The sequence below is a fragment of the Palaemon carinicauda genome, chromosome 28, assembly GCF_036898095.1.
Source record: "Palaemon carinicauda isolate YSFRI2023 chromosome 28, ASM3689809v2, whole genome shotgun sequence".
Classification (NCBI taxonomy): Eukaryota; Metazoa; Arthropoda; class Malacostraca; order Decapoda; family Palaemonidae; genus Palaemon; species Palaemon carinicauda.
In genome coordinates this window covers 11,378,165-11,501,763 of record NC_090752.1, presented here as the reverse complement: position 1 = coordinate 11,501,763, position 123,599 = coordinate 11,378,165, and the positions used below count along the sequence as shown (strand labels likewise).

The following is a 123,599-nucleotide window of genomic DNA, read 5'->3' as shown; positions in this document are numbered from 1 at the left end:
GAACAAAGCTACCAAACCATGTTTCACCAAAATTCTGTATTAAGATATAAAATCAAATTATAATATAAAGAAAAGATTCTCTCTCTTGAAAAACAAAATATATTTCATTGTGTGTTTATTGCAAATTATAACTACAGTATAGTTTTAAAATGTATCCTCAGATGATACTCATGTTTTTATTGTAGGTCCTATGCCTTTATGACTAATTATTTTTTATGTTCTTTTATATCTTGTCCTATAATGTTATCCAACTGTAACCTTTCATCCAAGCTCTAGAATTGTCTGAAATAGGACTTTGTGACATGTAAGTTTTTTTAATAATATTTGGTTAATATGCTTTTATTTACAAACTTTTGTTAAAATTGCTTTATAGACTAATTGAAAAGTGCATAAAGTAATTTGTAATATAATTTTAAGCTTGTTAGTGATTAACAAAATAAAAGTAATTGGATAAAGTAAAGCTTTAGTTTTGGGGTTACTGTATTTTAGGGCTTTTCACATTATAGATTTCATCCTTCCCATTTGTCGATCCCTCTCTAGATTTCCAACAGTAACTATACCTTGCTCCAGTTACCATCTAATTAAAATTAACCATTCACCCACTCCTTTTGAGAATCATAAAAGGGACCTTTTAAAATAGGAAAGCTATCACAGTACTGTCTAATCATTTTCAGCAGACTTCCTTTGTCTAGTAACAGTTACGTATTTCAATCAGAGCAGAATGTAGCTTGTATGTACTTTATAGTATTATTTCAGTGAAGCACTTCAACTGGCTGTCTATTTGAAGCTCAAAGTTTAATTTAGATAGTTTCCAAATTTTTTCAATATTTGTATTGAGAAAGTAACAAAGGAAACTGAAAAATACATCCATGGTTTTTCCCATTTTCAGTGTTGTAGGTTAAGGAAAACTTGAGTGTTACAGGATAATACTAACTAGGATTAAATCTAAGGCAACTCTTGTACAATGATTCTACTTTCAGCTCATCTTGTGACGCCACAAAAGGTTTTTTTTCACGCTTATCTATGGGTAATGTTTTGGCAGTGATCATTTAAACTCAGAATATGATTTTTTTTTAACTCTTATAAGACCTCATAACAATTGTCAGTGCACTTTCTTCCATTTCTATTCCATATAGGTTGGTTGTGCTTATTGTACTGATAAGTTTTGGAATTATTTTCCTTATTTTTTCCTTATTTCTATAGCGTAGGGTTACATCAACAGCAGGTCTGTTCCTTTCTCCATTTTCTATTTTCCCCCTTTTGTAATATATTTTTGGAGATTTTGGCTATAAAGAATAATTAGATTTGTTCCTTTGACCTATGGTTTGGGGGGGTTTTGGTCTAAGAAAAAATAAACATTAAATTTCCGTTCCTTTGGCCCAGGCTTAAAAAGAAGAAAAAACAAGTATATGCAGTAGTCTTTACCCCCAATACAGTATGCGTTCTGATATTCGATGAGCATTTCAGAACTACATACAGTACTTCAGGCATCTAATGTAGTTTCTTATAACCTCATCTTCACTCAATTGACGGACACCAGGGTAAGGACAAGAGTTAAACAGCTGGTATAAGAGGAATCCAAATTGGTTCAATCAGAGACTACAGAGCTCCCACTGTTTAATTGTAGTGTATTGATTCTTTTGCCACTTAATGAAGTGATTCAGTCTGTGAGAGACTGGATAGATCATGGGAACTACAGGCCTTGAATCTGGAGTGTTTGGGGTTTTGACAATATAACCCTTAATTTTTGCCATTAAAATCCATGCTTGATATAACCCATCCTTCAGTAAGAGAAATTTTAATACAGAAAATCCCTTAAATATGAACAAGATGTGGTATAGCATGCTATAAAGTTTACCATTCCAATATAATTAGTCTGGGTTTCACTCCTTTTTCTTCAGTTAATATTTTTTGTTACTGCTTAATCTATGGATGTTTAAAAAATCTAAATATCTTTAAATTATCACGTTCATTTGAAAGGTAATTGATAATTCTATTTAATAGTTTTCCGTGCATTAATGACCAACAGCTGAAGGCTTTTCATGTTGTTTATAGTTTTTGATGGCTAATATCACTACCACTAGTGAACTAACATATTTATATCAAGAATTTGTCCAGCTAATTGTACACAAATCTGTTTGCATGTAAAACTTTTTTACATGAAATTCCTTTAAAAGTAAATTGATTTGTATTTATGTATTATGAAAATGACGGAGAGACAGAAATTGAATGTGTTTGAGATGAAGTGTCTAAGGAGTATGGCTGGTGTATCTTGAGTAAATAGGGTTAGGAACGAAGTGGTGAGAGTGAGAACGGGTGTAAGAAATGAGTTAGCAGCTAGAGTGGATATGAATGTGTTGAGGTGGTTTGGCCATGTTGAGAGAATGAAAAATGGCTGTCTGCTAAAGAAGGTGATGAATGCAAGAGTTCATGGGAGAGGTACAAGAGGAAGGCCAAGGTTTGGGTGGATGGATGGAGTGAAGAAAGCTCTGGGTGATAGGAGGATAGATGTGAGAGAGGCAAGAGAGCGTGCTAGAAATGGATGACCGCGGAGGTAGCAGCAGTAGGGGATTCAGCATTATGAAGCTTCATCTGTGGTGGATAATGTGGGAGGTTGGGCTGTGGCACCCTAGCAGTACCAGCTGAACTTGGTTGAGTTACTTGTTAGGCTGGAGGAACGTAGAGAGTAGAGGTCCCCTTTTTTGTTATGTTTCATTTGTTGATGTCGGCTACCCCCCAAAATTGGGGGAAGTGCCTTGGTATATGTATGTATGTTAACCTTACATTCAATGACCACCAAGAAAAGTTGCTTGTTAATTGTAAACTGTAGTATATTGATTACCCGAAAGTTGAGAATAGTAAAGTGTAATATGATGCAGTACCTTGAACACTCATTACCTACCAGTAAAATCTATTTGTCATTGTGAGAGATGAAGACAAGACACCGCAAAATACTTTAGGATAAATCTTTAATTTTAAGAGGTAGGTACATAACTCTAATGTTTTACCTCTATTACCACTTCCAACCTCTTCAACTTATATTTCATTGTGAAACCGAGGGGTTTTCTCCATTCGCACTCTGACACTAATTGGCTTCACATGCCCGAACCTTGGCTTTATAGCCCAAATTCTTGAAAGAGAAAATGTTTTAATTCTTTTATTTTACCATGTTTATTGTATGAACTTTCCTGTCTGATCTTTAGCTATGACACTTATTTTAATTTGTTGGACCAAAATTTGCTATCTATTAAATTCATTAGCCCTGGTTTGCTTAATATTCTGTGGCATCATTGTTCAGTTTGTTCTTTGTGCATGTTGCATAAGATTTTCCTTAAGTCTGACTATCCTTTACATTCAGATCTTACCAGACTACCTGTATACCATTCAGTACCTGTATTAAGATTAGGTATGTACTTAATTCTAACACTTGATTTTACATCATAAAGTGCATTACTACACAGTCCTATATTCTTGAAGTTTTATTCGAGTCGTGATCAGATTCTGGGATGATATTTCTAATATATTGGCTGAATCAATGGATTCAGAAGCTCAAACTTTTTGGAAATACCTTTTTGCTAAACGATGTGACAAAAGTCTTGTATCATAGTTGATATATGACATCTATTTAATGTCAGTGATCTTAAGATATTTTATATATCTCTCATATAATGTACACTTATTCGTCTCCTTTCTCTTTTCTTTCTGAAGTAGAGAGCCTCCTTGTTGGATCCTTTGGCCTTTTGCTTTTCCAATCTTGGTTATAGTTTGGCCAATAGTCTAATAAAAAATAACCCAATACAACAAAGCTCCCATATATAAGTGGTAAGTCACAGACTTAAATCCCACAAAGACTTGCTGTATTCCATCAAACATTGTTATTTTTCTTGATATGTACTGTATTCCTTGAAGTTTAATAAGAGAAAAATAGCTTGTGTCAATGACTGGTAATACTTATGCTCAGTAGTCTGTAACACAACTGGATATTCCTTCCGCTTTACCTTCCCCACTCTTTCTTTTCTTCTTTCCTGTTCCTGCAATTCAAATAACTTTTACTTCATGAGTTCATAGTGCAGTGGCTACTGGGTTTTCCCTCTTTGTACTTGCACTGAATCACCCTCGCAAACCCCATCGTTGGGCTCAAGTGTATAGCATAACGCCTAGATATTCAATATCCAGTAGTTAAATTTTCTAGAGGTTGACTAAGGTACCAGTAATATTTTGTTTCATATTCATCGACTACCTAAATGAATTGGCATTTTGGCATTAGTTTTTCCAAAGTTGGCCAACACATGTCGGATGACCTTTTAAATCATAAGGCTCAAATTCATATATATGGCCCAATCCAATCTTTCAGTAGTCATTATACTTTAATCCACATGAATAAAAAAAGCCATGATATTCTATTGCAATCTTTCACAGATTATGAGAGCCTATACTGAAATGAGGAAAGATTGAAGCAAATTAGAATAAACAATTGTATAGATTTACAAGTTATTTGTAAATAGATAAATGGTTGCAAAATAAGTGAATTAATTAATTAGCAAACTATAGTGGCCATGAATGCATAAAACATATAGCCTATGCGTTGCAAGAAAATGCATATGAGAAAACCACAGATTTGGAACAAGTTTGATTCCATTAATGCAAAAAATAGCCTCTGTTCAATAGTAAAATAAACGAGATATTTTTTTTAAGAAAAAAAAACGTGTTTAAGTTACTACTTTTGATGTTTTTTTTTATAATTTTATTTAAAAGATGTCTGGTTTGACCTGTATTTATTGTAGAATATATTAACTCCATTTTTTTAATGGGCATTGGCAAGCCACGTATTCGTTTCCAATAGTTTGTTTCCTAGAAATATCATATTTTCCCCGAATCCTAAGAAACCTGTAACGATGGGCTTGTTTTTAGTATAGATATATAAAATTTAATGATATCTAGTTTTATTGTTATATTTTTTTTCACATTTGTATATTTCAAGAGTATTTAATTTAGACTTAACAACTTTTACTCACGTACCCTACAATTCTGGCCAATTTGTGTAACACGTCATTGTTTTGCTGTCTCCAATTTCTTTGACTTTAATGGTAAACTAAAGAAACCTTGACGTTGCTTGTGATTATTTTAAGTTATAAACAGGATAAATTTTATTGGAAGGATAGGTATTTTTTACAAGATATTTATAGAATATAATTTTAAACAAACATACAATACTAAACAAGAAAACTAAATAAGAAGTTATTTTACATTCAGTTCAACGAAAATAAGAAAGCTAGTTTGACGTTGGTAGCCGGATGGACAACAGCTGTCTGCGGAGACCGCGGAAGCAGAACAGCTGTCAAAGTTAATTGGTTACAAATTTCTTTTGAAGTATAGCAAGATGTTAGTTAATACTTGTTTCGTGATGTCTTTCTTGACTGGGGTGGCCCTTGCCCAGCAGAGAATGGCCCCTGGTGTACCTCCTAGTCAATATCAAGGTGGCCAGGGACCGCAGCAAGTTCGTCAACCACCACCACAGCAACATGGCCAGTACCAGGTGAGTAGGATTTAATCTCTAGCCTGCCTTATTGTTACTGTCTCGTATTTTACTTCAGGTGAAAACTAAATCATTCTCCGATTTAGTTAGGTTAACGGTTAACCTGGGTTAATTCACAAAACTGCCCATTTTGAATCTACAAATGTTTCTAGGTCAGTGTTGAAAAGTATTTTCAAAATGTTATTCTCTAATATCAACTGTTGGTGTTAAAACCAGTCATCATAATTATTTTAAAAGTGAAAATTCCATAAATCTCTACACCTGTGTCATTTGTAGTAAATCTTTAAACCTCTCATTCCTATTAACCTAACCTATATGACCTTATTCATTGGGCTGCAAACCTTAAACCCTATTTACTCACTGACTGAGGAATCTCTTTTTATTCATTGAATATCTTGATATATTTAGAGCCTTTGTAGTTCGTCTGGACAGACTGGGTGTAAAATTTCACAAGGTATGACTGGAAAACCCCGCTTTGAAAGGGAAACGAATGCAAGAACACCACCTAACCTAACGTATCCTTTCTTACTTTTCTACCAGCGGCCAACCTTAGACTGCAGTATTCTCAGGTTACCTCAAGATTAGATATCAATCCTGTGTTTGTTTTCCAATTGTCACAATAAAGTACGGGGTGTATGTATGATAGCGGCCACCTTTATGTATTATTATGTCTAACCTAGAATACGGCAGTGTAAGGGGGGTCACAGGGGGCCTTAGGCCCCCCCCCCCGTTAGGTAAGAAGGTAAGGACATGGCTTGTAGGTTAGGTTAGTTGATGTCCATTATTAATGAACGCATGGGGAATTGGCCGCTGATATACAGAGCCTCCCAAACTACATACAGTACACCCCATATATTTGAATGACCCACGGGTTAAGGTATATTGATTTTGGGGGTCCAATTTCAGAATAGTGCAATAGAGGTGGCTTTCCCCCTCATGGCACCACCAGTTGGGGGGATGCCTGACAAGTCAGTTGAAGATGTAGCAATTCCATGGGTCAGACCTTTGGATGGTGGAGGGTCAAGAACTCGTCTGGGTAATAGTATAGAACACCACGCTCTCCATTTACTCCAATATAATGTAATCCTGCAGTTCTCACCTTCTTGCAAAGTAATTAGGGGGTTATTTAAATTCTGGGAAAGCAATAAATAGCAAGATATGTTGAAGAGGGGGAAGGGGTTATAAAAAGAAAATAGCTCGGTTTCCTCACTAAACGACCTGGAACTGACATGTCAACATCGTCAACCAAACAGAATTCGTGATGCCAGCGTACATAAACAGAAGTTCGTGATGCCAGCGTACATTTGATTTACTGTATATTCAAAATATTCTTAATTAAAAATGGATTAATTACTCAAAAGTGTCCTTAAAATATGCAATTTAAAAATAGTGACACTTTTGAGTAATCACAATTCTTGATTAAGTATATTTTGAATATACAGTATATCAAATGTATGCTGGCATCACGAACTTCTGTTTATGTACGCTGCCATCACGATCTGTTTGGTTGACTATGTTGACGTCAGTTCCATGTCGTTTAGTGAGGAAACAGAGCTATTTTCTTTTTCTAACCCCTTCTCCCCTCTTCAACATATCTTGGTAATTATTGCTTAACTAGAATTTAAATAACCACCTAATTACTGTGCAAGAAGGTGAGAACTGCAGGATTACATTATATTGGAGTGAATGGAGAGCGTGGTGTTCTATACTATTACCCTCGTCTGACACTAGTATTTTGGGTCAGAAGCAGTCTGGAACCTGGAGACCAGCCATTGACCTTTCCCATCTGAACAAATTTGTTGTGCAGACGAAGTGCAGAATGGAGACGCTCAACACAGTCCTGCGGGCAATATACGACAAAACGATTTCTTGCTGTCCTTAAAACTGAAGGATGCTTATTTTCAGAATCTGGTCCATTGGATCTCCAGAAAGTACCTTCAGTTCGTCTTGGGAATGAGGAGATTCCAGTTTTGAGTCCTCTGTTTCAGACTACCCATGGCCCCATAAGTGTTCATGAGTGTTCGCAGTGGTATCCACTTGGGCACATGCAATGTGTATGACACTTCTTCAGTACCTTGACAATTGACTTCTACTAGCGGAGTCAGAGTCCCAACTTCATGAGTTGAGTTTTGTCAGGATCTGGAGATTCTGATCAAGAGAAGTCTGTTCTCACCCCCTAGCCAACTGATTGTTTACTGGGAATGAAAATGGAGATGGTCCAAGCCAAAGTCTTTCCATTGCAGGACCGGTTGCAGAGATAAAGGAAAGTGGCAATGCCCTTCTTAACTTGATTCCCTCATCCAAGCAGTGGCAGAGACTGCTAGGACATCTAGCTTTTGGTCCTGCATGGGCGGTTACATCTTCACTCAGTGCAATGGTCCTTGAGGACCAGCTGGCGTCAGATGTTAGATCCGCCGTACGCGATGGTATGTGTTATTGGAGGTCAGAGCGGATCTGTTCTGTAGGCTCCAGGAGAACTTGTTAATGGGCACCACCTAGCAGGATCTTCCTCCAGAAGGGATGGGGCCTGCATATTTTAGGCACTCCATTTCAGGTCTAGGGACAGAAGTCAGGCGATCTCATGTAATTGATTGATTATTATTATTATTACTATTACTTGCTAAGCTACAACCCTAGTTGGAAAAGCAGGATGCTATAATCACAGGGGCCCCACAGGGAAATTAGCCTAGTGAGAAAAGGAAAAAAATGAAAATAAAATATTTTAAGAGTAACAACATTAAAATAAATATCTCCTATATAAACTATAAAAACTTTAACAAAACAAGTGGAAGAGAAATAAGATAGAATAGTGTGCTTGAATTTACCCTCAAGCAAGTGAACTGTAACCCAAGACAGTGGAAGACCGTGGTACAGAGTCTATGGCACTACCCAAGACTAGAGAACAATGGTTTGATTCTGGAGTGTCCGTGATTGATTGATTTGAAGTGCTCTGGCATCCTATCTCATGTAAACCTTATGGAGTGGAAGGCAGTGTATCTGGCTTTGGTCTACTTCCAGAATATAGTAGGTGGTCACTCAGAACTGTTGTTGAGCGACAACACCACCATAGTGGCTTATGTCAACAAGCATAACAAGAAACTGGGAGTCTTAGCAGTCGCGAGTGCTGGACCAAGTAGCAGCTCCAGTGGACACATTCCAACACCCATGGTACAGTCTCAATGTCTATGCCTTTCTACCGTTTTGCCCTCTACGGAAGGTAATCAGCAAGTCATGGAGACACATAATCTCAGGATGGCTAGTAGTACTGAGGTGGCCACATGCAAAATGGTACTTGGACCTTCTCATTCTCCTAATGGAGGTTCCACGAGCGCTCACAACCTGGCATAATCTTCTGTACCAATCCACGCATAAAATGGTACCACAATACTGTGAACTTTATCAACACCTCTGATGGAAAGGTTTTACGCAACTGTGAAGCAACTTTCAGGATTCCTTCGGAAGTCTTCGACAGCAGTCTACCAGGCAAAGTGGGCATTTGGTTGTGATTGGTGTCGCAGGCACTGCACTTCTACACCTGGTGCCTCTGTTTCACTAATTGCAGATTTTCTTGTTCATCTACTGGATGAGAAATTCCTCTCGGTGTTGGCGGTAAAAGGCTATCTCTCAGCCTCGTGTTGAGTATTCAGACTGAAAGGAGTATAGTAGATCTCTCTTCCTTTTGGGAATTATTGGCTTTGATTCAGAGCTGTGAACAGCCTGTCCCCATGGGAAATCAGAACCCAAGCTTGGAGTCCTAAGGTTGCTCAGGAAAGCACCATACAAACTATTGAGGGGAGCCTTAAACAGAAACCTCAAATTTAGGATGGTTTTTTTGGTAGCTTTAGCTTCAGCCAAACGTGTGGGAGATCTATGCAGTTTTTCATACAGTTTTCTTGGTAGCTTTAGCTTCAGCCAAACACGTGGGAGAACTATGCAGTCTGTCATACTCTATATCGCATTCCGAGTTGTGGAGGCAGACCTCATTCTTGTTCGTGCCCAAATTTCTCAAGACTCGAAACCCATCGATTATTGACTCTAGGTTTGATTATTTTTCAGTTTCATTGCTGAAGGCCGCAATCTTTTATCCTAACGACCTGCTTCTACATCGTGTGAGGGCAGTGTGGCTCTACCTGAAATGTATGCAATCACGAAGGTCCCAGTTCAGAACCTCGTGAGTACAGGGAGGGTGAATAGGAAAATCTGCAAGAATATAATTTCCTTCTAGCTTTTTGAAACTATTTGGATAGCCTATGAGGAGACACAGGACAAAACATTGACCTTAGCTCCTCCTAGAGCTCGTGATGTCTGGGAAATCGGTACCACTTTGGTCTAAAAGAACAACCACCCAGTTACCCACCTTCACTGCTCACTATCTTTGGGATTGTAGCCACAGGTCCTTTACACTTTTTTCCATAGGACCTGTAATGAGCCTCACTTATGAACAGGACAAAAAGCATCCTGCTTAGGATAACGTTTACAGCATAAGTAAGTTATGAGAGTGTGAATGTCCGGCCTTCTTTTCTCTGTCCTTTTTTCCCCTCCCTTGGGGTCCTCCGTTGTAACACTATGGAGATGGAAGGGACACAGATGCAGGTGAGCACACCAGTGACGCTTAGTAATTTTATTGGTATAGTAAAGATTATAATCCCCACACTCCTTACAAGGGGGAGTCTGAGAGTTAAGGCAAACCCACTACTTTAGATTAGGTCTTAACAGGGACAATGTTCCCACAGGAAAAGATGATAGGTTCTTGTATGAAAAATCATCTAGAAGCATCCATTGACAACTCTGGTTTGTTAGAGCAGGAACTCTGATATCATTTCAAATGCATGTTGTGGGCAATTTCAATAAACTTCAAAGACAGGAACTCATTAAATCCTTGCTTAATTGGCATGATGCTGCTTGGAGTTACTAATTATAATTTTTCAATATTAAACTTACCCGATAATCATGTAGCTGTCAACTCCGTTGCCCGACAGAATTCTACGGGAGGGATACGCCAGCTATCACTATACTAGAAGGGGGTGTACTCACCAGCGCCACCTGTGGCCAGGTACTGCAGTACTTCTTGTTGACACCACCTCACTTTTTCCTCTGTCGTGCTTCCGGCAAGACATTCATGGGATACGCTTATGATCTTGGAGTATTGTTTACGGCTTTTGGTGAAGTATTTCTCTCAGATTTCGGCTGTCGCTATACTGGAAAACTTCTATATTAGCTTAGATAGCTTTTATTTAGTTCTGATTAATGGTTAACGATCTTTTTGCTTGATTTGGAATCCCCCTTGGCTAACTCTTTGATTCAAGATGTCTGACATTTCACAAGCCCCACCCCATAGACGATGTAGGTCTTGTAATAGGCGTATTCCGAAGGCCTCGGTAGATCCTCACACCGCTTGTTCTGACTGTAGGGAAAGACCCTGTCAGTTGGAAGATCGATGTGAGGAATGCGCCGGACTTTCGGAACTTGAATTTGTCCGATTCTTGAAATATTCAACCAAGTTAGAGAGAGAGAGAGTTAGGAGGAGTTCTTCTCGCTCTTCTCTTTTTTCCTCACCTCATGATCCCCTACCTTTTCCTCCCCCTGTAGTGGCTACCCCCGAACCTACTATTTGCCCTCAACCTGATATGTCTGTTGTTTTGCGTGCCATTCAGGCTTTAGGTGACAAAGTGGAATCGGTGGTTAGTGATCATAAGTCTCTTATGGCCGAAGTCAAGGAACTTAAGGTCAAAAGTGCAGTGGGAGGTAATAGTGCCAGTGCTGTGACAAGTGCTAGTGTCAGTGCAGTGCCAAGTGCTAGTGTCAGTGTCAGTTTGGTGCGTGAGGGTGCTTCTGTGCGTGCCAGTCGTCCTCCCAGTCCGGGACCTCTTGCAAACTCCCAAGCCCAGGGGAGAAGCAATGTCGAAGGGCAAAAGGGTTCGGCAGGCCTTGATCGGCGCACAGAAGTATCCTCGGTGGTTGCGGGCGTGTCTTACAAAGACCGTCACTCCCACCCGCAGACGATTGAGCCCGTCTTTTACTCGTCTGCTGAAGAATTGTCAGGGAGGAAACGCTGGACTCAGGTCTCAAGACCTCTCAAACGCAAAGTCCAGACCTCAAGAGCTCAACCTGGTTGCAGTCATTGGATTAGCTCTGACTCTCCGCAGTCATCAGGTGACTGCACTCCTCCTAAGAGGGGTAAGGTGATGCCGCAACAGACCTCATCTTCTGTTAAGGCTTTGCCTCAGCAGACCTTAGCGTCTGTCGACCCCAAGTTGACTGTGCTGCAGTCCATGCAGTCACAGCTTGCAGTCTTAATGCGTGAGTGTCAGGCTGAGAAGGTTACGCCTCCTCCTGCGTTCGCTCCGCCTAACCGCAGTCCAGTCTGCCAGGCGTACGAAGTTGAGGCTCCTCAGGATACCTTACTGCGTACTGAGTTGCCAGTTTCCAGCGGTGTGCAGCTACCTCCGCCTTCCTTAAGGCAACCTCAGCAATGGGAGCAGGAAGCTTATGCCTTTCTTCCTCCGCTTCCGCTTGCGGTTCCACCAGCGAGGCAACAATCTGTTGAGGTACGACAACCTCTTCCATCCATGAGGCAGCCACCTCAGCACTCGCTGCAGCGACCTCAACCCTCCTCAAGGCGAGAGCCTCAACACCTTAGCCTTGCGCCTCAGGAACCTCAACTCGCGAGACAAGAACTGCGTTCTGCGCAGCCGCTACCTCAACTCTCGCAGCTCACACCTCAGGAACCTCAACTCGTTCCTCAGGAACCTGCTACTGCGCATCCGCAACCCTTACAGCAAGCGCAACTCTTGAGTCAAGACACTCATGCCAGGAGTCAGCCTCCTCAACCCATGCGCCTACCTTCCGCTACTCTTTTTGACCAGCCTTTGCAGCCTGAACCTCAGGTTTTATCTCATCAACAGAGACTTGAGGATGAAACCACAAGCGTTGTTGCACCCGCTTGTTCAGATTCTGCTGTTCAGCATACCACTGTTCCATTACCTCTCACTTCGCTACACTCTGGTGATGAGGTTTCTGATGAGGAAGCTGCGCACCTGGATCCCTCATCAGACGTGGAAGAATCCAAGTCTTCTCCTCCACCTATTGACTTTCGTAAGGTCCTGGCTCTTTTCAGAGAGGTATACCCGGACCATTTTGTCTCTGCTACCCCCCGCTCTCCGCCATCTGAGTTTTCGCTGGGCATGCAGCCTGTCAAGTCAACATATACTAAGCTCGTCTTTGCAAGGTCCTCTAAGAGAGCTTTAAGAATTTTAGGGGAGTGGTTGCAGTCTAAGCAGCAACTAGGGAAGACTTCCTTTATGTTCCCACCGACTAAGCTCACTTCTAAAGCGGGCGTATGGTATGCCACAGGAGAGGAACCAGGCTTGGGAGTACCTGCCTCTGCCCAGGCTGACTTCTCGAGTTTGGTCGACTCTCCTCGTAGAACAGCAATGAGGCGCTCTAAGGTTTGCTGGACCTTCTCCGATCTAGACCACTTACTAAAGGGTGTATTTCGTGCCTTTGAGATGTTCAATTTTCTAGACTGGTGCCTGGGGGCCCTTAGCAAGAAGACCTCCCCTGCGGACAAAGACTCGGCCATGCTTTTAATGTCCTGCATGGATAAAGCTATTAGGGATGGATCTGGCGAGCTTGCTTCAATTTTTGTGTCAGGAGTTCTTAAGAAAAGGGAGCAACTTTGTACCTTCCTTTCTTCCAGCATCACACCTTGTCAAAGGTCTCAACTCCTTTTCGCTCCGCTTTCTAAGTTCTTGTTTCCCGAAGAACTTATCAAGGACTTGTCTGCGGCAATGATTCAGAAAGACACTCATGATCTTGTGGCCTCTTCAGCTCGTAAGACTAAGGTTGCTCCCTCAGTCCCCAGGACTTACCGCACCCCAGTTGCTGATACGCCTGCTACGAGGTTTATTCCGCCCTTTCGTGGTAGAGCCCCCAGCCGAGGAAGCTCCCGTCCAGACTCTTCCAGGAGCAAGTCTAGGAAAGGTTCCAAGACTTCTCAAGGCAAACACTGACTCTCCTCCTCTCCAGACAGCAGTAGGAGCCAGACTCAAGATCTTCTGGCAAGCTTGGGAAAAGAGAGGTGCAGACGCCCAGTCTGTCAGGTGGCTGAGGGAGGGTTACAGGATACCATTCTGCCGCAAACCCCCTCTGACCACTTCTCCCATCAACCTCTCTCCCAACTACAAGGAAAAGGACAAGAGGCTAGCGTTGCACCAGGAGGTGTCGCTCCTGTTACAGAAGAAGGCAGTGGTTATAGTCCGGGACCATCAATCCCCGGGCTTCTACAACCGTCTCTTTCTGGTGGCCAAGAAGACAGGAGGTTGGAGACCGGTGCTGGACGTCAGCGCGCTCAATGCTTATGTCACCAAGCAGACGTTCACTATGGAGACGACGAAGTCGGTCCTAGCAGCGGTCAGGCAGGAGGACTGGATGGTCTCGTTGGATCTGAAAGACGCATACTTTCACGTTCCTATTCATCCAGACTCCCAACCTTTCCTGAGATTCGTTTTTGGAAAGGTTGTGTACCAATTCCAAGCCCTGTGTTTTGGCCTAAGCACAGCTCCTATGGTGTTTACGCTTCTGATGAGGAATATTGCAAAATTCCTCCACTTATCCGACATCAGAGCCTCCCTTTACTTAGACGACTGGCTGTTGAGAGCCTCCACGAGTCGTCGCTGTCTGGAGAGTCTCAACTGGACTTTGGACTTGATCAAGGAACTGGGTCTGTTAGTCAACTTCGAAAAGTCCCAGCTCATTCCCTCCCAATCCATTGTTTACCTGGGAATGGAGATTCGGAGTCAGGATTTTCGGGCTTTTCCATCGGCCCCAAGGATAAGCCAAGCCCTAGATTGCATCCTGAGCATGCTGAAGAGGAGCAGTTGCTCGGTGAGACAGTGGATGAGTCTCACAGGGACCCTGTCATCGTTAGCCCTGTTCGTCGAGTTAGGGAGACTCCACCTCCGCCCTCTTCAATTCCATCTAGCAGCTCATTGGGACAAGGATTTGACGCTCGAAGCAGTCTCTATCCCGGTCACCAAAGAGATGAAGACCACTCTCTTGTGGTGGAAGACCAACCTCCTTCTCAAAGAGGGCCTATCGTTAGCGATTCAGACCCCCAATCTTCATCTCTTCTCGGATGCATCAGACTCGGGCTGGGGCGCGACCTTGAACGGACAGGAATGCTCGGGAACGTGGAACAAGGAACAGGTAATGCTCCACATCAACTGCAAGGAACTCCTGGCAGTTCATTTGGCCCTATTGAACTTCAAGTCCCTCCTGCTAGGCAAGGTGGTGGAGGTGAACTCCGACAACACCACAGCCTTAGCTTACATCTCCAAGCAGGGAGGGACCCATTCGAGGAACCTGTACGAGATCGCAAGGGACCTCCTCATTTGGTCAAGAAGTCTAAACCTCACCCTAGTAACGAGGTTCATTCAGGGCAACATGAACGTCTCAGCAGATCGCCTAAGCAGAAAAGATCAGGTCATCCCCACGGAATGGACCCTTCACAAGAGCGTGTGCAACAGAATTTGGACCTTGTGGGGTCAGCCTACAATAGATCTGTTTGCCACCTCCATGACCAAGAGACTTCCTTTGTACTGTTCCCCAGTTCCAGACCCAGCAGCAGTTCATGTGGATGCTTTTCTGCTGAATTGGTCCCATCTCGACCTTTACGCATTCCCACCGTTCAAGATCATCAACAGAGTCATTCAAAAGTTCATCTCGCACGAAGGGACACGGCTGACGCTGGTTGCTCCCCTTTGGCCTGCAAGAGAATGGTTCATAGAGGTACTACAATGGCTGGTCGACATCCCCAGGACTCTTCCTCTAAGAGTGGACCTTCTACGTCAACCTCACGTTGACAAGTTGCACCCAAACCTCCACGCTCTTCGGCTGACTGCCTTCAGACTGTCGAAAGATTCGCTAGAGCTAGAGGCTTTTCGAAGGAGGCAGCCAGTGCGATTGCCAGAGCAAGGAGGGTATCCACTCGTAGAGTCTACCAATCCAAGTGGGAAGTCTTCCGGAGCTGGTGTAGAGCCAATGCAGTTTCATCCACCAATACCTCTGTAACCCAAATAGCTGACTTCCTATTACATCTAAGGAATGAGAGATCCCTTTCGGCTCCTACGATTAAAGGGTACAGGAGTATGTTGGCTTCAGTTCTCCGCCACAGAGGTTTGGACCTTTCTTCCAACAAGGACCTTCAAGACATCCTTAAGTCTTTTGAGACTGCTAAAGAACGTCGTTTACCCACTCCAGGCTGGAATCTAGACGTAGTCTTAAGGTTCCTTATGTCGCCTAGGTTCGAACCTCTCCAGTCAGCTTCCTTCAAGGACCTTACCCTCAAGACTCTTTTCCTCGTCTGCCTTGCAACAGCTAAAAGAGTCAGTGAGGTTCATGCCTTCAGCAAGAACATTGGGTTCACATCCGAATCTGCAACATGTTCTTTACAGCTCGGATTTTTAGCTAAGAATGAACTTCCTTCACGTCCTTGGCCTAGATCGTTTGAAATTCCTAGCCTTTCCAACATGGTAGGTAACGAGCTAGAAAGAGTTCTTTGCCCTGTCAGAGCTCTGAAATATTATCTTAATAGGTCAAAACCTATACGAGGACAGTCAGAAGCCTTATGGTGTGCAATCAAGAAACCTTCGATGCCCATGTCCAAAAACGGACTTTCGTATTATATAAGGCTTCTGATTAGAGAAGCCCATTCTCATATGAAGGAGGAAGACCTTGCTTTGCTGAAGGTAAGGACCCACGAAGTGAGAGCCGTAGCCACTTCGATGGCCTTTAATAAGAACCGTTCTCTGCAGAGCATAATGGATGCAACTTATTGGAGGAGCAAGTCAGTGTTTGCATCATTTTATCTTAAAGATGTCCAGTCTCTTTACGAGAACTGCTACACCCTGGGACCATTCGTAGCAGCGAGTGCAGTAGTAGGTGAGGGCTCAGCCACTACATTCCCTTAATCCCATAACCTTTTTTAACCTTTCTCTTGAATGCTTTTATTGTTGTTTTTATGGTTGTTACGGTAGGCTAAGAAGCCTTCCGCATCCTTTTGATTTGGCGGGTGGTCAATTCATTCTTGAGAAGCGCCTGGGTTAGAGGTTGTGTAGAGGTCCTTTAGTAGGGGTTGCAGCCCTATATACTTTAGCACCTTAGAGTTGATTCAGCCTCCTAAGAGGAACGCTGCGCTCAGTAAGGAAGACGAACTTAATAAAGGCAGAGTAACGGTTCAAGTCGACTTCCTTACCAGGTACTTATTATTTCATTGTTATTCTGAAATAACTGATTATATGAAATACGGGATACTTAGCTATCCTTTAGTCATGTACACTGGTTTTCACCCACCCCCCTGGGTGTGAATCAGCTACATGATTATCGGGTAAGTTTAATATTGAAAAATGTTATTTTCATTAGTAAAATAAATTTTTGAATATACTTACCCGATAATCATGATTTAATTGACCCGCCCTTCCTCCCCATAGAGAACCAGTGGACCGAGGAAAAAGTGAGGTGGTGTCAACAAGAAGTACTGCAGTACCTGGCCACAGGTGGCGCTGGTGAGTACACCCCCTTCTAGTATAGTGATAGCTGGCGTATCCCTCCCGTAGAATTCTGTCGGGCAACGGAGTTGACAGCTACATGATTATCGGGTAAGTATATTCAAAAATTTATTTTACTAATGAAAATAACATTTTGTTTGCAATTTTGACATATTGCACATTAAATTTGTGAAATTTCATCTCTGCTTCCCAGTTAAGTCTTCCAAATATAGTGATCCCTTACATATGAAAGTATTTTTCTATCAAACTATTTCTACCTACCTGAGAAAAAATTACTTGTTTTATTGTTGGTAAAGTACTGTAATTATAAAAATTTGTAAAGCTATTCCTTAGAAGTTGAGAGAAGTGCCCTGATCATGAATAAATTGGTCACGAACACAAAAGCGATGGACATTACTTCGTCAAAATAGTTGCTTCGCATAAGTAAATTGAAAGGATTGCATTGACATTACAAAATTTATATGATTGTTCCCCAACTATACTGTAAGTTTTTATTTAAATTTAGATGCTTATTTCTAAAATAATGATTTACATTTTACATTAGCCTTTTTAGTTCCTTCTCCAAGCCCCATGATTAATTTGTTTTGTACAGTTGTTACTGCTCACTAATATAGCAATGACACACATCAAGAGTGAATGCCCAGTTTGAATGGCATAAATATCAACTTATCATCTCTGTATGGAAAAATATCGATACAGTATCTTCAACAGATTTTTTTTATGTGGCACTGTTCATGTTTTCATATTTCTTTCCTCATTTCAGGGAGGTAATGTACAGTATAAACAAGCACCAGGTGTTCCCCCACCCCAGTATCAGCAGCAACAGCAGTTTCAGCAAGCTCCACAGCAGCAGCAGCAACAGTTTCAGCAGGCTCCACAGCAACAGCAGCAACAGTTTCAGCAGGCTCCACAGCAACAGCAGCAACAATTTGGACAGCCTGCACCTCCACCTCCACCACAGCAGGCACAACAACAGTTCCAAGCAGTTAGTAGCAAGTTTTAATTTTTTGTTTATTCACCGCACAGTACTTCTTTGTAATTAATTTCATCAATAGTTTTCAGAATGATTATGATTTCCTCACTCTTACCCCTTACTTATCTACTACATAGCTTGATCCCCAGTTCTCGGTAATGACTAAATGCTCCATCCATATACCAAGGCACTTCCCCCAATTTTGGGGGGTAGCCGACATCAACAAAGAAACAAAACAATAAGGGGACTACTCTCTACGTTCCTCCAGCCTAACCAGGGACTCAGCCGAGTTCAGCTGGTACTGCTAGGGTGCCACAGCCCAACCTCCCACAATTCCACCACAGATGAAGCTTCATAATGCTGAATCCCCTACTGCTGCTACCTCCGCGGTCATCTAAGGCACCGGAGGAAGCAGCAGGGCCTACCGGAACTGCGTCACAATCGCTCGCCATTCATTCCTATTTCTAGCACGCTCTCTTGCCTCTCTCACATCTATCCTCCTATCACCCAGAGCTTTCTTCACACCATCCATCCACCCAAACCTTGGCCTTCCTCTTGTACTTCTCCCATCAACTCTTGCATTCATCACCTTCTTTAGCAGACAGCCATTTTCCATTCTCTCAACATGGCCAAACCACCTCAACACATTCATATCCACTCTAGCCGCTAACTCATTTCTTACACCCGTTCTCACCCTCACCACTTCGTTCCTAACCCTATCTACTCGAGATACACCAGCCATACTCCTTAGACACTTCATCTCAAACACATTCAATTTCTGTCTCTCCATCACTTTCATTCCCCACAACTCCGATCCATACATCACAGTTGGTACAATCCCTTTCTCATATAGAACTCTCTTTACATTCATGCCCAACCCTCTATTTTTTATTACTCCCTTAACTGCCCCCAACACCTTGCATCCTTCATTCACTCTCTGACGTACATCTGCTTCCACTCCACCATTTGCTGCAACAACAGACCCCAAGTACTTAAACTGATCCACCTCCTCAAGTAACTCTCCATTCAACATGACATTCAACCTTGCACCACCTTCCCTTCTCGTACATCTCATAACCTTACTCTTACCCACATTAACTCTCAACTTCCTTCTCTCACACACCCTTCCAAATTCTGTCACTAGTCGGTCAAGCTTCTCTTCTGTGTCTGCTACCAGTACAGTATCATCCGCAAACAACAACTGATTTACCTCCCATTCATGATCATTTTCGTCTACCAGTTTTAATCCTCTCTCACCACTCCATCAACATACAAGTATGTTAAACAACCACGGCGACATCACACATCCCTGTCTCAGCCCCACTCTCACCGGAAACCAATCGCTCACTTCATTTCCTATTCTAACACATGCTTTACTACCTTTGTAGAAACTTTTCACTGCTTGCAACAACCTTCCACCAACTCCATATAACCTCATCACATTCCACATTGCTTCCCTATCGACTCTATCATATGCTTTCTCCAGATCCATAAACGCAACATACACCTCCTTATCTTTTGCTAAATATTTCTCGCATATCTGCCTAACTGTAAAAATCTGATTCATACAACCCCTACCTCTTCTAAAACCACCCTGTACTTCCAAAATTGCATTCTCTGTTTTATCCTTAATCCTATTAATCATTACTCTACCATACACTTTTCCAACTACACTCAACAAACATACCTCTTGAATTACAACACTCATGCACATCTCCCTTACCCTTATATAGTGGTACAATACACGCACAAACCCAATCTACTGGTACCATTGACAACACAAAACACATATTAAACAATCTCACCAACCATTCAAGTACAGCCACACCCCCTTCCTTCAACATCTCAGTTTTCACACCATCCATACCAGATGCTTTTCCTACTCTCGTTTCATCTAGTGATCTCCTCACTTCCTCTATTGTAATCTCTCTCTCATTCTCATCTCCCATCACTGGCACCTCAACACCTGGAACAGCAATTATATCTGCCTCCCTATTATCCTCAACATTCGGCAAACTTTCAAAATATTCCGCCCACCTTTTCCTTGCCTCCTCTCCTTTTAACAACCTTCCATTTCCATCTTTCACTGTCTCTTCAATTCTTGTGCCAGCCTTCCTTACTCTCTTCACTTCTTTCCAATGAAGGAGTGAAGGTAAAAGTGGAAGAGAAAAAGAGGGCTTTTGAAGATTGGCTGCAGAGTAATAGTATGGAGAAGTATGAAAAATATAGAGAGAAAAAGGTGGAAGTAAAGCGCAAGGTACGTGAGGCAAAGAGGGCAGCTGACCTGAGGTGGGGTCAGGGACTGGGTCAGTCATATGAAGAGAATAAAAAGTTTTGGAAAGATGACTAAATGCTGATTTTTGTTAATCTACCAACGTATGGTCTAATAGGTTCAAGTTCATTGTCAAGGATTAGCTTTGTAGGGAAGTGCCTCCATTTTCTTTTTACACACACTGTCTCTACTAAGTAAGAGCCAGCCAACTACTACACTTTTGTCCACCTCTTATACAGTACTGTAGGTATATTTGATGTACTTTATTTCACTTCTCTTTATCCCAGCTCTAGAAAAATTAAAATTGAGATACTGTACATACTATACTATATATCTTACTATAAATTGAGTTTTTTCCGTAACTGGAATACAAACCACACTATTTAATAGGCGTATTACTTTCGGCATAGATGAAATGACGAGCCATTAAAATTTAACGAAGGTTTACTACCCACACCGCTAGTTAGGGGGGGTAGGGGAGGGTAGCTTGCTACCCACCCCCTCACACACACACACACCTGTGCTTGAGCTCACTTTGCTCTCGGCTTGGATGGTAGTCGGACGTGTCCGCTTTCATCCTCGCTGCCATTGGCAGCCATTAATGCTTTTCTTGCTTTTCCTTTTATAGTTTGTGTGTGAAGTTGGCCTCTGTTATTATGCTACCTGCCCTGGATTTCCCGACCGCCCCTGTGGAACATTCATGTCGGCGGTCGAGACCGATCCTCACACCCTTTGTCCTTCCTGTAGGGGCCAAAGGTGTGATAGTGATAACAGGTGTAGTGAGTGTAGGGAGTGGTCTACCTCCCAGTGGGAGAGGTTTTCGCGGCGACGGAAGTAGTAGTCCAAACGGGATATTTCTCCTTCGAAAGTTTCTTTGAAAGGAGAAAAACCCAAGGCCTCTTCTTTCGTTGCTCTAACCTCCTCCGAAGCTCCCACTCAGTCGGTCTCTTTCGAGAGACTGTCGAGTGGTAGCGTAGTCCGTTGTACTGTTTACCAAACTCGGGGTTCGAGAGATGGCGTTGCTTCCCCTATGCAGCTCCACCTCTCCCCCCGGGGGAGGATTTGTCACTAATCCCTCTCTTTCAGCTTTGGTCCTCCTTGGGGCTCGAAGGTTCGCCCTCCAAGGAGGTCTTACTTGACTACATCCGATTGGGTGCCGCTGTCAAGCAATCGCCGCCTCTGACAAAGGTTGATCCTCTGTTGATTGTCGACGTTGTGGTGTCAGAGGTATCCAATGCGGTATCACCCATCACCTCTGCCTCTTCAAACCCTACTGTAGCTGACGGCTTAGTTTCTCCCGGTCCTGTTCAACCAACGAGGGAGAAGCTAAGTCCAACAGTGTCTCCTGCTGGTGTTACGGAGACTCCTCTTCGGAGGACTACAGAAGGTCAGCTTGCTGATCCAACGGCCCCCAGAGGGCGCATCCGTCGCAAGGCTCACCTTTCTCTTCGCCAGAGAGGCCTTCCTTCACATGCGGTGAGGAGGCGCCTCTTTGATTCTACATCTTCGTTGCAGTCCCCCGCAGAGGAGCCTCGTCATCGATCACTGACTGTTCCTGCTTTGGTCCTGGACCTTTCTGCGGATTGTTTGCGGTCCCCTTTGGTGGAAGGTCGTTCTTGCAAAGGACACGTCGACCTTCCACCCGACAGACCTGCCGACCTGCTGTCGCCCTTCCTGGATGCAGATGCGCGCTACGCGCCAACAAAACCTGACTTCCACGCTCGTCAGGCCTCATCAACTAACCCTAATACTGTACAGGGCATCAAGGGCGTATGCGCCAACGCGCGCATACATCCCATCAGGAGCCCAGCTCTTCTACGCGCTATACTCACACTCATGAGCGTACGCGCCCACGTTCTCCTGCACGCCAGGCTTTGCCTGAGCAGACACGCCCACGTACAGCTGCGCACCAACCCTCACCTGCGCTTTGGCGCTCTCCTGCGCGCCAACGCTCTCCCGCGCGCTAGCGCCCACGCCCAGCAGTCATCTCTCCTGCGCGCCCATGATCTTCTGATCCGGGCGCTATTGGGAAGTCAACTAGGTTGACTTCTCCCACGCGCCAGCACTCGCCTGCGCGCCAGCTCTCGCCATCGTGCCAACGCTTGCCATCGCCTGCACGCATCCACGAGGATACGCGCGCTCGCCCTTGCCCATCCTCTCCTGCAGTTGTGCGCTCATGAACAGCACAGGCTTCAACTGCGTGCCCGCGCGCCAGGGGTCTTTCTCCTGCGCGCGCGCCCTACGACTAGTTCAGGCTCACGCGAATTTTCACCCGCGCGCCCGCGCACTCAACGCCCTGATCCTACGCGCGCGCGCGAATACTCTCCCCCATGCGCGTGCCAACAGTCTCCCGTACGCGGTCCTGTGTACCCACAGTCTCCCGCACGCGTCCTGTGCACCATCAGTCTCCCGCGCTTGATTCTCGATATTCTCCACCGCGCGAGCACCATTACGCTCCCCCGCGCGAGCGTCAATATCCTCCCGCGCGCGAGACTGCTGAGCTACGCACGGCAAGGTCGCCATCATCTCATTCCCCTCCCCGCAAGCGCATAACAGCGTGCATTGTGGCAGAAGGGAAACATCTTGAGGGGTCCAGGATCCCTAAGCCTTTCCAGGCAAACCCACCAATGAGAACTCCTCCCAGGGATCCTTCAATTCCTGCCCCTTCAAAGGGAATATCAGACAGCGCGTCTGTCAGCCAATAGCCCTGGTTCGGTGCACTAATCAGAGCCGTTACACAGGCGTTCAAGCCTGTTTTCTCTGAATTAGGCCACAGATCCTTGGTTGTTTCCACCCCTTTGAAGAGAAAAAGAGGAGTTCCAGACGCGGTAACTTCTCCAAGGGCTAAATTGACTCCACGTAAGCATTCGAGGCATGTTCCTTCTGTTCCCCAGACTCTCTCTCCTTCCCTGTCGGACGAAGATTTCTCGTCCTCAGAGGAATCACGTGAGGTGAGACTTTCCCCCATTGCACCAATGGGGGAAACCTCTCCTCGCGCTGAGGTGTCTTCTCAGGTGGGGACTGGAAGGAACTTACCATCTTCTTCAATGTTAGTCCTACATCCTTCCCAGGAAGGAATCTAAGAACTCTTAGGACATTACCAAAGTCCTCTATAAGGACAAGGATGGAGCCAACTAGCCACTCGGAGAACGTCCGCGACTCTCCCCAAGAAGAGCCTTTGGGGACAGGAGACTTCGCTGCAAGTCCTACGTCAGGAGGAGAACAGCAAGAGTCAGAACATGCGTTTTGGCAATTTCTGACTAATGAGGCCTCTCAACGGGTTTTCCGACCCAAAGATCCCTCCTCGAGAGGTAAGAGTACCAGGGACAAGATCGCTGTACAGCTCTCCGAGATGTCCTCCTCCAACCGTTCCAGTGCCACCAACAAGCTCCTTCCTCCTCCTCGCGTACAGCAGAGGAGGTACTTTGAGATCCTTAAGGAGCCTTGTGTAGCTCTTCCGCTTCACCACTCGTTGGAAGAGCTGACCAGGGGAGTCCCTCTTGAGAGAGACTCCAACCGGCAGGTCTCATTCTCGGCAACCGAGATCCTTAACCAGGAGAAAGTTGCGAAGTGTGCTATGTAAGCCACTTCGTGGCTCGACATCTGGTTAGGGACCTTAGGTATCCTAATACGTTCTGAGGACTTTTCCAAAGAACGTACTAGGAAAGCTATGGAGACTTTCCTTCTCTCGGGTACTCGCACGATCGACTTTCTGGCCCACCAAGTCTCGAACTTGTGGGCAAACACCATCCTGAAACGTCGGGATGCGGTAGCCGAGAGATTCCATCAGAAGGTCCCTAGCGCTGAGATCAATAGGCTCAGACATTCCTCTTTAGAGGGATCCATCCTGTTTGAGCCTAAGGATGTGGAACAGGCCGCTGAGAGGTGGAGGAAGTCTCATCAAGACTCCCTCCCTCATAGGGCTTTAACATCTAAGCCCTATAGGGCTGCACCACAGCAGTCCTGTCCAGCCAAGACCGCTAAAACGATGACAGCAGCGAACACCGTGGTGTCTAAGCCCTTTCCTGTCAAGGATAGGAAAGGCAAAAAGTCCTCCAGGGGAGGCAAGAATCCTAGAGGGAGCAGCCGAGGCCGCAAACGCTAGGATAGGCAGTCCCCCTGTATGTCCACCAGTGGGGGGATGCCTACAAAGTTGCTCAGACAGGTGGAAGCAACTTGGGGCCGATTCCTGGACGATTTCCATGATCAGTCAAGGATATCACGTCCCGTTCATAACATCTCTACCTCCCCTGACGACGAATCCAGTGTCATTGAGCTCCCTTGCCATGGGATCGGCAAGGGGGCAAACCCTTCGGGCAGAAGTCCAGACCCTGTTGAAGGGCACTCTCCAAGAGGTCCTCAACGAATCTCCAGGCTTCTTCAGTCGACTCTTTCTTGTAAAGAGGGCGTCTGGAGGCTGGAGACCAGTCATCGACCTCTCAGCTCTGAACAAGTTTGTCAAACAAACTCCGTTCAGCATGGAGACGGCGGACACGGTCAGACTAGCAGTAAGACCGCAAGACTTCATGTGTACACTGGACCTAAAGGACGCGTACTTCCAGATCCCAGCCCATCCGTCTTCAAGGAAGTACTTAAGATTCAGCCTAGACAACAATAAGTACCAGTTCAAGGTGCTGTGCTTCGGTCTTTCCACAGCACCTCAAGTTTTCACCAGAGTGTTCACCCTAATATCATCGTGGCACACAGGATTGGCATCCGTCTCCTCCGCTATCTGGACGACTGGTTAATCCTTGCAGACTCTGTGTCATCCCTTCTTCAACACCGAGACAAACTTCTGAGACTTTGCCAAGATCTGGGGATCATGGTAAATCTCGAAGTTCTCACTGCTTCCCACTCAAAAACTGGTATACCTAGGCATGATTATAGACACCAATCTCCACAAAGCCTTCCTATCATACGACAGGATAGCAAGGCTGAGAAAGGTCGCAAGTCCTTTTCTCAGACGAGAAGAACTTCCAGTCCAATATCGTGGTTACTTCTCCTCGGTCACCTATCATCGCTGGCCCGTCTAGTTCCCATAGGTCGCCTCAGGATGAGATCCCTCCAGTGGCGACTCAAGTCCCGGTGGAATCAAGGTTACGATTCCCCGGACGTCCAGATCTCCATGGGACCTGCGGAACTGACGGACCTCCAGTGGTGGGTGGCGGACGAGAACCTATGAAAAGGAGTGGATCTTCTCGTCCTCCCCCCGGATTTGATGCTGTTTTCGGACGCTTCAAAGAAAGGGTGGGGGGCCCACGTGCTGCACCACACGACCTCAGGCCTTTGGTCAGAGTCAGAAAAGTATCTCCATATAAATCTCCTAGAGATGAAGGCCGTCTTCCTGGGCCTTCAACAGTTCCAACAGTCCCTGGCAAGTCACTCTGTGGTGGTGATGAGCGACAACACCACAGTAGTGGCCTACATCAACAAACAAGGAGGTACTCTTTCGCAGCAACTATCCCATCAAACAGTAGAGATACTGAGATGGGCCGAAATCCACTCGATACCACTATCGGGACGCTTCATTCCAGGCAAAATTAATGTGCTCGCCGACAATCTGAGCAGAGCATCTCAGATAGTAAGTTACTGAAGGGTCTTTGGATCATCTAGTAGCCAACAAAGTCCTGACTTTGTGGGGTTCTCCGACTGTGGATCTTTTCACAACGGCCCTGAACTTCAGGCTCCCGCTGTACTGTTTCCCAGTCCCAGACCCCAAGGCTCTCAGGCAAGATGCGTTCCAACAACGGTGGGACAACATCGATGTTTACGCCTTTCCCCCGTTCTGTCTGATGAGAAGGGTGCTCAACAAGACCAAAATATCGGTCGACCTATCAATGACCTTAGTAGCTCCGCTATGGCATCACGCAGAGTGGTTCCCGGACCTTCTGCAGCTCCTGACGGAACTCCCGAGAGAACTCCCTCCTCGACACAATCTTCTCAGACCATCTCTTACTATGCCCAGTAAGGAGTTTGAGGCTATACCTCAAAAGAACATCTGCAGTCCGTCCTCATGTGCCAGCACTATTTGTCAGCACAGGAAGGACTAAGAGGAGGGTCACCAAGAACACCATCTCTGCATGGATTCGTAGGGTCATTGATCTGGCCTTGAATCCAGATCCTCCTCTGTCACGTCGCCCTAGAGCACATGATGTCAGGGGCATAGCTACGTCCCTGGCCTTCAAAAGAAATTTCTCGGTGAAGCAGGTTCTTCAAGCGGGGGTGTGAAAACGCCAAACAACGTTCACAGCCCACTACCTGCAAGACTTGACCCACAGGAGGCTCGATACGTTCTCTATCGGCCCTGTGGTGGCTGCACAATAGCTGGTTTAAAACCTCAAGCTCCTTATTGGACAAGTAGCAGAAGGTTGAGGGCATTGTTACCCTGTTTTAGTCTGCATGAATGAAAATGTTTGACTGGCCCTTATTCTTTTCTTCATCATCCCCTCTCATGGGTAAAGCAGCATCCTGGGTTCTCTGCATAGCTGACCTCAAACCACTGCAGGTAAACCATGCTCCCTTGTGTTCCTAGTATTAAGGTTAATACCGTTACGTCCCCATACCCTGACGAGGTGGTATGGGGAAAGTCCTATTCTACAAGTTTCCATCTAAAGAACTTCAGAACAATTTCGTAGGACGAGTCACACTTCTTCGTACCTTCACACACAGCTTGCGTATGCCGCAGTTCTTGCGTAGCAAGGCTCTAGCAAGGTGCAGGGACTCCTTATTTCTTGGGTGCTTACACACTCAAATAACGAGTCCCCGGGCAAAGCCAAAAAGCCAGAACTGGCTGGGACGTCCTCCCTTCCTAATAGGAGAGTCACCCCTATTAAATAACGTGGTTTGTATTACAGTTACGGAATAAATGACAAATTTGTAGATAATTTGTATTTTTCCTAACTATACAAACCTTAGCTATTTAACCAAACTTGCCCACCAGCCCTATCCCCCTTGAAGTCCTACCTCCAAGCGAAGTGAGCTCTAGCACAGGTGTGTGTCAAGGGGGGGGGGGGGGGTTAGCAAGCTACCCTCCCCTACCCCCGCTAATTAGCGGTGTGGGTAGTAAACCCTCGTTAAATTTTAATGGCTCGTCATTTCAGCTACGCCGAAAGTAATACCCCTATTAAATAGCTAAGGTTTGTATGGTTAGGAAAAATACAAATTATCTACGAATTTGTCATTTTGACTTCAAGTTGTTAACCTCCATTTTCCCTTCCTTTCTTCTATCTCGCTGGGAAAATTGACGCTGAGCAGCCAGCCATGCCTCGTCGCCCATATTCATTATTATTTCTATACAAATATAAACCTTTGTCCTGTAATAGGAGATGGATTCAAGCACAGCTGGAACTCTGCAGTTAAAACTTATAACAAAGTGTTGGCAGTAGCCAGTATATATACCAGCTGGTGGAGGGGAAGCCCCACTCCCCTTCCGATTCACTGAATTGTCTACTTCACTTTTGATTCCCGCTGCTGTCTAACACCGACTTGCTATTGGTGTCTGCAAACTTGGCTTTGAAAAATTCTTTTGTTCTCTTTTCATTATGTGTTAATGCTTGCTAATGTCAAAGGCAGACCTGGCCGGAAGTGTTGGGAAAATATAGCACTTTTTATGAGTGGCAGGGAGGTAGATCCTCATATTTTGTGCCTTTTGTGCAAGGATCATGTTTGCAGCTTGGATTCTCCCTGTTAAGAATATTGTGAGTAGTCACCTTTCCATTGGGAGGTATGGCAGGCAGCTGAAAAAAAGGCTACGCATGATTCTTCTCTCTCGGGTCCATTCTCAAGGTCAAAGAACCTGGCCAGACCTCTTTTTTTTCAACCTTTGGTACTCTGCCCTCTGTTTTCCATAGCGAAAAGGTGAGCCTTTCCCTTGGGAGGAGTCTCCTGAAGTTTTAGACATGTTTCTACTGTACTATATTTGATGACAATGTGATATACCTTTGGAATTCACTGGGATTGCAGGGTACTGTACTTACTCCAGAGAAAGGCAAGCTTTAGTACTTAGGCTAATCCCTCGATGGGAAATAATACTTCAGCATCTTATGACATTGAGATTGGGTTTGATCTTGGTCGGCCTGCTAGTACTTCACCCTTGAATCATACTTTTTTGTCTAACCCCTTACAAGTTTTACAAAGGAAATGGTATTAGAAGAAACAACTTCTCCTTCCTGGAAGAGATACAGTATACTTCTATGTATGATGAGTACTCTTGCTCTTACAGATCTTCAAAGTGATCCGCTTCCTCCCCTGCTAATGTGTTCTTTAGAATAAAGTTATTATAATTATTATTATTACTTGTTAAGCTACAACCCTAGTTGGAAAAGCAGTATGCTATAAGCCCAAGGGCCCTAACAGGTGAAGAGATCAAAGGAGGCCTTTACATACAGAAGTCTTGAACATTACCTGATCCTTATCGGATTTTGGGTTCTTGCTCTTTGGAGCTCCAGATCTTTCATGTATTGTGCCCAGATAGTCTGCAACAATATGAAGCTTGGAAGAGGTCAGGAGTGAAACCCTTTTCACTAGATCCTCATCCTCAGAGACATGAAAGGTCTAGATCCCATAGATGCATGGCTTATGTTAACAACTATGGTGTGTCACCAATCGAGTTTGACTCCTCCAAACGACTACCTTCAGATCTAGTGTCCCCTAAAGGTGTTAGTCATAAAAGAGTGACGGACGACACTTCTTCACTCTTTCAGATGGTTTCAATATGAAAGGCGAGTAAAGATAAGAAAACAGCAGCAAAGTAATCCTCTAGTTCCCCTAGGCTCTCAAATAAGAGAGATTGTGATGGTACCTTTTCTCCTAGTTTGCAAGCTACTGGCAGACATGGGAGTTCTATAGTGTAGGGCAGAGTTTTGCCTGGGAGATCATATAATACCCCAGTTAGGGGGAACTGAAACTAATTGTTAATTTCCGACCCTCTTTGGCACCGACCAGTGCCTGTGTCTGGACAAGAGGAAGACAAGCGATACAATTCTTCTCCAGAGAGGACTGAATTCTCCCGAGTCAGTTAGAGGGTCAAAAGATTGAAGGCAGAAAGGTTGCAGTGAACCAATTTTACTGTGCATCCCAGGGTTCGAGAAGAATTGAGCTCCCTTTGGTCGAGCTAGCCAAGAAGGCATTCGACCAGGTCAGTATGTATGTTTCAGCTCACAAAGCCTCACTAAAGGCAGACCATTCTTATAAGATCCTGGCGCCAGTTTTTTCTTGGCATGAGCGTTATGTAACGCAGGGCTTTCATCCCTCTCCACTGCCTCTGGATCAGGCGGTCACTATCCTCTGTTGGCTGAAAGGCTAGCAGCTCAACACATTACATTTATAGCCTTGGAGGCCTTGAATATGGAGACCCCAGAAATGTCAATCCTTCAGGTGGCCTCTTGTCTAGACCACTGGTCAGGAACGGTGGGATACTTAGCCTGTCTGGAGGTAAATGAGTAGAAATTTTGATTCACCAGGTGACTAATCAGTGGGCCAACTGGAATCTGAAGAAAGAAGACAAAGTGTCCTTTGTCTACAAGGCAAGTGGATCAGAGAAAGATACTAAACCTAATTAATTCATCACTTCAAATACCTTCCCTGTTTCTCTTGGAGCAGGTAGAGTTGACAGCTGAGAAGTGGAGGAAGTTGAATCAAGACTCGCTTCGCCACCAAGCCGTATCATTTAGGAGGCCACAATCTTCCTCCATAAAATACCTCTCAGCCCTAAAAAAGTTCATCCACCAAACTCAGTTCTGGGTGAAGATGCCCAGCAGTCGAACATGCAGCAAGCATGAATGACTTTATGATGTTGCTCAATCTCAGAGATGCATAATTCTTAAATCCTCATAAATCGTTCTTCGAGGAAGTATCAACGCTTCGTCCTAGGGAGCAAAGTCTTTCAGCTCAAAGTTCTTTGTTTCAGGCTGACTACGACCCCCCAGGTATTCAGACTGTTGTTTACGTTGGTGTCAGCATTGGCTTATGCCCACGAAATTAATCTGATCCAATATCTAGATGACTGGCTAATATAGGCAGACCCAACTTTCTCATCACTGTGACAGTATCATTTTGCCATAATCTGGAGATTTTGATAAATGTAGCTTTCTCCTAAGCAAACAATAATATATCTGGGCATGAATATAGATACGGTAACAGGGAAAGTTTATTCATCCTTAGACAAAGTAAATTAATTCGGGAAAAGTAGTTCGTCTTTTCATTCATCAAACACAGATACTAGATTACGACATCCTTAAAGAAACTTACTCCTCACTATCGCCTCCATCTACAATGGTGTCTAAAGAGACACGCAAACTACAGACTCTCCTTGGGCGCTGGTATTGTTCGAGTACGACACCAAACTTGTCCTACTTTGGTGGATAGATAGAAGAATCTGTTTCAGTGATCAGATATTCTTTTTACAGATTCATCAAAGATAGGGTGTCGGGCCCATCTCATGAACCATCTGGCATCAGGAAAATAGTCACACGAGGACAAGTCTCTACATAATGTTTTAGAGTTAAAAGCAACTTGCCTAGTACTTCAACATTTCCTGATTCTCTTGGTCGGTCCCTCAATTGCATTGATGAATAACGATGAACCATTGCGGCATGTCAACAAGAAAGGCAGCACAGTATCACAGACTTGGTGTCAAATAATTTTGTTGTTGCACAAATTGGCAGTGTGCAATGAAGTAGTTCTGCCAGCCTGGTTCATTTCCGGCAAGAGGAATATCATAGCGGACACGTCGAGTTGGAAGGGTCTGATAGTTGGGTCAGAATGGTCTTTACATCCCCAAGCAGCAAAGAAGCACCTGACTTTGTTGGGTTTTTCGACAATAGAGATGTTAGCGACAAGCCTCAACAGAAAGCTGCTAGTCTAATGCTTAGTGCCAAATCGAGCAGCAGCACTCGAGGACATGTTCCAGCATCTGTGTGACGGCCTTAAAGTCTATGCTTTTCCTCACTTTTTTGCCTCCCTTGAGGCTATAACTTGGAATCCTATGTAGATGCATGTAAGACTCATCTTTAGCTAGCAGCTTTTCTTCTATTGATGTTAATTAGAAATGTTCATTCCACCACCTGATTTTGTTGGGTTTCTCGACAATAGAGATGTTAGCGACAAGCCTCAACAGAAAGCTGCTAGTCTAATGCTTAATCGAGCAGCAGCACTCGAGGACATGTTCCAACATCCGTGTGATCGCCTTAAAGTCTATGCTTTTCCTCACTTCTTTGCCTCCCTTGAGGCTATAACTTGGAATCCTATGTAGATACATGTAAGACTCATCTTTAGCTAGCAGCTTTTCTTCTATTGATGTAATTAGAAATGTTCATTCTACCCCCTCCTTACAAGGGTGGAGGATGGATATGTTTCGTCAAACCCATCAAATTGTTTATACCTTACTTTACACACTTAGTAGTCTATGAAAAAGATATTTTCTTTTTGCAACAGACTTGGTTACCTGGACTGTGAACCTTATGGTACCTTTGACCCTGTTTCGTTAGATGTCTATGATGCCAATCTCACCTTACCAGGTTTGAGATCGGCAATCCTGGGTTTTTAGCGAGCCAGTTTGGTAATAGGGACTTCCTCCCACTTAAGAATGAGTCTCCTATTAAAGGACAAAGGTTTGTAATCATGTAGGAACAAATAGAAATTTTTAAAAGTAATGTGTATTTTACCTAATTATACAAATCTGAGTCCTTAGACTCAACTACCCGCCATCACCTCTCGGAGAGTCCCAGATGCAATCAAACAACTGTTCACTGTATCAGCTACTGCCAACACCTCGTTAAGTTTCAACTGCTGGGTTCCAGTTGTGCTTTAATAAATTTCCTATTAAAGGACAGATAGTGTGTAGTTAAGAAAAATACAAATTACTTTCGAAATTTGTGATATTTAATCCAATCTAATCAAATTACGTAGTGCACTGTACATGTTTTATACACTTTTCATTTAAAAATTTTCCATACCCTGCAGCCACAACAAACTCAGCAGGCATTCCAACAACCAGCAGCTCCTGGTCATGGAATTCATCAGCCCCATCAAAACCAGCATGTTCTTCACAATCCAAACTTGAGCCAAGAACGAGATCACATCAAAGATCATCTGGAAGTACCCATTGACACTTCTGGTATGTCAGAGCAGGAACTCCAGTATCATTATTTCAAGATGCATGATGCTGACAATAACAATAAACTTGATGGACAGGAACTCATTAAATCCTTGTTTCATTGGCATGATGCTGCTAATCACGAGCCAGGGAAGACTGGTCATGCTGTTCCCGAAGCAAAGCTCTTCACTGACGAAGAATTGGTAGCTATGATCGATCCCATTCTAGATCAGGATGACAAAAATAAGGATGGGTTTATTGATTATCCAGAGTTTGTCCAGGCTCAACGAAATGCAGCATCTGCAGCTGGTGCCAATGCGGTTTAGGATGCAAGTCAATTTTAGACGGCAATTGTTTTGGTAATGGATTACTGGTAAGAATGATTAAGTGTTTATAGTTATTCAGAGTTGTATAAATACTGTTCTTTTAACTTATTATGTACAGCACTAGAAAATAATTTTTATACAGTACAGTATAATGCTTAAAATTATTGCTTTATCATACAAATCAACTACAATTTATTTTAGGTACAGTATTACTATGGTTTAATGTATTTCTTTAAGAAATTAACTGTACATTCCTGTCTGTTAAGACAGTTTCTCTTGATTACCATTGTATGCCTGTACAGTTGAAAAGTGAGTATTAGAAGTATTTTAGATAAAGTAGAAATAAAGTTTACAAATTTAGGTTGAAGATGCAGTATATTGGTTGAAAGTGAATATTGTTGTCTCCATTTTTTTATGTGATGAATGCATTTTGTGTATAAAAGTATTATGAACAAAACTAATATTAGACCAGGGAATTAGTAGTGGATCTCATTTAAGAATCTTCTATATTAGGTAATTCTGCACAAATTAAAAAAAATTGTCTCAAAGGGGTCACACATCTTTTTCTTGTTTTTGTTATTCTTTAAAAGTTCCAGCAGTAGCAACCTGATGTGACAATGCCCAAAAGATAGTAAAAACGAAGTATTACAATATTGTACTTTTGTTTTGTAGAATTAAAATTATACTTCATAGCCAATTAGAAGTACAGCACAAGGTATCCACAATAAAGTTTTAAAACAAGAAAATGTTATAGCATTAGTAGCAGATTTTTTACAAAGATAATTGGTTAGAAATTAATTTTTTTACATATTCTCGTTAATAAAAATGTCAAGAAAATTACTTGTTCCATTGTCCTTTTCTTAATTTTACAGTACAGTACATACTAGAAAGCCCCATTTGGATAAGTTCTCATGCATTGTCTTTTGTTATCCTTCATTGTCAGGTAACATTTCAATGCTCATTAATGTCCCCTCAAAAAGGACTAGACTGAGATGTTGTTTATGTATGATTTATGTTAGTTTAACCATGGTATGGTATTATGCATGTTTTTATACCATTGGTGTGATGTTTATACTAGTATAGCTCAGTATTACAGTATTATTACTATGTTTTACCAAATATAACAAGATACTTTCGTCATGGTAGTAAGTAGTTATATTAGCATTATAGTACTTGTTGTAATGAAGTGCGATGTGTCTTGTTAGTAATAGTACAGTATAATTAATGGACTTTCATCTTGGTAGAATTTCTAGGCATGCTACTTTTAGGTGATGATCATCAGTAATTGTAATTTTTGCAGTAGTACTACTGGTCACATAAGTATTAAGAAATATACTAAGAGGAGTTAGAGCCCATGGCCTTTTATGCATACCTCTGCAGTATAGATGTAGTTTTTTGTTGCTGTTGAGGGATTAAATTGCTAAAATTATATGGTGGATGTAATCATTTTGTCTTCGTAGTCTTGCCTTTTTATACTTAACCAGTAAATGTTGAAGTGGAAGTAAAATTTAGAATGGCTCCACTATATTTTTTTAAAAGGAAATTTGCATACTCCAGAGGAGCCTTGTAAAGGAGGCAGAGTACAAATTACAAAACAATTGACAAAGTAGTTAATAGCAATATTTTGTGTGTGGGTGGGGGTTAAGATCACGAGGATTTGGCTCTAGGTAATCTGAAGAGTACCTTGATAGAAACGGAAGGTGTACTCATGATGTATCAACGTTCTTTTTGAGAGATGAACACTTAAGCTATACGGTATGCATTTAACTAAATGGTTTATTTGGAAGCTCATAAACGATAAAAACAATGAGAATAGCGCCAACGTAACCCTGCATGTCGTAAGAGGCGTCTAAAAGGGACGGGATGAGGGGGCTGCGAACCCCCTCTCCTGTATTATAATCCTGTGAGGCATCAAAGAGGTGGAGCTGGGGGGGAGAGTGACTGCTCCCCGCACTCTAGTTTTGAGGTGTTTGAATGTGCGTGGATGTAGTACGATAGAGGGTAACAGATGTGAGATTGGAAGTATGTTTAGAAATAGAAGGATGGATATAAATATGTGAGATTGGAAGTATGTTTAGAAATAGATGGATGGATATATTGGCTTTGTGTGAGATAAAGATAAAAGGGAAAGGTGAAGGATGTTTGGTGAAATGCCTGGTAGAGTATCTAGGATTGAAAGGGGAAGAGCAAGAGAAGGTGTGGCTTTATTGCTGAGTGAATGGATGACAGGTAAAGTAGTGGAATGGAAGGAGATATCATCTAGGTTAATGTGGGTAAGGGTTAGGTTGGGTAGGGAATGTTGGGCTTTTGTCAGTGCGTATGGGCCAGGTTGTGAGAAAAGTGAAGAAGAGCGGAACGAGTTCTAGAATGAATTGACTAGGTGTATAGGAGGAGTGGGTAGAAGGAATTATGTTGTTGTCATGGGAGACTTAAATGCTGGAGAGGTAGAAGGTGTCATTGGGAATATGGCGTACCAGGTGAAAATGAGTGATGAGAGACTGGTAGATATGAGTGTTGAACAAGAGATGGTGATAAGTTCTAGATTTTTCAAAAAGAAAGATAAAAAAAAGTATACATGGCTAAGAGTGGCAAATGGAATAGTGGTAGAAAGGGCGTTAATGGAATATGTGTTAACTAAAAGAATGTTTGGAAGATTGAAAGACGTGCACATGTTTAGGGGTATGGCTAACGGTATGTCTGATCATTTTTTGGTGGAAGGAAAATTAGCTGTAGCAAAAGAGTGGGGGAATAGAGTAGGTAGATGTAAAAGGGAGCTAGTGAGGGTTGAAGAGCTAATAAAACCGGGGATAAAAAGTAAATATCAAGAAAGGTTGAAAATGGCATATGACGAAATGAAAGTAAGAGAAACTGGTAATTTAGAGGGGGAGTGGAAGTTAGTAAAAGAAAATTTTGTTGGGATTGCAAGTGATGTATGTGGCAAGAAGTGTTTTGGAGGTATCATGAGGAAGGGCAGTGAATGGTGGAATGAAGGAGTGAAGGTAAAAGTGGAAGAGAAAAAGAGATCTTTTGAAGAATGGCTGCAGAGTAATATTGTAGAGAAGTATGAAAGAGATAGAGAGAAAAATGTGGAAGTAAAGTGCAAGGTAAGTGAGGCAAAGAGGGCAGCTGACCTGAGGTGGGATCAGGGATTGGGTCATTCATATAAAGAGAATAAGTAGTAGTTTTGGAAAAAAGTGAAGAGAGTAAGGAAGGCTGGTTCAAGAATTGAGGAGACAGTAAAAGTTGGAAATGGAAGGTTGTTAAAAGGAGAGGAGGCAAGGAAAAGGTGGGTGGAATATTTTGGAAGTTTACCGAATGTTGAGGATAATAGGGAAGCAGATATAATTGCTGTTGCTGGTGTTGAGGTGCCGGTAATGGGAGATGAGAATGAAAGAAAGATTTCAAGAGAGGAAGTGAGGAGAGCACTAGATGAAATGAGAGTAGGAAAAGCATCTGGTATGGATGGTATGAGAGCCGAGATGTTGAAGGAAGGGGGTGTGACTGTACTTGAATGGTAGGCGAGATTGTTTAATGTGTGTTTTGTGCTGTCAATGGTACCAGTAGATTGGGTTTGTGCGTGTATTGTACCACTATATAAGGGTAAGGGAGATGTGCATGATTGTTGTAATTCAAGGGGTATTAGTTTGTTGAGTGTAGTTGGAAAAGTGTATGGTAGAGTACTGATTAATAGGATAAGGATAAAATAGAGAATGCAATCTTAAAAGCACAGGGTGGTTTTAGAAGAGGTAGGGGTTGTATGAATTAGATTTTTACAGTTAGGCAGATACGAGAGAAATATTTAGCAAAAGGTAAGGTGTATGTTGCGTTTATGGATCTGGATAAAGCGTATGATAGAGTTGATAGGGAAGCAATGTGGAAATGTGATGAGGTTATATGGAGTTGGTGGAAGGTTGTTGCAAGCAGTGAAAAGTTTCTACAAAGGTAGTAAAGCATGTGTTAGGATAGGAAATGAAGTGAGCGATTGGTTTCCGGTGAGAGTGGGGCTGAGACAGGGATGTGTGATGTCGCCGTGGTTGTTTAACTTGTATGTTGATGGAGTAGTGAGAGAGGTAAATGCTCGAGTGTTTAGACGAGGATTGAAACTGGTAGACGAAAATGACCATGAATGGGAGGTAAATCAGTTGTTGTTTGCGGATGATACTCTACTGGTTGCAGACACAGAAGAGAAGCTTGGCCGATTAGTGACAGAATTTGGAAGGGTGTGTGAGAGAAGGAAGATGAGCGTTAATGTGGGTAAGAGTAAGGTTAGGAGATGTACGAGAAGGGAAGGTGGTGCGAGGTTGAATGTCGAGTTACTTGAGGAGGTGGATCAGTTTAAGTACTTGGGGTCTGCTGTTGCAGCAAATGGTGGAGTGGAAGCAGATGTACGTCAGGGAGTGAATGAAGAATTCAAAGTGGTGGGGCCAGTTAAGGGAGTAGTAAAAAAATAGAGGGTTTGGCATTAATGTAAAGAGTTCTGTATGAGAAAGTGATTGTACCAACTGTTGATGTATGGATCGGGGTTGTGGGGAATGAAAGTGACGGAGAGACAGAAATTGAATGTGTTTGAGATGAAGTGTCTAAGGAGTATGGCTGGTGTATCTTGAGTAGATAGGGTTAGGAACGAAGTAGTGAGGGTGAGAACGGGTGTAAGAAATGAGTTAACAGCTAGATTGGATATGAATGTGTTGAGGTGGTTTGGCCATGTTGAGAGAATGGAAAATGGCTGTCTGCTAAAGAAGGTGATGAATGCAAGAGTTGATAGGAGAAGTACAAGAGGAAGCCCAAGGTTTGGGTGGATGGATGGAGTGAAGAAAGCTCTGGGTGATAGGAGGATAGATGTGAGAGAGGCAAGAGAGCGTGCTAGAAATAGGAATGAATAACGAGTGATTGTGATGGTTTCGGTAGGCCCTGCTGCTTCCTCCGGTGCCTTAGATGACCGCGGAGGTAGCAGCAACAGGGGATTCTGCGTTATGAAGCTTCATCTGTGGTGGATAAAGGGGGAGGGTGGGCTGTGGCACCCTAGCTGTACCAACCGAACTCGGTTGAGTCCCTTGTCGGGTTAGGAGGAACGTAGGGAGGAGAGGTCCCCTTTTTTGTTTCATTTGTTTGATGATTGCTAGCCCTTAAAATTGGGGGAAGTGTCTTGGTATATGTATGTATGTATAAACATAGATTCATTTAGCTGCATGTGTTTAGTTGCTTTGGCTGAATTTTTTTTTCTCGTTTAATTTTTTATTTAACAAAATCAAACCTTTTACAATAAAATTATGTAAAGCTACTGCATTCTTAAGAAATATAGAAGGTTGCATGACAGATGTCTGGTCCAATCACGACAATACTGTTCAGCTCCTGAGCTGGGCCTTGAACACATCTTTTCATGATCCTCTTCTATTTTATCCCAGGAGGAAGAGATATAGAAACTCTAACCTCTCATCACAAACTTAAGGGTTATGTCATTATTCTCCCCACCCCCCTCCATGAAATGTAGGAGGAAGAAAAAAGACCATCCCCCAGTAAGTGACATCATTTACCTACACACTTTGTTGAAGTCAAGACTAGGGGGAAAATCAGTCTTGAATGTGATATTGCTATCCAGAACTTTTCTCAGGAGCTCTAAAGGCTTTAAGTCGACACCTGATGATGAGTTGCATCCTACTCCAGAGGCCCCAAATTTCGTAGGCAGCCAAGACTTCCCAGAGCTTGTTAAAAGCATGGGAAGCTCCCATGCTGCTGAGCGGTGTGTCATTTCTCTAAATCTTAGCTCAAGGCTAAATAGTGGCCTTTGTTGCAAAGCAAACTGGGTGAAATCTCTGTGAAGATAGACAAGGGAGTCCGCAACCTGCTGGAGATACTCCGACCAAAGAAATGCCCCTTTCACATTGCCAATACTGAAACTAAGGAATTTTCATATACTAACCTGGATAATTTAGCTAGCCCTGTTTCTCAATAACTCGCCCAAATTTTTACCACATTTGCAAACCTGATACCTCCTATTCTGTCCTGCTGTTAGTAACATCAACAGCTGAGCCGCAAGATCATGCACCTCCGTATCCAGTTGCGTAATACCAGAAGTGGAGAAAGGTGGGTGGGACTAGCAAAATTATCATGGTAAGTATTATTAATATTAATTTGTTCCAACACGGAGTACTTACCTCGAACTACTTTCTTAGGAGTATCTGGGGATCTCCCAACCGACCAGAATTTTGTGTAGTTTCCCCTATCTCCGTTTTCTTTAGTGGGTACCTCTGGCGGAGGAATACGCGCCATGAGGCGACCCGGGGTCAGAGAGCGTGCTCGGCCAGGTATCGACCTCCAGTAAGTTTCTGGCCGCACTCTCTCTTCACCCAGTGCGACCCTGTGTCCCCACGCGGTCCCCATGTGTTCAATCTTTAACCTTATCCACCTCTTTCCTCTGTGTCCCTGTGTCGATTGGTGCTTTAGTGTTTCGTTATGGAGCATCCCCATCGTTGCCCCGGGCCTATGGCCGGTAAATCTTGTGGTGCTTTTCTCTCCAAGCCGGAGGTCGACCACCACACCTTGTGTTCGTCGTGTAGGGGCAGTGTTTGTTCCCCTACAGCCACGTGTCCGGAGTGCAAGTCTTGGAACGAGATCCAGTGGGTGCGCTACGGCACGAAGAAGAAGAAAGCTACCTAGAGATCGCCTAAGAAGTCTTAGCGTCGGCCGATGCCTCGTCGGAGAGGGGTTCCCTACCGCCTTCCCCTACCCAGAGTAGGGGACGAGGTAAGTCCGTTGCGGGGAAGCGGCCCATTGCCCTTCCCCAGGAGTCTGAGATGTCTGTTGGTGGGGATGTTGTGCCGGTTAAGGCAAGTGGGGTGCCTGAGGGAGGGTTGGAAGTGTGTTCAGGAGACGAGGTCCTGGTGCCCGCAGGGCCCATCTCTTCCGACGATACGATGTGGGGAAAGCCTGCTACGGCCTCTTTCCCCCGCATCTTGGGTGTGCATTTCAGGTACTTCAGCGACCGGGGGAGACGCCGAGAAGGAAGGAGAATCACCGAGTTCGGATCCCGTCGTCCGGGCGCCTCCGAGGACAACCTTCAGGTCGCCCGTGAGACTGGAGGAGTTCGACACCTGGTTCGCCCACAAGAAAGTTCCTCGGTCTCCCCCGGCGCCGTCTTCAACGCTCCCGCCCGTCTTTCTACAGCCCTCTTCGCCAGCGGACCGGCACGAAGATCCCCCAGCAACTCGAGACACGTCAGACGACTCAGCGGGTTTTCTTTCATCCCCATCATCGTTCTCCTCCTCCTCCTCGTCAGACTCGTTCTCCTCGGAGAATGAAGGCCCGAGGGACTCGAGGAGGAGACGGGAGAGGTCCCGCAGGAATAGGTCCCGCAGGAATAGGTCCCGCTCACAATCACGCCAGGAGACGGTCCAGGACCTCCAGAAAAAAGCACAAGAGGAGCCGTTTGTCGAAAGGTGAATGGGTGCGGGTCACGATCCCCCGGAGTCATCTATTCAAAGCTACCGCCGCCCCAAGGACCTCTGGCTGGCTCCCTAGAGCCCCTTCGCCACCCTCGCGGCACGGCTCCTCCAGCAGACCCGATCATCCTCGGAGGTCGTCACACCAGGTCTCGGTAGACAAGCATAAGTCCGCGAAGGCTCCGGCTCCATCCGCCCAGCGGAGTATCAAAATTCCTTATTACATGTAATAAACATTACCTTAAAATAATTTATTTAGCCTGATTATCCAGACTGATAAGGAGGGAACTGGAGGAACTGGAAGAATTAACCTGTATATGAGTAGGTGGTAATTACATTGATTAAATCGAGAGTAAATACTGAACCTAAACAATTATCGCCTGATACAAAGAGGACTGCAATCAGAAAGGCCAAGAAGAGATTTGAAAGAGTCCATACAGTGATTGGTAGAAGAATCGCTTGGAAGAACGAAAGACTTTCGTCCGACAACCTCTCCAAGAAAACAATGAAATGTCTTGGATTATAGCATTGTACTGACTATGATGCGAAAGGTACTGAGAGAAAACGGACTACTCATCGCTAAAGGGTAGTCAGAAATCAACACCTTCAAAAAAGTGCCAGACAACTTCTCGCCGAACTACTTCCTCGTACAAGAACGAGACCGAGAGACAGGCAACATAAAAAACAAAATCACTGCTGAATACTATTAGAGCTGAACAAAATCTTGCAAAGAAAATGAGGAGGGCAAAAGACTTGAAGGAGCCACCATAAAGAAAATTTGGCCCGTTGGGGAAAACAGAAATCTTCATAACCCCACAGTAGATAAGACAAGCAGTCAAGAGCCGTTCTCGAGCTGGGCATTAAGAGAAGTCTTTTGTTGCAGCAAAGACTTCAATCGAGAAAGGAAAGAAATAAGGGAAACCTAAATGTCTGGTCACACACAATCGCTATTGCCCAACAGCCTAAAAGAAGGGAGCGCACAAAGTTTGTATCGGAACAGTCGCTAGAACAGTCTTAATCTTTAAAAGCGGTGACCAAAAAAAAGAGTAGCGAAAGCCAAAACACTCCTGAGAATGACATAAAGGAAGGAAAGGCATAGTTGGCAACTCTGTCTCCCAGACTCAAACCATCTCGCTGGTAGTGTTAGGTGAAGGGGGAACTTCACACAGATTAAGGTCGCAAGCACTGACTGGGTAGAATACCTGTGGCCTACCAGAAGATGCTTTTGTGAAAAAAAAAAAAAGTGAAGGAACAGGTAGAATGCGACTTCATGTGCATGAAGTGAGTGCCTAGAATGATGAAATCTTGCACTCCCATCCGACCAGAATTTTGTGTAGTTTACCCTACTCCCGTTTTCTATGCGGGGCATCTCTGGCGGAGTGATACGCGCCCAGAGACGACCCGGGGTCAGAGAGCATGCTTACTCAGGTCTCGCTCTCTAGTAAGTTTTGTCAGATAGGTTTCTATCAAGTCCTGTAAGGCAGTCGGGGTAGGATGGGCGGGCCATAACCCAAAAGTAGTTCGAGGTAAGTACTGTTAGGAAAAATACAAATTACTTAAAATTTGTGATTTGTTCCAACACAAAGTACTTACCTCGAACTACTTTCTTAGGAGACTTATACCTTAGGTGGGAGTTTACCACAGGACCCAGAGACCGTGATGAGGAGAGAAAAGGGGGGAAACCTAGATAGGAGGCTAGGTTCTGGTGACCCTTCAAGAGAAAACACGAGAAAATAGGGAAAACTACCCAAAAAACTATCTTAGTGTCTAAGTAACTCACCTCTGTAAACATCTTCGGAGACATATCCATTCACTGACGATGTAAATTCTGGCAGTTAAAGGGTTTTAGTGTCATTTCAGGGAGGGTAATAAGGGACTAGGGGGGTAAGGAAGGAACCTGTCTCTCTTGGACTTACTGCACGTGGTTACCCTGGGGCTACACCTTTAAATCTTAAAATCTTTTGAAGCGCTGAAATGACGGGACCGAGAGAGAATCCGGCCAAGGACCTCCTCGAACATTCCTTCTAGTAGTGAGCTGTGAAGGTTGACTGATTGGCCCAAGTACCTGCCCGTAGGATTTGCCCGACTGCCATGTTCTTTTCAAAGGCCAACGAAATACTCAGTCCTCTGATGTCGTGGGGTCTAGGCTTACCCGGAATAGGCATCCCTGCACTACTGTAGGCTCATGATCACTTGCCGTAGCCAGAAGGAGATCGTGTTTTTGGAGACTGGTTTCTTCACTAAACCTGAAGAAACGAACAGATTCTTGATTTCGGGTCTAAGCCTGACTGTCTTCTCCTAGTACTTCCGTACTGCTCTGACAGGGCACAGCCACAAGTCCTTCGGGTTGTCTGTACGTGGAATTGCCGGCATCGAGAAGCCTTCGAACTTGGGATCCCAGACTGCGGGTTCTGGGTCTTGGCCACGAAGGACGGTACGAACTTGAAGGTAGCTTCACGCCAGCCCTTCGAGTGCGACACCTCGTATGAAAGTCCATGCAGCTCCCCTACCCGTTTTGCCAATGCCAGTGCTAACAGAAAAACTGTCTTGAGGGTGAGCTCCTTGTCTAAGGTGTCCTTTAGGGGTTCGAAGGGAGGTTCCGTCAACATCTTCAGGACCCTAGCTACGTCCCATTGGGGCAACCTCAACATCTTCAGGACCCTAGCTATGTCCCATTGGGGCACTCTAACCGCTTGAGGATGGCATGATTGCTCTTAGCTCCTGATGAGCATCGAGATGTGTCTGGAGGAACTTAGGTCGATGCCCTTCAGGAGGAAGACCTGTCCTAGGGCGGCTCGGACTCCTTTAATGGCTGGAATAGACATATTTACCTCGTCCCTGAGATAGACTAAGAAGTCAGCTATCTCCGGGATGGAGGCTTTCAACGGCTTTGTGTTCTTTAGGACGCACCACTTCGTGAAGGTCGCCCATTTAGCCTGGTACGCCGCGGCTGACTACAGTCTCAGGTAACCCGACATCCTCTTTGCGGTCTTCGCCGAACACCCTTCCTTCCTCAGGAGACGCTCGATAACCTCCACGCGTGAAGGCTGAGGGACCGAGGGTTTTCGTGGAACCTTTGAAAGTGTGGTTGCCGGGGAAGGTCTGACCTGTCCGGAAGGGGCTAAGGTGGAAGGCGCGCCAGTTCCTTTAGCTCCGCGAACCACTCTCTCCGGCCACCAGGGCTCTACCAAAGTCATCCACAGGTTGTCCGCTCGCCTCACCCTGTTGATGACTTGTCTGAGCATTCCGAAGGGAGGGAAGGCGTAAACGTCGAGGTTGTCCCAAGGATGCTGGAAGGCGTCCTCGAACGCCGCTCCTGGGTCTGGCACTGGAGAACAAAACACGGGGAGCTGTGCGTTCAGTCTGGTGGCGAAGAGGTCTATTACTGGCGAGCCCCACTTCTGAATCAGAGTCTTGGCCACTTTAGGGTGCAGGGACCACTCTGACCCCACCACTTGACCCATTCTGCTGAGGCCGTCAGCCAGGACGTTCCTCTTCCTTGGAATGAACCTGGCCGAGATCCTGATCTGCTCCCTTTTGGCCCATTCCAGGAACTCCAACGTGAGGCCGCACAACTCCCTCGATTTTAGTCCTCCTTGCTTCTTTATGTAGGCCACCACCGTGGCGTTGTCGCACATCAGTGCCACGGTGTTTCCCTGGAGCTTCTGAACGAACTCTAGGCATGCCCTTTGCACTGTCATCATTTCCAGCACATTGATGTGAAGGTTCTTCACCTTGGTTCCCCATCTTCCTCTCGCTGTGCTGTCGAGGAGATGAGCATCCCAACCCTCCTTTGATGCGTCCGTAAACAGGAGCATCTCCGGAGGATCGGCCGCAAAGGGCATCCCCTTGAGGGTGTTCGAAGTGTCGTGCCACCACTCGAGGACCTCCTTCGTTTCCGGGGACATCAGGATCTCCTTGAGCGGGGAGTCTCTCTGGTTCCAGGCCTCCTTGAGGTTCCACTGTACTCCTCTGAGTTTGAGTCTTCCCTGTGGGACTAACTTCTCCAATGACACGAGGTGACCTATTAGTCTCTGCCAGTCCTTGGCTCTCCTGGGCTGACCCGACAGGAAGGGCCATACGATCTGACTCAGGTTGTCCAGTCTTTCTGCAGAAGGGAATGCTCTCGCCAACCCGGAGTCCAGGACCATCCCGAGGTAGGTCATCCTGGTGGAGGGTATCAATTGGGACTTCTTCAGGTTGTTGGTGATACCCAGGACGTTGCAGAACTGTAGGAGCTTTGCGCCTTGCCCCCTCAGTGCTTCCTCTGAGGCTGTAAGCAACAACCAGTCGTCCAGGTACCGAATCAGGCTTATGCCCTGTTCGTGTGCCCAGGCTGAGACTATCGTGAAGATCCTCGCGAAGACCTGAGGGGCTGTGGACAGACCGAAGCAGAGGGTCTTGAACTGTAACGTTTGGGTACCCTCATTTCACCCTTAGGTACTTCCTGCTGGAGGGTGGTCAGGGACCTGGAAGTATGCGTCTTTGAGGTCTATGAACATCATGAAGTCTCCTTCCCTCAAGGCCGCTAGGACCGACTTCGGAGTGTCCATCTTGAAGTCGGTCTTGCACACTAACTTGTTGAGGGCCGAGAGGTCTATGACCGGTCTCCAGCCCCCTGTCGCCTTCTCCACCAGGAAGAGTCTGCTGTAGAACCCTGGACCTGGGTTCTTGACTGGTTCCATTGCCCCTTTCGCCAGCATAGCAGAAACCTCTTCTTGCAGGGCCGTCCTTCTCAAGGGGTCCTTCGGTGCCAACCATTCCGCCTGTAGATCTGATATCAGAGGGGGGGGTACACCAGGAAGGGCAACCTGTACCCTTCTTTCAGGTATGTCACAGTCCACTGGTTCGATCCGTGGTCCCGCCATGCTTGCCAAGAATGTTTGGGGCATCCCCCACCTGAGGCTTCGGCAGGAGTAGGGGGCCTCTCTACCTATCTCCTTCGAGAGGCGCGGCCCGAACAACCTCTTCTGGCGGCTGAATAGGAGGGAATAATTGCTGACTGCGCAGCCGACGTTCTCCTACGGGAGGGCTGCGAAGTTTGCTGCCAGGATGCAGTAGGAGCGTCTCTCCTGGGCTGGTTAGGTGAGGCGCGAGGAGTGAGAGGGACGTCAGACGGAGCTCTTCTATGGGTAGGTCTTCTTGCTGGCGGGGGCCTGGGTTACGCCACACCCTTTAGTTTCCTCATCCTCTCCACCGTCTCTTCCACTTCCTTGAGGGGGAAAACAGACTCGTCCCACAGTGGAAGGCTCCTCAGGGTCCTCACTTCCCTGTCGGGGAGCCTCCTTACAAACCTGCTGAGCACTCTCTCTCTTCCTCAGAATCCAGTTGGCGGTTTGTATTATCGACTGATGGGAAAGGAACTTCAGGGCCTTACCTCCCAAGCTAATCAGCTCCTTCAGCAAGGCCTGATTTTCCGGAATTGCGAGGTCATGCGCGGACTGGAATCCTACCAGCGTGGAGGCCCACCAATCCAGCCACGATGATACGTGGATCAAGTCCCTAGACAGCTCCTCCATCATGGCAGTCTCTGCGGTGGAGAAACAAACCGGTGCCGTGGTAGCCCTCTCCTCTGCTGCACCCTGTCCCAAGATGGCGACTGCTGGTTCGACTGCGCAGGCCCCCCGCGCGGTGTCCTTCCGGGAGGTAGAACCGGGACTGCGTCTTCAGGCCCTGGAGAAGTCTAGACGCGCTCTGGTTCTTGGGGGCTTCAGCACGGTTGGCCACGACCTTGCTAACGTGCGCCAATCCCAGCTTCACATCCCTTGCCAAAGGGAGGACTAGCGAGGGCCTCTGCTGTACAGGCACATCCACCAACCTGTTGAGGCTCGAGAGCCAGACCTCGTCAGTAGAGGGCTCCGGTTCGTCCAGCCTATGGTGCCGCCGGATAAGGCCTATCACCCTCCTGTATGCGGAAACCTCCACTGGTGAACCTTCTTCCCCGTCTTCTACCTTCTCCGATGGGGGCCTCAGTTCTCGTGACGAAGGACCTCCGACGGGGGGAGCCGCACGGGAAGGAGGCATCCTCCTGGAGTGGTTCAATTCCCTCGCTTCAGGCAGTAGGACGGACATCGCCGCTGGAACGGGGGCCTCCGTCCTGGTCCTATCTCTTCTTCAGACGGTCCATGGGTCTGCGGGCTTGCCCGTCGAGGAAAGGTGTTTCTCCCGTTCTGGACAACTCATTGTAGATCTCGAGGCCGGGACGCGGCTGCCAGACCAAAGGGGCGACTCTCCCCGCTGGGCGGGTGGAGTTGGAACCTTTGCGGACTTATGCCTGTCCCTTGGTGCCTGATGAGACGAGTCCCTCCGTTGGTCATACCTCCTTTTGTCGACAAAGCCTACAGATGCGCGGGGGCTGGGGCGCCATCCCGAGACTGCTGCAACCCCCAGGAGTTGGCTACGGGGAATGGAGACTCGCACCCACTCCTCTTCAGGCAAAAGACTTCTCCTGAACTTCCTCCTGGGGGATCTGGAACGTCTCCTCCCGTGGCGAGAGCGTGAATGGGAGCGCGATCGAGATCTTCTCCTGCGGGACCTATCTCATGGTCTCCTATGGTCTTTCGGGGCTCCGTCTTCCAACGAGTAGGAGGAGGTCTCGACCGAGGAGCCCGAAGACCTGTAGGATCTCGTTGGAGGGCCTGAATCGTGCCGCGTTGCTGGTGGTTCTGCATGGGGTTCGGCCAGCGACGAAGGCTCCATGAAGTCCACTGGGAATGTAGCTGAAGGCGTTGGAGGGGAGCGGGGGAGCTCCTCGCTGGGGAACCAGGTCTGAAACTCCTCTTCTGTCCTCAGGGGCGATCTGAAGGGCGTCTCCGGAGGCGCTCACCCGAGGGTGTCTGATGACGGTGAGTCATCCTTCTCGGCGGCACCCTCGGCTGCTGACGCACCTGAAAAACCTGCCCACGAGACGGGAGAAGAGACTGTTGCCGTCTTACCCCACATCGGATCGTCCGAAGAGACGGGACCTGCTTTCACCAGGGCTCCGTCCTCCGGATACACCCCCCCCCACCTCAGGTCCCCCACTTGCCTGGACCGAAGACATAATCCCACTGTCAGGTAAATCAGACTCCTGGGGAAGGGCCACAGGCCGCTTCCCCGCAACAGACTTATCTCAACCCCTACTCTGGGTAGGGGAAGACGGCAGAGAGAGACCGTCTGACGGGACGCCGGGCGAAGCGAGGGGCGAAGAGACGCTGGACTTCCTAAGGGACCGTCAAGAGGCCTTCTTCTTCTTAGTGCCGTACCGCACCCACTGCACTTCATTCCAGGATTCACACTACGGACACGTGGCTGTAGGCAACACACTGCCCCTAAACGACGAACACAAGGAGTGCGGGTCAACTTCGGGCATAGAGAATAAAGCGGCACACTATTTTCCGGCCACAGGCCCACGGCAACGACAGGGATGCTCCATAACGAACTAGTAATACACCACGAGACACAGGAACACAAAGGGAAAGGATAGGGAAACACAAAGGGACCACGTGAGACACAAAAGGGTTCGGGGACACAAAGGGTCGCACTGGGTTAAGAGAGAGCGTACGCCGACGCGACCAGAAACTTACTGGAGAGCGAGACCTGAGCAAGCATGCTCTCTGACCCCAGGTCATCTCTGGGCGCATATCACTCCGCCAGAGATGCCCCGCATAGAAAACGGGAGTAGGGTAAACTACACAAAATTCTATTCGGATGGGAGGAGATCCCAGATACTCCTAAGAAAGTAGTTCGAGGCAAGTACTTCGTGTTGGAACAAACAGAATTTCACACTGACCAGCTCAAAACCTTGCTCTGACATTAAAGTGTTCAGGATAGACAATTCTTTGAAAATCTAGGAAATGTTAATTTCCTATGCCAACTCTAAATAATTGTTAAACGACTGGATTTGGGTAATTATGCCTGTTGCCATCCCATTACCATCATTGACTAAAATGACACTGCCATATGCCAATACAGACAGCCGGCAGGTGTGGTAAACGGATGTTGGAATTAAGAGGCCTGGTGTAGACCTTTTTATTTGGCCTACCCAATTGGGCACTTTTCGTATTAAAACAATGTATTTACCTGTTGAGAGTATGAAATGAAAAAAAAATTCCAACTCTTATTTATTACATGAATCTTAAAAATTTCATTATATATTTCCTGAATTTCAAGGTAATACATAATATACAATTTTATTTTTTCATACAATGACTAATTAAGCACAAACTTAGATAATTTTCTATCAAAACTTCTGGAATAACATAACAACGAAATAACTATAGTATACTATAATAAATGGAATTTAACAAAAACTTACCTTGCACAAATGAGCATGAAGTATATCCTAAAACGTTCCTATGTCTAAGGATTCAAACAGCAAAGGAATATATACATACAGTACTGGGTATGCAATACAAGTAATGTGATTTGTTATCAAAGTACACACACTCTCCAAACATGGTTGCCAGTCTCTACCTTATCACTGTTGTTAATACGACAAACTTACATCAACAAATTGTGCTTATCCCAACAGTACACAGTAACATAAGAGAGAATGCATTTGTCTGAAATAACCAACATCATAGCCTCATTCACTTTCATATATTTCTCTAGCCATGGAAAATTAACAATATAAACTTAACCTTCAACATAAATTATTTTAAATTATTATAAAATAAGAAACCAAAAAACATTTTAGCAATTAACATTTTTCAATTTTCCCAATTTCATAAATAATATTCACCAGCCATAAGGGTTAAATACCATGGACAAAACATATGAATTATATATCTTGAATTTATCAATAATGAAATGACAATTTGGAAATTATTTATATTTTTCCTAACTAGACGAACCTGGAGCTCTTAACAGTGGAGATATGTTTCGACTATCACTGAAATATATTTCCACTGTAAAGAGCGTAAGGGTTTGCATATAGTGCCAGAACAAAAAAAATTCAGGATACAAAGGCATATGAATGATATATCTTGAATTTATCAATAATAAAAGATAATTTAAGATACAAACATGGCTCACTCAAATTGATATAAACACGGGTAATTCAATTTTAAATTTCGAATAATCTCAGGACTACCATGAAGCTTGACAATTGTCTGACAAAGTAGGAAAACTATCAGCTAAGCAACCTTTTATAGCAATCTTGGAACAACATAAATTAGGTAAGCATTAACCCTAGAGACTGAAGTCTAAAAATGGTACTACACACATCAAACTCCTAAATTATCAATTTGTCTACCGAACACGATTTTATTAACCATGAGTCGTGTAGATCCATCTTTATGTGCGTACAGTAAAATTAATACTACTAAACAGCAATAGCCAACACATAAAATTGAAAAAATGCCCAATCTGACAATCTAAATTCTTAATCCATTTACCTTTAAAGTAATAACTAATGCAAAAGTTGCCCATAGAATTAACAATCCTAAATTTGGTAGCCACAAAAGGAAGACATTACCCTTGCTTTTGATAAGGTGTAATGTTTCTTTAACAAATTCTTAAAAAAAAAAAATGCCAAAATTTAATCTATGTAAATTTGATTAACAAGACAACACTATTGGGACTCTTTTGCATTTAAAGGAGGAAAGTACTAATTTAAATAGATTATGCATTTGATTTTTCTGTATGCCAATAGCCGAGGTAAATGCTGCATTTCCAAAACAAATTACAGCACATTACAAGTAATCTGTAATACTTTCTATTAATGCAAGGTATCTTAAAGTGTATAAATGATATCCAGTACTTCTGGCTATTCATCAGCCTGAGATAGGAGAGAGACTGGGACAGCAAGATGTAGCAAATAACACATGGCAGTGATTCCAACACTTGACTAAACAATAATGTACTAAATTCAAAAGAAAGACTAATTTTTTAATGAAACATGGGTAAGAAGGGGAAAATTATTACCTCCACAAACACCAACCTAGATGGATACACTTGTTCTCTTATTAATAACATTAATACAAACTATTTTCAATAGAAATTATCTCCTATTCTTTGCAAGACAAATCCTTATATCCAAATAAATATGTCAACTTTACAACTTTTCTTTTTGATTGAGGTTTCTGTACTTATGGAGATACTCTTCAAGAGTTGCACAACTGTCATATCACTGTCAATGAAAATTAACTGGAAAGCTTTGACATATCAAAGAAGAACCAGTTGAAGTTTACTGATAATGATACTGGAGGGATAATGCAAACAGCAAAACCTTCCTTCTACAATGGATTTTTATATTTTATTAGAAAATGTGAAGATGCAACATCAGACAAGAAATGGTTTCTAATAAGTTAGAAAATAATGGGGGATGGGCATTATGTAAAATCGCATGTTAAAGTAATTACTACTGATAGCATCAATGAGGATGAATGATTGGTTCCCAAAAGGTCAACTATAATTGCACTTTACTTTTAAGAGATTAATCATTTTCTTTGAGATATTAACCTACTTTAGTGCAATTTTTTCAAGCTTTTAGAGACAAAAACTATGAAAAATATGGTCATTTACAATTTCCTAACATGCACAGCAACCTTAAAGGATTAGATGTAATCTACGGTTTATTATGTATATGAAAAGGGAAGAGGATAAGAGATACCATGCTTAAGTGCACTCTAAAATTATCAACTGTGGATATAGGAAAAATAAGTTCATTTTGTATTGTAGTTTTCAGCTTAGTCCAGTTTGTGATTTTACTATTACCATTACTTTCTTGCAGACAATATGAGAAGCTGGATGGATCTAATAAGTTGAAAATGGGCATCATGTCTGCCTAAGAGAATAATTAATTGCCAATAGCTTAATGCACAAACAATTTAAGTTTTAAACATGAGGGTAAATCATATTGCAAAGGGAAAGTATTACAATTATAAAGACCATAACTTATTTTATAACAAGAAAACCACTTGAACTCTCTGAAGGAAGAGATAAGCAAAGGTGAAAAATTGTCTTGTTAGTAAGAACTTTCATTATAAAGCTAAATGTATATTTATAGCCATGTGGAGGATTTATGTATGTTCCTTAATAAAGAACAAAATAAGATTACTAAAGCTACTAAACCTTACATAGTGTCTCAGATGCCCTACCCTTTAGGCAATATAATGATTATTACCTCTATAAAATGTTCAGAATTACTTTGACCCATTCCTGTGCTCATCCTATTCTACCTAAATCGAGATCATTTAAGGGTATTGAAATACTGTATACAAAACACCACCTGACATTATTATGGTAAAGGGACTAAATACCTGATATCCATATTTTGAAGGTTGCTGAAGTGTACTTAAAACTTCAGCGACTCAAAAAATAAAAAAAAATTCAACATGGAAGGATACAAACAAGATTTTCCCTTGAGTAGTCACTGGATAAGATATACTATTATCAAAAGTTAACCTCAATACACACACCCCATATTTTCTACAAAAAATTGAGTGTACTGATTACAATCACATAACGTGCTTCCCCTAACTCAATTCTTCCTTTCCAAAGTTCTACTTATAATGAAACATTGCCTGCGCTACCTTGATCTGGCTCCTTCAATATTTCTAACAAAAGCCATTCAAATTGACCATCACAACACTCACAGGTTTTCATCTAACACTGCAATAGTTACAAAATTTTACTTGTATAGCAATTTGCAAGTATGAAACCACATCTAGTAAAGAGATCTTTGGTGCTAATAGAATTAAACTACTATACCATCAAAGGCTGAAATTACTCTACAGTGTAGGCTAACTCAATCGACAGTATAAAGCTATATCTTTCAATTATAAAAGCTCCACACATTAAAAAACATATATTTTGTGACAAAACAAAAACATTATGTATATGTCTGTGACTTAAAGTATGAAATAAACAGAACATGGAAAACTTTTCCCATTGCAAACAGTAATCATAAATGGATTTTATAGAAAAGTTTACATGTTAAACTTATCAGACAACATCCTGTTAGGATGAGTGCTCACAAAATTACCTCTTCAACATCAATGTGCCAAAAATATGTTTTGAATTGAATTACCTGACAAAAACAAAAATTAGGGAATAATGTACAATAACATTATCCTCTCACCAACATGGAAAGTACTGCACTGCACTATTTAATTTTTTTTCATGATTAAAAGTTTACTGATGGTAAAAAAAAAATTTAATATGCTGCTACAGAATAGCATTTAATTTCTGATACTCTGTATACAGCAATTTATTATGGTTCCTGTTTTAATGAAATGCTACAACTTCTTTGATGACCTGGTTACTAAATTTAGTTCCATGCTTTACATGGCAGTATGATATTTTCTAACACTACACATACCATATTCATCTCTTATAACAACACTTGAAAGAACATTGATAGATAACTATCATATTATCAATAGAATAAACAAGAAATAATCATATAGTAAACTATATCACTTGTCAATAAAGCACCACAGAAAACCAATCAAAATACAACAGATTAGTTTAACAAAAAAAATACATAAACTTTCAAATAATATAGCAAAAAAATAAAACAATTACTGTAAGTACATAATTAAATAAGGTTATATAATACTAAGGTATTCTTTATTTACTTTGTTTTCACACGCTGTGCAATATCACACTGTCATAAACCTTTAACGCTCGTGTATAATTCCCCTTGGGTTGTTTCCAAATAAATACTGCAGTAAAGTCCTAACATGTGCTTTCTACAAAAAATAAATTGAAACATACTGTAAATTCAATTACTGATTAATTCAGTAAATTCTTCAACTGAATAGTTTAGTACTTGTGTAGAAGCTACACCTGTAAAAAATGTCTCCAATTTTACCCTCAAAGTTTTCACTGAACCTGCAAGTCAGTAGAATCATTTATTAAAAAAGCTAGCACAATAAGACTTTACATCTCTAAACATCTGTCAACTTTCATTATAATGCACTCCCAGTCAAACGAGCCCAACAAGCCTTACCTAAACCTTACCTATGATAGTATCCTGAACAATCGAGGCATAAGCGTACATCTTTTACCTAATGATGGCATATATCACATGGATAATAACATAATCTCACATGCAAAAAAATCTTCAAATCACAACTAAGCTGAAAGGAAAAAGAAAATTCCCAAAGCAATAGCTTGCTCTACGACAATGGAGTTACAAAGCAAAAAAAAAAGAAAGAAAAAAGAAATTTAACCTTCCTGCACATAATTGTATGGTTGTTAAACTGGGGCTGTGTTACACAGAGATGTTAAAAACCATAGATCAATGACCCCCTACAAGACGTTACACATGAAAGTCATATTTCTCACAGTTCTCCCAGCAAAACATGATCCTCAGGCTATATTAAAGATATACTCACCTAAATACTAATTAAAAATTTACTCTATCTCCCAAAACAGTCTGACCATCATATCAACGGGCCTCAAAACCATAAGATATAAAACTTTCCTCATAGGGATTCTTTTATGCTTTTTACCATCTGCCGAGTTGAGCGATCCAAGTCGTACAGCCTCTTTAATCGGGAGAGATATCTTGTACTATTTTGAGGCTTTTATCCAATTACCATAGGTAGTGGCATCTGTTGAATATTAAAATTTGATTAAGGAAATTGTTTTTAAGACATCAAGAGTTTGTACTATCCCAATAAAAATTATAACAAGATATATTTTTGGCTTGCACATATTTTTTTTTTTTTATAAAAATTTAATTCTGGAAATTTAAATGTTTTCAATGTAAATTACATAATCTTGGAGGTAAAATTTTGGAGTTTTCAGCATTTAATATTTTGTCCATTTGTTGAATATCAAAGGAAAATCTGAAGAACCTGTCTTCGTTCAGAAGCTCAGTAAGCCCCAGAGACAATATATATAATAGGGCATTGCAGCATCGACATGCTTTAAGGTTTTTTTTACCCTGTCAGCCCAGAGAAAATAGTGACGGAGAGACAGAAATTGAATGTGTTTGAGATGAAATGTCTAAGGAGTATGGCTGGTGTATCTCAAGTAGATAGGGTTAGGAATGAAGTAGTGAGTGTGAGAACAGGTGTAAGAAATGTGTTAGCAGCTAGAGTGGATGTGAATGTGTTGAGGTGGTTTGGCCATGTTGAGAGAATGGAAAATGGCTGTTTGCTAAAGAAGGTGATGAATGCAAGAGTTGATGGGAGAAGTACAAGAGGAAGCCCAAGGTTTGGGTGGATGGATGGAGTGAAGAAAGCTCTGGGTGATAGGAGGATAGATGTGAGAGAGGCAAGAGAGCGTGCTAGAAATAGGAATGAATGGCGAGCGATTGTGACACGGTTCCGGTAGGCCCTGCAGCTTCCTCCGGTGCCTTGGATGACCGCGGAGGTAGCAGCAGTAGGGGATTCAATGTTATGAAGCTTCATCTGTGGTGGATAACGGGGGAGGGTGGGCTGTGGCACCCCTAGCAGTACCAGCCGAACTCGGTTGAGTCCCTTGTCAGGTTGGGAGGAACGTACAGAGGAGAGTTCCTCTTTTCTGTTTCATTTGTTTGATGTCGGCTAACCCCCAAAATTGGGGAATTGCCTTGGTATATGTATGTACATTTTGAATATACAGTAATACCTCGACATACGAGCATATTGCGTTCCAGGACCAAGCTTTTATGTCAATTTTCTCGTATCAAGTCAATTTTTCCCATATAAAATAAAAATAAAAATTTAATACGTTCCCGCTTTCTTAAAAATACCCAAATCATTTATATAACAATGGATATACATGCTTTTAATTGCTATAATACTTTACATACACTCACAAAATGACATAAATGATTGCTGGACTGTAATCTGCAATAAAATGTGGCTTTATTATGGAGTTCTTACCTTCGAGACAGACTACAGTATTCTGTAGTGGCTACCGGCAGTGTGAGTGCAGTGGAGGGAGGGTAGGAGGAAGGGAAGGACAGAACGGTACGGTACACGTACGGTATTTACACTGTTCCTTACATTACTTATCGTAACACTTAAAATTATCCTAACTGAACTTGGCTTACTGAATTAAAAAAAAAAAAAAAAATCATATATTTTCTACTTTTTTATCCTGTTCTTCACTTGTCTTAGTTTTTTTGCCTCGCTTTCACTTTCACTTGCTGTGCGACTTTTAAAAAATACCTATCCCAAGGAGTTTTTTTTCTAAATATCTATCCAAGAAGTTTTTTTTTTATCTCCCTTTCAAAATGTTGCAGAAATGAGTCGGGCAAGTTTGGTTGAAAAGAACTGAAGCACGACCACTCGACAATTTATCAGGGTGTCTCTTTTAAACGAAACCAGAAATATCCTGCCGCTTAGCCAACACTTCCTTAATCTCTCTTGAAGAAAACAAATTCCTCTGGTTTCACCTCCTCATTACTGAGCTCTTGCAACACCTCTGTACGTTGCATCATCTGGAGCTCAATCAACTCCTCAGTCGTGAGCTCTTCTTGATGCTCCTCAACAAGGTTGTTGACATCTGCCTCATCTACCTCCAGTCCCATGAAATTTCCAAGAGAGACAATCTCTTCCAACACAATGGGTTCGGGGTCAGGCTGCGCATCGAACCCTTCAAAATCCCTTTCTGCTACAGAATTGGGCCACAATTTTTTTCCCAGCTGAACTTAAGGTTCTTTGCATTGCATTACACCCTGTCATGCTTCATCAATTATTTTTAAACAATGCACAATGTTGAAATGGTCCTTCCAAAATTCACGAAGGGTGAGGTTGGTGTTATCTGAGACATCAAAGCATTTTTTGAACAAATACATTGTGCACAGCTTCTTGAAATTTGAAATGACCTGTCTTGATGAACTTGAAGTCATCGAGACTGTCATCTTCAAGACCTGGAGGGTGACCAGGGGCACTATCTAAAATGTTAAGACATTTCAATGGCAGGTTTTTCTCCATCAAATGCTTCGTGACTGCTGAACCAAAGGCCAGATTTACCTATTCTATGAAGAAATGCCTTGTAACCCATGCCTTTGAATTTGCTCGCCACATCACTTGAAGCTTTTCTTTCAAGATCTTGTGACTCTTGAAAGCATGTGGGTTTTCGTAGTGATATAGCAGCAGTGGCTTGATCTTGCAATTACTACTGGCATTAGCACACAAGGCTAGCATCAATCTCTCTTTCATGGGTTTATGCCCTGGCAATTTCTTCTCTTCTGCCGTGATGAATGTCCTCCGTGGCATCATCTTCCTACAAGGGCCAGTTGACTTGTTGGGTGATGTAACCTTCCCTAGCAACAAGCGAGGCAAAGCATTCAACGTTCTCCTCCGTGGCTTTCATATCTAAACTCACAGATTCCCCATGCCTCACAACCAGGTGGTTCCTAGTTTGCTTTTTAAAGTTATCAAACCAGCCATGACTAGCTTTGAACATCTCCACCTACTTAAGAGACATCCAGTCGTATCCTTTGTTAGCAGGCCCAAGTTAGTACCAAGGTGAACATCTGCATGGATACCTGACGAGTACCTAGTTCAGAGCCAAGAGACTTGAACTGGTACAATAAACCATAGAACTGGGGTTACTAATAATGGACTTATGCATAGGTGTACGTTCTTCAGATCCACTTCCACTCCTACCTCTGTAGCTGGGGGACCAGGGCACGGGATTACGGGACTCCACGCTGCTTCGACCTATGCATTGACCCCAGGGGGCCAAACAACTTGTCCCGCCCGGATACCAAGGTAGCTGGGTGGACCAAAACCCTGGTCCTAGAAGGCCGTTCATCTCAAACCTCAATGTCAACACCAGACAACCAGGCCAGCCATGTCCCTTGGGGGCCTGCCATGTCCCTGTGGGACCAAAGCTCGGAGCCTAACGCCAGTGCTACTTGGATACCGGGGTAGCAAGGGACCCAAGCCCAGTCCAAAGTGGGCCAGAGGCTCAAGGCTCCGCCTCTGTGCATCAGGCCTGAAGGACCAAATCACTGGGTTGGTAGCCGTCCACCCGTCATATGAAAAGTGATGATGAAAGAAGCCATTTCCTACAACTGCAGGTGATTGGACTTCCTCAAATTCTTCCTCTACTTCCTCATCTTCATAGTGAACAGAGTCAGCAGACAAAAGAGGATAATATTTTAACCAATAGTGATGTAGAGACTTACAAAAAAGCAGTATGGCTTGGCCAAGCCATTGGTTTGTCTCATTACTTCAATAGAGGCCTAATTCTACTGGAAGGAAATTAAACAGGATTGGTTTTAGTTTTAGGGATTAACATTGATATAACCACTGAGCGTACACAAAAAAGCAATACGAACATTAGATAAGTTTTATAGAAATGAAGGGAAATGATTAATAATAACAATATACAGCCTTAGGCAATTTATTTAGCTATTTAGTAATCAAAATTCAAGAAATCATCTACACAAAGTCTACTGCAATTTCATTTACAATTTGCATATACCTGTATCTCTATTTTATAAGACTTGTCACTGAATGTTAATATGTATAATTACTTGCTTCCATTCTTTAAAAAAAAATTATATGTTCATACAAAATAACTTCATAAGTCTTACCTTTAAGAATCCAACTTGGCAAGCTCTGCTGTGTATGCGCCAATACTTTCCATATCATAAAGGACGAAATAGATCTGCTTCAGTGATGATGACATGACGTTGACAAAATAACTGCAGATTGATTTAATTATGGTTTGTGCTGCTTGCTGTTTTGGGAAACCGGCCCTATAGAAAAAAAAAATTGGTAGTGGATGAGTTAAATTTATTTTACAAGTGTTCAACATTCTATAAAAAGTATTTCACAAAAAGAATGTGCTGGTATGACTTGCGCTTATCCATAAAGAATGCTTGCCAAACCTTAATACTATGGCAGGATTCACCAGAAGCTCTCAATCTGAATATCCATTGTAGATGCAATCAGTGAGAATTGGGTTTATATATTAATGACAAAAAACAACAACATTAGGGATAAGTCAAGCTGTCAGGTTTCAATAACAAATCCTCACCTACTACCAGCCAGCCAAAAAACTAATCAGCCTAAAAAAATGTCCGGGTTTATAAATTAGTAACAAATACTGTACTAACAATATTGGGGATCAGTCAAGTTGTCAGGCGCTCAACAAATCCTCACCTACTACCAGCCACACAAACAACTACACCTTCAACATAACAGCCACATCAACCAGTGTATCTGAACAATACAAATGATAGCCCTAACATATTAAACCACTACAAGAATTGAGAATAAAAACACAAATATATCAACAAATACTATACAGCATTTCCTTATATTTTTTTTCATCACCCCAAACCTTAAATAGCCACTAAGCTCAGTAATTTATACCATGTGTAACATAGGGCATCATAAGAAATGTTGACTTTTTTAAATTTATATGCAGCAGATTTCTATTGCTCAAAATAAACGCTGAAGATATCAAATTGGAGAAATGTGTTTTAGTAAAAGGTAAGGTCAAGTCTTTAAGGAAATACAACAATATTCTATTATCTTCAGGGAACAATAGAATGCATATTATAGGTCGAGATAAGAATGATAAATGTACACACACACAAACAGTACTTTACACTGGGTGATGGTAAAAAATAAATTGTTAGCAAGAGCTCTGATGAGGTGTCCTTTTCCTCTTGCCAGGTAACTAACATTAACTTTCTTGATAACAGCCCTATTCTGGCTGTTCCAGCTTTTATTGAGGCTATATACTACCAATGAAGGTTTGAGTATTTAAGGAGAAAAAAGAACAAATTGGGCGACCACTCGGATATAGGGCCTGTAATCCACTTTTTATGTTAAATCTTCGTGTAATCATCAAATATGCCGATCAGGGCCAACTGCATTACTGATGAGTTATGATGAAACATTCAACAATTAAGATGTTTGAAGAATCTGATAAATATTTTTTTCAGATATTTTTTTTTCTCATCACCTCCATTAATTTCTTTACAGTATATGCTAAATATTCAACCCTTCCTACAACCAAAGTTCCATAGTATTACGGTATATTTTTCTTGGATTGATTGATTGATTATGAGTTATCTGGCATCCTGACATTTAAGGGGACCGTCCGGGTTGGTATTTTGGCATACCAACTTGAAAAATTCAAAAATCGTTTTATTGTCTCTCTGTATAGAGAAACATATCGTACATGCTCTCCAGAAGTTTCAACCCATTATTTTTACAAATAACGAAGATATAGAGGTTTTTAAATGATGACGTCATCCCTACTGTGTCGTCTGCATGACTTAGTTTTGACAAAATCGTCTTTGTGTGTAATTTTGCATATATATAGCGATTTTTCACTTATATTTCGATCTATCGTACGTCTGGCAGAAATGGAAGGCATTTGTAGAGTGTAGATGAACGAAGTCTACTACAATAACAGAAGCCAAAGTTGCCAAAGATGTATAGAAGTTATAATGTATGCCTATGTTTACTTGAAGTTCGTATGTACATTGTGTTTCCACAACGCCTTCGGGAACATTATAGCAAGGCCAATGTTACCTAAGGTTGTAGAAAGAACAAATAGTCAATAATTTTTCCAAACAATGAAAATAGCGGTCTTTAAATGATGACGTCATCCTTATGGCATCGTCTGCCTGACTGAGTTAGACAGGTGCGCAGTTTCTCTCTCTCTCTCTCTCTCTCTCTCTCTCTCTCGAATTATTTACCACTGCCATTTATACAAATACTTTTATCTCTCTCTCTCTCTCTCTCTCTCTCTCTCTCTCTCTCGAATTATTTAAAACTCCCATTTATACAAATACTATAATAACAATGTTCAACTCTCTCTCTCTCTCTCTCTCTCTCTCTCTCATGTTTCGAAATCTCGTACCTCTGGCAGAAATGAAAGACATTGGTAGAGGGTTAGGTGAATGAAAACTACCACCTACGAACACATCACAAAGTCTCCAAAGACATGTAGAAATTATAATGCATGTGTTTATTTACTTGAAGTTTGTATGTTGATTGTGCTTTCACAACGTCCTCTGGAATTTTATAGCAATGCCAATGTTACATAAGGTGATAGAAAGAACAAAAAGTAAGTGGAGAACAAGAAAACAGAAGCCAAAGATGCCAAAGATGTATAGAAGTTATAATGTATGCGTTTGTTTACTTGAAGTTCGTATGTACATTGTGTTTCCACAACGCCCTCGGGAACATTATAGCAAGGCCAATGTTACCTAAGGTTGTAGAAAGAACAAATAGTCAATAATTTTTCCAAACAATGAAAATAGCGGTCTTTAAATGATGACGTCATCCTTATGGCGTCGTCTGCAAGACTGAGTGACAGATGCGTAGTTCTCTCTCTCTCTCTCTCTCTCTCTCTCTCTCTCTCTCTCGAATTATATACCCCTGCTATTTATACAAATACTTGTATTCTCTCTCTCTCTCTCTCTCTCTCTGTACATCCTTTTATTAGATAATAGAATGAATCTCTTTTTTCATTTGTTCGTATATCCTTGCAAAAATTCTTATCTCTCTCTCTCTCTCTCTCTCTCTCTCTCTCTCTATCATCTTATTTTATAATAGGATGAATCTCTTTTTCATTTGTACGTATACCCTTGTAAAAAGTACTTCTCTCTCTCTCTCTCTCTCTCTCTCTCTCTGTACATCCTTTTATTAGATAATAGAATGAATCTCTTTTTCATTTGTTCGTATACCCTTGTAAAATATACTTATCTCTCTCTCTCTCTCTCTCTCTCTCTCTCGAATTATATACCCCTGCTATTTATACAAATACAGTACTTGTATTCTCTCTCTCTCTCTCTCTCTCTCTCTCTCTCTCTCTCTCTCTCTCTCTCTCTCGAATTATATACCCCTGCTATTTATACAAATACTTGTATCTCTCTCTCTCTCTCTCTCTCTCTCTCTCTCTCTCATGTTTCGAAATCTCGTACCTCTGGCAGAAATGAAAGGCATTGGTAGAGGGTAGGTGAATGAAAACTACCACCTACGAACACATCACAAAGTTTCCAAAGACATATAGAAATTATAATGCATGTGTTTATTTACTTGAAGTTCGTATGTTGATTGTGCTTTCACAACGTCCTCTGGAATTTTATAGCAATGCCAATGTTACATAAGGTGATAGAAAGAACAAAAAGTAAGTGGAGAACAAGAAAAAAGAACCAAGAAAGAGGGAAACATGGATAAGAGTACAATGCTGAAACCTGCTAACTAAAACACTGGCAACAATTAGAGATCACTGGCAACTCATAACATAGGAATAGTAAACTGAGGGTTCAAATACCTCCTTTAGGGTGCATTTATGTAGGAATGAACAATAAAAGTTATCATAATAATACTATCTTGATTTCTTTTAGAAAAGAAGCGAAAGCTTGCTGCAAATCTTTGGGAGCTCATAACTCAAAAACATACTTATTCCCACTTAGGTACATTTTTCTCACTTATTTGTTGTTCGATATTAGAGAAAAAGATATCGTTGAAAAGAAGAATAAAAATTTCACAATTCTGTCAGACAAAATTTTGATTTTCGTTTTACATTTTTTTTCACGATTATTTTCCGTCTAGACGAGGAAAAAAAATAAAAATTCATTAAAAAAAAACAGAAAGGAAAATCAAAATTCTGTCTGACAGAATTGTTCGGTTGTTAGAGTAGTTTTTGTGGTATAAGTTTCAATACAATTGGTATTATAGTATTGGGGAAAAATGTACCTAAATATTTTTTTAAAATCATGATTTTTGCTCATAAATCCAAAAGTTTTTGATCAAATGACTTGAAATTTTTATATGATGAAGGTATTATATGTGTCTAAAACATATATAGAAATTGTGTAATTTGGATCATTAGGAAAAAAAATGGCGGACATAGCGGACGGTCCCCTTAAGGTCATTGACCCAGATATTCGTTATAAATAAAGAAATAAATAAATGGTAATTCAATTAAATACAATAAAAGCAAGACTGTCCTTATAGCAGTTAAATAGCTTTCAGAAGACCTGCTTCTGAAATAAATTTAAAAATACCACTAATATGGTACAACATGTCCGAGAATCTTGGCAAGGATGAACCCTCCATCCTCCCATTGAGCCTCAAACAGATATCTATTTCTTTCGATACAATAAGTGGGGTGTTCGATCAACAAATGTCTCATTGCCATGGGTACCAAACATTCATCGTAATTTGGCTGATGTTGCCTAGTCATCAAAAACTCGTGTGACAACCCAGTATGACGAAAGCAGAGACAGCAAAGAGAAGTCTCCCACTTTTGGGGCATCATGTTATACCTCCAGGGAGATGTGACATTTCTTATTTCGCTTATCTTATTTCCATCTCAACTGTCCCAATGCTGTGGCCAATTATTATAAAATAATTTCTTGATGGTAGGTACGAAATCATTACAGGGAATGGAACACCTTCTTGGTAGCAACTTGGATGCAGCATTCTTTGCCAGTAAACCTGCCTTCTCATTCCCAGACACACCTACATGGGCTGAACCCAACAAAATCGAACAGTCATACCTCTCAGTCCAATAATAAAAAGCCATTCTAAAACCTTTAAAACTAAAGGGTCACATGAATCAAAAACTTCTAAAGCTTGAAGGACACTCCTTGCATCACTAAAAATGGTAAAATTGCCCTCAGCCTCTAGCACTATTTCATTAAATAGCAATAGCGGTTAGTATGCCATACAGTTTGGCAGTAAACATGGAAGCTGTTAGAGGAAGTGCCCCTATACAATTAAAACCATTACTATATACTCCAAATCCAACGCAAGCATCTGATTTGGAGCCATCAGTATATATTAAAGTTGCTTCGCAATGTTCTGCAATATGTTCCATCAAAAAGATCTGGCTTCTAAGTCAGTCATATTCTTTTTAACACCAATAAAATAATTATTAAAGATATCTCTGGTAATTTACACGGAGAATTTGATATCATAAATGGAGGCACCTTGCTTCTAATTATATCAAGACTTTTTAGTAACTGTTTCACCCAGAAACCATAGGGTTGAGGAGATTTTGGGTGCAACTCAAAGTATGTTGAGTTCCTTACAAGGCTTGTAGTCTGAAAGGCTAAAGAATTAGGGAGTCTTTGCAACCTAACCCAATACCAAACAATAAAAGACTTTCAATAAAGGTCTAAAGGTAACTCTCCAGCGTCAACAAGGAGGCTTGGGATAGGGGAGGTTCTAAAGCCTCTCAGGGCCAATCTGATACCAGTATGGTGTAGAGAGTCTAAAATCTTTAGTTGACTTTGGGTGGCTGAGGAGTATATTTCACACCCATAACTAATTTTAAAAAAAAAATTAACGACTTGTATAACTTCAAAATAGTTTTGTGGTCTGCCCCACATGATGTATGGGACAAAACCTTTAAAAGATTCAAAGCCTCGAGACACTTTACTTTTAAAGCTTTCAAGTGAGGAACCCATGTAAGCCTACAATCAAATATCAATCCTAAAAATCTAGCCTCACTTATACATTGGATCCGTTGATCATTGGTGTATATATCCGGGTCTGGATGTACTCCCCGAATACGACAGAAATGGAGAGTTGTAGTAATCTCTCAACCACCGACATTCTAGATCCGGTAAATGATATGGAGAGATCATCGACAAATAATGTTAAGAGAATATTTTTGGGAATGATGGGGGATATTCCATTAATGGCTAATGCAAATAGGGTTACACTTAGCACACTACCCTGGGAACTCCTTCTTCCTGTCATTTCCTATCTGAGAGTTTCCCCCACTCTCACTTGAAAAAATCTATGTGAAACGAATTCTTGAATGAACAATGGTAGCTCTCCTTTTAATTCCAATTCATGAATGGTTTTAAGTATACCATATCTCCATGCAGTATCATATGCCTTTTCAAGGTAAAAAAAAGACTTGCATGGTGGTGTTTGGAAACAAATGCTTCACAAATAGAGGATTCCAGTCGTATCAACATATCAGTTGAGTGAATTTTTCTAAATCTAAACTGGATAGGTGATAGAAATACCCTTCTTTTTTTTTAATACCACCAACAGCCTCATTTGTAAATTTAGAATGCAATTCAACGTAAGCCTCAATCTTTACTACCAACTGAAAAGTACAAAACTGCAGATTACTATATTCTCCGGCAGCATCAGTCCGAATTTTATTACAAGAATTCCTGTCTCCATACGTTGTAAGATACCTTTTTGTTTAATATTAGAAGTGATCAAACCAGAGGAACCACACACTGCTATCAAACTGCCACATCACCATTATTATTGGTATTCAATCAGTGGACAGAATATCAAAAGGTAAATGTTGTGTAGGTGAAATGCCAAAGCAAATATACATGAACCAATGACAATACCCAATAAAATTAAGATCTCAATCCAAAAATCTTCACCTACTGCAAAAACACTAAAACATCTCTCACACAAGCACAAAAAAAGGGCAATTCCATTGTACTGCACATAAAATTGAAATTAAAAATATGGTCTTATCAGTAAAACTGGAAATGAAAAATCTTTACTCACTTTCCACTACCAATGGAAGGCAATGCCAATGACTTCAAGTTCCTTGTGTCGGCAAGCACAAGACAGTTCCTGACACAGCGTTCTAACTTTTCAAAAGCATCTGTGTCACCAGTAGTTGGCCCATTGACATGAATAACCCATCGGGCTGGAAGCTTGAAGCCATTGCAAACAGCAACTGTAAAAAATACAATTACATCAGAACATAAAAATTATGCACACACTTATCAAAGAGTTCAGTCATCTGTTATTCCTTCATTCGATCATCCATTCACCTTCCCAAGTGTACTAAGCAATGTAAATACCAATTTAATTCTAACATTATCTGGATTGTCCCTTAGGCACATTGACCCCTCAACTTTTACTTTGAAACCTTACTCCTTGCTAAGGTATACCTTATGCAACCCAGTCAGCCACTTCGAATACACATTAAGCTAATTGAACAATACTGCCAGAGATTAATATAAAGATCAAGACTTGAAAATACAGTATCATAAAGGTAATTGACAACTATAAGAAATGAGATAAAATAGCTCCAAAACTGGATTTGAATATAATCATGTACATAAAGTATTGAGAAAGCAAGTTAATAAAAACAAAAGTTTAGAATTTATTACAATGCAAGTTAATGAATGTATGATCCACAGCCCACAGATGATTTACTGTCGAGATGTATATATTGGATATATACAGCATATTATGCAGTACTCTACCTTTACAAAAGTTTAATATTAGTATCTTACTCTAATTAGTAGTCTGTACATAGCCGCCATCATCACCACCATTCACAATGTCATCACTTTGAAACATTTATCTAATGTAATGTCTCTAGTCAGGTATTGTCTGTATCATTTTACTTCATCATCCTCATTATTACTAGCATACCCATACAATCACAATGGTGGCAATATGTAAGTTGAAAAGGCATAAAAACAATAGGCATATAATGTACATTCCTAAACCTTGTACTAAGATGCCTTCACGCTGCATACCAACAGTATATTCTATAGGTAAGGGTAGTGAGGGAGGCTGCCTTTGGATAGACAACAGAAAATCTAACAGTGAACTTTATCATTACACAGAAAGAGTAATACATACGGTATACATTGCCTTTTATTACATACAACCCCTGGTAACACTATAGTTAGCCCTCGATTTTTGCGAGGGTTAGGTGACAGAGACCACAACAAGGACTGAAAAACAGCCTGATACTGGTGACCTAGAGTCAGTAAACTCATAACTATCCTAATAAACTAACCACTGACCACATGCGATCGACTATCACCCTAAATAAAACACGTAATTCACCGACTGTACTGTAAATTTTATTACAGTATTTACATTTGACAGTCAGTCCTCGTGGTATGTGTATACGATTTATGAATGCAAACTAACACAAGACAAAATATTTTTATAATTTTGAAATCAGCACCACTTTTGACTGGGTCTTGATGCCGCCGCCACCACACAGCCTGTTCAGCATCGACCCGCTTTATTCAAAATCAATTATGTTTGCTATTGTGATCATTGTATCTATTTCTGTGTATTACTTTCGCTGTATTTTTGCTTTATTTCCGTAAATTACAATAACATTAACTATGGCTGATAAGCAGATTGCTAGTGGTAATGCAATGAAGTGCAAGATTAGTGGTGATAATGGTAGTAAAGATCACTGGAAATTAAATTAGCGTTTATCAAGAAACTAGATAGCGATGAGAAGATGGCAAATATTGTGCGTGCATACCAAGTAAATAGTTCAACAATAGGCACAATTTATAAGACGACACTGTTATCCGATGACGACAAATTATCCCAGGTGTCAGCTAATTTGTCTCCCTTCATCATATCTCTGTTACCGCAAGAAAATGGTTTGAAAATGTAATTTACAGTATTTTATTGTTTTCTTTACCAAATATTTACAGTACAATGCACTGTACTACTGTATATATTTGATTGTTTTGGGTAATATAAATGTACATTTGTAAGGTAAATGATTTCATATTCTAAATCAAATTTATTTACTGTTTTGTACTGTATACTTCACCAAGCAGTACATCACCATACTAATTTACAAATGAATATTTTAGTATTGTACACTACAACATCAGAACTGGCCATTTCTGATGTCAAAGTATACAACGTGATTTACAGGTGGATATTTTATCGTTTATTTTATCTAATACAGTAAAATGTACTCTAATATATATTTAATACACTGTGTGTTTTGTATAATGTAGACGATTCCGTCGGTCGTGACAACCCAATACTTTACCGTGAAAAATAGTCTTTTCATATATACAATAAAGTAAACCAATAAAGTATATCAAATTTATCTACTATTTTGTAATGTATACATTACCCAGCAGTATGTTAAAGTAATAACTTATAATAAAATATTACAGTATTGTACACCAATGCATAAGAAAAGGTTTAAAAACATAAGTTACAGTATTTTATTATATTTACAGTACTGTACTATATATAAATATATATATGAGAGAGAGAGAGAGAGAGAGAGAGAGAGAGAGAGAGAGAGAGAGAGAGAGAGAGAGAGAGAGAGAGAGAGAGAGAGAGAGAGCGTGTTGTGCCTCAGCTGATCAGTTGATTACGCTGGTCATGATGAACCAAAACAAAATTGGCGGCCAACACCCTACTCCTATGTTCCAAACAACAGCAATTAAAATAATCCAGTAAACTAACCATCTGCAATTTATTTAACTCTACAAAAAGCATTCATGAAGTAGATAAATATGACAAATTTGGAAATAATTTGTATTTTTCCTTATAATACAAACCTGAAGCTCTTTACTATGGAGGTACATCTCGGCGATAGCAGAAACTATCCGCAAAACTTTTATCGAGGTGTTACTCCCCTCTGTTGGATAGCGGAGGGCAGTGAGAGGTAGACCCACCACCCCACTCACACATGCAGTGGCCAACACAAGCCACTTTTCAATTGCAGGCAGGAGTTCCTGGGGGTAGGTGACCAAGGGCCAGTATGTGTCAAGAGCTTCAGGTTTGTACGGTTAGGAAAAATACAAATTATTTCCAAATCGGTCATTGGTTCTGGCACCAAATAGAAATTTTTCAGCTCTTTGCTACGGAGACTTCCGCTTAGGTGGGTGAAAGTCTAAGACCAACTGGGTGGGCCTTGACCCAGGGTGTGACTCTTATGCTTCGTATGAGCTGTGAAAGAGTACACACCATCACCTTGGTAACTCCTAACGAGAGATAACAGCCTGAGCAATTGTGTGAATGTGACACTTCAAGATTAGACTTCACTTGAAGCTAGGCTTTTTTTACCTGGACATAACCCGACTCCCACCTAACTGGGAGAACAGGGACGTAACAATATAATGCCTATATTAGGATACAGTCAGATACCCACCTACAGTCAGAAGAGGTCAGTTTGCAATGTTCCATGGTTTGCTCAAGTCCCAAGAGAGGGGAGAATGAAAGGTGAAAGGCCAGTCCTTTACCTATCATACTCGACTTACAGCTGGGTAACATCTGCCATCCACCAACTGCTCCTTGTGCTACTAGGGAGCTGAGGTGTTGATCACAATTTATGCATCCACCACAGGACCTATGGCGAATGTGTTGAAGCGGTGAAAGTACACAGACGTTTCAAACGCTCACCTGTAAGACCTGCATCCCATTGAAATTCTCTTGAACAGCAGGGATGTTCTAATGCCCAACATCATGAGCTCTATAACTACGGTCAAGAAAAAGCGAGTCCGCTTGGAGGGCTCATTCGATGACTTTTCTGATCCAGGAAGAGATTGAACTCCTGGTAACCCTCCTCTGGACTTTACCTGTTCTGGGAAAAAAGTCTATTGATCTGTGGTCGAGCTCAAGCAGTTCGTTTAAGGTATTTACACAGCGCGCTTACAGGGCATAATTACAGTTGATCTTTATCATTTGTTACAGTATGGAGACTCTCAATTGGAAGGGCCTAGATCTAGTATCCACTACAGCCAGATTTTGAGTCTTTACATTAAACTAGGGGACAAAGTTGTGTCACTTTGTATGAGGAGAGAGACTTTCGTCGAGGAGGAAATGTCAATTGCATTTAATTTATAAGAAAAGCTTAAGGTTGAATGATAGCCTTTAACCACCAACACTGAACCGAGTTTTTCCTCCCTGAGGTATAACAATAAATCCACTGATGTTGAACTAGTGGGACGGAGTGGAGAGATGCCCCTTCCACGACACCAACCACAGAAGATAGTCCACTTCGTTTGGAAGACATCAATAGATGACTCTCTGAGGTATCAAGCCATTCTCCTCGCAATTTGTTGCAGAAAAACCTCGTGCAGTAAGGAGTTGTAGGATAACTTCCAAGCCCAAAGACGTAGCGAACCTACTTGTCTATGAAAATCTGAACATGTGGTTGTCTGAGTAGCTCAGGAAGTGTAGGGAGTTCCCTGGGTGCCTTTGCAAAGTGGTTTGGAAGATTTGGAAACCCTTCTACATGCTACCACATCAGAGCTATTAAGGTCATAGATAGGTTATGAAATAACCAAACTTTGTTCAGAAGCCTCCTTTTTAGGCAAAAGGGGGGGATGCATAGACGTCTGGGTTGGCCCCCATATGTTGAAAAGCCTTTTGTCATAACGCTTAGGGATCTAGTACTGGGAAGCATTACACCGGTATGAAACAGGCTGAGAAGGTCACCAAGTTGTCTTCCATCCATCTGATTATCTTCACAGCCAGATGGCAGAGGGGGTGAGAAAAGTATGTCCCTCCTTGTATTTGTAAGCCATCACTGTGGTGTTGTCGTTAATCATGAGTCCTGTAAAGAGCTGTTGGTAGAGTTTAAGAGCTAAAATGTTGCTCTCATTCCAGGAGGTTTATGTGGCAGTGTTGCTTGGCTTTGGACCCCCATCCGGAGATAGTAAGGAGCAATAGGAGACACCTCACCCCATTTCTTTTGATGTATCCGTAATGAGCATCCATCTCAGGGGAGGAAAGAGATCTGATCCAGAGTAGGTTGGCATCTGATACCCACCACTGCAAGTCTCTCTACTGCTCTGACCCTATAGGGTTCAGTAGATCCAGAGGGTCTTTGTGCTAAGACCAGAATGTCTTCAGCTGCCACTGGAGAGAGTGAGTGCGGAAACAGCTGTTGGGAATCGGGGCCTCTCAAAGATGCGCAGTGTCCTAGCAGCCTCTGCCAACAATTGTTGGCAATTCGTCTCATCTTCAAAACAGTTCCCCTATTCATTTCAATCTTTCCAATCCTGTTAAAGATAGCAAGACTGCCTAGATAGTGTATATTCATCCCTAAGTATACCAGATTTGCATCGGTTGCAAAGAGGACTTCTCAGACTTACCATGACTGCCCATTCTTGGCAATAAATGAGGAGTCTGTCTTGATGAGGGAGAAGAACTTCCCTCGATTATGCTAGCATCAGCAAGTCTTCTAAGCGATGTCCCCAAGCTACCACTAGGGAAAATCTTCGAGTGAGAATTTACAGTGCTGTGGACAGGCCGAGGAACAGCCCCTTGAACTGGTACATTTTTGCAGTGTATGAGCCTCAAGTACTAATTGGAGGATAGATGAAAGGGGATCTGGAGGTACGCTACTGTCTGACCATCAGGCTACATCTATCTTCCACAAGACTTGTTGAACAAACCCGTTTGAAGCCAAGATGTATGACCAGTCTCCAGCCTCTAGATGCCTTATCTACGAGGGAAGGGTGATTGAAGGAGGCTGGAAATCCGTGACGGGGCTCCTGAAGCACGCTTCTCCAGCAAGCTCCGGATTTTGGTAATAAGGGCCAGTTCCTTCGCATATCCAATCCTGTGGGAAATCGTGTTCACAGGATGAGGTTAGAGGAGGGAGAGAGTGTAAGAACAAGACGTGTTATACTACCTTGAGGACGGAGTCCGACCGAGTTTCAGATCCAGGGGGCATCCAACTCTGCCATACCCAGAAGGGGTCGCCCGCCCACCTCGCTAGGTGGTTGGGTGCATAATACTGTAGTGAACAACACTCGTCTGCACGACCAACCTTGTATATTAACAGTAAAATAAAATACTACCTTACCAAGATAAATTAATTAACTTTTATATAAGAAAATAGATTATTTCTAAGGAAATAGTAGTCCTAGTAGTGTACTATTTCCGACAGACTTGTGACGTCATCACAGTGAAAAAACAGTTGTAAAGTTGAACAGTCGTAAGTCGCATAGGTCGTAAGTCAACGACTACTCATATACATTATCTAAAGTGTATTATATAAACACAAAGTATGTTATGTATGTACATACAGTATGCTAAGTATATAAAATCCAACTTACAACGAAAATGGCTTACGACGTATCGTAAGAATGGATTTCATTTGTAACTTGAAGACCTATCCCTGACTGCTTACAGTGACCTTTAAAATGCCACCTGAACAAGAATATGATTACAGTATCTGGATTTGGTCCATTTTATCCAGAATCCATCAGAAATGGGTCCATTATTGCAAAATTCTACTTTATGTGACAACACAATTTAATCTATTAATAGGTAATATCATATTCTAGTTCTTGTTCACACAAAGTTTGTAAGTACCACTTGTCTTCAGCAATAATAGCATCAAAATACCGCCCACCTGGTCTGCTGTTTGCGTGTTTGTACACTATGAGATGTCATTCAGGTGATAGCTAACTTACCTTAGATGTTGACTAACATTATCATAGATATTGTATATTAGAACCTGAAAATAGCAGTGGATGATTGTCATATTTCCCAATATAGGGAATTATATGAAACAGCCTGAGAGGACACAAAAGTGCATGAGACAGGTTAATTGGAAGATGGGATAAAATGTCTTAATATAGTTTTCTCATGAATAATTCAAAGGCAAGTCATACTGCTTTAAATATCATAAGATTCTCCACTGCATAAAACCAAGACATTTATTTAAAAGATGAGGTTTGGAAATAGTAGAGTATGAAGGATAGCCATAGTAATTGGCTTAAGCTCAGAACTTTAATTTTTAAAAGGAAAAAACTTCAATTATTCCAATCTACATTACCAAATAGCAAGTCAGATTATTATTTTATATGCAAATAACATTTACTGTGGATTTCAAGCCATCTGGATAAATCTCACAGAAAAAGGATTTATACGTAAAAGTCCAATGGGATCACAGTACAGTAAATGGGTTCCTAAAATATACATTTTCATCATATTTTATATACTGTATTTCATAAAAATTTATCCCTGATAAAGCAATAAAAGGAAATGTTTATCTGACCACTTTCATATATTTGCCTCTAAGACTGATGATGCAAAAATAAAGTAGATTATATCACAATGAAAACAATCAAATGATATCTTATAATACAGCAATACTTTGGTTTACAAGAAACTCAGTATACAAGCATTTTGGTATATGAGCATGAAATTCCATATCGGTATATGATCATTGTTTCGGTCTGCGAGCAAACATTTCTCTCCACATACATATTTTTTGTGGACAAGTACAAACAAGACAAGCAAGAACACAAAAAAATGTTATTTTTATTAATAAAATAAATTTTTGAATATACTTACCCGATAATCATGTAGCTGTCAACTCCGTTGCCCGACAGAATTCTATGGAGGGATACGCCAGCTATCACAATACTAGAAGGGGGTGTAATTACCAGCGCCACCTGTGGCCAGGTACTCAAGTACTTCTTGTTGACACCTCCTCAATTATTCCTCGGTCCACTGGTTCTCTATGGGGAGGAAGGGAGGGTCGATTAAATCATGATTATCGGGTAAGTATATTCAAAAATTTATTTTATTAATAAAAATAACATTTTTCAATATTAAACTTACCCGATAATCATGTAGCTGATTCACACCCAGGGAGGTGGGTGAAAAACCAGTGTACAAGACTAAAGGATAGCTAAGTATCCCGTATTTCATATAATCAGTTATCCACAATAACAATGAAATAATAAGTACCTGGTAAGGAAGTCGACTTGAACCGTTACTCTGCCTTTAATAAGATCGTCTTCCTTACTAAGCGCAGCGTTCCTCTTGGGAGGCTGAATCAACTCAAAGGTGCTAAAGTATACAGGGCTGCAACCCATACTAAAGGACCTCATCACAACCTTTAACCTTGGCGCTTCTCAAGAAAGAATTGACCACCCGCCAAATCAACAAGGATGTGGAAGGCTTCTTAGCCGACCGTACAACCCATAAAAAGTATTCAAGAGAAAGGTTAAAAAGTTATGGGATTATGGGAATGTAGTGGCTGAGCCCTCGCCTACTACTGCATTCGTTGCTACGAATGGACCCAGGGTGTAGCAGTACTCGTAAAGAGACTGGACATCTTTGAGATAGAATGATGCGAACACTGACTTGCTTCTCCAATAGGTTGCATCCATAACACTCTGCAGAGAACGGTTCTGTTTGAAGGCCACTGAAGTAGCCACAGCTCTCACTTCATGTGTCCTTACCTTCAGCAAAGCAAGGTCTTCTTCCTTCAGATGAGAATTTGCTTCTCTAATCAGAAGCCTGATGTAGTAAGAAACTGAGTTCTTAGACATTGGTAGAGAAGGCTTCTTGATAGCACACCATAAGGCTTCTGATTGTCCTCGTAATGGTTTTGACCTTCTTAGATAGTACTTAAGAGCTCTAACTGGGCAAAGTACTCTCTCCAGTTCGTTCCCCACCATGTTGGACAGGCTTGGGATCTCGAACGACTTAGGCCAAGGACGGGAAGGAAGCTCGTTTTTAGCCAAAAAACCGAGCTGCAAGGAACATGTAGCCGTTTCAGATGTGAAACCTATGTTCCTGCTGAAGGCGTGGATCTCACTTACTCTTTTACCTGTTGCTAAGCACACGAGGAAAAGAGTTTTTAATGTGAGGTCCTTAAAAGAGGCTGATTGGAGCGGTTCAAATCCTGATGACATTAGGAACCTTAGGACCACGTCTAGATTCCAGCCTGGAGTGGACAACCGACGTTCCTTTGAGGTCTCAAAAGACCTAAGGAGGTCCTGTAGATCTTTGTTGGAGGAAAGATCCAAGCCTCTGTGGCGGAAAACCGCTGCCAACATACTTCTGTAACCCTTGATCGTAGGAGCTGATAGGGATCTTACGTTCCTTAGATGTAACAGGAAGTCAGCAATCTGGGTTACAGTGGTACTGGTTGAGGAAACTGCATTGGCCTTGCACCAGCTTCGGAAGACTTCCCATTAAGACTGATAGACTCTGAGAGTGGATGTCGTCCTTGCTCTGGCAATCGCTCTGGCTGCCTCCTTCGAAAAGCCTCTAGCTCTTGAGAGTCTTTCGATAGTCTGAAGGCAGTCAGACGAAGAGCGTGGAGGTTTGGGTGTACCTTCTTTACGTGAGGTTGACGCAGAAGGTCCACTCTAGGAGGAAGAGTCCTGGGAACGTCGACCAGCCATTGCAGTACCTCGGTGAACCATTCTCTCGCGGGCCAGAGGGGAGCAACCAACGTCAGCCGTGTCCCTTTGTGAGAGGCGAACTTCTGAAGTACCCTGTTGACAATCTTGAACGGCGGGAATGCATACAGGTCGAGATGGGACCAATCCAGCAGAAAGGCATCCACGCGAACTGCTGCTGGGTCTGGAATCGGAGAACAATACAAGAGGAGCCTCTTGGTCATCGAGGTAGCGAATAGATCTATGGTTGGCTGACCCCACAGGGCCCAAAGTCTGCTGCAAACATTGTTGTGAAGGGTCCACTCTGTGGGGAAGACCTGACCCTTCCGGCTGAGGCGATCTGCCATGACATTCATATCGCCCTGAATGAGCCTCGTTACCAGCGTGAGCTTTCGATCTTTTGACCAAATGAGGAGGTCCCTTGCGATCTCGAACAACTTCCTCGAATGAGTCCCTCCCTGCTTGGAGATGTAAGCCAAGGCTGTGGTGTAGTCGGAGTTCACCTCCACCACCTTGTTAAGCTGGAGGGACTTGAAGTTTATCAAGGCCAGATGAACTGCCAACAACTCCTTGCAATAGATGTGAAGTGTCCTTTGCTCCTGATTCCATGTTCCCGAGCATTCCTGTCCGTCCAGTGTCGCACCCCAGCCCGTGTCCGATGCGTCCGAGAAGAGACGGTGGTCGGGGGTCTGAACAGCCAAAGGTAGACCTTCCTTGAGAAGAATGCTGTTCTTCCACCACGTTAGAGTAGACCTCATCTCTTCGGAAACAGGAACTGAGCCCGTCTCTAGCGTCATGTCCTTTATCCAGTGAGCAGCTAGATGATACTGAAGGGGGCGGAGGTGGAGTCTCCCTAACTCGATGAACAGGGCCAGCGATGAAAGTGTCCCTGTTAGACTCATCCACTGCCTGACTAAGCATCGGTTCCTTCTCAGCATGCTCTGGATGCATTCTAGGGCTTGGAAGATCCTTGGGGCCGACGGACAAGTCCGAAAAGCTCGACTCTGAAGATCCATACCCAAGGAGACAATGGTCTGGGATGGAACGAGCTGAGACTCCTCAAAATTGACCAGGAGGCCCAGTTCCTTGGTCAGATCCATAGTCCATTTGAAAATCTCCAGACAGCGACGACTTGTGGGAGCTCTTAAAAGCCAGTCGTCTGACGGAGCCGGACACAAGATCATGATACTGCTGCACAGTCTGTAAACTGTCAATCATGGGCAAGCGAGGAAGTACAGTGACAACCCGAATCTGTCTAGACTGTCTGGGTCGTACAGACAACTCCTTAACGGGTTGCTGAGGTTGCCGCACTGCGTCACAACAAGTCCCTTCTGTTGGTTGTTGAATGTCTTCCCCGTGACGCATTGACTCCGTAAACAAAAAATCCTCTAACAAGGACTAAGCTTGGACTGCATGTCATGCAACACAGCTCAAGGTCTATGGGAGCAGGTGTGGTAACAGACGGGATTAGTGGCTGAAGTGGAACCATTACCTTCCCTGTAAGCATGTTATGCTTAAATAAAAGTCCATAAGAGGTTATGCAGCTAAAGGCTCCCTCCAAATGACAGAGTCCTCAAGGGAATATCAGAAGGAGGGAGAAAAGAACTTTCTCATCTACAGGGACCTTATCCTAGAAAAGCTAAGTTCTCTGAGTGAGGGTTCACTGGTGCAAAAGCAGCAGACTAGAAGGCAACGTTATGAAACTGCTTGACAGTCTAGTGAGTTGGCAACAACCCAAGATGTGTTGAGAAGCATGCGGTAAGGTATGCAGAGCATGATGTATGCAGAGTATGCTGTATGCAGAGCATGTTGTATGCAGAGCATGCTGAATGCAGAGCATGCTGTATGCAGAGCATGTTGTATGCAGAGCATGCTGAATGCAGAGCATGCTGAATGCTGAGCATGTAGTAAGCAGAGCCTGCTGTAAGCAGAGCCTGCTGTAAGGAAAGCAGAGCGTGTGCATGGCGTTAAACATTTCTCAGAAATTCCATGACCAGTGCTAGAGTGCTTTATGCATGCTTGCATGGGGTTTAAACCATGGTATGAAAATGGAGGTAAGGTATGCTGAACAGCAGAGTCAGAACGAGCTGGAACAACAATAGTTGTGGTTTCCTCTTCAAGACTCCGATGAGGGAACACCTGAGGCTCAGTCTGCAAAGGCTGAATAAAAGACAAGCAGAAGGAAGGCGCATGGGTGGAGGAGGCTGACTCCTAGCATGAGTGGTTGAACCCAAGGGTTGCGCTTGCTGAGCGGTTGGCGGAAGCGGAGTAGCAAGTTCCAGTTCCTGAGGTGTGAGCGGAGCGCGATGAGGAAGAGGCTGCGCAGAACAAGGTAAATGTCTCGCAAGCTGAGGCTCCTGAGGCGCAAGGCTAAGGTGTTGTGGTGCTTGCCTTGTGGAGGGTTGAGCTCGCTGCAGCAAGAGCTGAGGAGACTGACTCATGGACGGGAGAGGTTGTTGTACCTCAACCGAGTGTTGCATCACTGGTGGAGCAGCAAGTGGAGGCGGAGGAAGAGAGGTATAATCCTCCTGATCCCAATGTAAAGGTTGCCTTAAGGAAGGCGGAGGCTGAACACCACAGGGAACAGCAAACTCAGCACGTGGCTCAACATCGTACGCCTGGCAGGTGGAACTGCTGGCAGGTGGTACTGCGATCAGGCGGAGCGAGTGTAGGTGGAGGGAGTGTAGGCGGAGGCGGAGGAGCAACACTCTCAGCCCGACACTCACGCATCAAGTCCGAAAGCTGTGCTTGCATGGACTGTAGTAGAGTCCACAACATCGTACGCCTGGCAGATGGTACTGTGATCAGGCGGAGCGAGTGTAGGTGGAGGGAGTGTAGGCGGAGGCGGAGGAGCAACACTCTCAGCCCGACACTCACGCATCAAGTCCGAAAGCTGTGCTTGCATGGACTGTAGTAGAGTTCACAACATCGTACGCCTGGCAGGAGGTACTGTGATCAGGCGGAGCGATCATAGGCGGGGGGGAGTGTAGGCGGAGGCGGAGGCGCAACACTCTCAGCCCGACACTCACGCATCAAGACCGAAAGTTGTGACTGTATGGACTGCAGTAGAGTTAACTTGGGGTCGGCAGACACTAAGTTCTGCTGAGGTAAAGCCTTAACAGCAGAGATCTGTTGTGGCAGAACCTTACTCCTCTTAGGCGGAGTGTAATCAACTAATGACTGAGGAGAGTCAGAGCTAACCCAATGACTGCATTCGGGTTGTGAACTTTAACTTCGTACGTCTGGCATAGGTCTGGACTTAACGTTTAAGAGGTCTTGAGACCTGAGACCAGCGTTACTCTGCCTTTATTTTCTCCCCTAATCTCTTCTGCAGACGAGCAAAATAAGGGCTCAATCGTCTGCGGGTGGGAGTGACGGTCTCGGTAAGACACGCCCACAACCACCGAGAATACTTCTGTGCGCCGATCAAGGCCTGCTGAACCCTTATGCCCTTCGACATTGCTTCTCCCCTGGGCTTGGGAGCTTGCAAGAGGTCCCGGACTGGGAGGACGACTGGCGCGCACAAAAGTACCCTCACGCACTAATCACTTATCACTTTGATTTCTGTTTGCACTTATTTCACTGAACTCGAAACTTTAAGTGGTTTGTACCTGAAATACGCAATTCTATCCTTTCTCAAAGTTAGTAATTGCGAAAACAGAATTACAATGTAACAGAAAAATCTAATGAAAGATAATTCAGTGGTTGGAAAGAGACTAAACACTAGATCACTCTAGAAACGTTTAGTTTCTTCCCCTAAAGAGACTAGGGAGAAGAGCAAAAACGATAACGACGTTACTCGTACGCCTGGCAGGCTTGAATGAAACGTTTATCCTCTTTCTCCCTCCGTCTCTATCTCTCTCTCTCTCTCTCTCTCTTGACTTAGAACCTGAGAGAAGAGCCCAATCATATATATCGTTAAAACATATTATTGTTAAAGGAAAAAACTGAAAAGTTCCTTTATTAGGATCAAAACCATTAAGTTAAGAAAGAAAGAACAAAACGCTAGACACGGTTACTCTTACTGCAACGTGAAACCGTGAACATTCTTTCTCTATCGTAACGATAGAGTGCAAGTTGAACGTTCTGAACGTCAACAATTGCAGAGACAAAACAAAACGTTAGTTCAACTTTGAAATCTTTCAAACTGTGGTGGAAATAGCATAATATGTTAACAGGTAAAACCGAAATGACGGGCTCAAAGTTTATTAACTTCGGTAAAAGACCGCCTACTATTAGGAAGGTCGAATATAAACAAATATAAAAATTAATTTTAATGAGTTTATAATAAAAGGAAGTTAATCGAAGAGGCCTATAAGTTAAGCAAAATTAAGAAAGAGAGTCTATACTCTCTTAGACACCAACACTTCCGTTTAAGGGAAGGGTCGGCCATTGAAAGGTGAACGAGAGTTCATACTCTCTCGTCACCATAATTAATCAAATTAATTCCAAAAGCTAACTAAGCTAATATAGAAGTTTCCAGTAAAGCGACAGCCGAAATCAAAGAGAAATACTTCACCAAAGTCGTGAAAATACTCCAAGAACATAAGCGTATCCCAGAACGTCTTGCCGGAAGCACGACAGAGGAATAATTGAGGAGGTGTCAACAAGAAGTACTTGAGTACCTGGCCACAGGTGGCGCTGGTAATTACACCCCCTTCTAGTATTGTGATAGCTGGCGTATCCCTCCATAGAATTCTGTCGGGCAACGGAGTTGACAGCTACATGATTATCGGGTAAGTTTAATATTGAAAAAGGATATTCCTGTGATTTTTACCCCCCTTTCAAGTCATTTGAACAAAAAAGCAAATGCAGTCGTCTTTAGATAGGTTCCTTGTCAAAATTTAATTTGAAAGAAAGTGTAAAATGACTACCAAGCATTCATAAAGAGTAAATTAAGGAATTCAATTAGACATAGTGAATGCCATTCAAGTAAGAAAACTAATATTTTACCATAAATTCTCATGGAGGGAGATTCTCCCTTCAAGCAGTAACCCCTAATTCTCTTTAATCTATGTGCCAGTCACGACTTCTTTAAGGTAAAGTGCGAGTTAATTTATCAATAATTTATATTTTTCATTGTGAATAAATTTTTAATAATTTCTAATGTTAGGGATTATAATATTCTCTTCATAAAACATTATAAACCTTTAAAAATGCGTGTATATGTGCATTTATGGACATGAGGAATGCATCAACTGAATTCCATCTATTTCTCATGGGAAAAGTTGTTTTGTTTTAAAAGTATTTCGGGTTACGAGCTTGTTCCAGGAATGGATTAAAATCTTATACCGAGGTACTACAATATACTAAAATCTTGTCAAAGACATGTTATGTATAAAAAGAAATATTTACCATCACATGATTGTAAGGCTCCACTGCCATTGGCCAAATCCCGCACTTCTTGTACAAATTCCTTTCCTCCCGCTTTGCTCAAAGCCTGACCAACCTCACCCAGGAAGTCCAGATTAGAATTGGTCGGATGAACAACAGCATCAGCTGTAACAGTTGATATATCAGACTGAATTACAGTCAGCTGGAAAAAATAAAGATATTTATCAAACCAGAAAATCATACTAACTGCAGGGTATAGAGTTAAAATTTCCAAAAAAATATCTTTTCTTTTTGAGGGGTTCTTCAGTGAGAAAAAAAAAAACTTGTAAATATCCAAAAATACTCTACTGTATTGCCAATCAACCATAGAAATAATGTTACAGTACTTAAGACATCAATTCAATGAGGAAGCACAATAGGAAGAATAATTTTTACTTTAAATGTATACACAATTAGCTCATTATGTCTGCAGAAGGTTCCTAACTGATGATCATATTAGGTTGTTAACCATCAAACAAATAATAAAATATGACAAATTTGGGAATAATTTGTATTCTTCCTAACCATACAAACCTGAAGCTCTTTACTGTGGAGATTACATTTTAGTGACAGCTGAAACCAGCAAAAATATTTTTAGCAAGGTGGAACTACCCACCAATAGTTAAGAGAGGCTAGGACTAAACACCCCGCTCACACACGCACTAGCAACAACTAGTCACCCTGTAACTACAGGCAGGACTTCTGCGGGAAGTTGATGGCAGGACCATTCTGTGTAAATAGCTTTTGGTTTGTATGGTTAGGAAAAATAAAAATTATTTCCAAATTTGTTATTTGCTCCGGCATCAAATACAAACCATTCAGCTCTTTACCGTGGAGACTCACCATTAGGTGGGTGGAAATCCCAAAACAACTGGATGGTTTCTGCCGTGGGGTGCAACTCTGTGCTTCGCATGAGCTGTGGACAGTGCACCCTGTCACCTCGCTAACTTTCAAAAATTGTTAGAGATCTAACGGCCTGAACCATTTGTGCGAAGGTGTGACATCTAAACTCCTGTGACTAGACCAGGTAAATATAACCTAGGAGCTAAGCTACACTCACTCACTCACTCTCTAGGTAAGTATAACCTGGGAGCTAAGCTACACTCACTCACTCACTCTCTAGGTAAGTATAACCTAGGAGCTAAGCTACACTCACTCACTCACTCTCTAGGTAAGTATAACCTGGGAGCTAAGCTACACTCACTCACTCTCTAGGTAAGTATAACCTGGGAGCTAAGCTACACTCACTCACTCAATCTCTAGGTAAGTATAACCTGGGAGCTAAGCTACACTCACTCACTCACTCTCTAGGTAAGTATAACCTGGGAGCTAAGCTACACTCACTCACTCTTTCTCTGGGTAAGTATAACCTGGGAGCTAAGCTACACTCATTCGCTCACTCACTCACTCACTCACTCACTCACTCACTCACTCACTCACTCACTCACTCACTCACTCGGGTTTACTGTACTTAACGCAAAATGTTATTTTCATTAGTAAAATAAATTTTTGAATATACTTACCCGATAATCATGTAGCTGTCAACTCCGTTGCCCGACAGAATTCTACGGAAGGGATACGCCACCGATCGCTATACAAGAGGGGGGTGTACTCACAAGCGCCACCTGTGGCCAGGTACTGCAGTACTTCTTGTTGACACCACCTCAATTTTTCCTCGGTCCACTGGTTCTATGGGGAGGAAGGGTGGGTCAATTAAATCATGATTATCGGGTAAGTATATTCAAAAATTTATTTTACTAATGAAAATAACATTTTTCAATATTAACCTTACCCGATAATCATGTAGCTGATTCACACCCAGGGAGGTGGGTGAAAACCAGTGTACATGTATATCAAGAAGCTAAGTATCCCGTATTTCATATTATCAGTTATTCAAAATAACAATGAAATTATAAGTACCTGGTAAGGAAGTCGACTTGAGCCATTACTCTGCCTTAAATAAGTTCTTCTTCCTTACTGAGCGCAGCGTTCCTCTTAGGAGGCTGAACAACTCTAAGGTGCTGAAGTATCAAGGGCTGCAACCCATACTAAAGGACCTCATCACAACCTTTAACCTCGGCGCTTCTCAAGAAAGAATTGACCACCCGCCAAATCAACAAGGATGTGGAAGGCTTCTTAGCCGACCGTACAACCCATAAAAAGTATTCAAGAGAAAGGTTAAAAGGTTATGGGATTATGGGAATGTAGTGGCTGAGCCCTCGCCTACTACTGCATTCGTTGCTACGAATGGTCCCAGGGTGTAGCAGTACTCGTAAAGAGACTGGACATCTTTGAGATAGAATGATGCGAACACTGACTTGCTTCTCCAATAGGTTGCATCCATAACACTCTGCAGAGAACGGTTCTGTTTGAAGGCCACTGAAGTAGCCACAGCTCCCACTTCATGTGTCCTTACCTTCAGCAAAGCAAGGTCTTCTTCCTTCAGATGAGAATGTGCTTCCCTAATCAGAAGCCTGAATAGTAAGAAACTGAGTTCTTAGACCTTGGAAAAGAAGGTTTCTTGATAGCACACCATAAGGCTTCTGATTGTCCTCGTAAAGGTTAAGACCTTTTTAGATAGTACCTAAGAGCTCTAACTGGGCAAAGTACTCTCTCCAGTTCATTCCCCACCAAGTTGGACAGGCTTGGGATCTCGAACGACTTAGGCCAAGGACGTGAAGGAAGCTCGTTTAGCAAAAACCGAGCTGCAAGGAACATGTAGCCGTTTCAGATGTGAAAACAATGATCCTGCTGAAGGCGTGGATCTCACTTACTCTTTTAGCTGTTGTCAAGCACACGAGGAAAAGAGTTTTTAATGTGAGGTCCTAAAAAGAGGCTGATTGGAGAGGTTCAAATCTTGATGACATAAGGAACCTTAGGACCACGTCTAGATTCCAGCCTGGAGTGGACAACCGACGTTCCTTTGAGGTCTCAAAAGACCTAGGGAGGTCCTGTAGATCTTTGTTGGTGGAAAGATCCAAGCCTCTGTGGCGGAAAACCGCTGCCAACATACTTCTGTAACCCTTGATCGTAGGAGCTGAAAGGGATCTTACTTTCCTTAGATGTAACAGGAAGTCAGCAATCTGGGTTACAGTGGTACTGGTTGAGGAAACTGCATTGGTCTTGTACCAGCTACGGAAGACTTCCCCTTGAGACTGATAGATTCTGAGAGTGGATGTTCTCCTTGCTCTGGCAATCGCTCTGGCTGCCTCCTTCGAAAAGCCCCTAGCTCTTGAGAGTCTTTCGAAAGTTTGAAGGCAGTCAGACGAAGAGCGTGGAGGTTTGGGTGTACCTTCTTTACGTGAGGTTGACGTAGAAGGTTCACTCCTAGAGGAAGAGTCCTGGGAATGTCGACCAGCCATTGCAGTACCTCTATGAACCATTCTCTCGCGGGCCAGAGCGGAGCCAACCAACGTCAGCCGTGTCCCTTTGCGAGAGGAGAACTTCTGAAGTACCCTGTTGACAATCTTGAACGGCGGGAATGCATACAGGTCGAGATGGGACCAATCCAGCAGAAAAGCATCCACGTGAACTGCTGCAGGGTCTGGAATCGGAGAACAATACAACAGGAGTCTCTAGGTTATCGAGGTAGCGAACAGATCTATGGTTGGCTGACCCCACAGGGCCCAAAGTCTGCTGCAAACATTCTTGTGAAGGGTCCACTCTGTGGGGATGACCTGACCCTTCCGGCTGAGGCGATCTGCCATGAAATTCATACCGCCCTGAATGAACCTCGTTACCAGCGTGAGCTTTCGATCTTTTGACCAGATGAGGAGGTCCCTTGCGATCTAGAACAACTTCCACGAAAGAGTCCCTCCCTGCTTGAAGATGTAAGCCAGGGCTGTGGTGTTGTCAGAGTCCACCTCCACTACCTTGTTAAGCTGGAGGGACTTGAAGTTTATCAAGGCCAGAAGAACCGCCAACAACTTCTTGCAATTGATGTGAAGTGTCCTTTGCTCCTGATTCCATGTTCCCGAGCATTCCTGTCCGTCCAAAGTCGCACCCCAGCCCGTGTCTGATGCGTCCGAGAGGAGACGGCGGTCGGGTTTCTGAACAGCCAAAGGTAGACTTCCTTGAGAAGAAAGCTGTTCTTACACCACGCGAGAGAAGACCTCCTCTCTTCGGAAACAGGAACTGAGACCGTCTCTAGCGTCATGTCCTTTATCCAGTGAGCAGCTAGATGATACTGAAGGGGGGGGAGGTGGAGTCTCCCTAACACGATGAACAGGGCCAGCGATGAAAGTGTTCCTGTTAGACTCATCCACTACCTGACTGAGCATCGGTTCCTTCTCAGCATGCTCTGGATGCATTCTAGGGCTTGGAAGATCCTTGGGGCCGACGGAAAAGCCCGAAAAGCTCGACTCTGAAGATCCATACCCAGGTAGACAATGGTCTGGGATGGGACGAGCTGAGACTCCTCAAAATTGACCAGGAGGCCCAGTTCCTTGGTCAGATCCATAGTCCATCTGAGAATCTCCAGACAGCGACGACTTGTGGGAGCTCTTAAAAGCCAGTCGTCTGACGGAGCCGGACACAAGATCATGGTACTGCTGCACAGTCTGTGAACTGTCAACCATGGGGAAGCGAGGAAGTACAGTGACAACCCGAAGCTGTCTAGACTGTCTGGGTCGTACAGACAACTCCTTATCGGGTTGCTGAGGTTGCCGCACTGCGTCACAACAAGTCACTTCTGCTGGTTGTTGAACGTCTTCCCAGAGACACACTGACTCCGTAAACAAAAAATCCTCTAACAAGGACTAAGCTTGGACTGCATGTCTTGCAACACAGCTCAAGGTCTATGGGAGCAGGTGTGGTAACAGACGGGGTTAGCGACTGAAAGAACCATTACCTTCCCTGGAAGCATGTTATGCTTAAATAAAAGTCCATAGGAGGCTACGCAGCTAAAGGCTCCTCTCCAAATGACAGAGTCCTCAAGGGAATATCAGAAGGAGGGAGAAAAGCACTTTCTCATCTACAGGGACCATATCCGAGAAAAAGCTAAGTTCTCTCAGTGAGGGTTTCACTGGTGCAAAAGCAGCAGACTAGAAGGCAACGTTATGAAACTGCTTGACAGTCTAGTGAGTTGGCAACAACCAAAGATGTGTGACTGAGAAGCATGCGGTAAGGTATGCAGAGCATGCTGTATGCAGAGCATGCTGTATGTAGAGCATGCTGTAAGGTAAGCAGAGCATGTTGCATGGCGTGTAACATTTCTCAGAAATTCCATGACCAGTGCTAGATTGAGTAATATCGCATTACTGTCCATTGAAAGTGCACGTGCCGAGGGAATTGATTTAGACTGTTTTGTTGATGAATTTGATAGCCGGCATGATAATCGTAGAATTAAGCTGCACTAAATATACGTACTATAATCTACTTCACCTCAGGAAAGGGAACTCGCCCTGTTGGCAACACTGCATTACTTCATGCATGCTAGCATGGGGTTTTAATATCAACATAATATTTACATTACATTCATAACTCATGATTCATTTTTGTTTTGAAGATATTTTTGCCATATTTGCGATTTTGTTAAAAATATATTGCAAGGAATACATATATATTTTTTTTTTTTTTTTTATTAAGTAATACGAATAACCTCCATTATCATAATGTTTGTGTAGGCATACATGTATATGATTACAAATGCAAGTTATGAAAGTAATGTGTTATTATTATTGTCATTTGTTATTTCAAAGTTGAATGGGAAGAGGCTCAAGTTGAGGAGAAAGTGGCAGATGCATGCGTTGAGGTGGCTGACTCATAGCATGAGGTTCCTGCCTCAAGAGTTGCGCTTGCCTCAAGGGTTGAGGTGGCTGCGCAGAGAGAGGCTCTTGACTCACGAGTTGAGGTTCTTGAGGTGTGAGCTGCGAGAGTTGAGGTAGCGGCTGCGCAGAACGCAGTTCCTGTCTCACGAGTTGAGGTTCCTGAGGAGCTAGCCTCAAGAGTTGAGGCTCTCGCCTTGAGGAAAGTTGAGGTAGCAGCTGCGAGAGCTGAGGTGGCTGCCTCAAGGATGGTAGAGGTTGTCGTACCTCAAGAGGTTGTTGCCTCAAAGATGGTCTAACTGCAAGAAAATCTTGCCTCAAGGCATAAGACTCCTGCTCCCATTGTTGAGGTTGCCTTAAGGAAGGTTGAGGTTGCTGCACAACGCTGGTAACTGGCAACTCCGAACGCGGTAAGGTAGCTTGAGGAACCTCAACTTCGTACGCCTGGCAGACTGGACTGCGGTGAGGCGGAGCGCTCGCAGGAGGAGGTGTAACCTTCTCAGCCTGAAACTCACGCATTAAGACCACAAGCTGCGACTGCATGGACTGCAGCAAAGTCATTTTGGGATCAAAATGTTGAGGCAAAGCCTTAACAGAAGATGAGGTCTGTTGAGGCATCGCCTTACCTCTCTTAGGAGGTGTGCAGTCACCTGATGACTGCGGAGAGTCAGAGCTAACCCAATGACTGCATCCGGGTTGTTGAACTCTAGAGGACTGGACTTTACGTTTAAGAGGTCTTGAGACCTGAGTCCAGCGTTTTCTCCCCGAAATTTCTTCTGCAGACGAGCAAAATAAGGGCTCAATCGTCTGCGGGTGGGAGTGACGGTCTCTGTAAGACACGCCCGCAACCACCGAGGATACTTCTGTGCGCCGATCAAGGCCTGCCGAACCCTTTTGCCCTTCGACATTGCTTCTCCCCTGGGCTTGGGAGCTTGCAAGAGGTCCCGGACTGGGAGGACGACTGGCACGCACAGAAGTACCCTCACGCACAACACTGACACACTTTGCGCTAATCACTTATCACTTTTGATTATCTGTTTGCACTTATTTCACTGAACTCGAAACTTTAAGTGGTTTGTACCTGAAACACGCAATTCTATCCTTCCTTAAAAGTTAGTAATTGCGAAAACAGAATTACAATGTAACAGAAAAAACTAATGAAAGATAAAGAATTCAGTGCCTGGAAAGAGACTAAACACTAGATCAAATAAACTACGTTTAAAATCTCTCACCGCATAAAGCTTGAGAACAAGAAAAAACTCTAGAAACGTTTACCTTCTTCCCCTAAAGAGACTAGGGAGAAGAACAAAAACGATAACAACGTTACTCGCTTGAACGAAACGTTTATCCAGCTCTCTCTCCCTCCGTCTCTATCTCTCTCTCTCTCTCTCTCTTGACTTAGAACCTGAGAGAAGAGCCCAATCATATATATCGTTAAAACATATTATTGTTAAAGGAAAAAAACTGAAATATTTCCCAAATAAAAAGTTCCTTTATTAGAATTAAAACCATTAAGCTAAGAAAGAATGAACAAAACGCTAGAAACGGTTACTCTTACTGCAACGTGACACCGTGAAAATTCTCTCTCTATCGTAACGATAGAGCGCAAGTTGAACGTTCTGAACGTCAACAACTGCAGAGACAAAACAAAACGTTAGTTCAACTTTGAAAACAGTACGAGACTATCAAAGAAATTCTTTCAAAAACATTAAAATAGCATAATATGTTAACAGGTAAAACCGAAATGACGGGCTCAATGTTAATTAACTTCGGTACCAAGAAAAGACCGCCTACTATTAGGAAAGGTCGAATATAAACAAATATAAAAATTAATTTTAATAAGTTTATAATAAAAGGAAGTTAATCGAAGAGGCCTATAAAAGGCGGAGAGATATAAAATAAATCTATAACTTTTGTTAAGCAAAATTAAGAAAGAGAGTCTATACTCTCTTAGACACCAACACTACCGTCTAAGGGAAGGGTCGGCCATTTAAAGGTGAAAGAGAGTTCATACTCTCTTCGTCACCAAAATTAATCAAATTAATTCCAAAAGCTAGCTAAGCTAATGATAAAACTTCCTGAATAGCGAAAGCTGAAATCTTAGAGCAATACTTCACCAAAAACCGTGAACAAGACTCCAAAATTATAAGCGTATCCATGAACGTCTTGCCGGAAGCACGACAGAGGAAAAATTGAGGTGGTGTCAACAAGAAGTACTGCAGTACCTGGCCACAGGTGGCGCTTGTGAGTACACCCCCCTCTTGTATAGCGATCGCTGGCGTATCCCTTCCGTAGAATTCTGTCGGGCAACGGAGTTGACAGCTACATGATTATCGGGTAAGGTTAATATTGAAAAAATACATCGGGTGAATGCGCTTTTACCCTTTCTAAACTGAGACACTAATTGAATAATTTAAAATACTAACCTTTTGGCCAAGAAAGAGCTTCTTTTCTGAGAGGACAGTGAAGGATCCCGGAGGCGGTAATATAGTGCCCATGTCCTTTCCTTTTGCTCTTAATTTCAGTGGAGATGCTGAACCTATAGAAAAAAAAATGCATTATTAAAAATTTGTTCCACCATTTCAGTATTACAGACACATCCTACGTGAATACATTAAAAACTACAGTGTATAAAGCTGTTTTTGCATAATTAGAAATTTTTCTAATAACAACCCGTCACTTACATTTGCACAATTTACAGGTCTTCATAAATTCTACACAATATTCCTTAATAGTATGTAGGGAATATCATTTGTCAGCTGACTAGTAACATCTCTCAAGAATGTCTGTGACCTTAGGTTGCCGTTATGTAAGAACAACACTCATCACGCAGTTAGATTATGGTTGCGACAAATGAGCAAAGTTGGGAGGCTCATCAGCTAAAGACCCTACGGCTCAACAAACAGCAATTGTAACCGACAAGTCATGACCTCAAGTAGCAGAAAATATGAGTAATTACAGTATAGGATACAGATTTTTAGTAACTAAGAAGCGATAGTAGAGACAATACTCACCAAATGTATTGGTTGTTAATCTTAGATGGTTCTAGACTGGAAAAATGTCAGTCATGAGAAAGACTAAGATTAAACAAAAGGAAAGTGTGAATACTTGCTGAAGCAGATTATTAGGATCCAAAAGGAAGAGTCTGGGTCAAGTAGCTGTATGAAGTCATGAGGATTGACTTTTCTGAAAGGCAGTCTCAATCTCAAGACACCAGGATCTCCCAAAGAAAATAAAGGAAGTGTATACCTTTAAACTGTGCGATACTAAAAATTTCTACATTCAGTCATTCTCTTCCACGACTCAGAAAGGGTAATGAAATAAGCATTTAGTAGAATTTCTAAAAGTGACCTGTAATAATGGGCAGAGTGGCCTGCTGTATGATAACCACCCAATGAAAGGAAGAGAAGACTGACTTATGGTGAATGTAGATCCATCACTACAGTACAATGTGAGGATGTAAACCCAGATAGGTTTGCCTATAGCGTAGCTAATAGCCAAGTGCTTCCGAATTAATCCAGATTACTCCAAGTAGAAACATGTCTCCCTGGATATGAACATGGTAATTTTGTCCAAACCTTGAGCCATGCCCTAAAATGAAAGCCAAATGGCAAGTTCAAAATCCTCTAAAGCACTCCCTTGCCTCACTGAAATATCCTTCACCCTTAAGAGGCTACTTTCAGCTATAAAGCTTATAGTGTCTTGACAAAGCAACAGGAACCTCCTAACCTGATAACCAACTATCTCCAGGAAGCACAGGAATTGAAGATGTGATATAGGGACCTATAATCGAGGCTAGAGTGCAGCTCTCTTCTTTAAGCCAGAATCTAGCTTGCAAAACTGGGTTGGGAAAAATGTCCATTTAGCTCCTACCTTGGAATTCCAACACAGTCTGTCTCCTGATCATGGATTCACATACATCAAGCCAATTAATTAGGCACAACTTAAAAATATTATACTCGGAAATTTGCATATAAGCTACAAAAGATAAACATTGTTAGCCAAAATAACCAACCATTACTATCCAACCCACACAGTCCCTCACCCACCTAACACTTCTGGCTTCAAAGGCACAGATAATGATCCCATAAATCTTTTACACAAATGAAAAAATAAAGATAATTCTAAAACAAAAGGAATTAATTTGATACTTAACTCCAGGTCACTATACTTAAATATACAAAGCGTGGGCTTTTGACATTTAACATCTGAAAAATTCTTTTCATAGCTTCTCCTCCGGGTATCGCCTTTGTAGGAGTCCCAACGTGGGAGCTCCCACTGGTCCATCTTATTACAAGGGGAATTGTGGTGTATAATAGGACAGAGTACCCTGCTTCTCTTAAGTCCTGCTATGAATGTGGATGGCATGAGATTCAGGTCATAAAAGTTTGTGGAAGGCATAACAACTTTTATTTGTGTTCGATCTACTGGAACTCTGACTTGGATTGTATCTTCAATTGTCTTCTTATCATTATGGTTAAGATAGAAGATGATAGAAAGGTCTCTTTGTGTTAGTTGATTTCAATGCTCATCATAGGGAGTAGGTAAATTCTGTCTCTTCTACAGACAGCCATAGCTTAAGATCTTTGGACTTTGTCTGAATCAGGCTGTGGGCAAATCATAAGAAGCTACTCATAGGTCTAGCAACTGCTTGGACTTTGTATACACTAAGTACCCTTATGTTGTACCATTCTTCTGATTTCACTCACTCATTCTAGTGCAAGCTCTCCTTAACACACGCAGTATGGATTATTAGATAGGTAGTTATGTGCATAGTTCTGGTATGGACCCCTCCGAAAGGTAAATTTTCTCTGATAAATGTTAGAAACGAGACCTCTTTCCTGATGACAGGTATCCCTTAGGAAAAGGTGAATATGTTTCGTATCTCTCCGTTCCCGATCGGAAAAACTGTCATGAGCTCTGAATATTCCCTCTCAAGGGAACAGACTTGCTTACGGGAAGTTCAGAGTCTAATTTTGATACTTAAGACATACGATCCTGACTGGAATAACAATGTCTGTTTACATGACGCTAGGTGGGTTACAACCATCGAATGAAAAAAGTGTGTATTGGAACAAAGTTCCAATTGTTTGGTGAGATGGTAAGTAGCCCATGGTACTACTCATGGACATGCATCCACCAGCGAGGGTAGGGCTGCAACTGACGGAGTAAACAACCTTCATCAGGCGTAGTAGCTCATTTTCCCTATGTGGAAGAGTCAATATGCACCTTCCTGACCAAGGGTAGACGTTTGTGTAAGTCTGAGCTCTCAAACACGTTTCCAAGTGCGAGTACCTACGTGGTAGAGTCGCTTGCGAAAATATTGTATGCACGATGAAGTACAACATCATTGCTCAAAAGGGAATGGTTGTTGACTACCTATAAAATTGTGAACATGAAAATGTTTGTGAGCATAAATAGCTAGCGAAGCGATCAGATGTCAGGAAATAGAGGCTTAAAAAAATAACCTCGAAGGATTATGTCTCGCAAGAATATTATGCTTTGAGGGTATGACGGAGTGAGGCGGAGATCACAAGGGATCGGAGACTGATACCATGTGAGTGTTCAAATGAGTTTTCTAACCAGTAGACAGGAGAAGTCCATGATGATAACCCCGTATGATTATGTTTCCCGAGAATCGTTTCCAAAATATGGTGGGATGCAACGGGCACATGCGATGGAAAAGCACACCTATATGCAGCAATAGCTGGGTGGGATTATGTCTAACAAAACTCATTGTGACAATGGAGGCATGCAACGGCCACAAGCAGTCGGCAGGAATCCTCAATTGCGGCAATAACCTGAGGGATTCGTTGTACAATTCTAGGTTTCTACCTTCCTGGTGAGGTCTGGCAGTCATATGAGTGAGTGTGCAAGTGCAACTAAAGTAGGTCTTGTCATCCATTTACCATTTATTATGAGGGTGTTAGCTTGGAGGGTAATTAGATATCAAATGAAGTGACACAAATTGTTAGAGACAGGGAGAGGTGGCGGCGACTGACTGCCCACGTCCAGGACATGGTATTTTGTTAGTACAGTAGTAGCAGTAGTAGTAGTTAGCGAACATCTGTAAATGAGCAGACTTCAGCAGAGAGGGGAGTTCCTGGAGCACCTTTCCTTAGTGTCAAGTAGGCTTTCTCTTAAGAAAATGAATATTTGACTAAGCATTAAAAGAACACAAACATTAGTCAGGTTCCCACAGGAGGCTGGTAAGTATAGTCTCGCAAACTCATTTGGTGAAGCGAGCATTAGCAAGCGCTGGCGAACATTGGCGACACTAGGCAGGTTTCCAGATGCGGTTGTTAAGTAAGGTCTTGTAAACTCATTTGGTGAAGCAAGCTTTATTGAGTGCTGGTGAATGTGGTTGACATTAGTCAGGTTCCCAGATGAGGTTGGTGAGTAAGGTCCTGCAAACTCATTTGGTGAAGCAAGCCCTGGCGAACGCTTGCAAGGCAAACGCTGATGAGGTGAGTAACAGCAAGAATGTATGCGAGTGCTGACAAGCGTTGGCGAGGCAAAAGCATGCTGGTGAGATGAGCCATAGTAAGGCGAACGTTGGCGAGGCGAATGCTGCAGAACATTGGCGAGGCGAATGCTGCAGAACATTGGCGAGGCAAACACTGTAGAACACTAGCGAGGCGAACGGAGAACGCTAGCGAGGCGAACGCTGTACAATGTTGGCGATGCAAACGCCAGTAAGGTGAGCAATAGCAAGGAAATTATCGGTGAGTGCTGTCGAACTTGGCTAAGCAAACACATACTGGTGAGGTGAGCAATAGCAAGATGATCGTTGGCAAGGCAAACGCTGTAGAACCTTGGTGAGGCGAACGCTGGCAAAGTGAGTAACAGCAAGGAGAACGCCGTCAAATGTTGGCGAGGCAAACGCGTGCTAGCGAGGTGAGCGATAAAAAGCGAACGTTATACAATGTTGTCGCAGTGATTAACAGCAAGGAGAACGCTGGCGAGTACTATCGAACGTTGGTGAGGCAGACGCACGCTGGTGAGATGAGCAATAGCAAAGCAACGCTGATGAGGCGAGTAACAGCAAGGTGAGCGCTGGTGAGTGCTGTCGACTGTTGGCGAGGTAAATGCACGCTGTTGAGGTAATCAATACCTAGGTGAACATTGGCAATACGAACGCTGTGGAACGTTGGCGAAGTGAGCAATAGCCAGGCTAACGTTGGCGAGGCAAATGCACGTTGGTGAGGTGAGCAATAGCAAGGCTAATATTGGCGAGGCAAAAGCACGTTGGTGCGGTAAGCAATAGCAAGGCTACCGCTGGCAAGGCAAACGCACGATGGTGAGGTGAGCAATAGCAAGACTAACGTTGACGAGACAAACGCACGTTGGTGAGGTGAGAAATAGCAAGGCTAACTTTGGCGAAGAGAGCGCTGCAGAACGTAGGCAAGGCAAACACTGAAGAACGTTGACGAGGTGAGTAACTGCAAGAGAACGCTAGCAAGTGCTGTCAAACATTGGCGAAGCAAATACACGCTAGTGAGGTGAGCAATAGCAAGGGGAACTCTGGAAACATAAGGGGAACGCTGGCAAACGTTGGTGAATGCTAGCAAGGTGAGGAATAGCAAGGCGAACATTGGCGAAGGCAAATGCTAGTGAATACTAAGAGCTGTAAAACTTTGGCGAGGAGAACGCAAGCAAGGTGAACAATAGCAAGCCGAACTTTGGTGAAGCAAACGCTGGCGAACATTGGTGTGGAGAACGTTGCAAGCTGGGTGCTGTAGACTGTTGCGAAGCAAGCATTGGCTGGAGTTGAACCTGTGGATGGCAAATACGGACTACCGAGGTAGTGTGTACTTGAAACAAAAGCAAGCTTGACTTATCTGCCTTAAACCCTCCTATCAGAGTAGGTATTCATTCGCAAGGAGACGAATAAGGCCATGCTGAACTCATAGAACAGCAAGTTCTTCCTCGTGAGAGGCAGAACTCCGAGGCACAGTTCCTGAAGGGCCAGGGCTCATAAGACTCAATGAGCTTTGCTGTGCACAAAGGACACATAGCAGGCATAATTTATGTAGACAATAGCCCCAAAAGGGTTACCACCTACAAGACTCGTAGATGGGAGAGGCGGCAACTGAGAGTGGCTGACAGGCATCACCATCAGTAGCAAAGACCCAGAAGGGAAAAGCTAACGAGACTCGTTGGCCTCTGGGGACACAATGGGCGACAACCACTAGTGTTGGCAGGATCACTCTGGAGAGGGACATCATACTCGTGGATGTTAATGGCATTCACCAGCTGAACGAGGTGCTCTGTGTAGAAAACTTGCATACCCTCAACCTGCCGAGAAGACTCAGACTGAGGGAGGGTATTGTAAGCTACAACCTGTGAAACGTGACCGAAGTCAGTTTCTGGGTTCTCATCAAAAGGATAGCTCGACAGGAAAATCTGAGGGGTACTCATCCATAACTGCTCGTCTATCTACCGAAGTAGAAGGAACGAGAGAAGGAGGAGCTGAGACTACTGCTGGCAGAGACACGAGAGGTTCCTTAGACCTACGGCCTTCGGATTCTCTAAAAGGGAGACCAAAGTCAATCTCTGTGGAGGCAGGTGCGGGCTCTTGCTATATACCTGTCCGCAGAGCCTCAACATATCATTCCTTAATGGGTAGACCCGAAAGCCCCAAGGAAGGAAGGAGTTGGCGCTTGCTGAACTGCAATATTCATTTAAATAAATAATGGTTAGGTCGACCTGAAGAAAGCGGTATTCGTGTAAAACACCTGGTTCGACTTTGGAAATATCAGATTCAGCAAACCAGACACAATCAAAGTCAAATGTATTTTCCTACAGATATCTAACTTGAACTTTATGTCTTGCTTCTCGCTGTTACCAAAACATTGAAAGACATTTGAGTTTATTTGTTTCCCAAGACTATATATGCTAAGATTTAAATACACGCTCTTAATTATATTCTTTAAGCATATTTGATTTTTAGAGTATACAAATTCTTTTTTTAATTTCCATGCTATAAATATCTGTTTCACTCAACAGTACAGTACCCTTTCAAAATTGGGCATAGAAGAAAAAGCACCAACAAATCCATTTAGAATATACAGTCTGAATATGGCACAAAATATCTTTAAATTTGTTAAAACTGGTAAAAGAATGGAGCATACAAATTTTCACGACAAACTAACCTGCTGGTACATTAGTAGCTGCATTTGGAGTCTTGTTTGGCGTATTAGTTGCATTTGGTATGGATGTATCTGTGACATCGGGTGCTGCTGTATCACCTGTACTATCAATTATTTTTGCAGCTGGAAGCTGAAAAGATAAACAAAACTATCAGGGCCAAGTGGATAGATATAAAACTTATAAATATCAAGAGTAATATTAGTCATTTTCCTATAAGTATCTCTTTTTCATTTACTAGACAGCCAAAAGATGTAAATAATTGTATTAAATTCATTCTACTGAATAAGAAATACTGTAAAGCCAACCTTTTATATGAAAAATAATTCTAGAACTAGTCCATGATAATGTAAAAATTAAGTTATGATCATTTGATCCCTATATTTCACATAATAAAGAATAACTACACACTCAAGATAATTTTTCCCAGAAAGTCAAAGCCTGTCTCCTTCCACTAACTCGATCACCATTCCCTTCGTCATGACGGCTTTTTGACTGGCATAAGACCAGCCGATTTGCAGCCACTGCAGAAGTATGTGGTGTGCATGAAGACACAATTATCTTAGCATTCATCACAAACAGGCCCATGGCCAAAGACTCAAAATTCAGCTGTTGTAGCTCTGTCAAGATGTGGTCTAGAAATCCACACAAGAATGCCAACTTAATGGTTGTTTCCAACCCTTAGCCCTTTTACACAGCTACCTCAATCAAAATGAACCATTAGCAAAAATGTCCACCAACTCCTTCCTCTATATCAGTCTTGCCAAATGCCCATACGCTGCCATTGCATTCAATTTTAAGGCCTGGTCCAGTCTAGCTTCCTCAATCATATCCTGGCAATCAGCTTTGCAAATCTGTAGGTACATGGCTAGGATACTTCCAGGTAACGAGGGATAAACCCTGCCACATTCTTGCTCTTTTGAAGCCTTGCGACTAACTTGGACAACCAAGCTATCATATCCTACCCCCCATTATATGATTTTTCCTGCTATGATATTGGCCTCGATAGCTTGGGATTTTGTGGGCAATTTCTCTTGGCCTAAGTACTGTTCTGTTCCTTATTCACAAACTACCACCAGTTTATCACAAAATGTTATTTTCATTAGTAAAATAAATTTTTGAATATACTTACCCGATGATCATGTAGCTGTCAACTCTGTTGCCCGACAGAAATATACGGTCGGGATACGCCAGCGATCGCTATACAGGTGGGGGTGTACACAACAGCGCCATCTGTGAGTAGGTACTCAAGTACTTCTTGTCAACAAGAACTCAATTTTCTCCTCGGTCCACTGGTTCTCTATGGGGAGGAAGGGCGGGTCCTTAAATTCATGATCATCGGGTAAGTATATTCAAAAATTTATTTTACTAATGAAAATAAAATTTTTCAATATTAATCTTACCCGATGATCATGTAGCTGATTCACACCCAGGGTGGTGGGTGGAGACCAGCATACATGTTAACAAAGAAGCTAAGTATCCCGTATCTTATTTTAGCCGTTATTCAAAATAACAAACATAAAATAAATAAGTACCTGGTAAGGAAGTCGACTTGAACCATTACTCTGCCTTTTTAAGTACGTCTTTCTTACTGAGCCTAGCGATCCTCTTAGGATGCTGAGCGACTCCTAGGTGCTGAAGTATGAAGGGCTGCAACCCATACTAAAGGACCTCATCACAACCTCTAATCTAGGCGCTTCTCAAGAAAGAATTTGACCACCCGCCAAATCAACCAGGATGCGGAAGGCTTCTTAGCCTTCCGGACAACCCAGAAATATTTCAAGAGAAAGATTAAAAAGGTTCTGGAATTAGGGAAATGTAGTGGTGGAGCCCCCACCACTACTGCACTGTTGCTACGAATGGTCCCAGAGTGTAGCAGTTCTCGTAAAGAGACTGGACATTCTTAAGATAAAAGACGCGAACACTGATTAGCTTTTCCAAAAGGTTGCGTCGAAAATATTTTGCAGAGATCTATTTTATTTAAAGGTCACGGAAGTTGTGACAGCTCTAACTTCGTGTGTCCTTACCTTCAGCCAAGCTTGGTCTTCCTCATTCAGAAGGGAATGAGCTTCTCGTATTAACAGTCTGAAAATAATAGGATAAAGAATTCTCTGACATAGGCAAAGATGAATTCTTAACTGAACACCATAAAGCTTCAGACGGGCCTCGTAAAGGTTTTTAAAATAGAACTTAAGAGCTCTTACAGAACATAATACTCTTTCTAGTTCATTTCCAACCATACGCTAAGTTTGGAATAACGAACGATATTGGTCAAGGCCGAGAAGGCTGCTCGTGTTTGGCTAGAAAACCAAGATGTAGAACATGTAGCCGTTTCGGATGAAAATCCGATGTTCTTGCTGAAGGCATGAATCTCACTGACTCTTTTAGCTGTGGTTAAGCATATCAGGAAAAGAGTCTTAAAGGTGAGATCTTACAGGGAGGCTGATTGAAGTGGTTCGAACCTGTCTAACATAAGGAATCTTAGAACCACGTCTAAAATCCAACCAGGTGTAACCAAACGACGCTCCTTCGTGGTCTCAAAAGACTTAAGGAGGTCCTGTAGATCTTTATTGTTGGAAAGATCTAAGCCTCTGTGACGGAAGACTGATGCCAACATGCTTCTGTAACCCTTGAAAGTGGGAGCTGAAAGAGATCGCTCTTTCCTCAGATATAAGAGGAAGTCAGCTATTTGAGTTACAGAGGTACTGGTCGAGGATACGGATACTGACTTGCACCAGTTTAGGAAGATTTCCCACTTCGATTGGTAGACTCTAAGAGTGGATGTTCTCCTTGCTCTAACAATCGCTCTGGTTGCCTCCTTCGAAAAACCTCTAGTTCTCGAGAGTCTTTCGATACTCTGAAGGCAGTGAGACGAAGAGCGTGGAGGCCTTGGAGTACCTTCTTACGCGTGGCAGACGTAGCAGGTCCACCCTTAGGGGAAGAGTTCTGGGAACGTCTACTAGCCATCGAAGTACCTCGGTAAGTTATTCTCTCGCGGGCCAGAGGGAAGCAACTAGTGTCAACTTTGTCCCATCGTGAGAGGCGAACTTCTGCAGTACCTTGTTGACAATCTAGAACGGAGGGAATGCATATAGATCTAGATGAGACTAATCTAGTAGAAAGGCATCTAAAAGAACCACTGCTGGGTCCGGGATAGGTGAGCAAAGTATTGAGAGCCTCTTGGACATCGAGGTTGCGAAGAGAACTATGGTTGGCTGGCCCCAGGTGACCCAAAGTCTCTTGCATACATCTCTGTGGAGGGTCCAATATGTTGGAATTATTGTCCCTTCCTACTGAGACAAACTGCTAAGACATTCAAGTTGCCTTGGAAGAAACTTGTAACTAGTGAAAAGTCTAGACCTGTTGAACAGGAGAGGAGGTCACTAGCGAACTCGCACCATGTCAGAGAGTAGGTCCCTCCTTGCTAGGAGATGAACATCAAAGCAGGGAGTTGTCCGTGTTGACCTCCATTACTTTGTCTTGAAGGAGAGACCTGAAGCTTTTCCAGGTCAGACGTACTGCCAGAAGCTTCTTGCTGTTAAAATGCATTGTCCTTTGACTCGAGAGCATAATCCCGAGCATTCCCTACCGCCTAAGGTCGCACCCCAGCCTACGTCCGATGCGTCTGAGAAGAGAACGTGGTTGGGAGTCTGAACAGTCAGGGGAAGACCCTATAAAAGGTTGATAAAGTCCTTCCTCAGGTTAGACCAGACTTATCTTCCGGAAACCGGGATCGAGACCGCTTCTAGCGTCTTGTCCTTTTCCAGTGAAGAGCTAGATGAAACCGAAGAGGACGGAGGTGTAGTCTTCCAAGTGACACCAATTGAACCACGGATGACAGTGTCCTAATCAGACTCATCCACAGCCTGACAGGGCCGTATTCCTTCTTCAGCATCTTCTGGATGGATAGCAGGGCTGGGGATTGATTTTCTTGTTCAGCCATGTCCTCATCAGAGGGTTCCTCATCCGAAACTGATGAGGAAACGGCAACGGAGTGGGCAACGTCTGACTCGCTGAATCCGGTCGCACTGGTGGATGCGTGACGGAGCCGGATACAAGATCATGGTACTACTGCACAGTCTGTGAACTGTCAACCATGGGGATGCGAGGAAGTACAGCGACAACCCGAAACTGTCTAGACTGTCTGGGTAGTACAGACAACCCCTTATCGGGTTGCTGAGGTTGCCGCACTGCGTCACAACAAGTCACCTCTGCTGGTTGTTGAACGTCTTCCCAGTGACACACTGAACGTCCACAACCACCTCCGAGAGTAGTTTAACGTCAACGTGCGACTGGCAACCCACACTGGGTCGCACCGGTGGAGGAACCATCTCAACTGGCGGACGTGAGTAGGATACCTCAGCGTCAACAGGGCGTACAACCAACCGGTAGGAAGGTCGTTGGCAAGAAGGTTCTTCTCCGTAAAAAATCCTCTATCCAGGACTAAGCTTGGACTGCATGTCTTGCAACAAAGCCCAAGGTCTATGGGAGCAGGTGTGGCAACAGACGGGGTTAGCGACTGAAGCGGAACCATTTACCCTCCCTGGAAGCATGTTATGCTTAAATTAAAGTCCATAGGAGGCTAAGCAGCTTAAGGCTCCTCTCCAAATGACAGAGTCCTCAAGGGAATATCAGAAGGAGGGAGAACAGCACTTTCTCATCTACAGGAACCATGTCCGAGAAAAGCTAGGTTCTCTCAGTGAGGGTTTCACTGGTGCAAAAGCAGCAGACCAGAAGGCAACGTTATGAAACTGCTTGACAGTCTGTGAACTGTCAAAAACTGAACTGTCAACCACAACAGGAGCGTGAGGACATACAGCACTGGTGTATAAGTAGCAGACCAGAAGGCAACGTCATGTAACTGTTTGACAGTCTGTGAGTTGGCAACAACCAAAGTTGTGTGGGGAAGCCTCAACTCCTGACTGACCAGTTAGCTGCGGGCGAGTGGCGGAAACCACAGTGTGTAGCGGAGGCTGACACACCGTGTCAAAACACGGCAGCTTGTGATAGCTCACGCACGGCAACGGAGTGCTCTGTGTGTGGGAGTCATCATATATCTGGCAGGGTTGACTGTGCATGGGTGGAGGAGCTCTCACAACAAGAGTGTGAGAGCAGGAAGCCATGCCGGGCGCACAACCGTGGGAGGTGTAGGCCCACGAGTGCATCGTCAACCTTCTCCGCAGTCGGAGTGTGGGAGCTGGCAACAACAAAAGCTGAGTGTTGGTGCGTGGGAGGGGCTGCGGTGGGTTGCAGAGCATGCTGTATGGTATGCGGAGCATCCTGTATGGTATGCGGAGCATGCCGCATGGGTTGCGGAGAATGCCGCATAGTACTGGAACACAGCAGCTCTACAGCACCTTCCCACTGCTGATGCGGTAGCTCACGCATGTCAATGAAGGGCGCAGCATGAATCATACGTCTGGCAGGGTCGACTGCGCATCGGAGGTGGAGCTCTCACAGGTGGAGTGTGGGAGCAGGCAGCCGCAGTATCTGCTGAGCGCACAACCGTGGAAGGTTGTAGATTAACAGGTGCATTGTCAACCTTCCAGCACAATACTCCTGCATGAAGGAGCAAGCTGAGACTGTATAGTCTGCAGCATGGACCACTAGGGTCTATGAAAGACGACAACAAACGGAGCTACTGTCCGTTGTGACTGAGGGTCTAAAACAGCTGGTGCGGCAACAGACGGAGTTACTGCCTGTTGCGGTACCGCCTTGCCTCTCTTGGGAGGTGTGCAGTTGTCGGATGACTGGAGCGAGTCCGAACTGACCCAGTGGCTACACCTAGGCCGTTGGACTTGCGCGGAAGGGACCGACTTGCACTTAAAAGCTGCAAGATTTGGTCCATGGTTTCTGCGAGAAACCTCTTCCGCAGACGAGGAATAAATGGGCTCTCTCGTCTTTGTGTGGGTGGGGTGATCACGTCGGCAACGTGTGTAGATACACCCGAAACCACGGAGGGAAACGTTTGTTCGTCGATCAAGACCTGTGGAACCCATAAGTCCTTCGACATTACTTCTCCCCTGGGCTTGGGAGCTTGTAAGAGGTATAGGACTAGGTGAACAACAGGCACGAACAAACGAACCCTCGAACGCAACACTGTAACACTTTGCGCATATCACTTTATCACTTTTGATTTTCTGTTTGCACTTATTTCACTGAACTCGAACTTTAAGTGATTTGTACCTGAAACACGCAATCCTATCCTTCATTAAAAGGTAGTAATTGCGAAAACAGTTTTACAATGTAACAGAAAAACATAATGAAAGATAAAGAATTCAGTGCCTGGAAAAGAGACTAAACACTAGATCAAATAAACTACGTTTAAAATCTCTCACCGCATAAAGCCTGGGAACAAGAATAAAACTCTAGAAACGTTTTACCTTCTTCCCCTATAGCGACTAGGGAGAAGAGTAAAAAACGAGAACAACGTTACCCGCTTGAACGAAACGTTTATCCTCCTCTCTCTCCCTCCGTCTCTATCTCTCTCTCTCTCTCTCTCTTGACTTAGAACCTGAGAGATGATCCCAATTATATATCGTTAAAACATATTATTTGTTGAAGGAAAAAAACTGAAAGGTTTCCCAAATAAAAAGTTCCTTTATTAGAATTAAATCCATTTAAGCTAAATCCATTTAAGCTAAGAAAGAATGAACGAAACGCTATAATCGGTTTACTCTTACTGCAACGTGAAACCGTGAAATACTCTCTCTCTATCGTAACGATAGAGCGCATGTTGAACGTTCTGAACGTCAACAACTGCGGAGACTAAACTAAACGTTAGTTAATCTTTGAAAACAGTACGAGACTATCAAAGAAATTCTTTCAAAAACATTAAAATTAAAATAGCATAAATTCTTAACAGGAAATACGATATGACGGGCTCAATGTTAATTAACTTCGGTTCCAAGTAAGGACCGCCTACTATTAGGAAAGGTCGCATATAAACAACCATAAAAATTAATTTTATAAGTTTATAATAAATGGAAAGTTAATCGAAGAGGCCTATAAATGGCGGAGAGATAGAAAATAAATCTATAACTTTGTTAAGCAAAATTACCAAAAACCTAAACACACTTCCGTCTAAGGGAAGGGTCGGTCATAAAAAGTGAAAGAGAGTCTATACTCTCTCGAAACCAACACTTCCGTCTAAGGGAAGGGTCGGCCATTTAAAAGTGAAAGAGAGTCCATACTCTCTTCGTCACCATAATTAAATCTATCCAAAACGAGTTCAAGTTTTGAAATGAAGATAAAACCCCTGCATAGCGAAAGCTCAAAACTGGAATAGTGTACTTCACCAAAAAGTTGTGAAAACAAATCCAGTTAGGGACGGCGTATTAGTAGGTCTTGCCGGTGGCACGACAGAGGAAAAATTGAGTTCTTGTTGACAAGAAGTACTTGAGTACCTACTCACAGATGGCGCTGTTGTGTACACCCCCACCTGTATAGCGATCGCTGGCGTATCCCGACCGTAGATTTCTGTCGGGCAACAGAGTTGACAGCTACATGATCATCGGGTAAGATTAATATTGAAAAATCCAGCTACACTATCATTACTCTTAATGTATTTCTACACGCTGACTCGTGGTCTCTTCCATTAAAATTTCCATATACCCTCCCAAATCGCAGGTCAGGTCAACAGGGTGGCTAATTTCCAGCACATTCTCCCCCCTTATCACTTGAACATCGCTCACCTTCATTCACTCTTGAAATTGGCTCTCCCTTGGCTCATACCACAGTAATTTCTTTGAACACACACCACTAGGCAAGCTCCTAAACATTTATGTTAATGTACTAGTCTTATAGAATGGTTCAGAAAGTTAATTAAAGAAAACATTTCAGGGTACTGGGTACCTAAAGTGCTAAAAGAAATAGAGATCTTAGTTATCACAGACTCCCACCTGCATTTTGAACTGTACTCCTAAGTAGTTTTCATTTTGTAAAAACAAAAACCATATTACATTAAAGGATTTAAAAGCAATCCTAATGAAACTCAACAGGAAATGAACTACAGTATTATATGCAGATAAACTAATCAATAAAAAAAATATTCATGTAATAATTTCACCGACTGAAAATCACATTACTAAAGATGATATACAATAGCCAACAGATTGAAAAAAAAAAGTCTAAGAATCGGGTTAATATTCAATAATACAATAAAAATAAAGTAATTAATTTACTCACTTTTTTATGTGCTGGTGGTTTGGTTGCAATAGGTTTTTTATAAGGTACAGTAACAGGAGTGTTGCCTCCGGTAACAAATTTGCCACCTTTCTTTTTGGCCAATAATTCTGGATGAATCTTTGGTAGAACACCTCCTGATGCAATGGTGACATTTCGTAAAAGCTGATGACAAAATAATTCTATCATTATATGCATCAAAATTTTGTGTCAGCTGATGACAAAATAGTTCTATCATTATATGCATTAAAATTAAAAGCAAATAAAATATTTATCAAAGCTTAACAAATATATTTTTCAATAAAAATTTCATATTAAAAAATATTTTTTTCATACAACCATATCAACCATATAATTATACAGTGAAGCTAATTCTTATGTCGTAATGCTTCTCTGATTCAACAGTAGTTTAACTCTCAAAAAAATGGCAATTTATTGCAAAGGCAAAATCTCAGCCTAAAGTTCCTGTGTAAGACGTAATTGAAGAAGAGAATCATAGGTATGAGAAATAATCAAATTATCAATGGCAAAAATAAGAAAGGAAACTTTTAACAAAATCGTAGAGCTTTGCCATTTACCAAATATCTTCACCCATCTTCCTCACTCCTGTTTTCCTGAAGCTAAACTAACTAGTTTAGCTTCTTGGTCCCCTGGAATAAAAATTTTACTAGACATTCATGCTTATGGAGGAGTAGACCTATATGGTCTTTTCCTTTTGTTTTTCATATACCAGTTGTCTGTTGTTCTTCAAAAGTTAACAAAAAGAGATTACTTGTACACTTGTTGTAAAATTGGTAATGTTACTCCATTATGTAAATGTGTTAGTGGTAGCTATAACCCAGCTAATTACAGCTCAATTCAACTTTATATAAAAAAAACTTTAATGAACTTTTGCAAAACATCTAAATAGACATACTGAATGTAATCTTCTGTTCTCTAGCTTGCTGATTGGCTTTTGCAAAGGCCTTGGAGCATGTGATGCCCTTCTTCCAATTTCCAATACTGTACAGAAAACCCTTGATAGAGTACATATAAGAATGGCATGGAGAGTTGACTCAGTAGAAACCTCATCAAATGACCTCACTTATTCAACACAACTATCAGAGATAAATATCCTGTAGCAGATCTCAAACTCAAGTACAGCCAAAGCTAGTCATTGCCAAAAGCCAAAAGCCTATCTATGACATATGCTGGAGAAGGGCCATGATGAAAGACTATCATTGTTGTTCCAGAAGCAGAGATATCCCCTCCGATTGAAGTGTCCAAAGATAAGGATGTTCCTTTCACAATCTATGAACTATAAATGTCTTGGACTTATTCTCACACTTTAGCATGATCAGAAGAGAATGACTACACATGATTGCAAACCTCGGGCTTTGAATACTGTCTAGAAGTAGAACCAACTAGATTGGCTCGATTAGCGATATAGGACCAATTGTAGTCATAACCTACTATGAGCACAAAATCTCTAGCAAGCCCAGAAAAAAATGGATGAACGAATATGGAATCAAAAGTGTGTGCTTGTGGCCAGCCATTTCCTTACTTGATAATACCCTCATGTCCCTTCACTCTCTCACAGGAACCAATGATCCGCATGGAGTGGGCAGGAAATGGATTTCCAATGAACTGCACCACTTCAGAATATCCCGGTGAAGTGAGGATTCCTTAAAGTTATACTAATTATTATTATTATCATCATCACTAGCCAAGCTACAACCCTAGTTGGAAAAGCAAAGCAAGATGCTATAAGCACATGAGCTCCAATAGGGAAAAATAACCCAGTGAGGAAAGGAAATAAGGAAAAAAATAAATGATGAGAATAAATTAATAATAAATCATTCTAAAAACAATAACAGCATCAAAACAGATATGTCCTATATAAACTATTACCAACGTCAAAAACAGACATGTCATTTATTATTATTATTATTATTATTATTACTATCCAAGCTACAACCCTAGTTGGAAAAGCAAGATGCTATAAGCCCAGGGGCTCCAACAGGGAAAAATAGCCCAGTGAGGAAAGGAAATAAGGAAATAAATAAATGAAAAGAACGAATTAACAATAAATCATTCTAAAACAGTAACAACGTCAAAACAGACATGTCATATATAAACTATTAACAGCATCAAAAACAAATATGTCATAAATAAACTATAAAAAGACTCATGTCCGCCTGGTCAACAAAAAAGCATTTGCTCCAACTTTGAACTTTTTAAGTTCTACTGATTCAACCACCCGATTAGGAAGATCATTCCACAACTTGGTAACAGCTGGAATAAAACTTTTAGAGTACTACGTAGTATTGAGCCTCGTGATGGAGAAGGCCTGGCAATTAGAATTAACTGCCTGCCTAGTATTACGAACAGGATAGAATTGTCCAGGGAGATCTGAATGTACAGGATGGTCAGAGTTATGAAAAATCTTATGCAACATGCATAAAGAACTAATTGAACGACGGTGCCAGAGATTAATATCTAGATCAGGAATAAGAAATTTAATAGACCGTAAGTTTCTGTCCAACAAATTAAGATGAGAATCAGCAGCTGAAGACCAAACAGGAGAACAATACTCAAAACAAGGTAGAATGAAAGAATTAAAACACTTCTTCAGAATAGATTGATCACCAAAAATCTTGTAAGACTTTCTCAAAAAGCCAATTTTTTGTGCAATTGAAGAGGACACAGACCTAATGTGTTTCTAAAAGTAAATTTGCTGTCGAGAATCACACTTAAAATTTTAAAGGAGTCATACAAATTTAAAGAAACATTATCAACACTGAGATCCAGATGTTGAGGAGCCACCGTCCTTGACCTACTTACAATCATACTTTGAGTTTTGTTAGGATTCAACTTCATACCTCATAATTTGCACAATGCACTAATTTTAGCTAAATCTCTATTAAGGGATTCACCAACCCCAGATCTACATTCAGGGGATGGAATTGATGCAAAAAGAGTAGCATCATCTACATATGCAACAAGCTAAGCCAAACTACATGTCATGTGTATATAGTATGAAAAGTAATGGGCCAAGAACACTACCCTGTGGAACACCGGATATCAAATTCCTATACTCACTATGGTGCCCATCAACAACAACTCTTTGAGATCTATTACTTAAAAAATCAATAATAATGTTAAGAAACGACCCAGCAACTCCCAACTGTTTGAGTTTGAAAACAAGGGCCTCATGATTAACACAGTCAAAGGCAGCACTAAAATCAAGGCCAATCATACAAACTTCCTGACCACAATCAAGAGATTTCTGTACAGCATTGGAGATTGTAAGAAGGGCATCATATGCTCCAAGGCCTTTACGAAAATCAAATTGCAAAATAGGGAATAGATGATTACCTTCAGCAACCCTATTAAGACGTTTTGCCAGAAGACGTTCAAAAACTTTAGATAATATGGGAGTTATGGAAATTGGGATCCTCAGTAACTTGGTAGTATCCTGGAACTTTGTCTGATTTATAGAAGTAAAAACAGGAACAGTACATGGATGGATGGAAACAGGACTCGGCAATTCCCCATTGATCGTTACATTCAATAAGTAGAGTGGCTGAAGAACCACAACATGCCATATCGGAGCAGAATAAATGTTGAAAAAAAGCATAATGGGGAAAACTGTCTTCAAAAGGCAAAAGATCTGTCTTTGTCTGATGTTTAACCATGAATTTCATCACACATGCCATTAAATGGAAACCCCTGACTTCAACAAGAAACACAAAATATGACACCTTACTAAATTCATGCAAAGCACTGCTAGCAGCATGAGCAATCTGTGTGGCTGTGTGGTACTGGCAGTGTGACTAGTCTAGGTACTGTACTCTATACTGTACCAGGTTACAGAAGGGAAATGGTTTTATTTGCAGACAACGGAAGCCAGCTTTGCAGAGTACCATAGGTGCTGTTCCCCCAAACGGATTAAGATGGAGGAAAGAAAGGACCAGTCATTCTTCATCATTCATCCCAGACTTAACCATGATTAAACTCTGCCCTCCACCATCAAGGAGCCTAAGCTGTTTAAACCATTTATTGTGTAGCCACCACAGAGCCAATGGAGAACGTCTCCATGTTCTTGCAGGTCATATCTGGCAGGAAGTGGGCGGTGAAGGTTGTTTGATGCTTCGACATGCCCGCTTGCAAGGCTTACGTCACAGAGTAGTTCCTCTTAAACGCTAGGGACATACCGTTGGTCCTAACGTCACGAGCTCTAGGACTACTCTATTGAGGAAGAGGATCAAGATTCAATGCTCAGTCTATGACCTTGTGAATCCAAGCCATGAACGTTTTCTTGGTGATCCTTCTCTTGATCTTCCCCGAGCTGACGGAGAGTGCAAACACTCAAGGGCAAGTTCCTGTAGTTCTCTTGAGGGAGAGAGACGAATGTCTACTCTCACCGAGCCAAAAGCAAGTGATGAAACAACAAATGTGTATGTGAGAGTGGGGTAACTGGCTAGCCCCTAACCCCCACTAACTAGTGGTTGTGTATGTGAGAGTGGGGTAACTGGCTAGCCCCTACCCCCACTAACTAGTGGTGGGGTAGTTACACATCACTAAAAATCTTAGAGATAGTCTTCCAGCTTTGCCAGAAGTATACAATTATACCTATAAATAGCGAAAGGGCTTGTATTTAGTGTCAGAACAAACTACATTTTCATTTTGAGGTCATGAAGTTTGCACTTTAGAATTAATAGCAATTAAATATTTGAAGGCAACATTCACTGAATTAATTTGAATAAAGTACTGTACAGTATATGAAAAATGAGTGACCAACATCTCTGACTGGTAACGGTGTTAATAAAAAAATATGAGCATTCCTCATCTAAATACTGTATTATTAAGTGATGTACAAAATGTTTCTTTTCCCAGCATACAAAACAAATGCTATAATGTATTCTCTGCTTTTCAATAAAAAAATATCTGAACACCACGTATACACAAAATACTGTCCTGTATTAGTCACTATAAAGTAAATCACAATAGTACAATACTGTTTATAATACAGAAATCATACCTGGTGAAGTTCTTCATCATTAGCTATAGCAAGAAGAATGTGTCTAGGTGTGATGCGGGTTTTTCTGTTATCTCTGGCAGCGTTTCCAGCCAACTCAAGAACTTCAGCTGAAAAAATAAAAAGAAAGCTCCAACAGAGTTCAATTTTCTATTAACATGACAAATTTGGAAATAATTTGTATTTTACCTAGTCATACAAACCTTGAGCTCTTTACAGTGGATGTTATTTCAGCTATTACTGAAAACTAGCCAAAAAACTTTTAGCGAGTTATATCTACCCACCACTATAGTCTATTTTTTATAGCGGTGCATATTTGCACTGACTCACATGGAGTGCCCTTTTAGCTCGGAAAGGTTCCTGATACCTGATTGGTTTTAAGTATTTTTGTCCGAACACCTTCATTGTTCTCAAATAATTACCAAGTAATGTGAATCAAAACTTATTTACTAACCTTTATTTCTTCATCACATATGTTTTGTCAATAAACAATATGAAAGAATATATTATAAAGTATCGTCATGGCAAGTCTAAATTTAATAACCCAATCCGCCGAACTCAACGACAGCAGCTTGTTTTCGGATGCACGCTTTGTAATTTTATAATTTTTCACATATTTTAACACAAATTGGGATAAATTACACTCAGCATAAGGTAAACATGTTATTATAAACTTTCTTTGAATACCAGAATTTACCAAAAACATGGAATTAATAAAACCCTATATTTGTGAAAACTTATGGGGAGGTAAAAGAACAGCCTGCAGCGGCCTGGCGGGAAAACAATCCCTTCTGACTGTCATAGACGCAGTTTTTTTTTCCGTAATATAGTTCGGCCTATTCCTTTCAGTTAAAATAGTCTTGCATTGTCTCTCTTCTTAATATTTTGTTTAGTATTTTCCCACATTCCTGTTTCTCACCTAATATCTATCTATTTTCCCGGATATCCCTTCTTTCATATAGGCCTATGTGATATCTGCACTACGATTCCTTATGTTTTGTACCTTACGTCAGTAAGTATGTAAATAATAACAGCATAAATTTTATGCTGTGTAGCAAGTATAGCCTATTTTGTAAACCTGTTCAGTAGCTCACATTATATCAAATGAAATTAAGCATAGTATTTTTTTTATTCCCGCCTCTACACTATTTTAATGAGACTAGCACGCGCTTCCCTTCAGGCCAACTCTCTCCACAGAGGATAAGAAATAAGGAATCGTAGTGCAAATATCATATAGGCCTATATGAAAGAAGGGATATCCGGGAAAATAGATAGACATTAGGTGAGAAACCGGAATGTGGGAAAATACTAAGTAAAATATTACGAAGGGAGACAATGCAAGACTATTATTTAAACTAAAAGGAATAGGCCAAACTATATTACGGAAAAAAAAAACTGCGTCTATGACAATCAAAAGGGACTGTTTTTCCGCCAGGCCGCTGCAGGCTGTTCTTTTAACTCCCTATAAGCTTTCACAAACATAGGCTTTTATTAATTCTCCTGTTTTTGGTAAATTCTGGTATTAAAAAAAGTTTGTAATAGCATGTTTAACTTATGCTGAGTGTAATTTATCCCAATTTGTGTTAAACTATGTGAAAAATTACAAAATTACAAAGCGTGCATCCGAACATAAGCTGCTGTCGTTGACTTCGGCGAATTGGGTTATTAAATGTAGACTTATCATGACGATACTTTATAATATATTTATTCTTTCACATTGTTATTGACTAAACATATATGTGATGGAGAAATATAGGTTAGTAAATGGGTTTTGATTCACATTACTTGGTAATTATTTGAGAACAATGAAGGTGTTCGGACAAAAATACTTCCGTCCAATCAAGTATCAGGAACCTTTCCGAGCTAAAAGGGCACCCCCTGTGAGTCGGTGCAAATATGCACCGCTATAAAAAATAGACTATAGTTAGCGGGGTGTAAACTAGCCGGGACCCCGCGCACAATACAGTGGAGTGACGTCGGTTTTTAATTGCAGGCAGGACTTTTCCAGGGTTAGCCAATGGCTGGTCAAGTATGTATAAAGAGCTCAATGTTTGTATAGTTAGGAAAAACACAAATTAATTTCAAATTTGTCCTTTGTTCCGAAACAAATACAAACCCTATCACTCTTTACAGTGGAGACTCACCTTTATGTGGGTGGACGTCCAAAAACCAACTGGCTTGTTCCTGCCCTGGGGTGTTATTTTGTGCTTTGCACAAGCTTAATAGACACACCCTGATACCTCACTAACTCTCAATCAAGTGAATGTGTGAGAACAACAATGTGACTTGACCAGGTAAGGTAATATTTGGAGCTAAACTCTATAAGAAACATAGACATTGCTCGATTCCACTTCGCATGGAGATCGGGGACATAAATATATAAACACATATCAGATTACACAAGGGACAATGGTACCCATCTGCAGTTAGAGGAGGTCAGCTTGCAGAGTTCCTCGGTTGCGCAACCCCAAGAGCGGGGAGTGAAAGACAAAAACCCCAATCACTCGCACATTCATTCTAGTCTTATACCGGGTAACATCCTTCCCTAACCAACTGCTAATTATTCTACAAGGGAGCTGAGGTGCTTGCCTCCACATTTTGTCCAGCCACCACAGGACCTATGGAGAAAGTGTCCAGGTTCCTGTGGGTTACATCTTGCAAATAATGAGCTGTGAAGGTCGTCAGATGCTTTCACATGAACGCATGCAATCCCTGTGCCACAGTTATTTTTTAATGCCAGGGACATGCTTATGCCCCCGACGTCATGAGCTTTATGCCTTCTACTCTGAGGATTAGATTCTGGAACAAGGGCTCTTTCTATCACTTGCCTAATCCAGGCAGAGATACTATTACATGATATTTTCCTCTTGCCCTGCTCATATTGACAAAATGTCTGTTAGTCTGTGGGCGAGCTGCTGTGGTTCTTTTGAGATAAGACCTCAGCGCCCTGTTAGGGCATAATAGCAGTTGATCTGGATCACTTGTTACTTAACATAGACCATCAATCCCAAAGGGCCAGAATCTATTATCCACTACAGCTGGATTTCAAGTCTTAGCAATAAACTCAGGGATGACTGAGTATCTCCTGCCCCATCCCCTTGATTGGGTGACGTTGTACGATAGACATGTAGCTTACAGACACTCTTTGCCGGGGCCTGGACTGGAAGAAAAACTGTCTTGAGTGTTAAGTCACAATCTGACGACTGATGTAGCGGTTCATAAGGTGCTTCTTTCAGGGCTCGTAGTACACGTACTATGTTCCACGGAGGAGGTATAACTTCCAACTGAGGGCACGCCTGAGGGCAAGAGGGCTTGAAACTTTATAAAAGGAGAGAGAATTCTGTCAAGAAGGAAATAACTCCTTTCATTCTAAAGGTGAGGCTCAAGGCCGAGCGATAGCCTTTTATCACAGAGTCCAAGCATAGTTTATCATCCCTAAGGTATAAAAGAAACTCGGCTATCACTGGGATAGTGGCTTTGATGACACCAATCACAAAAGATAGACCACTTTGCCTGGTATATGGCGGGTGAAGAGTCCCGGCGGTATCCAGACATCCTTTTCGCAACTGGTTGTGAAAAGCTTCTCTTCGAGAGGAGATACTGGATAAAGTCCAGATGAAGTCGTATCAAAGCCATGGTTTAGTGGAATATCTTTGCATCCGGTTGTTTGAGTAGCTTGGAAAGAGGTAGTAGCTCTCTCGGAGCTTCTGTGACCAGATGTAGATCGTCCGGGAACCATTCTGCATGTTGCCACATCAGAGCTATGAGGGTCATTGAGAGCTCTTGCGATGCTCTTACCTTGTTCATGAGTCATCTTACTAAGGATAATAGGGAAAACGCATAAACGTCCATCCTGTCCACCATGGATGTTGAAAGGCATCCGGCCAGATGGCCTGGGAATCTGGTACTGGCGAGCAGTACACCATTAGTTTCCGATTGAAAGACGTTACGAAGATGTGGATCAACGGAGAACCCCATGAAGTCAGGACTTTGTTAGCAATCTGACGATTTAAAGACCACTCAGAGACAACTATCCAAATCTTCCTGCTCAGTTTGTCAGCCAGCACATTACTCTTGCCTGAAATGAATCGGGCCAAGAGGGTTACCGACTTGTCTTCCGTCCATCTCAATATTTCCACAGCCAGATGACATAAAAGGGTTGTGGAAAAGTATCTCTTTGTTTGTTTACGTAAGCCACTACCGTTGTGTTGTTGCTCGCCAGCACCACGGGGTGTTCTAAAAGGACCTGGTTGAATGGCTTGAGGGCTGGAGGCACTGTCACTCGGACTCGGACTAGAGTCCGGAGACCGTGTAGTGCAACATGTGAGACCCCATCCCTTCTATTGACGCATCCGTAAAGAGCATCAATTCCGGGGGAGGAGAGAGAAAGTCTACTCCCCTGAGGAGATTGCTGTCTAACACACACAAACTCAGGTCTCTTTCTTTTTCTCTGACCCTATCGGAACAAGGAGGTATGGAGATCCTTGTGCCAAGCCCAAAAGGCCTTCAGCTGCCACTGGAGAGAACAGATACAAAGACAGTAATTGGATACCAGCCTCTCTAACAAGGTCAGGTGACCCAGTAGCTTCTCCAACCGATGAGCTGGTAACCTGTCTTGTATCAGAAATGGGCTGGTTGCCCGTTTCAGCCAATCTATTCTGTTTATGGACAGAAAAACTTTGCCTAGCTTTGTGTTGATATTCATTCTGAGATTTACCCGATTCTGCATAGGGAGCACAGAGGACTTCTCATTATTTACCACAATCCCCAGATCATGGCAAAACTCAAAAAGCCTGTCTCGATGAAGGAGAAGGATTTCCATCAAGTCTGCTAGAATCAGCCAATCATCTAAATACCAAAGTAGCTGAATGCCGGTCTTGTAAGTACACCCGGGAAAGGATTTGTGTGAGGACGTAAGGTAGTGTGGACAGGCCAAAGTGCAGCACTTTGAACTGGTATATGCTGTTACAGAAGACAAACCATAGATACCTCCTTGATGACTGGTGTACTGGGATCTGGAAGTACAGTATGTTTCTTTGAGGTCCAGTGATATCATGAAGTCCAAGGGTCTGATGGACTTCCTGACTGTTTGAGCCATCTCCATTCTGAACAAACTCATTCAGAGTTGAGAGGTCTATGACTGGTCTCCACCCATCAGACACCTTCTCGACAAGGAAGAGTCAATTGTAGAAGCCAGGACACACGTCCTGGAGTTCTTGGAGAGCGTTTATCTGTATCATGGTCCAGACCTTGGCCCAGAGAAGCCTGCGCCTTTGCTGATCCCACTGCAAAATATCTCATCATTGGTGGACTACAGGTTAGAGGAGGAAGAGAGAACATGACTGGGACAAAGTATCCTGCTTGGAGGATGGGGACCAACCAAGGCTCGGCCCCATGGAAATTCCATCATTGTCACCTGCTCTTCAGGCGTCCTCCCACCGGTGGACTAGTCGTAGTAATGGCCTCCTGACAAGAGGTAACCTCGTCTTCCACTTCTGCCTCCTCTCCTTGTCAAATCTCAGTTTCGAAAGGACTGCTTGGGTCCTTGTTTCCTTGACGCAGGTTCTCTTGGGGCATGAGAGCTCTTCTTCTGCCCTTGGCAATTTACCAGTGATGATCTCTGCGGCAGAGATGCCCAGGAGAACGGGCGAGATGTAATTGCCCTATGAAGAAGAGTCATGACTCACCTTCCTCTATCCTTCTGTTACTTCCTCAACGTCCTCCATGTTAATTATAGAGGGAAGAACCATCCATCAAGGAGTTGTGAAACTTCATTGTTTCTCTATGAGGCCCCTGCTTCCTGAATTTTGAGAGGACGGAGGCCCGTCTCTTCAGAATCCAGTTGACCAATTGGTTGAGGATGAAGTGGGCGAGGAATTCCACCATCCTGGAACCTGAAATGAAGAACGGTATATGTTTTGCTGTGACCTATGGATGAGACAGCTAGAGGCAGGAGTTGTAAACAGCCACTTCAAAATTCTACACTCCAAAGAGCTTGATGAAGGCATTGAAGAGTCTCAGACTAGCTTGTGGGATCCCCTGGGAGGAGACCATTCTGGAGAGGGAAGTCAAACTCGTTGACATGATGGTCGTTCATCAGCTGAAGGAGGTGCTAGTGGAAGCAAACTTTGCATACCCTCACCCTGCTGAGAAGACTCAGGCTGATGGCGGGCACCGTAAGCAACGGACTGTGAAACTTGGCCGCAGTTGGTTTCTGGGTCCACCTCAAAAGGATCTCGCTCAACTACCGAAGCATTATGAGCCAGAGAGGAAGGAGCCGAGATTACTACGGGGAGAAACACAGGAGGTTTCTTACTCGAGTCTTCCCTTGGGGAGGCAGGTGCACACTCTTGCTATGTCTGTCCACAGACCTCAACAAATCGTTCCTTAGAGGGAGAACTCAAAATCCCCAAGGAAGCCCACAGCTGTCACAAAGTATTAGCAGCAAGAGAGACTCCTACGGTAAGGGGCGGCACCACTTTGCAAGGGGAAGCAATGGAACCCTCTACGTAGGGTTTTCTGGGGGTTAAAGGGCCACCATTCTTACTTAAATGGTCCCCAAAGGAAACTGTAAAAGCAGAGTCGCAATGAGAGGATAGAGACGACAAAGACGGAATTCTGGGCTTCTTCCCCTTCAAGGATGAACCCAAAGGGGAACAGTCAGGTTTGGACTTCTTTTGTTGCCTATCAAATCTCTGCCACTGGAAGGATGGCCACTCCCTACACAAATTACATGGACACTCCTAGGTGTAGGTAGAGTTTCGGCAGGTAGGACAAAGGTCATGAGGGTCTTTCTCTGTGGCAGACATAAAGATATTGCATTGGTGTCCTTCCACACCCAGACAAACCAGCATGGTTGGATTCTCCACCATACTTTCACTCTGAAAAAAAAAAAACAAGGTTTCAAGTTTTAGCCAGTATGCAATCGTAACGGAACGAAAAGTTAAAGGAAAATACGGGTAAGTACGTCCAACCTCTTCCAAGCCAAAATAAAAAGTGATGTCACTCAACTGGTGAGTGCGTGAGCGGAGTGGCTAGTTTACACCCACCACCCTGACTAATGGTGGGTCATCATACCTCACTAAAAGTTTTATGGCTAGTTTTAACATTTGCCAAAATAATATCCACTGTAATGAGCGAAAAGGTTTGTATTCATACCAGAACAATTATACTTTGCTTACATCAATGTTCGATTGTTGCATTATGATTTTGTCAGCTGACCACTATTTTGGCACGAAACATTATCGCATTCTAAAAACTCAAAAAACGCTAATTGTGCTTTATCAAAGCATTTTTGCTTAATTACAGTTGCATTTTAATAATCACCGCTACTGTATCAAGAATATGCAAACATACAAATAACAAAGAGTACCATTAACTTAACTTATCCAAAACTTCTTAATAATCAGCACCATGTTATTGCAGGTTATAGTCTTCATACATTTTGTTTATAGCTATTGTTATTAGTTATCATATGAATACATTCTTTCTCTCTCGCTCTCTCAGAGGAGCCTTACAATACATACATATAGCACTACATGCATGGAACAAAAGAAATAAGTTTTTGAGTTGAAGAATATCTGTAATTGAGGGACTCAAATGGAAAACTGAGGTAACTGGGTGAGGGAAAACTCCTAATCAAAAACATTACACTAGTCTAACATGGCAGATTTGCAAAAGTATATATCCAGTTAAAGTAACAATTATCAACATAGATATTACACATGAAAGTCTAGCGCCAAGAATCTAATACTGTAGCGTGATCGGTTAATATAGGATACTTTCATTTCTAGCAAAACTGGCATGCACCATTTTTAAATAGGGGGTAGGAAAACTCTTAAAAGGGTGGTTTGCCATAATAATTGTAGTCAAAAATTGATAAAATTCAAGATAACCAGTTGGAATAACGGTAAAATTAGAGAATACTACAAAAACCATTACTGACAAAATTAGACTGGTACTTTGCGTATTTTATGAAGTTATGAACAGTTCTGATGAAGATGACTGGTAGAAACCCGTAGTTTTAGTTATAGTTAGTCAGCTACCACAACTAAAAAACTATGAGTTTCTGCTAGTTATCGTCATGAAAAATGTTCAAAACCCTTTTAAATAGATCCTATTACAATGTTATTTTATCTTACTGATACTAAATTGTTAAAAATTTGTAATTTTTGGGTGTAAGTGGGTCAGCTACCATAACTCGGAAAACAAGTTTTCGCCAAATATCATTACTAAGACTGTTCAAAACACCGGAGCCTCTGTACTACGTAAGGCCTTCCAGATACATAGAAAATGGGATTTTTCTACCCTATTTTCTCAGGAGTTGTTCATAAGCATATTCACAGGCAAGCTGGTCCACTGAATTTTCATTTAATCACTCTTCGCTCGCAATATGACATTATCCCCAAGATCCTCTGTTCTAAAAAGCAGTACATATTGCACTACGCACGTAAGCCTAACAGACAAATATCTTGGAATAGCTTGAATGTTAGGCTTGTCTTCAATTACTCATTAACAGACTAAATATGTCAAACACACTTTTTTACCATAACATTTATATAACTGAAATTAGGCCTTGATTACATTGTATATCCCGATATTGAAAACACATAAGCAAGAGGTTATGACTATAAAACGTTGTGACTTTACTTCTGTTTAAACAAGCAGCTTACAACTGAAGCGCCAGCATCTGTTCAAACTTTAAACTTGGCTTCCATTTCTCATTATCAGACTCAAGATATCAACACACATTTCTACCCTAACCTAACATCCTTCACACAACTGAAATATGTACATTATTACATTATATCAAGAGGTTATAAATGTAAAAAGTTGGGACTTGGATTATGTTCGAACAAATAACTTAGGACAGAAGTTCCACTTATCAAATTTTTCAGAACTATGAGAGATTCTCATTGATGTAAATATAAAAGCAGTAGGAACAATACGTGAATTTTTATTCAAAATCTGTTACTAAGTTCATAGTGGCTGCCGTCAATAAGATACAGGTTTCAAAATAGTGCAATCTTTTTTAATTATTAAAATTCTAATGACCTAACTAATATTGTATTACACACACTATAATAAAACTAGAAAAATATACAGTTCATGAACTTTGCTACAAATTAAAGTATAAGGTGTATGTATAATAGTGGCACCTGTATGTATGATGACGGCTGACTAAGAATACAGCAGTGTAAGGGGGGTCGCAGGAGGGCGTTAGCCCCCATTAGGTTACTGGCCGCTGATATACAAAGACTCCTAAAGTATCATCTACTTTCCTACACCTAACCTAACTTTAAGAATGAAATCTTAACTACTTAGTAGTCCCGTCAACATTATTCGACCTGCAAGTGTACAGTTCCTATATAAATGCCCAAAACTAATTATATCATCATCAATTTACTTGGGTTATCCTCAACATTGCTGTATCCAAATTGATATGGGTGATGCAAAAATCACATCTTTTATAAATGTGTTTTCTTCAGTCGGTCCTAAGGAACTAGGAAGGTTCCCAAATTAATATTGATTTTAACATTTTCAACAATATATAACTAACGCCATAACAGATCCATGGCTAATATAATTAGGCTAGATAGACTTTACAGTTTCATGGGCTATAATTTTCGTTTCAGTATCATAATTACAGTAATTAAATACTAAATAGCTATTACAATGGTTTTCCACATCTAATTTTATATAATATAATATCCTTTCCATGTCACTGATACCTTTATTCAATCACTGGCCTTTCTTGTCAGTGGATGTTTAGAATACCAACTTCCCATGTGTTGCTATACTTTTAATACTATTTTCCTTCATTAAATTATAAAAAAATAACGTCATTAGTAAACCTGACCACTAGGTAGTACAACATCCCCACACGGTCATATATAAAATGCTATTTGTCTCCCGACCTGTAAGGTATTCGATGACAGCGGCGGCATAGACAGGAGCCCCAACTCCGATCCTCAGTTTGCGAGTCCCTGGCCCTGCTTTCAAGTATCGGTGGAGACGCCCTACGGGAAACAAGACATTGGCTCTTTGACTCTTGCTGATATTCTTCTGTCTCTTCTTGGCTATGCCTCTGGCTGACATTGTCACTCGGACTCTTGTAACTTAAGTGTAAATTCAACAGAATGTAATCGATATTAGCCACTACGCTGAACGCCTTCCTAGGCCAATAGATGACGGAAGAACTGAAGGCCAAACGAACCCGCCGGGACCAAGAAACGTTTACCAATCGGATCCGAACCTATATTTGATTCCACTTAAGAGAACATGTAGAACTCGATGCTTCTTTTTATCGCCATTCAGTTTTGATTCGAACGCTTATACTGGAGCAGACGCCTCACAATACTTGGTGATCAAAAGTGGTGCAACGCGGATTCTTCAAACAGAATGTTTGACTACCATGGCCAACAGTGCATGATTCCTCACGTTTTAGCCTGCCATTATAAACCCCTAACATTTATAAATCAAATAATAATATCGTTTAACCCCCTACCATGCAACCTTTTCCATCACCTGTCATACACAGCTGTTTAGTGTTGCCTTGGGATGATCACAAAATTAATCATAAATATTAAATTTTAAATGACGTTTTGCATGTTTTGCTAGCAATATCTAAATTTAGTAGCAAAATTTAAGAATGCGCTGTTTCCTAAATTTAAAATGAAAATTCGTGAGTTATAAATATATTTTCGAAATATGCTCTAAACAAATTCGAAATAAAAATACACACCGATCCTAAGCCCAGTTGAACTCTAACCTACATATAGAAGAGAGGACATGTCATCTAAATATACAAGATCTTTAAAAATATCTATGCGTTAAATTTCCAATTCATTTGAACATTCTATGCTTGTTGCAAATGCATTATCTAGAAATTTTGACTACGTGTTAATAATAAACAGTACATTGCAAGAGACAAAATAACATATTTCTGAAAGTACAAATCTTATCCTTATCAAAGCATATGTAGTTGACAAAAATAAAACATTCATTTGGGTTATCTTAAACATAGACACCCTAAGTTTTCACACCCGTGTGTGCGCGTTCAACATATTGTTAGGATTGGTTGTAGCCTCTAGGTAAACAAGGCGAGATAACTGTCAAATTCATACCACAGACCAACAAAACATACTCCATCTTTCAATCGTCAATAAAACGCCCTGTACACACACTTCATTATTCATCCACATCTTCCTAGATATAGGCCTAAATGGTCTTCTCCAACTCCATAAGTCCAGGAAATTCTTTTCACGAAACTTTCATCCTTCATTCTTTCCACGTGATTGAACCATCAAATAACTGATCCATTATTTCACTTACGCTAATATCATTACTATTTCTAAATATGCACACTCTCTCATTTCTTTGTAAAGCACATATAAGAAAAATATTTTGTCTCACAACTTCAATCTTTTTTGTTCATTCATGTTCAACATCCATACTTCACTTCCATAAAGGAGGTCTAGTCCAACGATGTGCTCATACATCCCAACCTCAGTTTTCATATTCAACATAATTTATAGGTTTCGTCTACACGACAGAACAATCGTTTAGTGAACTTTATTTTGACCAAGGCACCAGCCACGCTTTGACATACTAAAGCTAGAAACTTATTGGACCCTTTGACAGGCCAGACAGTATTATATTGGATCCTTCTCTCTGGTTACGGTTCATTTTTCATTTGCCCCCCTCCCCACACACACACACACACACACAGCGAATAGTCTGGCATATTCTTTACATACTCTCTCCTCTGTCCTCATACACCTGACAACACTGAGATTACCAAACAATTCTTCTTTTCTCAATGAGCACTTCGCTGTAATAGTTCAGTGACTTCTTTCCTCTCGGTAAGGGTAAAAGAGACTTTTTAGCTAGGGTAAGAGCTCTTCTAGGAGAAGGATACTTCAAAATCATACCATTGTTCTCCAGTCTTAGGTAGTGCCATAGCCTCTGTAGCATGGGCTTCCACTATCTTGGGGAAGAGTTCTCTTGCTTAAAAGACTTATTTCAATGTTGTTACTGTTATCAAAATGTTTTATTTTAATTGTTAATTAATTTTCTTGTAGTTTATTTCCTTTCCTCACTGGGCTATTTTCCCTGTTGGAGCCTTTGGGCTTATAGCATCCTGTTTTTCCAACTAGGGTTGTAGCTTAGCAAACAATAATAATAAAGTCCTCATACATTCCAAGCTGTTTTCATATTCGAGGTTATTAGGCTCTGTCCACACGACAGAATATTGTTCGGTGAACTTTGTTTCTCATCGAACAAAGTTCGATAAAGATCTTTGTGCTTCCATCCAAATGATGACAGTTGAGCAGCGAGAGCCTCTTGGTGGTAAGTAGTGACGGCAGCCAGCAAGAGTGATTGGTGTAAGAGTAATGAGAAAATGGACATTCACTCTAGAAAAAAGAAACTCCTGTGGTTTGTTATTGCTTTACTAGAAAAAAAAAAAAAACAAGGAAGAAGAAAATTTCTTGCAAAGGTGAGAACGTTTTTGTTAAGTCCTGCTACAATACTACGGGAGTTGAAAAGTGAATCAAAATTATATTTCATAAATTACATGATAATGGGTCCAAATAAGATTTACAATCGTATCTCGAAACTAGAACTAACAATCACCAAACATGATACTGAATATGAGACAGTATTTCCGCTGAAGTCATATATATTACTGGCAACATTATTTTCTCTAGCTGTCAACAGGATGTCACTTCACTATACAGCACTTCGATATATTCAACAAGCAGAGTTTGTGTAAAATTATACCCGGAATTTGAAGAGAGATCTATGAAGTCCTAAGAGAAGAGATTTCTTCAACTTGCTAATTTCCCACATTTATCGTCCATGTTGACCATGCAAAAGTACTATATTTAGCTTCACCTCTTCTTCAATAACATTATCAATATCTTATAAGGCCCCGAGTTATTTTAGAAATGGTCACAACTCGTGCATCACGATCTTTATATAAACGTCAGCCCTGACATTCCAAAGGCCGAAAGTGTGTTTTTATACAATTCTATTAAAGTTAAAGTTGTCTCACGGGACCAATAAATCTGGGACATGTTCAAACTTTAAAATACACGATAGAGAAATGGTATATCATTGGGATTAAAGAAAAAAAAAGAGGAATTAAGTACGTAAGACAAGGACTTCTCTCCCATCTTTATCCACCAACGAGTACGTCAGCTATCGTTATTGTAATCTTGCGAGGAAAAAAAAATACAGACCATTGTTCTCTGTTTCTACGCTTCTGACGCCACCTTAAACAATGTTCGTCATATGGATTGTAAACGGAGCCTTAAAGTTTTCTTCAACGCCGGGAAGTAACTCTGCTTCATCTAAAATATTGACAGGTTCCTCTCATTATCACATCATTATAGATGGTGATAATCAAGAAAACATGGCACACTATTGTGTGAAGTTCACCGTTTCTCCAAACCAATCACTTACACATTTACACGAGATTACACAAACTGTATTTATCGTGGACATTTTTATTTGTTGTTGTTGTTGTTGTGGTATTGTAGCCAACAATTCCTGATGGCACGGGCCTTTCTCTCGTTCGGCCCGTAGGTGATCTGAAAAATTCAGAAGAGTGGTTGTTAAATAAAAGGAAATTTGAAAAGTTTTTAGTTGTAGAGACAGATGTGACCAGAGGAAGGATGATGGTGGTAGTGGAAGGGGGGGCATCGTGTCACGGATAGTGGTAGTTTGAAAGATTGTAAGGCCTTTGAAATGTAGAGAAATATTACAGGTGGGGTTATCCAACTCTTTACTCCCTAGGGTCCCTGCGGAGTATTATAGTAGTAGAAAAAGTTATGGTAAAATATAGGGGATGATGTGTATAGGGCCTTACAGTGAGGGGATGAGATGAGTTTTACTGCGTAATTCGGAGGTTACATTACCTCGGTGGAGGTAGGTTTGAAAGCAATTGTCTGTGGACATTTCTAATCACTGTCAGAAAATTTATCTTCTGTGCTATAGATTTCCAATATCCTAATCACTGCATCTTTGTTAAGGCTACCAGAAAAACTCAAATCAGTCAATCTTTGTTAAGGCTAGACTGAAAATAGTTTAATAAACTGTTCTATATCAAGCCGTTTCATAAAAAACACTTTTTAAACACATTTTTCAAATGCAGTGTGGTCTGCACCATTTGATGCTTTTCTCACTGAACTGAGAAATATAGTGATGCCATGTAACTACACTGAATCAAACCCCATGATTCGTGACAAGAGTGTATTCTCTACAAGAGGCATGCTCCAAAAGTTTCTGCTTCGAAAATGAAACTTAGATTTAAAGAAGGCTCGCATTTTTTTTGCAGAACACATGAACAATTGATGATCAATGTAAAGGAATGTGGAAGTTGAAAATCTATAGAGAAATTGGACAGAGGTCAGCAAAAGGGCAAATTCTAAAAAGGGAGTGCAGTGGAACTCTGGGAAGAAATTTAAGACAAAAAGAATTTGGTAAATCCACAAAATTAAAAGATTGAAACACTGTAAATTTTGTGGATGAAGTCATGCTCTAAGTAAAGATAACTGTCCTGCATATAGTCAAGAACACAAAAACTGCCAGAAAAAGGGACACTGCTATAAAATGTAAAAGGTCAAAGGTACATACAATAGCGAACGAAGATGGAAGAACGAGAAATATTGCGTGTTCTCAGTGAAACGAAATGGTAACTCAAAATGTCAATGGCTGCAACGTAAAAATTCTTCTTAACCCTAGTGCAATGGTCAACTGTATGCACACAAGATATGTCCACAGACACCAAGTAAAGAAAGATGCAGAGAATCTGTACGTACATGTGGAACCACGCAGAAGAAAAGTGCTATGGAGAAGTAGAACGCCTGGTATCTTAACATAAGACTAAGGAATACCCTACAGTGTCATTTTCCGTTTTCGGTAATCACCTGGAATCACTCCTTGGGAGAAGATTGGAAGTGATTTATTTGAGCTTGAAAGGATATGACTGTCTAATAGTTGTTGACTATTGCACCAATTTCATTAATTAGAATTACCAGAAATCTCCAACAACGAGAACTGTTACTCGTGGAATCGAGATGTGTGCTAGATTTTGAAGACCTATAAGAATTTGATGAGCGATAATGGTTCACAGTTCACTGGTTGCAAATTCCAGAACTTCATAGAATAATAGGATATTGACCACTAAATATCACCACCTCACCACCAGGAAGGCAATGGAAATGCAAATGCTGTAGTAGAAATGGTTAAGAACCTAATGAAGAAATGTTTAGGTGTCTAACATGTAACTTAACAACTCGAACCTGGTCTCATCAATGTCATTTTGGGCGAAGTAAAATCTTGTATAATTTATAAATAGTCTAAACTTCATTTCATGTATCTGTAGTATTTTTGACAGACATTTAGTATGCATAAAGAATAATATTGGGCCTAGTACACTTCCTTGTAGCACCCCTTTGTTTAATGGTTCATATGATGAATGAGAGTTTGCAATCCGTAGCCTACACAATAATTTCTGTTACGCCTGTAATGTTTTGGATACTCAAAACCTTGATTTTCAATACTAATGAACCGTAAATCATTAAGTAGCAGTTCGTGCACAACTGTATCAAAAGCAGCACGAAGATCGAATAATATCAAGATACCACATTTGTTCGTATCCATCATATCCAGAAGATCAAATAGCTGTCTCTATATAATATAATTGTCTGTATGTTGACTGGTTGTCTGACAATGCTTCGATTCTTTCTAAATGATTAACTAGTTGTTCAAGAATCACATGTTTAGCACTTCTGAAATAAAGGATAGATTCGAAATAGATCTGTGAGAACTTACTTTCTGATAATCTAGATTCTAGAGCACTTTTAAGAACCGGTGTAACTATATCCACATTCTCAGATTTAGGAAACTTACATTCATCGATACTATACAGTATAGTGTTTTCTACTCCAATTCGGATATGGACTAATCGGTTTGTTTTCTTTGCCCCTTTATTTAGTAAAGAAGCAATCTGGTATAGAATATCTATGAGACCAAATTATATTTCTTATTGTTTTTTTTTTTAATATAGAAAATTATTAGCCCATTCTTGGTCCCTATACA

General features: G+C 42.1%; 2 protein-coding genes across 2 annotated transcripts; one reads left to right on the top strand and one right to left on the bottom strand.

The window, feature by feature from the left end:
• The first annotated feature begins 5,263 nt into the window (after positions 1-5,263).
• LOC137621461 (lymphotoxin beta receptor inhibitor-like) lies at positions 5,264-33,605 on the top strand. Its single transcript, XM_068351785.1, has 3 exons — positions 5,264-5,536; positions 17,867-18,088; positions 32,310-33,605. Exons 1-3 carry the CDS (start codon positions 5,381-5,383, stop codon positions 32,766-32,768), a joined length of 837 nt encoding a protein of 278 aa, XP_068207886.1. The 5' UTR covers positions 5,264-5,380; the 3' UTR covers positions 32,769-33,605.
• A 14,691-nt stretch (positions 33,606-48,296) lies between these two features.
• On the bottom strand, positions 48,297-117,754 carry LOC137621460 (core histone macro-H2A.1-like). The gene is made up of 9 exons (XM_068351784.1): positions 117,410-117,754; positions 107,496-107,602; positions 102,476-102,637; positions 94,294-94,420; positions 87,565-87,677; positions 79,356-79,536; positions 64,609-64,783; positions 57,681-57,845; positions 48,297-53,751 (listed from the first exon to the last, which is right to left on the bottom strand). Exons 1-8 carry the CDS (start codon positions 117,588-117,590, stop codon positions 57,683-57,685), a joined length of 1,209 nt encoding a protein of 402 aa, XP_068207885.1. The 5' UTR covers positions 117,591-117,754; the 3' UTR covers positions 48,297-53,751; positions 57,681-57,682.
• Between the last annotated feature and the right edge of the window lie 5,845 nt (positions 117,755-123,599).

What these genes read in the sequence shown, in the direction of transcription:
- LOC137621461 (XM_068351785.1), top strand. Translation starts at nt 5,381, where the DNA reads ATGTTAGTTAATACTTGTTTCGTGATGTCTTTCTTGACTGGGGTGGCC. An exon ending in AGCAACATGGCCAGTACCAG is followed by an intron (nt 5,537 to 17,866) that starts GTGAGTAGGATT and finishes TCCTCATTTCAG; the next exon opens with GGAGGTAATGTACAGTATAA. An exon ending in CACAACAACAGTTCCAAGCA is followed by an intron (nt 18,089 to 32,309) that starts GTTAGTAGCAAG and finishes CATACCCTGCAG; the next exon opens with CCACAACAAACTCAGCAGGC.
- LOC137621460 (XM_068351784.1), bottom strand. Translation starts at nt 117,590, where the DNA reads ATGTCAGCCAGAGGCATAGCCAAGAAGAGACAGAAGAATATCAGCAAG. An exon ending in TGTCATCGAATACCTTACAG is followed by an intron (nt 107,603 to 117,409) that starts GTCGGGAGACAA and finishes TTATTTTTTCAG; the next exon opens with CTGAAGTTCTTGAGTTGGCT. An exon ending in AGCTACTAATGTACCAGCAG is followed by an intron (nt 87,678 to 94,293) that starts GTTAGTTTGTCG and finishes TTTTTTCTATAG; the next exon opens with GTTCAGCATCTCCACTGAAA.